The following is a 121,896-nucleotide window of genomic DNA, read 5'->3' as shown; positions in this document are numbered from 1 at the left end:
AAAAAAAAAGAATAATTTCCTACCCCATGCTATCTGCACTAAATGCTCAGAAAATACAACCTATTCCATCACATTTAGTCTTGAAGTTGTCAGCTATTTCTGTGGTCTCTCCTATCCACAGCTCTGAAATTGTTTCAGGATGAGAGGAGGGGACCTTGAGGGAAAATATAACAGTTAGTAAAAACACTGCTGCTTTATTGTGCTAGTAGTATACTACTATCTTATACTATTTCTGATTGGAATATTGGCTGGAATACCTAGCTCTTAGATAACTTCATTATTACAAAGTTATCACACATTGATGTTTACATTGCACTGAGCTGCTTAGATTTAGCAAGGCTAACAATTAATGGCACAGTTGAACCATGGCAGTAAGATTCTTCTAACAAACTTTGAACTATCAAATACATCACCAAGTTTGTACTCGGCAACAAAACTCCTGTATTTTCACCATCAGAAATACATTGCTGCCTGAATGTAATATAACCTGAAACAATTTAATCAATCCAATCCCTAATTCACCTACCAGGACCCACCACATTGTTTTTATAAACCCTGTTAATAATGGTGCTCTGAAACAGTGGCCCGGAGTTTTGTATAATGACAACATTATTAGTATAAGCCATTAAGACCTGTACAGTAAGTACACTACAGCAGTGAATCACATAAGATCAAAATAAGAAACCTCAAAAATACTCAGTTAGTTAAAAAATATAATTGACAAAACTAAAATGGCTTCCAAAGGCAATTTAAAATGTGAAGTTAGTTGAAACATGCAAACTAATAACATCTACTCAGTATAAGACTTTGTTTTTTTTGGTAAAATGCTGGGTTTAATATTTTCAGTAAGGTATTTGAACTTTAGTTTGTCCTTCGAAAAAGACAGCACATTAAATGATGACATTCTTCTAAAGGGAAGGATATGTGGTTGGAAACTACTGACAAGAACTAAAAACTACTCTTGTAGGGAAGCAGAGGCAAATAGGATATGGACTGAAGAATCTGAATAAAGTATTGAATTAATTGAAAAAGAGGAAGCCTGAGGAGTTTTCCCACTGTCTCTCTTTGTGCTAAAAGGACACTCCATCCCCTCCTAGACACATTTCTTAAAGTCAGGACATTCAGCATTCAGAACACATAAATCTGTCACTACTCTTGAGTTCAGATGAAAAATCCCAAACCTGACATACTCCAAACTAGAACTTTGCAAAAGTCTGCTCTATGTTACAGAAACATGGAGTATATACGGTATTTTGTAGACTAAAATAAGCTTACATGTCCTTTCCATACCAAAATCTTTCTATGACTTCTTAGTCTGTGATTTGGCATATCAGATAATAGAATTCTCTTCTGTCAAAACAACACAGATTATAGTGTGTTTCATACTCAGTTAACAGACAATTCATTAAAGTCTTTAAGAATAATTTTGAATACGAAGCATGTAAGGTACAGTCACCTGTAATTACAATTCATGCTTTAAATGTAGAAAGACCAAGGTAATACACCTGTTAAAAGAAAATATCACAGGCATTGAGAGTGGTCTACAAAGCCACATTTATTTGCACATGTACAGAACAAAGCAACAGATGTTATTCTTTTCAATACAAAATTATATAAAACCAGTATTCACCTTCAGAGATAACACCATACCACTTTAAGTTTTATTAAATACATTCAGAAAGCATTCTTGCACGCACAAAACATTAGTATTAGGTAGTCCCAGGTAACTCCAACACTGCAATGTAATTATTCCTAGTGGTATGAAGGGATCAAAGATTAGTCTGCAACTAAAATAAAAAGAACCCTGGTTGAGGAGCAAGCTGAAGTCTTTCCTCCACTGGCCACCAAAGCAAGGATCATCACTGAACAGACTAACTGTCTCCAGAACACAGATGTAAATACTACCAAAGTACCTGCAGAAGGCAGATAAGAGTGGTTTTCCAGACTGACTTGAGATATCTTGGCCAGTGTTAACATTTCCATTTAATCACTGCTTGCCTATGGATAGGAAGGTTTTATAAGACTGGAAGATAGTATCAACTAAGCACTTGCGATTACAGAAGAAAGCAAAAAGTATAGATCCAAATCAATTCCTTTTCCTTCCCGAACAGCACTGGAGAGATTATTTGCCATACTAGGTCTTACAATTCCCATTCTTGCAAGGAATAGAGGGGAAAGGCAAAAATTTTACATTTCCTGCAATACTGCCTCCCTAAATATGATCTAAAAAGGGGAATTTAATTGTCAACAGGACATCTCAAACAATTTATTTAAAATGCACATTTATTTCTACAAAAAAAAGTGTATGATACAGAAGAAATGCTCACACCTACGTAAAAGGTTTACCTATTAAAACATACAGAAGATCGTAATGAGTACAGGATATTTTAAAAAAAAGATGCAAAGGAGTGTTAATCTTTTATTTTTACATTTTCAGGAAGTTCACATAATTTTGGTAAGTAACCTTTTACAAAATTATGTAAAAAGTACAAGAATGCCTGGTAAACAGTCTGCATTTTTCCAAAAGATTTTTTACAGCATGCAATTCTTAAGGCAGCCTTCTCTTCCTCCTTACAAGGAATCCTTTCACTCAAATAATCTTCTGCTGCAAAGATTAGGCTAAGGAAGCTTGGTCTCTTCTGTTAACGCCTTTTGTCTTTCCTGTCTGATTTACGGTCTCTTTCACTCCGTGAAGTTCTCTTGCCTGACCGACTACTTTCTGATATTGATCTTTTTCTGTCAGACCTTGAACTTTTATCCTTTGAGCTTTTGGTATCTCTACTCCCACCTTTTGAGGACTTGTGACTTCTATCTACTCCTGAAGCATCCCTTCGCTTCCTGTCCGTGCTCCTTCTGCGTTTTCTATCTCTGTTATGCCCTCTTCCTCGGCTTCGACTTCTACTTTCACTACTACTAGAGCTACTGCTGCTACTATCCCTGCTAGTACTTCCACTTGTAGTGCTGCTGCTGGTGGAACTACTCCGACTGGTAGTGCTGCCAGTGCTGGAACTACTTGCACTAGTAGTACTGCTTGAAGTACTACTGCTACTACTGCTGCTGCTGCGGCTATGACTCTTACCAGTTTTGTTTCCTGCCCTACCCCTGCTTCTACTCCTGGTCTTACTCTTACTTTCTACACTCAGTGTTTGATTCTGCTCTGCCTGTGCTTCAACCACCTTTATAGACACCACAGCATTTTCATCCTTGTCTGCCTGGGGCTCTATATCCTGAGTGGACTGAGACAACTGAGGTGACTGTGGTAGTGGCTCAGAGTGCGGCTGAGACAGAGCCTCAGCCACAGGTTCTGTCTGAGCTTCAGGAGCTTTCTCCTGCGTTTCTTCAAGTTCAGCTTTATTTTCTGTTTTGATACCTTTCTCCTTCTTGGGAGAAGGAACATTACACACTTTTTCTGGCTGAGTGTCACACTCTGTCTCTGGTTCTCCTTCTTTGCCATTTTCATTTTCTACAGGTTCTACACTATCTGCCTCATTCATTTCAGCCACATCCTGCTCATTATCCACTGGCTGAATGTTTTCACTTTCCACTTTTATAACTGTGACCGCCTCATGCTGACCATCCTGTTGCTTGTCATTCTCCCTCGCTTCAGTAGTCTCCTCTACTTTAAACTCCACATCATGTTTCTGTTCATCCTCTTCCTGTTCTTTCTCTGCATCACTATGCCCTGACCCTGAACCTATTTTTCCCTTTTCCTCCCCTGCCTCCTCCATTTCTACATCATTGTGCTGATTACCTGTCTCCATCTCTTCCACCTGCTGAGCCACCTTACCCTCTTCCTGCTCCTTGTTCTGTTCTTCCTTCTTTTCTTCATTCTGCACCTCCTGCTGTTCTTTTTCCTTCACAGATTGTCTTCTGGGCCTGGCCTCCATTTTGTTAATCTGCTCTGCAAATTCATTTCGCCTGCTTTCAAAGAGTGCTAGGGAATAAATGCATAAATAATAGTTAAGATAATCTGCAGACACTGAAGTCTATTTTCCTATTAACTATGAGCTAATAAGTTGTCAAATTGTTCAACTTATAAATACTGCGTCCTTATTCCTTCTGAAGTAGCAAGCCATTGGTTCATGATGAAAAAGATTGCTAGTTACCTTACAAAAACAAAGCAAAGGAGACAGTAAACTCAGTGGAGTATCAGAACGTAAAGCCCTAAATCTAAATTAACAAAAAGAGCTTCTGACTTCATTAAAATCAATCCAACCAACAGCATATCAAAACACCACCTTATTTTCCTGGTATTTATCTATTAACAAGGTTATACTTCCTAAGGTAAACAAAAGACAGTAAGAATCAGCAAAAAGCTGTTTAAGAAAGCTTAATTACTGTAGGCTGTTCAGGTGAGCTAGCTTCTCTTATTCCCCAACCCCATGCAATGAAGAAAAGCTCCTAAGAAAAAAAACAACAAACCAATATATTCTTAGTTTAATAAAAAAAGAACAGTACAACTACCATCAACTGGAGTATTTTAAATTGTTTTCCAAAAGAAAAATATAGGCATCCTGTGAAACAGAAATGAACACACATTGAGATTAAAAAAAAAGCAAACCATCATTAAGTTCCAGTGTTGTGCTCAAGAAAACACTTTTCAAATGCTCTGTAAACACCTGCGTTTCCTTGGTTTTCAATCCCCAGAATCTGCCTTTTCAAAGACTAAGTTACTGCACTGACATACATCTTGGTACTTAAGCTAATATAAAGGACTATGTTTTAAAAACATACCTCTGAGACTGTGCATACACATCTTTTCACTTCTTGTAACAGAATCAAATCACACCCAATAAAAAAATAAGTCACTGAAAGAATAATGTTCACTTATGATGAACACCCGTGTAAAAACATACAGTTTGTCCTAAGCATGAAATTCATGTATTTAAGCAGAGACTTACATTTGTTCGGCAAACAAAGGGAGGCAAGAACAAAGGCCTTTGTATCACAAAGACCACTTACCATTCATCTTTTTCTGTGACTCTTCCATCAACTTCTGCGTAGCAGGACACATTCTGCCAGGTATGTAGAATAAATGGGGTTTTGTCTTTGTTCTTATGTATTTAATTATTTTAGCATTATGTTCATTCCATTCTTCTTGCTGAGAAATGAAAGTAAATCATCCTGAGATACACAAGAACAGTTTAAACAAGCGAAAGATCAAGAATAAAACTAAAACTCACCAACTGAGCAAGCTCAACCTTTTGCTCAAGTAACCGCAGCTCTGTCTGTTTAGCACGTCTTTCTTCAAACAGTTCTCGCCTCTCATTTTCAACTTGCTTTCTTTCTTCCTCAGCCTGCACTTCAAGTTTTTGTTCAATTTCTTGTCGCCTCTTTTGCTAAGATAAATAAAGAAATAAGTGAATTTTTTCCTACATCAACAAAGCATTCTAGTTTGGTCCACTTGAAAATTTTGAATTATTTACACCATTAAAGACATTCCTAAAAACACATGAAGAAATATCACCTAAATTACAGGTAATGGAAGAAAAGAGCATCATTGCTTGCTGGCACCTAATTTTTTATTGGTTTAACTATAAAATTATGGGGCCCTGTGAATTTCTGTCTGCTTTTTATCACACCACTTGGATTTCAATTTTCAATATAAGCTGAGATTATCTCAGTTGGGTAGAGCCTGGTGTTAATGCCAAGATTGTGGGTTCAATCCCTGTAAGGGTCATTCATTGAAGAGCTGGACTCGATGATCCTTGTGGGTCCCTTCCAGCTCAGAATATTCTGTGGGTTTTTTTCCCCTCAATGACAGAAAAATAAAAGAAATGTATTTCAGGTATCAGGGAAACCAGGTAGATTTCCCACTTATGAGAGAAAAAATCAACTCCCCCAGAAACAAACGAAGGACTGCAGACTGGTGTTTGTGTCCAACAAAACAAATTAGTTTTTAAATACTTCCAGTATATTCATAGCTAATTAAATACATTACTATAATCAAGGAATGCCCTGTTCTCACGCCCTAGACTGCCATATGCTCAGATTGTACAATAATTGTCTAAAAAAAACCCAGAATTTAGTGCCTAAACAACAAAATAGCTTTATCATAAAACTCCTCAGGCCTCTACTTTGATTTATAGCAGTTTATATGTAAAAAGAGAAAAATGTCTATATGAATTCTCAGAAAAATGTTGCAAAGGGCAGTAACTCCTCAAGGTCTCTGTGCAAACACCTACTACTATAAATTAGACAAGGACTCCATGTTTCTGGACCATCCTAATCAACAGTTTCTTCTCCTAAAGCAAGCAGGCAAAAGTGAACTTTAGTCTTACGTGCCACATGACAAGTTAGCTAAATGACCCAAATACTGAATCAATACCAGCAGTGCAAGTCAGCCATGCTAACACTACACAGAAAAGATTTTAAATTCAAAGACTTTCTATCTGCTTCCACTAAACTGCTGAAAGGAGAATTTTCAAACACTATTTTTAATCTAAAGGTTATTAGTATTAACTGAATAATGCATTTAGGGCAACAGTAAACAAATACCATATCCTTCATAAGTTAAAAAGGCATACTAGGAATAAAGTTACCACCATCTTATATACAAGTTCTTTGAGGTAATCATTAAGCTATGCAAAGCCTTTACTTCAGTGCAATCACACACTCATTTATGAAAAACAGAAATTCTTGTTATCCACACTCAAAGGGGGAAGGCATTTTTAGACAAACACACAGCATAACACAACCCTAGATTTCTGTACACGTGGTTATAATTTAAACATCTGGAACACACTAGGGTAGGCACTGCTTCAGCAATACCACATCATTATTTCCAGAAGTAGCCTATGACCTTTTAAATAGTTACCTGATTAAATTCCATTTACTTTGAAATGATCCTCCATAACATGAACAAGAAAAAAGATAAATCTATTTTGTGTTTTACATGTTTTAAAAATGTACATTAATTAAAAAAAAATCCACCAAACACTGCTTTTTCACTTCTGCAAAGGTCATAAATAGTGTTACAAAGTCATAGTTAGAGCCCCTATCCTGCCTCCCACCCCCATTCCCTGACCTAGGCCAAACAAAAACCTACATGCACTCTCACCAGTTTCCTGCACCTGCAAGGGAACTTTCATTCCTATTTGAAGTAGCTTAACCACACAATTTTGCTTTATTATTTACAATCTGATAGAACTTAAAATGAGATACCCTCTCAGTAGCAATAGCAACTGTGGATTCCTGCTTAAATTTTTGAAGAGTGCCCATCAACAAGCCAAATATACGTCGATTCCTGAAAAACAAACAACAAAAAGGTATTTGAGATTCAGTTCAAGGACTAAGATTTTTATTTGCATAAACAATCAGAGAAACTTTCCACCTCGAAGATATTTATTTTTAAAGACTCAGTATTACTGAAGGCCATTAGCAATAGAAGACATATTAACTGTGCCAACAGTCAAGGATATAAGTTACAGTGACATATCATTTTGCTTAAGTGTAAGACACAGATCTTATCCATAACTCACCACTGGGAAAATTGGAAGCCTGCACATTTTTCATCTAGAAATAATGACACTAAGGAAATATTATAAAAAAATCCTAAAGCAGAGAGTACTGAAGAAAAAAAGATTCAATACAGTGGGAGCTATCAATAAGGCAGCAAACTGGAAGGTCACTGGGCTTTCTGAAAAACATAAACTCCCCTGTCCACAACCTGCTTACAGGATTAAGGAGAAATGGAGCCACAGGGGAGTGAAAGCTTATCTATCACAGTTGCCTAACAATGAGACACTGCACTGTGGGATGAAGCCAGTGCTCTCATCCAATTAGGTGTTGTTTTGAGAAAAATAAGTCAAATTCTTCAACAAATTCCCTTCTTCAGAACAAGAACTGGATTCTAGACTTTCAACTTTTCACTCTTTCCATTTAATCCCAAATTAAGTCTGCACAACAAGAGGCAGAGCCTCTTATTTGCCTTGAACTTTTTCCTGATTAAGAGAGAAAGGAAATGCTGTCTTCACTAAGTACCACTCTACAACAGTGGCACAAACCTGACGTGGAAAGGTAAAGGCACTTGGAAATTAAATTAAATAGTAGAAACACGAACAACAAAAGCAAAAGATCACTCAAAGTGCATTTGTATATGAATGACATCCCAGAAGATGCTGTGCAAAATCAAGAGTTCAGTGGCTGCTGTCCTCTTAAAGAAACTTCTTTCCACCACAAGTCATACAGAGACCAATACTGGTTTTCTCATCTCCCCTGAGACTACTGAAGTGAAAAATAGTAAAACTACAATTCTGAGGGAACAAACTTTTAGTGCCCGAAGCTCTAGGAAGTTCACTAAGAATTTTGAAAATCTTCCTGTGAGGGAAGCAGTTAGAAACTGGTAATGGAAGCAAGAGCAGACCGTTAGTGGTGTGATAACTAAAAGAAGCAAGCAAAGTGCCAGTTTTTTGTACCAGTTCATTTGTGGGCCTTATCAGAGAAGCCTTCTATAGATCCTTATTCCAGTTTTCATTCTTCTATTTATTTGAGGTATGGATTATTGCACCAGGTGACTTGCAGTCTGAAGCAGATTGAGTCTAAGGAGTTTGGATACAGTTGGAAATTTGTTTTTCCAACAACTCTTACAAACAGAACTGCATTTCAGCGAGAATTTTAATAAGCTACCCTGAGACAAAGAAAATATAGGAAAAAGGAAATATATATAGGAGAAATCTAAAAAGCAGCAGGCAAAAATGAAGGTCAGATTGAACACACAATATAAGTCTGAAAGTAAGAACAGAAAAAACCCACATGATGGAACTACTGTGTTTTAGAAAAAAGCTGGGGGGCAGAAGACCATACATCAAAAGCCTCCCTCAGCCAACACAATAAATGATGAACCAAGATAGCTGTAACAGTCCAAAAAGCTAATGGACCAATGAAGCTAAATATATTTCTGTTTTATTCAAAGGCAATATTACAACAGCATTAGCAAACCTGTTCCTGTAGGGGGCTGAGAAGTAGAATTCCTTGTCAGTTACCTGAACCGAACAATGTGCTTGTTACTGCTGTGTTTTCAGAGAGTATTCCTTAAAATAAATTTGACACCATTATGGTAACTCTTCAACACAATCTTTGATACATAACAGCCTGTGTGTTATACTTTTTAAATGTAAAGCTACTTCCTATGCTAACACTCAAAAGTATCATGTTAGCGTTTAGAGATTTCTGCATACCTTTGTTTTCCTTTCTCGTCCATATTTTGATCTTGTATAAGGTCTCGACGTGTTCGCTCTTTGGAGGTAGCAACAACAGAAGATGGCAACGCTGGCTACAACAAAGAAAAGCAAACTACTTTGTTCATCACGTTGCAGGTAAGTTTCTTCCTGCACAGTTCCTCTTATCATATATTACCTTTTTAATATCATCATCTTCTGCGTCGCTTTCTTGGCGTGATTCTCTTCTTGTTCGACGTTCTCCACCCAGCCTGAGGAGGAAAAAGTGTTAGTGGCCATTAGAGAACAATGTCATTTAGGAGAGCATCTCTTCTAACAGGAGAAAAATACAAGTCAGCATATCTAGTCAGAAGAACCAACACTTCCAGGAAAAATCTCCCCACTGTTCCAACAACCAACACATAACATTTTACAGACAAATTCTACTATTTGTGAAAATCACTGAGACAAAATAGTTCAAATTTTAATACAACTTGCACAGTAAAGCAAAACACAAGACTCCACAACACTACCATATTTGAGATGGTAGAATACATGTGGAATTTATTTCTTGTTTTAAATGTTAGCGCTTTCCTTTTTGCTGACCCTCTAAAATGGCTACTGGTATAAAGGAATCACTAGACGGATTGAAATGCATTGAGGTAGAAAGGTTGGTATGATTTCTCAAATGGAAAATGCTATTTAAGCTACCTAGTCAAATACCTATAAAACGAGTGAGGAGAGGCAGGATTAGCATCTGAGAACATGGATGAACTAAGGTTTTAACAAAAAACAACCTAAAAAAGTTAATTTAAACAAAATAAAAATTAAAATAAATAATTTAAATAGAAGATATTTGGCTTTATGGCACAAAGCCAAATTTCATCTTTGTGGCACAGCACTTTCCTGCTTCCCAGTGTTCACTTTCCATTAACTCAAAAATTCCAAAGCAAGCCTTGCTTTAGCCAAGAACTACCATTGCATGTTAAGTGCCCACAGCACTTAAGCTCACTGTTATCAGTCGCATCTGATGAATTTGCATCCAGATGTGAAAACTCAAAATCTGAGTCCATTGTCACACTGCCTGCATTCAATGTATTGAAGAGATTTCAATTATAATTCAAGTTATGTTTACTGTAAACAAACATGGCTACTAAGCAGAACCAATATGGCAAATTGTACATCCAGTAAACCAGAAAATTCCATGTGTCCTTTTATTGCTATATCATTATATTAGTGCTACCATCTTTATATTGCTCTAAGGCATGAAAAAGATTTCATCATTTTGCTATCACGCAAATTAATTCCAACAAGTCTTGAACACGTAATCTCCAAAGAAGACAATGAAAGTCATCAGTTATTAACAGTTATTGATTTACTGTTACAAATTCTCATTCTGAAAAGCAAGTTCTCTGCATCAGTTTTTGCACCCACCTACTGGATGCACCTTCAAGATCCCTCTGTTTGGCTGGGGGTCCTCCTCCACTATCAGAGAATCCACGCCTAAAAAGAAAACACTTGTGATCTCAGAACATGTTAGGTTAACCCTAGAGCCACCTTAAGGCTGCACAATTCAACTGTATTTTGGCTTTGTGGTCATGATGCAAACAAAAGTTTTGCTCAGTTATATCACTGTTTACTGTTGCTACTGCAATAAAGTGTTCAAACGTACTGCTTGTGGACCAAGCTGTTCCAACATACTGCTTGTGGACCTTGAATTTCTGCACTTAACTGAGTAGCTACACTCAAACAAGGACCCCATTATGCTCAAATGATCATATCTGCAATTATATTAAAAATGTATTAAGCCTTAACCAGTAGCTTAAAACTGAACTTCAATGAAAAATCCAATACATGCTCCATTAAGAATTGCTGAATAAAAACTGTCCTTTTCATTCTATTTGGTGGAGTGGGGAGAGAAAAGAAGAAATAAGAAAGAGAAAGAAAAAGCCACAATGAAAGACTAGTGATTTTATCTAAACGTATTTTAAAATTCCTGCCCACTTAAACTCTTCCCATTTCTCCTGGAGCACCTACCAGTTTCTTAATTACCAAGAGATTGATCCTCACCGATTTCAAAGAGACAACGTCCCAGACACAACACAACTCCTCCCCTGAAATATGATGTTCCCCCCCCCTTACATTTAAGGCTAACAGCTGAAAGGTTTGGGGAAGGCCACCAGTTTAAACTTGTTGTAACTCAAAACGAAAAGGCTCTTTAAATTTAAACACCGAAGTCCTGTCGGGCAGCTCTGATGCTCACTGAAACAGCAGTACAGAGAGCAGCGGGGGCAAACGAGAAACACGCAACACCAAAGCGAAAGGGCAGGACCGCCAGGGAACGGGTGGGGAGAACCCGACCCCCCGTTCTGCGCTTCCTTACCTTAGCAGTAAGCTCCCGCGCCCTCTACCTCCACCAGGGCCTGTGAGGGCTAACAACCTGTTCTGGGGGGGCCTGCAAGAGACGGCGGCCGCTGTTAGTGATGCCCGCCCGGCCCGACGTGTCCGCGGCCGTGCCCCCTCGCCGCGGGCAGAGCTGCCGCCACGCCCGGTCCACAGAGGACGCGGGGCCCGCGGGCAGCTCCGCGCCGCCCGCGCCTCGGGCCCGCCGCGCACCCCCCGCCCGGCCTTCCTCCCTCCGCGGGACACCGGCGCGCCCGGCGCTTCTCGCCTCACCTCACATCATTGGGGTCCCTGCCTGTGAGCTTGCGAATGTTCTCGTCCACGTGCTTGAGGCTCTCCTTGGCTTTCTCCAGCTGCTCCTGCAGAGCGCGCACCGCCACCGCCATCCCGCCCGCCGCGCGGCCTGGCCGGGCCCCGCGCGAGGCACCGCTGGGAAAGGAAGGGAGGGAAACGGGCCCCGCCCACTCCGCGGCCGCGGGCCAGGCCGGCGCAGCCAATCGCGACTCGGTGGCGCCCTCTGAGCACCAGTCATCGGGCACGAGCGGAAAGGACACGCCCCGCGGCAAGGGATCTCCACAGGCGCTCACCAATCACAGGACCCAGAGGCTGACTGGCACCCCAGCCAACCAACTAGAGGAAGGCTCTGCGTGACAGCTCCACGAATCAGTGAAAGGGGCCGCCGGACTGACACACACAGCGCCAATGAGAACTCAGGGCGTCGTTTTCCTGTAGTCCAGTCAGAAAACCACTTCGCGGACGCTCGTTCCCGCCCACTCTGCCTTCCCTCTCTCAATGGGGCTGACCAGCCGGCACGCGCGCGGCTCGGGCGGGAGCCAATCACCGCTGCCCTATCAAAGGCCGCTGTGCGCGGCGAGCCAATAGGCGGGGCCGTTCCTGAGGCCTGGCCGGGGCTGAGGTCGCGCCTGCCCTCAGCTCCCGCCCTAGGGAGAGGCCCGGCCCGGCCCGGCCCGGCCCGCGGCGAGGAAACTCCGAACTAGGCGTTATTCCTGGCGCCCGGGACGGTGGCCAAGCTATAAACCGCGCAGTTCCCCGGCAGCAGCCGGCGTCGCTGCCGGTTTTCCGCGGCGGGCAGACGAAGGCACGGGCGCTGTCCTGGGGGCGGTGATACACCCCCGCCCCGCCCGGTGTCAGCAGTAGGGCGGGCGGGAGAAGCTCTGCAGGAGGAGGCACGTTTACCTCCGGTCCTGGGCCTAGCGCTGCCCGAGCCCGCGGGCTCTGCAGACCCATAACGCGAGAGCCCCGTTCGCAGCGGAGTTCTCCCCGGCGGGGAGAACCGGCTCGGCCGCGCTCCCTGGCCGCCCCGCCTCGGCCGGGAGCTCCCGCGGCGTCCGCGCCCGCCCGAAAGGGGCGGAGGCCCCGCACCGGCGATGGCGGACGATGCGCTGTTCCTGCTGCTGCACAGCGAGATGGTGGCGGGGCTGTACCGCGCCGCCGAGCAGGGCGAAGGGGTGAGTGGGGCTGGGGCCGTGCCGGGGCCTCCCGGCAGCCGCCGGGGCTGACGAGGTGGCGGCACGTTGTGTCTTGCAGGAGAATGGGCGCTGCACCACCAAGCTGGAGAGCATGGGCTTCCGCGTCGGACAGGGGCTCATCGAGAGGTGAGTCCCTCCGGCCCCCGGCATCTTCTATTTTGGCATCCCATTCTGGTGGGCACCTGTGTTTGAGTATCACAGGACAGTTTTGGAGTATGCATTTGCCTGGTGCTTCCCGTCATGAAAATCGAGTCAGGGTATACGGTTACTTTTAATACTTATAATCATCTTTAGTTTCACTTTGTGTAGACTTTAGCATGTTTCCTAGTTCTGGTACGTTTCATGATCTTATTTTCTTTCTGATTTACTTCTTAAACGTAATTTTATGTTTGGCTGCTACTCTGTTTCGTTTCTGCAAAGCACTCCCAGTCTTTGTAACTTGGCTACCGAGCTCATTTCCGCCTTCTTTGCTCGGGCCCTTTGGGGACCCGCGATGCATCTTCAGCGCCCTCGTTCCAGGGTCTTATGGAGACTCTTGGTCTTCTGAAGTGATGCTTTCATTCAACAAAGTGGTGCTGTTGTGCCAGATAAAGACCCTCAAGGAGGATAAAGGAGAGAAAACTGAAATAAGCAAGAGAGAGATCTCCCTTTTTGAAAAACAGGAACAAGTTTTACGTGTTTGTTCCTATGTGTTAGAGCTCTTTTACATATTTGAAGGACTCCTTCCAAGCAGTAGTATAGGTATGACTTTTATCTTCTATTTACACATTTAATTGAAGATAAAACTGGTGGAGTGCTTTGCATCTTTGTGTATGTCAGTCATCTTTAGTAATCATGGAACTAAAACAATTTATTCTGCTATCGTGTTGCAGATATTAACATAACACTGTGTTGCTCTTAAGTTAAAATACTTGATGAATGCAGAGTGATGCTAGAATGATGCTGTACAATGGTTGGAAAACTAATTTCTGTAACAGCCTCAAAAATAATGTTGCATAGTACCATTTTTAAAAGTTTATTTTCTGTTTAATTGGTGATGTGTGTACCATCATTATTGATACATGTCTCACTTATCTCTTAGGTTTACAAAAGATACTGCCAGGTTCAAGGATGAATTAGATATTATGAAGTTCATTTGCAAAGATTTTTGGACAACTGTATTCAAAAAACAAATAGATAACCTAAGGACTAATCATCAGGTACTAATGCTGTAGAATAAGATTTAACTTACAAAATCAATATGACTTTTGAGTTGCTATTTCATTTTTGGTTTTCTTGGTCTGGAATTAATTACCTGATAAGAAACCCAAAATGCTCTTATTTGTTTTGTTTAAAAAGCAGGGTTTTGTAATATTCATGTAGCTTCAGAATACAATGTAATGATTGCTACTGATGTCTTTATTGCCACTCTCTTTGAAAAGACTTAATGCTTTGAATTTCATACCCACTGTTGCAGAGTTACATAGAGGGCGGTAGTGGTTACAGTTGATTAACATTTATACAAGAACATTTTTATGTATCTCTAAATGTTAGTAGAAAAATAGTGAAGAAGTGATGTACTGTCTTAACATCTATTTAAATAGAATGGCTGCCTTGAAGTCATTTTTTTATTTTGAAGAATATTTACAGTTTTCAGCAGTTGAGACAGCTCACTCTAGTGAACATACTTGTATAAGAAACAGCTGAAAAAATTCTCAAATTTGCATGTTGGTGACATGGTACTGTATCCACGTCCTTGCCTATATCAACAGCTACAGTTCTTAAAGCAAGATCAAAATAATTTAAGGAGCCATTTTACTAGAGTAAAAAAGCTTTTTCCTATTGAAGACTTGGTTATCTTTTGACCATTTTCCTTTTGTGTCCAATTAGTAAGAAGAAGATTTGTACAAAGATTGTGCCAAATAAAGTAGGTTTTATTTTTCAGTGATTTGTTTATCAAGTAATAACTCTAACAGATAATAATTACCTTAGAAATATGTTTTTTTTTAATTCAAAGGAAGTTGCAGTATTGAGCTTAAGATCCTAATTGTATATACAACCTTCATTTAAGTTCAAGGGTTATGAAATTCCAAAGTAGCACAGTCATTAACAAAGAAATTAAAATGACAGGTGTAGATAAAGCTATACTATGTTCAGAATTTATTAAGTAGTTTATTTATTATTATATTTACTTATATTTTTATTATAATAATTTATTATTGTTACACAAAATTGTAATGTAGAAAACACCAGACTTTTAATTCTATTGTTTGGTGGCTGTGTTACCTGTACCGCTTTTAAGGAAGATAATTCCCACTGAATTTGAGAATAAGAATAGTGAATTGCATACCAGATGAAGATTGAGATTTGAATGTAAAAACCAGTATGCATTTGATATATGGCTAAAGACTTTCTGGTATGGAACTACTGTTTCTGAGCACCGGCAGGACTCTTCCAAGAAGAAATGTACATAAACGTTTTGTTGTAATGTACATAGGAGTTTTGTTGTAAACTCATAATTAAGTACCTTTTGGTTTGATATTCCTTGCAAGTATATAATTCAATTTGAACTTAAATCACATATGCCTTAATCTAAAATTTCATTTTTCAGCCTGAGAATAAAGATAAACGAAGACGATAAACAACATATATCTACAAATCAAATGTATTCACATAAAATGTTCATTCTAAGGTACTGCAAATTCAACTAAAAAAAAAAAACTTTTTTTTTTCTTTTTAAACAGGGTATTTATGTCCTCCAAGACAATAAATTTCGTCTCTTGACACAAATGTCTGCAGGAAAGCAGTATTTAGAACATGCACCGAAGGTACCCTTCAATTTTATATGTGAGGTCTACCGGTTTGATTTGAATTTCCTTGATCTATTAATAATAACTTTAAATTTTGTAATTAAATGGATACGAACTTTTCAAAAGGGCAGCTAAAGATAAGTTTTCAGAACCTGTGTACTTTTTAGAAATGCACCTTGTTTTGGAACAGTGGATTTGATTTATGGTGCAAGAAACACTCATGGTTGTTGAGAAACTTGCTGCTGTTATGTTTCAGTTATGTTGATGGTGGAAGCTTATCCGCCACTATCTGCTGCAGTCACACAAATTCTCTTTGGAAAGCATGTGCTTTCAGAAGCTTTTTTAAAACTTCCAAAACATATTTGGAAGATACTATTTGTTACTGAGAACAAGCTTCTGAGATGAGCTGATAGGAATGTTCAGAAAGCTCTTCCACCAGTTAAGAACAGTTCTGAGTGCAGATGCTGAGTTAGGGTAATAGTTCATGTAAGTAAAATCAATGCCTCTGCAGAACCTATTATAGAGGACTTTGGTTCAGGTGGATGTAAGAAATAGGACATTCAGTTCCATTTTATGGTTTCTTAATTCTTGATCATCTTATTGCTGGCTACTGTCCTTGGGATTTTTTTTTTTAGTGTTTGGTGAGATGTTTCTTCTGTTTTGCAACATATTTTAAGTATCTGCCGGCCTTTGTATTCTACGATGTGGCCTGTGCCAAAATGCTGTCTTGCACTGTTCCTCCTTAATTGACTTTAATGCCACTTGCTAATTTCAACCAAGTCTTAGGAATATTGTTCTAAGGATATTAAATTCCTAAAGGTTTAATGGAATTAGAAGCAAGTAACTCAGAATAGTGCCTCTAACAAGAGCAATCTGTGTTGTGAGCTCTCTCTACCAAATACTGGAGCTTTCATCCATTAGAGACCTGACAAGGTCTCTCAAGCACCATAATAAAACTTCCATAGCTTTCTATTGTCCAAGCATTAAGTCTTGTGCTTGAGTACTTAGTTTCAATCTTTATCAACAAGCTTCAGCCTTTATCCTTATCTAAAGAGCAACTTTGTATTTAGTATTTAGCTTTTACCTGTGGACTAATCAGAGGAGGCCTATCGAATTTGGGAATAAAGAGTATTGTAACAGCTGAAGTTTCATCAATGCCTGCATGTAAGTAGTTCTTGGAGTATTCAATTACTAGTTCACTTTATAACTTTCCTGGCTGATTTCATCACTGTATAAGCATTTATCAAGGTGGGATTAGTTTGAAGCTGCTGGGCTATAGAAATCCATATGAACTTCAGGATATGGCTTTCCACTAAATGCTTTGGTATTTAGAAAATACTGACAGAGGATAAACCTCCATCATGTTGAGTGGAAATCAAAACGAAAAAGTTGTATTTGCATTTGAAAGGATCAAATGCATAAGGATGTATGTCCAGAAAGCTATTTGAATAAGTGAAGATCTTTTTCTACAGGAGCCATTAAGAAAGTTAGTAAGTCAAGTCCATTGTAACTACCTAAGCTGCTTGATTAAAAATTTTCCACAGACTTTGCACAAATTCTAAATTTGGCTGACCTAACTTCTGTGATGTGGGAATGGATCAACTTACAGGGAAGAAGAAAAGAAATAAAAAGCTCTTCAGCTGGAGTTAAAATTTAAATGCTAAATTTAAATAATGGCACAATTGCTTACAATTAAACTGTAAGATTGGGATGTTCCTTACTATTTCTTTAAAAAAATTAATACAAGAAAATAGTTACTTGGAGAAATAACTCTAATGGTAATAATGTGATCTGACTTTGCTTTTTTTGCAGGTAAATTTCAGGTGATGATACAGAAGATGTAGAACACATTCAAATCTGGGTATCTACCTTAAAAATCCTTTGTGTATGGATTCAGTATCTTGGCTTAGTCTTGTATATAACTTGTAAATTATAGCAGTATGCAGCACAATTCCAAAATATGTAATAAATATTAATCGAAATAACTTAACACTATCCTTATGTCTTGGTATGAAATTTATTGTATTCCAAGGTATTAATGTCCATATGGTAAAAACTGTGTACTCAGAAGTTATCAGCAATATATTTCAATTACCAAGAGAGCACATCTGGAAGACCAGAGGCACAGTTTGAGAACAGAGTAAAAGCCTGACCAAGATGAAATTGGAATAAGAAACTAAAGTGTGTTGTGTCACCTAATGTGAACGCCCAACTGCTATCTTTCCCTGTTCACTCTGAACTGTGAGGCAGCAGAGATTGCCTTTGTATTTCTCTTACGGAGCCATTAGCACGTGTTGGAATGGGGCATGTGGCATGTAGGAATGTGGGTATGATGCAGTAGAAACAAGAACTTACTTCTCCATAGTTAAACAGTTTCTCCTACCTCCTTAAAATTAGAACCTTTTTTTTGTGTCAGAATGATTTTACACCTAAGGTTATCTGTACGGGCCAAGAAGGAAATTTGTTCTAGCTTGTTGTACATAAACTTGATATTAATGTACTTGCTTTTAATTGCTAGCTATGGATCACTTCTGTAATGAGTGTGTGCAGGAAGATGATTAGGCGTGAAAGAGAAGCTATAAAGACATCACCAAGACTCTTGAGGACACTGGGGTTTGCTAGATACTTGTTACAAGATTTGCATAACAATACATATCTTGCTTAGGTAAGCACGAAAATATCTTGTTAAAACTTCTAATGAATTTTGCTGTAAGACTTTTCTGTTGGCAGGTTCAGACTTTATACTTACTTTCAAATGCATCACAATAGAAACAGTGTTTATTCAGAAGCATGAGAATGCCTTGTGATAGTGATTAAGTTTCTGGTTTTGAGACCAGTAAATAACAGGCTAATTAGAAGAGCTCACATATTAAAATGGCACCTTTGATACACAACTGCCTTCTGTGTTGGGAGAAGTGTATGTTGTACAGTTGTGTGGTGGACAAGAACAGTGGAAACTGTTCTTCCGTAAGTTCTAGGAAAGGCCTGAAGCTTATAATGGATCAAGCCTTTTCTAGAAAGCTGTCACAAGCTGGCTAGCTAGAGACTATAAATATGATAACCAGGGGTTTATTATATTTGAGCTTAAGATGTGACCAAGTTCTGATATTTTCAGGTACTGTGGATGATAGTTCAGATTAGCTGTAGCTGAATAACTTAACAGTTCTTGGAAACATATAGAGCAGAAATTGAACCAGCAGAATGCTGTCCCACTTTTTATAGAACTAGCAGAGCTGAAAGTAATTACAGTAGTATGGTACTCAGTGGTGATTTGCAGTTTGATTGAAAACACTGGGTTCTTATACTGGTAGTTTAGAGGAAGGTGGTGGTTCTTGTTCACTTTTATAACTCAGATTTGTTTGGAGTTGTAGGAGTGGAGAGTTAGCTAACTTGTATTCTTGCATTACCTGGGTTATTCAGTTGCCAACTCATTCTGCTTTCAACATGCTGAAAATGTTACTATGAAGAGACTAGAAATAATTTGCGCTATATGCCTAATAGATGGACATTTCAATGTCATCATGTTTAGGCATCTGCAGTGGGGATCATCGTGGCATCATCATGGACAGAATCTGCTACTTGCATCTCCAGAATCTCTTACTTGCATTTCCAGAAATAACACTCTGGTAGTTATTGCAATTAATTTTGATTTTTCAATGACAGTTAAGACTACCACTCCAGATGCAAAAATGCCAATCATTCAAAGGCATTTTAACGATGTATCAATAATTGGTTATGGCTAATGATTATTTTTAATAGTGAGGGGAGGGACTTAAATTCCACAATACACAGAAAGCATATGTCATTTAATACTCTATATCGATTGGCTGCTATGAACTGAATTCATAGTTCCTTTAAAATGGATTTTTAATTGCTGAAGACAATTATAATCAGAGGGAGTTATGTACATACCAAGCAGATGCTGACCCTCTTGGCAAAGCACTCCATGTTAAATATATATGTAAATAATAGAGCTAATATATTTGTCAAGATAACCATACAGAAAATAAATTCTGTTAATAAATGCTTCTATTAAAAGCATTGAATACAGATGTGTAATTTTCACTGGTTTCTGCAACTGTTTACTAAAAATAGTATTACTACTCATGAAGTAGTAATATTTACATTTTACTAGAACAATTGTTTCAGTAACCTACTGGATATAGTTGAACTGCTTAGCAGTGCTTAAGCTCAGGCACCAAAACTTGAAAAAGTACCTTAAACCCTAGCTGTGTAAATTTCTATAGTAAGACTGCTGTTAAATAGTATAGACTGAGAAAAACCACAGTGTTTACGAACACTCTATAAAATCCTTTAATTTTATTAAAAAAAGTCCTCAATAGGTCTGTTAGAAAAAGAACAATCATTTGTAATGTAACCTCAGACTTTACCTAATAGCAGTGTTCATAGGATTACTCAAATGGTAGAAATTCCTAACCAAGAATGTAGTTTACAAAGACAGGAGCTTGAGAGATGATGCCAGACAGTTCATTTACCATTTTACGATGATGGTGATGATGGTATCGGAGACGTTGACAATTTCATGCTAAAGTTCAGCTTAAGGTACTCATAGCTGTCCCAAATGCATTAGGGTGAGGGTATTCTGAAGGAATTGTATGGTACTTCGGGTCTGAACAGTGCAGTGTCTTGCTGTTAACTCTGATAATGCTGTTTGTACTGTGGCAATGCAAAATACTGGATATTCTCAAAATGGCCTAGGAAGGCTCATCAGCCAGGTCACGTTGATCGAAGTACCTAATGGAAATAAGTGGAATATGGTAAAACACCCCTAATGCAACGTACTCCATACTTTGAGTTCTTAGATCCCTTGCTTTCTAGATCTTCTTTTAGTGTTTCTATCATAATTACAGCTTTGTGGTTCAGGTGGCTCATCTGAGGAAAGGAATAAGCTTACTTTATTCTTAGGTTTATCTTAAGTCCTTTTAGCTAAGTATATTTGCTATATTGGCCCAGGGTACTTGATTTTTAAAAGAATATAGGTTAGGACAAGTAATCACACATATGCTGGACATATGTTACTGTTTTAGGTGTATTTATGCTGGACATACATTACTGTTTTAGGTGTATAAGTTGCATTACCTACTAACTAAGCAGATTATCAAGTTCAGAGCTGATATTTGTTCTTCATTCTTGTTCTCCTGAAAAAGAGGTAAATATTAGAATAGTTCTTTTGTTATCTGTGTCAAATAGAAAAGCTGTTTCATGCCATGTTGTGTGTATTTGTGGTCTTCCCTTCATTCTCAAGCAAACTTAGGACATGAAAAGTTAATTACTAAGACTTCAAGAATTGAAAAATAATCCTCTTAATCTGCTAAATTCACCAAGTCCTTTGCACAATGTTATATTAAATCTTACCTCTATTACCCTGACTTCTGAACATCGTCTTGCCAGCTGTCGAATAAGGGAGTGAGCTTCAGGTAGCAAAGGTTTTTCTAGGCATGCCAACAGCGCATAAAGCCATCTACCCTGTGAGGATTCAAATAACAAAGTTTTAATTATAAGCATTTCCTTGAAGATTCAAGCTGTTATTGTTATACAGAGTAGGACTGGAGTGTAAGTCTCAAAACAAAATTGCATTTAAGTGCTACATGCTGTAATTGAATTTTAAAAGCCAAATTAGACGCTACACGGTAGAGAGTTTTGTGCCCCTAGATAAAGGAGTACTCCTGGGTTTCCTGGTATTTTTTGAATGCTGGCCAAAATATAAATTAATACAGCTTACAGTATTACCATTTGAGGGAAGGATTATTTTAGTAATATTTAAAGAGTATTACTTGGCTGTTATTTTTTAACTTCACAATCTGCGGAAAAACATTCCTGAAGAGTGAATCTATTAAGTCAGATCTTTGTGGAATTAGTGGTTAGATCTGCTTGAAGATTTCTACCACTGTGAAAACATGTCCTTTGCATTTTACTTCACAGAATTCTACTGCATTCTTACAAACATAATTTCTGCTACCAGTCTTTTTCATTTAATTACAGTGTCTAGTGGCTTTCATTGTGGGACTAAACTAAAAGTCAATGTACACATTCTCTGCAACATATTGCTTAAAAAGAAACAAGTGCTACAAAAAAGGACAGAACATGAAAGGCTTTTTAGTGACTCAAAAATAGTGAAACTGTGTTTAGTATCATGTAAGTAATTTTTTATGACTCTCTTGCTTTGTGGTACTGAAGGAGATGAGATGCATTCACCAAGGTGTTCTGTAGATATGGTGCCATTACACAGCTGGTCAGTCTAGGTGTGGCCAAAGTCTGTGCCAATGTACCCCGTCCATCAGGATTTCTTAGGTTTGGTTTATTACCACACTAATGCAGCTAAGCTTTCTGGTCTGTGCTGCACATGGAAAGATTAAATGTGCCTTTGCCAGCTCACTGTCATGCACCTCCAAACTAAAACGGAGGTGTTGGTAAATACAGTGTGCAGCCCCTGGCAACTTAAACTGATCAGAACCAAAGCTGCTGCTCTCTGACCCTCTACTCTCCCCAACACTGATAACTGTCAAGCCTCATGGCTTAAGTTAGTTTGAGGAGTGATAAAAAGGGGAGGGGTTTTGGCAATACTTGTTATGGTTTGGAGCTGGCTCCCTGCCAAGTCTCCAAACCTTACCACAAGGAGTCCCCCCCCACCCCAAACCAAGGGAGAAGAGGGGAAAAAAACCCAAAAGAACCGAAAACGAGAGAGACAAAGCAATATATATAAATATATTTACACTTATATTTACAGTTATGTACAGTTTAAATATATATACAATTTCACAGGGAAAAGGGAAAGGGGAAGGGAAGAACAAAAAAAACCAAAATAATATATATATATTAACCCGATCAGTAGCCCAAGGTCTATCAACTAAAAGAATTAACAAAGAATATCTTACTACTCTCCTTGGGACAATGGAGAGTCACGCTGGGGTGACTGCCAACAGCCTCTGCCTCCCAAGGTCGACAAGGCCTTACCAGGCCTCACTCTCCAAGCCGACAGACTCAACAACAGGGAGATCTGCACCTCCAAAGCCGCCGGAAGGAAAGAGAGCGAAGGTCTTTCCTCCCTTCTTCTTATACCCCAGTTTACGTAAAAATTGTAGGGAATACCGGGTAAATCTGGGCACTTCCTTGGTTACAAGCTGGTCACCAAGGAAGGCCTAGGCCAAACTACCACAGGTCTGTATCTGTTATGTTTTGTAATCAGCCTTCCAACAAGTTCTGTGAATACTTATTTTAATATCTAACCAAGATATTAACCAAGAAAGCTTTGAAAGTAACAATATGACACATCCATCTAAAGAACTCTTTAGAAATTAAAATAATTTAATAGAAAACTATAAACAATTTATGCTTCGTTTAACGCATTCATGTGCAAGTAGTTAAAATAAATTAGAATTACCAGTTCTGGAGTAAATTTTTTCTCTCCAAACCAGCTTATCAGGTATTCTAAGACACTGGTTACTGTTGCCTTCAAAAGAGGAACAGAAAGAGACAATACTTGAAATGTTTCATTTTGTTGTCCTTCTACCTGAAGGATTTTATTATAAAATCTTTCTACTCCACTGTGATACTACATGATATTTATTCCATGTTGAAGTTACAAATAAGGGTAAAGCAAGTGTGTTAAGCACCACTTCCTGGAAAGAACTTTATATAAAATGAAGTAATTTTTAGTGTTAACAAAAAGTTATGGATAAATAGCTACAGATAAGGAAAGAGGCATCACACTGACTGGTGTGATGTCATCTGCATAAAGATGACTAGTGGGAAATGTAGTAAAGGAATGATAAATGTGATTCTTCTTGTCTTGTAATGTACATAAAAGTTCACAATCAAGTTGAAGGGCTGCACTTAAAACACCAAATGAGAAATCTTAAAACATTGTCAAGCACCTATTGGGGCATTCAGCAAAAAGTCAAACACTAAATGTTCAATAGAGAAATTACAACAACAAAATACTCTTAGAACTAGTAATGAAAAATATTCCCTAGTAAAGTTATTTGTAGCTGAAGGTGAGATAATGATTACGTGTCTTCCTTCAAAGTGTACAATGAATAGAAGTTGTAATAAACAATTGCCTACTCTAGGCACAGAAAAATAGATAAGACTGCTGCAACAGTCAGAATCACATAGTGACACTGCCTACATCATTATTTCCCATATTTTACAAGGTAGGCTTACCTGATTCATCCTGCTTACAATACTTAGCAAAGGGGGAAAGCCCACCTGAAAAACATGAAGTTGGAAAATGCAAACATTATCATAAACATTTTTGTTCTAATTTGAAACGTACTAAGATTTTAAGGTGATGTTCAGACACTTCTAGCGATTGGAAAGTCTGTTCAGAGCTTTGAAATCTGCTAAAAGTCTTCAAGCAAGTTGAAGATAAGGTCTAGTCAAATTTGGTATCAGAGAACCTTGCTTTTAAAGTTAAAGTTTTTGTTAAAGTTTTGTTTTTTTCAAAATGATGGAGTGAAGGGCATGTTTGTGGGATAACAGGTATGAGGAGGGTAATCACATATCACTATGCAACAAACACTAAAGAAGACTATGCAGACTTTCCATTCAGTTCAGCGAGCAACAAAGTAGTGCACTTCAGCTGTCAACAGATGAAGGAACTCTTCAGCTTTTTGACTGAAGAGATAGACTCGTTCTCTGCTTTGCAGTTTCTGCTTAAAAGGAATGAAAAATGGGACTTTCTGCACTCACCAGAGAGCCTTTTTTCTATTTAGCACAAAGTGGTAGTAAACAGTAGGATTTTTTCTGGCAGTTAGTCTACAAAATAACAGCTGAAAACTAGATATAAGTCCTATACTTACCTGCATGTAATCAATTCCTATATTTTCATTATTGGGTAGTGCATCTATTTCTGAGTATATTCTTTCACCCAGGCAGAACTTCTTCCAGCCTTCTTCATCCTCTGATTTTGGCTGAAGTAAATAAAAATAAATGAAAACTGTAATACTGCTATCTTGAAGACACTGGAGAAAAGACTTGATAATATTCCTAAACTGTTGCATGAAACCATAAAAGCAAGATTAACCAGGGATTTAATGACCGGGAAAACAAACCACATGGCACTGTTATGAATTCTACTCACCATAATAACATTGCTGTCCAAATGTTGTGACCGCCAGTGATTTCTGTGCTTGTTCAGGCTCTGAGTAATTAAAACAAAGCCAAATCACAGTTTAACTCTGCAGTTATTTTATCCTACCAGTAAGTTCTCTTCATTACTCTTAAAATGTATGAAAAGTACATTTTATGACTTTCTATAAATCAATATATTTATAGGCAGCACAACTGGCCAAATATTTCTCATGCCTCTTAGCAGAAATGTAATTAAGGTGTTCATACTGTGTTTTTGGAAGTAATGTTAAAGCTGAAGGAATTTTCAAGTCTACTGCATAAAGTTTAGTTGAAGTAATAAGCTTTAATAGTCTTCTAGACTTCTCTTAGTATAACAAGGTTAAGAAAAAATCCACTGATTTAATCCAAAACCACACATAAAGCCAATATCCTATTTCCAGTAGTGGTCTGTATCTGCATCAAAGATCTACAGAACAGTTTGAAAGAAGGCAAGTGTGCTTCCTTAGCACATTTCTTCTAGCTAATGGGGATGCCATGTAAGACAAATTGGCCTGCTTGACAGTTTCCTGTAGGGAGATGTAAACATTCTGTAACAAAAGAAATTTGTCTCCCAATCTAATTGTTATTGTAGCCATACAAAAGAACAGATAAAAATGCTGTAACAGCAGCTGAGGCAGTGTTAGAAGAAGTGATTTCCAATGCTCTTTTTAGGTTTTAAAGACTTCTTAGCATAGTCTTACACTTCACATTGTTAATTCTGGCACAGATGAGAAGACAATTGATTTGTGCATTTAAAGAAATATATATAGTGAATATTCTTTTAGATGTTAGTTTCCTTAGTTCTCCTAAAACCTTTTATTATGCCTAATATACAGGATGCAATGTGATCCCTCATAGAAACAGGGGGTAGCTCAGTAGCATCTCCACCTTCACTGATTTTCCTCCCTGAAAAAAACATGGTACATGAGCTCATGCAGAGTTCAGTGCTACAGCAGCAGTTGGTCATACCTCAGTGCTTGAGGTATTCCTGCAGTGCAGCATCAATGCACTGTAAACATGCTGTCCACTGTACTGGGGTAACACATGATCTCTCCCTACATCTTTATTATGTTTCCCATTTCACCCTGTTTGAACTTTACATAGAGAATAATGGAATCAGAGAGATGTTTGGGTTGGAAGGGACATTCAAAGGCCATGTAGTCCAACCCCTCTGCCATAGGCAGGGACATCTTCAACTAGATCACACTCAGAGCCCCATCCAACCTGACCTTTACTGTTTCCAGGGATGGGGCATCTACCACCTCTCTGGGCAACCTCTGCCAGTGTTTTACCACCCTCATTGTGAAAAAATTCTTCCTTATATCTAATCTAAATTGACCCTCCTTTAGTTTAGAACTGTAGCTTAGCTGAACTTAGAACCTTTACCCTTTGAGAGTGCTTAATTTTCTAATTTTGTTCTGTTATTTAAAAGCAGGGTGCAAATGTGTTAGGAAAGATCTAAGTCTGTGCTAGCACTACAACCTTACAAATACATTTTACCAAATAAATATTTCTCCTCATAATGGGTGCCACACATCTGTTGGGTGTCAACAGATTCCTTAATGGAAAGTGTGTTCTACTTTATGAATGTCCTGGTGGGTTAGAATCCACTTTTTTTTTTTTCAGTTGAGTTCTGCAGAACATTTCCTGCTAGCACTAGGTTTTAATATAACATAACTGCATCACATCATAGAGGTTTTTGTTCCTCCTCAACTACTCCATATCACTTAAAATCTAAATACTGACATATTTTTGCTGAAGTTGAAGAATTTTTTAAACGTGACTCTCTCAAGAGTTTTATCAGGAGTTTAAAAGCCATACAGTATATACTCAGTTATTTTTCAAGAACTTAAAACATTTGCCTACAAACATCTATCTTACCACAAAGTCATAATATTTCTATACTAGATGTAAAGTTGTCCCCCAGAAAGCACAGATATTCTATCTAGACTGTGCAAGACTCCTCACATACACTATTTTGTACCTGACGTACAGCTGAGAAATTGGCCACCTGCTGCTGCTGCCACCTGAGTGTTGGAGAGTATCCTTCAGGAGCAGGCTGACATCCGGAAATCTGAGAAAACACTGGCAATAATTATAATGTAAAGAGAGCTTTTTAAGAAGAATCCTTAAGAACAAGAGAATCAGTGGATCTTTGCTCTTAGGTAAACAATATCCTTTAAATCTTTACCTAAGGTAATTTCATGACCACATCCAAGACTGACTTTAAAGTTGGTTTAGACAAAATTTCTTCTGTCTGACTCTTCTCATATTTACACAGAAAGGAGAACTAAGTGTTCAAAATACATTATCAATATTTAAGGTCTTTCTTTTAACAATTGTTCTGCCTTAATCTCCCTGTTTATAAAAATCAGGGTGCTGTTTCCTTGCCTTGGACAGATGCTATCAATCTTAGGCATTCTACTTGTCAAGATAATAAGTTCAGAAGACAGAAAACCACAAAAACATCTAGGAAATTAACTCTAACAATTAAGGGGATATAACCTTTTTAAAGATTAGCATGAAACAGTTATTTAAAAAATTAAAATCGTTCTACAAGTGTTTAAGAATTCCACTACAGAGAGATGAAGAGAATGGTCACAGAAGTTACACGGTCATGTCAGTACCAGAAACTTCCCTTGAGCAATCTAGTAGTGAAATTTCAGATTACACAGGGAACAGAAAACTTGGTCTCTTGAACTATTTGAAAGCAGATTAAAAACCAAGCTGGCAGGCCAATGTAACAACAGAAAAATCTGCTTGGGCAGTAAGGAAAAATTCCAACAAAATATTATTACCAATAAGGAAAAAATGGTGGTAGAATTTTGTCTAACTTTAGTAAAGCTCAGCTGCACTTACTACCCTTACCCTAGATATAAATTTAAACCTTAAGATAGGTATGGAGAGATCTTTCTTCTAAAATTTATGCAAGTTAATTTAATTTTATGATTACATACTTGTAAAATTTAATGCAACATTTGATTTCCTCAGACAGTAAAACAGTCTGCTGTGTATCATATAGTATGGATATCATCAATTTAATCAGTTATAAAGACTGCTGTTAACCAGCAGTTGCACAGATATTTTTCAAATCCAGACATTTAATTCTGTAAATGCTTTTAAAATCCAGCAGTGCTATTTAGTTATGCCGACTTCCCAAAATTAGTATAAACATCATATTAATATTGTTGCCCTTTATTTTTCCCCTCTCAAAATGTGTAAAAGCTCTCAAACTTACTGAAATGTTTACTGTCTGCTTCTTTTTCAATTTTCTGGGGTCTATTTTTGCCACGACCACATCAGGACATCGTGCTGCTTCAATCCTACAAAATAAAATCAAGTGGCTGCATTTTTTCCATTCTGTTACAGGTGGATATATGCCGGATGCCTCTGAAATACTCCTAGAATCACGGAAAGTATGAGTTGGAAGGGACCCATCAGGATCATCGAGTCCAACTCCTGGCCCTGCGCAGGGTACCTCAACAATCACACCACGTGCTTGAGAGCATTGTCCAAAAGCATTTTGAATTCTGTCAGGCTTGGTGCTGTGACCACTTCCCTGGGAACCCTGTTCCAGTGCCCAACCACCCTCTGGGTGAAGAATCTTCTCCTGATATCCAACAGAAACCTCCCCTGACTCAGCTTCATGCTGTTTCCTCGAGTCCTGTCACTGGTCACTAGAGCGAGGAGACTGGTACCTGCCCCTCCTGCAGGTGTGTAAGACACGGATTTGCCGGCGAAGGGCAGCACCGCTCGGCTGCCCTGGCGCGTCGCGACGCGCAGCTCGGCCCGGGCAGCACCGGGGCCGCGCCGCTCTAGCGGAGAGGTGACGGGCTCGCCCCGAACCATCCGCCCCGCCACTCACTGGACGCGCTTCAGATACTCTTGAGGTGTCCTGGGAGGCACCGTGGGGTCGAAGTCCTCGGCCAGGTCCCAGTCCCCCACGGGCAGCAGCCGCGGCATCAGCTCCTCCACGCCCGCCTCCATGGCCGGTCGGCGCTGCTCTCGCGAGAGCGGCGGAGCGGGAGGGGCGGAGCCGGTCCGGTATCGGGGGCGCGGCTGGGGGGCCTTGGTGCCGTTGGGGAGTGATGGGGACCTTGCGGAGCCCTCAGGGCGCCCTGGTAAGGGAGCCCTGGCGGTGCGCTTTGATGTGTCGCGACCTGCTCTGGCCGTTTCGGCTGCCCTGAAAACCCCTAAGAGGACTTTGGCCCAAGAGCAGAGCAGAAAGGGGTTGTGCCAATTTACTGCCCATCAAACCAGGCCAGTTGTTGGAAAACGTGGAATGTGTAAAATTTTTACATAGAAGAAGAAGGAAGATTGAATCCGTGAAACAGAGAGCAGCTAACAAGCTCTAAGCGATGCCCAGGTGTTAGAAAGACAAACTACTTGTTAGTAGAATTGCCTTATTAAGGTTAGGGCTGGACATGCTTCAAAGATCTCAGACCTAGGGGGAGGTTAACAGAGGCTGGGAAGAAGGATGTACCACTGATAGTAGACGCAAAGAATGCAGAAGTTGTGGGCCACAAGGACATTTGATAGAACTCCCAAGATAAAGAAGAAACTAATAAAGCCAGCTCAGCCACTGTGCTGATCCAGCTCCAACTGGGTTAAAGGTAATTCTGGCAGGGGCAGATCGTGACCACCAACTCAAAAAATCCTCCCACCCAAGAGAAGAGAAAGACTGAACATGCAGACTAATTATTATGAGCAGTGAATCATTAACATATAGAATGCTAATTAATAAGAGTTCTAGGTACCTTGTAGCAAATGAATATTAATGCCTTTGTTTGCTTAAATGTATAAATAGTGAAAAGTTTTGGTAGACATGTTGCTGGCTTTGTAAATTTGCCACCCAGCAAATTCTTCTCTCAGCGCAGAACTGTAAATAAATGCCTCAACTCTGTGTGTGGATTGGCCTCTTGCACACCTGGTGAAAGGACCTATTTTGGGACAACACTATTTTTGATGAATATGTGTAAACTTTAATAATCACTTTCATAAGGCCCTATGTCATTATTCTAATACACTGTAGTTTTTACAAGTGACTCTTTAGTAAAAACTCACCCATTAGTATTCTCTATTTTACCTGTGAACATCCAGTAATAATAATACTTGTCCCTTCTTTGAAATACTTAGAGATCTGTGGTTGAAATCAGTTACATAAAATTAATTGCTATAAATTTACACAGTGTTCTCATTCTGGAAGGGTCAGTGCGTGAATTGTTCCTATACGCGTTTATCTGAAGACTATGATGTGGGAGCACCCCCTTGCCAGAAAGCAAGGTAGCACATAAGGGGATTGCTTCTCAGCTAAGATAAAAAGCAGAAGGATGATGCTGTAATAATTTAGATTTTGTATTATGAAATTCCTGTTACACAAAATGTCAATCTGTATATGATCTTTCCTATTAGTTCTGCATGTGAAGTCATTTTGGTGCTACACACAGTCCATCTAGTAGATCAGAGTAGTTTTAGATATTTGTGACATGAGTTTAAAAAAAAAGGAATGCCCTTTTTTTTTTCCCCTGCAAGGCTGTGTTTTAGCTGTTCTAATCAAACACCTACTTTAACTCCTCCTCTCCCAGGGCTTTTGTTTGTTTTAAGGTGATTCCAAAACCACCTACGTGTACCAGGGAGTTTTAATTCTGAAACCCGGATCTAAGGTCCTAGTTGAGTGTGCAATAGTTGCAGCCACCACTAGAAATAAAACTTGCTCAGCTAAAACTATAGTGATAACGCTGGGCAGGCTGACTGATGATCAAGACAAAAACTTTGGTGAGTCCGACTATAAAATGTTCATTTCTAATACTTTGTAATATTCAGAACTTATTTTTCCTATTTCTTGTAAAGTCAAGAACTATGAACAGAAAGAGAATCCACAGATATAAATATTCTTTAAATATACTTTCTGTCTTTAGATTACTTTTTCTGGAATTTTCCATTGATACTTTCTAAACAAAGTAACAGGTTTTTAATTATTACAGGTAGTCTGCCACAGGTAATAAAATTGTTCCTAGCAAGTTTTACCAACAATGCTGATGCAATGGCAAGCAAATATGACTCGGTGGAGAAAGAGGAAAAGGAAACTGGAAATGTATATTCTTTCTCCTCAACTGCATAGGTATTATGGAAGAGTACTTTTCCAAAGAAAGGGTAAGCTGCATTAGTGGATATGCACTGCTGGCTAAAAAAAAATTAAGAATCTAACACGTAAACTAAAAATTCTGAATTAAGAAAAATTAAATGCTTTCAATCTACCTTCTAATACTGGGAGCTAATAAAATATTTTCTTATAGTGAGTATACACCTATTTTCTGTTCTATTTTTTTCTTTCTCCTTGATTTTCTCTGTGGTTTGCACCATCCTAACAGCTGCAAGACTTTTCTTGACATTTAGAGCATTGGATTGCGTTATTATATAATGAAATTTAATTGTACTGATGATTGGTTAAAAATACTTCTATTCATAGTGAACTTTCAGAGTAGTATACTCTCTTATTTTCCCTTCTTCTCCTTTACATGTCTTAAAGTATCAGTTGCCTCTTTTTCCTCTTGTTGTTTAGTGTTCATCCCGCAGTTTTGATTTGGGACTTGCTTCTTTTTAATGTAACTTTCTGAAAATGTTTCACAAAGTATTTGAGTACTTTGAAATTATAACACTGAATTGTTTTCTGTGCATTTGCTTGAAGTTCACCCTGTTGTGGGTTTTTGGGTTTGGAATTTTTTTTTTATGTTCAGACTGAGGCTACGTGTCCTTGGCAAGCTCCTGCTTAATATTCCCACAACTGGCAGTGAGATTTGGGGATGAGAAAATTTAAAATTCCTTCCTTAAAGTTCTGCTTTTGTTTACATGCTTATGTTTTTAGACTGAAGAGGACTGGCAAACTATACTGGAGATAATAATAGCATAGAAATTCTATCATAATGACATTTGACATGTAAGAAAAGATAAGAATGTTTTAGTCATTTATATTTGTTTGGAGGTCATAGCATGGTTTTCCGAGTTGCAATAAAGTACGACGGGGTAGTCAGTCAGCAGAATGTTTTTCAGTCCTCCCCCATGTCCAGATCAGTTGCAACGAGATATCAGAAGTTACCGTTCTAGCCTTTTGTGGCAGGCTTGTTAAAAACGATTCCTGAAACCGAAGTGCCACTATAACTTGGGTTTGGGGGATAAAAAGATAACCACACTAACAAAAACCCCAAACAAACCCATACAGTTATGTTTATGTGAAAGTTATTGTGCAGATAGTAAATAAACACGTATTTATAAATATTTCTAGATATGAGGTATTGTTTCAGGCTAAAACCCAGCAGGAATATAATTTCAGTATATTTTTTCCCCAGGAACTCCGAAGAAACATGTAAACAATCTTCCAGATTAAAAAGTTGCCATAAGTACACCTGGTGAAAGGTGGGCAACGAGCAGGGTGAGCTCAAGGACTCCCGGAAACCCGGCTGGCTCGGTCCCGAGGAATTCCCTGACGGACAGAGTAGCTGCGGACAGAGCATCCGGCACCTGCGAGCACAGGTGCAGCCCCAGCGCTGCCGAAGGGTATAGGAAGCGAAACTGCCTCCGATAGCCGGGATGTCTCCTTTCCTGAACGGATTGGGGATGGAGACGGAGGCCCGCAGGGCTGCGGCGTGGTGTCCCGGGGGCGGGGAGCGGCGGCGCTGAGCCCGCCCCGCGCTCTGCCCCTTGACGTGGCGCGGACTCTCCCATCAGCCATGTTGATGCGTCGGCAGCGCCGGGGCGGCTGCGAGCGGACGGGCGGGCGGCGAGAGCGGCCACGGCGAGAGCGGCGGCGGCGGCCGGGACGCGGGGTGAGCGGGCAGGGCAGGGCTGAGGGGGCAGCGCAGGGTGCGGGGAGCCCGAGCGGGCCGAACTGGGGGTGCCGGGGGGAGAGGACAGTCCTTTGCCGGCGCCGTGGCGGCAGCCGCGCTCCCCGCGCTGCGGGGTACGGGTGAACCGGCCTGGCTGCCGGGTCCGGAGCGAATGTGGTGGGAGCTCCCCGCCGTGGCAGTGGGGGATCCTCGGGCGGCCCGACATTGCCCTCGGGGCCTCCAGTGGCCCTGAGGGTCCCGGGGTACCGCCGGCGGCGGGTCAGCGCTGCCCGCGGCCTCCCGGGCCGGGGGTGCAGGCGCCCTTCCCGTACAGCGTGGAGCACCCGCCCGGGCCGGGGCGGTGCTCGGACCGCCGAGAGCGCCGTGCTCGGCCGGGGCTGCCGGAGCTCGGGTAGGGCCGGCGGGGTACGGCCTTTGCACGGCCGTCGCTTCGCCCGGGGTAAAGGGCGGCTCGCTCCGGCAGCGGCTGCGGCGCTCCTGTGCCCAACCTCTGCTGTACCCCCGTCGTTGTGCCGCTGGCGGGGGTGCCTTGAGGTATAGGTAAAGCTATACAAAATGCAGGCCCTGCTGCTTTTGAATATGTGTTTCTCTTCTAGTTTAGGTGGGTTATCACATACCTTGGTTATTAAAAAACAAAGAAAGTCCTCAGTAACGGGACTGGGAGAGCACGTTTGGAGGATGACTGTGTTTCAGTAGTGAAAATGTTGTCAGTTTGACAACTTGCAGTTGCTTTAGATAACTACTTAGCCATTCTCCTTGTGCATTTGAGTTCCTCCTTGGAATGTGATTTGGGCATAAAGAAATTAATTAAAGATTTATTACTAATCTCTTTTACCAGATTGTTAGTGCGTAGTAAACTGAAAGTAGGTGTTTTGTGAGAAAAGTGCACAGTGAACTGTTACTGATCTAGTTGTATTTAAACACATGGCCATATGAGGGACTCTGGTCAGTCTGTGCTGGAACTCTTACAATGCCGTAAAGAGAAATGTTTTGATTTTGTTTGTATGTGCTTCTGAGGATTAATGGGTATTGTTTTGGGGATCTTCTGTATTGGGACAGATTTACCTGGGATGTGTAAACGTTTAAAGGTGCTAAAAGTCAACCAGTGACTCTATGCAATTGAAGCATGGCTTCTTTTGTGACACAGATTGTCATGGTGCAGGGATGCAAGGTACCTTCAGCCTTAGCAGTGGGAGGTAGGAAGGAAGCCAGAAAGGATTGCTGGTTTTGTCTGGATATCCTAGTCTGCAGCAAAGGTAAAGCAGTGACACTGGGAACTGTTGCTTTCAGCTGTTCTGAAAATCCCTTCTCTGTGGTTTTCTGAGGGCAATGAGTATTTTGTGGCATTTGGGTGTCCACACTTTGGTGTGTAGCCTGTAGGTCAGGAGGGTTTGCTGTTCTTGTATAATGCAGTACCTCTCCACAGCTATCCCAGAAAACGTGCCTACATAGCTGTAAAGATGGTACTGAATGTAACTTGTCAGACCAAGAGTCCACATTTGATGAATGATGAAATAGGTAAGCATTATTGGCTCTTGAAAAGGAAGAAAAGGATAGAAGAAAAGATGGAGGAGAAAGTAACTATTAGCAGGTTTTGCCTTCCGCATGGGAAATACATGCTTTATGAGAAGGTAAGAGTATTTAACTCCATAAATCCAAAAAATCCTTTATGTATGTATGTACATATTATTAGTCACTGCACACTGGTGCTTGTACATTGCTCTCTAAGGAGAAGTAACTGTGTGGTAAAAGTAATGTCTGTGTAATGCCATTTCAAACATTGCTAGAGTAGAATGTTGAGAAAACAGTTTGAAGTCCAGTACAGAAAGCGTGAGTTCATGTTGTAGTGTTTGGAGCTGGAGTTGGTGTACTCTGTAGCCAATGCCAATGAATGGCTGAAATAGCCTTTAAATTGCAGTTTGCTCTGTCTTCTCAGATAATTTTTAAAAGGAGGGACTATTCAGTTTGTGGTTATAGCGGAGATAGTTGCCTAGTGCAGATTCTTGCATCAATACCCCATTTTTCAGGGATAATGGTCCTTCACCTTTTTTACAAAACACTGATGGATTTTAATCTGTTAAGAGAGAAATTTCTTAAATTCTGTATCCTCTTGAAATACCAGGCTGTTCTTTCCTCTCTTATCTGAATTAACTTGTGTCTCAGATCTCTCTGTAGCAATTATAACTTCCAGATATTCTCTCCTTTTGCTCAGTTTTGTCCCCCTGCCTGATGGTGTTGCAGCAATTTGAGTAAAAGTGATGGTGGAAGTGCTCTTATGCACAAAGTCTCATATGCTCCCTGTGTTGCTATTGCCATGACGTGTTTAGATAGGAGCAGATGTGTACCTAGAATCAGTAAGACATGCCCATTAAAATGTTGGCAGTTGATTATTTCCTAAGGATATTAGCTGTGAAAAGTGGTGCTTCTCTTTGTTTTATGTATTTTGTTAATCTGTTTTCTGAAAAGTCAGCATTAGAGTAAAACCACTAAGTTAAGCTATAATTTAAAATAACTTGAAAAGTTTTTAACTGTCATAGAAACTAAAGGTACAATGCTATTATAATTTTGGTAAATAGAGGTAGGTTTTGATAAGTGGAGAGTTTCTAGGAGTCTCACATAGCGTATGTAATGGCAGGACTAAGAATTTCAGTGTGCTTGTGAGAATTCCTGATTTAAATCCCAGTTCAGGAGGATTCCAGCATTTCTGATAGCTGTTCATTAACTTAGTACAGTCTAAATTGAGACCTAGGAGCATTTCTACTTCCTCTTACAAGGTTCATGTAGACTTTTATGATAAATTCTTGATTGTTAGCCAGTGTGAGTTTAGATATCCTAGTTCCTGGAAAAAATTGTGCTATATGTACTATAAAAGGTACTGTGAAGCATGCAACAGATATTCAAGAGCAGTGTGCGTATAGCTGAGGGGTTTTGTTTTGGAGGGGAGGGAGTGCACTCCTTTCTGGCTTTCTTGGATGTTCACGGGTGCCTGTTGAGTGTTTCAGATGTGTCTGTGTTCCCCAGTGCTCTGGCTTCTGAGTAATCATAGCTGAAAATTTGGAAGCCTTGGGTCAGTGCCCAAAATTGTAAACTTGAATTCAAAGAGTTGTTGAAAAGTGCTTCTTGATAGACGATGTATTGGAATATGGCACTTGTATTTCTTATGAAGTTATTTCCTAGCTTTGCTGTAGGAAATTACTCTTGTAGAATATCATGTTGTTATTCCTTTATGTTTGCACGTTGGCAGCATCCTGAGTTACCGAAAATATGGTTAGAAAACTCTTACAAAATTTTATACGGCAGAAAACATAAAACAAGTAGTCTTAGGAGATATACTTTCTGCTATTTCATTCTTAAAATAAGTTAGAGAATTAAAACAATTTGCAAGAATGACTGACTGATGTTTTGTTAATGAACAGAATGAACAACTAAATGCATTAGTGAAAGTCCTTAAAGCAGTGTGTATTTTTTGGTAACCAGGTCTTTTTTTATAGTATTAGTTTACTGTATAATCTCTACTCTGACCAACCCTAGAATTATTGCTTTAGTTATATTAGTCCTTGCCTGAGTTTGTTGCTTAAGTCAAGAAGTGATCAGAAGATAAGTATTTTAGCAGTATTTAACTTGCAATATATCAATTACTTGTTATTTTGAAGGAGTTGCTGCATCCTACGAGTCTTAATTTTTTTTTGTTTCTTCTTAGAATTCTGCACACTGCTTTTAGGATTTAGGAAGCACTACTCAGTGTTTTATTGATTGTAACTCAATTACAGTATTTGAATGAGTGACTGTTATAAAGTGTACTCAATATTTAGTGGTTAAAAATGTTTGTATTTCAACATTCTGCTAATGGTTATCTTTTTATTTTAGTGATAAACAGAGAAGTTGACCATGACAACCTTCCTGGAATTTATCCAGCAGAATGAGGACAGAGATGGAGTTAGATTCAGCTGGAATGTTTGGCCTTCAAGTCGTCTTGAAGCTACAAGAATGGTAGTCCCAGTGGCTGCCCTCTTCACGCCACTGAAAGAACGGCCAGACTTGCCTCCTATTCAGTATGAACCAGTTTTGTGCAGTAGGACCACGTGTCGAGCTGTTCTGAATCCCTTATGGTAAGCCTAATGCATATGCTATTCCAGTATTTTGCCTTAAAATCTTGAGAATAGTGCTAGTTGAACTGCGCAAAAGATCTGGTGTGTGCGAATTCAGGTGCTCCTCACATGAATATACAGCTCAGACTTACAGATCTTAGATGGTTCTGCACATAGATTTGTGTTGGTAACATATATACTTAAAACACAGCTTTCATTTAAGGAGTCTTTTCAATGTACTTAATTATTGATTAGGTATGTTATTTTTTTGGAACATCTTGAGAGTTAGTATACTCTTAATATTTTGCCTCTAGAAAATGACTTGCAGTAAAAAGTTATAATACTGTATCTTTTGAGCTGTTGGGCCCTGATATAGTTTAATTTCCAAGTGAAATAAACTATTTTTATTATTGACCTTAGTTCATTTGTAGATCAAAGCAGGTTAGCTGGTTTAGTTTACTAAAGCAGAAGGTGATAGATAGATAACATCAGAAGTAGGCATGAGAGAGGGTGAAAAGCTGTTTAAGCTAAAGGGTAATACTGGCACGAGCTCAAATGATTGTGGACTAGTCATGGATAAGTTTAGGTTGGAAGCAAAGGAGGTGTTTCATATGTCATTCCTGTTACAGAAGTATGGAAAAGAAACAGGACAATTTCTAAGTTGGAGTTTGATAGGCATGGGAAAGATCCAGAGTGATAGTGAGAGATTAGATGTGATGTAAAAGATCCTGTAGAACAAATTCAGTTTTATGAATGACTTGTCCTTGCTTGGGAGAAAAGACAGTTTTGAAGCAGATGTAAAATTGTGCTTCAGTATTAAACACAGTGGCTGATTGTGCTGGAAGTCAGACTTAGCTCAAATTAACTTTTTCAGAAGCATTATCTTTTTTTGAGGGCTGGAAAGAAAACAATGGAAAGACAAAGTTGTAAAGAGTCAGTCAGATGCCTGACATTACAGCAAGCTGTGGGTGTGTTTCCTGTATTTTGTGTGCAAGTCATGACTGGAATTTTTTTTTTTTAAAACAAGTGTGATTAGAGACTCAATATGGAGGGACCTTTGAAGTCTGTGACGCTTTGGGGTGGGTAATTTGCAGCCCCTGTAATTGGTATAGATAATTTGATAGCAATAAAGCTGTGTTGTGTTTACAGCATACTGGGGCTTATCAGAAGATTTCATGATATTTTAAAAAGATTTTTGCCCTTGCAGACAGAAGATATGGTAGCAGGAAGTGTACATTGAGAACTCTAAAGTTTACTTTCCCTTAAGATGTGAGTAGGGGTCTGTTAAGACATCTCTATGGCATGAAGATACAATTTGCATTTTTTATATTAACTATATTAATAAAAATGTGGACAAAAGGAGATAGTCTTATCAACTGAAAAAAATGTTATTTTCATTATAGAGGTAGCTGTAATGTTGGAACCTGTTTTTTTAGGGCATAATGTAAATTCAGGATAGTCCCAGATTGACAGCTAATAGACAGAAGCAGAAAACAATGAAAAATGCAAAGGTATGAAGAGTTAAAAAGATTTGCTAAAACCATGGAGAAAGTCTCTAGTATAGGGACTGAGTATTTTTAAGTTTCTTATTTTCTTCTTTTCCTTGAAGACCATTCTTCCTCGCTAAACGCAGTAATTTGCCTGATAAATCTGTGTAAGACTTCACTTATTTTGAGTTTGTAATATTGGTATTTAGGAGAAAGTATATTAGAAGGAAGCTTTTCCAAAGTCACTGTGTTTTTGAAACACTAAAAGAAGTGTGTTCTAGGGACAGTGGAAGAAAATGATTTGTTCATGTTATATAAACTTTTCTTATTGTATTTTTATAGCCAAGTGGATTATCGAGCAAAACTCTGGGCTTGCAACTTCTGTTACCAGAGAAATCAGGTAAGAAAGTGAAACATTTAACATATAGAAGATATTTTTATAAGGCAAAATGAAAATCTTGATTTTTCAAATTATAGTTGCAAACTGAAATTGACAGCAAGAGCAGGAGTGTGCAACTGTATCTTCAGACATTGCATTGATATTTTTTACATAACAACAGTAGTGAACATTTGTTGCAAAGTAGTCCATATGTATGTTTTTGCTTTTGTAGAAGTTATAATCTTTCATTTATGCTTAATTTCTGTGGTTTTATTTGCAGTTTCCTCCTACCTATGCTGGCATATCTGAAATGAATCAGCCAGCTGAACTTTTGCCTCAATTCTCCAGCATTGAATATGTAGTACAGGTAAAATCGTTAGATAAAATCTTTAACATTTATAGCCTTGCAATATACAAAAAGAGTTAATTTCAATTTTACTTCACTGCATTTTAATGACTCTGGGTGTATATGTGCTTGTTAGTAGATTGAACATTTATGTCATCAGTTGGAAAAGGAAAACATAACATTTTATAAGAACACTAGGATTGCTAATAAGACTGGTTTAAAAAAAAAAAAGAAAGAAAAAGAGAGGCCTATTGTAAAGGTGATATGTCTATTAGGTCTGTTTCTTTACAAGGGGGTTAATTTGTGTTTGTGCCAGGAGGCTGCTCACTGTTGTTAGTTGCTCAAGCAATTTCAGTTCAAATTTGACTGACTGTTGATTGACCTCTCATTAAAAATTTGAATTGAAATTTGTGTTTGGATGATTAGTAGTTAGTTTTAGGGCTAACTGGTTTAGAGACAACAGCTAATATGTATTCAATTCAAGTGTTTAAATTTTAATATTCATCCTTTTTTAGCATGGAGGTTACTTGAATAGAAACAAAAAATGGACCTAAACCCCTAAATTGCAAATATTTGCAATTACAATTTTTTGTAATATCTAAATTCCAGTTTTGAGGATTAAAATTTGTAGGACTTGAGTGAGGCAGATCATAATCTGAATCCTCACTGAAGTCTTACAAATTTTAATCAAAAGAAGAGTTAACACTGAACGGAATCTGTACTTTTTACCAACTCTTGTAATGTAAAGTAAATGGGATGTTTGTTCATAGAACAGCAAAATCAATTTGGATAGAATAAAAAGAACTGATGATCTCTAGAGTAAAATTATGAGGTGAAATGCCACAAAATGTCATCAGTTTGGAATATTTTATCATTGTGAATAGCTTTGTGACTGCTGTGTTCATTTGGAGCAATGAAAGTTCGTTGTAACTGGCACATGCTTCAAAACTATTGTGACATCCTGAAAGGATTTTTTCCTTTCTTCTGTAGTAACCATTTACTTTTTGTGCGGAGTTCATTATGGTAGGGGTTTTGTTCCAGATCCTGATTACTAATTGAGACATTATTGGTATGATTAAAGTTAAAACTTTTACAAAATGTACTTTACTTGGTAATTTTTGATCCTGTAAATATTGCCAGATTTGTTTTTCATGTGATTATAATTGTGTTTCTCAAAGCGTGGTCCTCAGATGCCGTTGATATTTCTTTATGTTGTGGACACATGCATGGAAGATGAAGACTTGCAAGCTCTGAAGGAATCCATGCAGATGTCACTTAGTCTCCTACCACCAACTGCATTAGTAGGTCTCATTACCTTTGGCCGAATGGTGCAAGTTCATGAACTTGGCTGTGAAGGAATTTCCAAAAGTTATGTCTTCAGAGGAACAAAGGACCTATCTGCAAAACAGCTTCAGGTAATGCACTGAAGCAAACAAAAGGGAGTCATCAAGGTGATGATAGTGAAATAGTCTGTAAACAAATTTGTAATAAAATCTTATGTATTTGACTACAGGAAATGCTAGGGCTTACAAAAGTAGCTGTTTCACAAGTCGGACGGGGTCCTCAAGTGCAGCAGCCACCACCTTCTAACAGGTAATCTACTTAAAACACCTAAAACAGATACCTTGACTACGCTGATTTACTGGAAAACCAGAGTTTTAAGACAATGAAAACAGTGGGTAATTGTAAAATTATCAGGATGATGCTTTGGAAGTGTTCTGAGATGCATGTTACAGATACATAAATAATGATGCTTCTGTTGGCTGGTGAGCTGGAAAATATTAATAGCTTCTTTAGTGCCCCGTTCTTATGTGGATATCCAGTTGTGCCTTCCCTTTTATTCCCTCTTCTACTCCTCTTCTGTCTCTTGTTTGGAAGTCACAGCCTGGTGTTTGATTTTCCTGTGTGTTCCACTGTGACATAGAAGAAATTTATGGAATGATAAAAGAGAACAACAGTTTTCCAGTCTACTCTCCTGAAAATAGCTGTATTTGTAGACTGCCTGCAGCAGCACAGAAGATATTTTATATGTTAATTTGTCTTCTGATCTTAGATTTTCACTGAAGTAGTGAAACTTCAGTTTCTGTTTGAGATTCGTAGGTTGTCACCTGCTCTGTTCTTTTGACTAAGTAGGGTTCTTTCTGGATAGTGGTGGTATCTCTAAGTCAGCAAGTTTTAGTTTTACAAGCTCCTTGCTGAACTTCTCAAGCTGAGTGTGTATGTAATAATTCCAAATGGCTTTATCTTGGTGAGGCAGAGACATTGCTCTGAATCCAGACTAGAATCTAGAATTAGACATTGCTGGTATATGTCTAATATATTGCTAGTAAGCAACTGATAAAATGTTCATTTAACAATTTAATTCTAAACTAATTCCATGTATTTGTTTCCAGATTTTTGCAACCAGTCCAGAAAATTGATATGAATCTAACTGATCTTTTGGGTGAACTGCAACGGGATCCTTGGCCTGTTCCACAAGGAAAACGGCCCTTACGTTCTTCTGGAGTGGCTCTTTCTATAGCTGTAGGACTCCTTGAGGTAATAGCTTTTAACTACAGCTGTGCTAATATGTAGATAATTTTCTTGCAGAAAAGCTGCTGCAATCAATATGTAAAAACCTTCCTAGTTGATGCATATTAGATTTGTAGGATGATCTGATGCATATCATCCCTTATATACATAGAATATTGTGGACATTTACATGTTTTAATAAGGCAAAATTGAGACTTTAAATTAATGGCAGATTTAAGTTTTGTAGAAGCGCAGTTGTTGTTAGAATCCTATCAGTGTGATAAATACCCACACAGCTATTCATTTTGTTCAATTTGTAGCAAAACCTGATGGTTTTATTTGTCTTTTATTTCCTACAGTGCACTTTTCCTAATACTGGTGCACGTATAATGATGTTCATTGGAGGCCCAGCTACACAGGGACCTGGCATGGTTGTAGGGGATGAATTGAAGTTACCCATAAGATCATGGCATGACATTGAAAAAGACAATGCAAAATACGTGAAAAAGGGTACTAAGGTAAGAGATGATGGTGTGGTTTTGTTCAGTTGGTTCTGAATAGTGATGTGTCTTAAGAATGTCTTCAGAAATTTCAGTATATTGAGTTAGAACTTTTCTAGTCAGATTAAAGTTCTTTGGAGTGTTTCTCTGTTTTAAGTCAGAAAAAATTTATATTACTAAATGGTATATCTAGTGTAAGGCTGGTACTTCTAAGACAGGTGCTCAAAACTGCCTCTGTAGTTGGGGGAGGACTAGGCTGTAGAGTTTAGACATGGTTAATTTAATCGAAAATGTAGATTTGGGCTGGTGAACTACATCCAAAACCTGTTGAATTCATCTTAACTGATTACAATGGGAGCTTAAACAATTAGCTCAGTCGCAGGCACCTGTCATTATAGACACATGAGATTGGAATGGTAAATTCTGTGCTGTGTTAGTACTAGATGCAAGTTTTAAAAAGAAAAAGATCAAGGTAATTTTTTAGATTTAGATTAAATAGCAAATTTAGATTAAATAGCAACCACTGCTCTCTCTAGTGTGAACTGATCTCTCAGCTTATCAGAAAAAAACCCCAAGTGTTGAAAATTCCAGTCTTAATTTTAACTTGATCTAAAAATATACTTTTATATGAATAAAGTCTGATAATGTTGTTTTAGTAAAATTCTGGGAGTTAGCATGAAGATGAGGAGAGTTCACGTCGTAAATTGCTATGAACTGTATTTTTATCTTGGATTTAGCATTTTGAAGCCCTGGCTAATCGGGCTGCAACAAATGGTCATGTTATTGATATATATGCGTGTGCATTGGATCAGACTGGTCTTCTGGAGATGAAGTGTTGTCCCAACTACACTGGGTATGTGTCTATTAATTTTAAGTAGTATGTGAAGATGCAATTTTTTGGTTTCTTGAATTGTTTAACAGGAAGCATTTACAAAAAATGAGCTGCTTTAAAAAAAAAAAGCACACACGCTCTATACTATGCTGGTTGTATTTACACTGGAATTTTGGAATTTCTCAGCCTCTGGCAAGTTTGTCACCACAATTGTGGGTTTTATAAGAAGGGGGTTTGCTGTATTTCTTTTAATGTGATCTGTTTGAGACTTGAATAACACGGATATCTTTTGAACAGACAATTCATCATAGGCACTACTTCTGTTTTTCAATGTGTGTATATGTAAGCTGCAGGTTTCAGTAAAGATAAGGACCTGTCATCCTTGTTTTTCTTGCTCTTCAGAGTGGTACAAAATGCTCTGTTATTCTTTCTGTCTTGTTTATGCTGTTCTTTTATACATTGTTGTTTATAGGTTCAGCTTGTGGTTTAGGTGATTATCACTTGCTCCTGATATTTGCTCCCACTATCCAGATCTACATTTCAGACACGGTCTTGTATTCCCTCCAGTTTGTCTTGCCATCAGTTCACTTTGGTACAAGTAAAGCAAGTTCTAGTCGTTCTCATGAAACCACTCCCCTATTTTCTGTCACTGTATAACACCCTTACCTTTCCTGTTACACAGTTCTGTAGTCTGGTATAGCTTTTCACTCATGCTTGCATTAATTTCATAATTCACTCATTAATTTTGTAAATCCTCCCAAGTCTTCCTCCTTATTTTTGCAAATGCTGTCTTTTCTTTCTCTTTCTGAAAGCCTATTCTACACTTATGATACTTTTTCTTTCCTAGTATAGCCATCTGCTTTATGTACTACTTGAGTTTTAGGTTAGTCTTCTGTATTCACTCTGGATTCTTGTGCCAAACTCATTTCTCTTGCTTGTTGCCATTAGCTTTGTCAATATGAAGTAGAGGTAAAATTAAATTAAGCATCTTTGCTTATTAGTTTAATAACTGTTATATCTGTGAGTAACAGGCCTTCTTAGTTGTGTGTCAGTATCTGTATATGACAGGATCCTAAGCACATGCTACATATGCTCTATCCAAGAGGAATGAGAGTGCAGCCACAGGTTGTAATGAGGATATGCCACTGAGTTTCAGGCCAGCTTGACACTGCTGGATTGCTTCTTTTCGGAACTGTGTGTATAGCCCTAGGTTGGGAGTTTTCACTGCTCAGGATCTTTGTTTAAATTTATTATTTTATCTGCATATTTGACACCTGTTCCTTTTCTGCATCAAACTCAAGCTGTGTTTTTTCTATATACAGTGTGTAATTTTGCTCTTTCTGTCTGCTCACGTGACTCACCCTGTTTTCACTCCTCCAGCAAAACTATCCTTAATGTATAGTTTGTCTATTTCTCCTACAGCTGTTCTTATTTTCTTTTTAGTTACATCCTACATGCAGGGAAGAATTTCTGATTCCACCCATGTCTATTTTCTTTTATCTTCGAATATCCACCTGATAACTTCTTTTGGGTGTAATGTTTGACCTGTTGACATATTTTACTAATAGGATTTAATTAATATTTTTACATGAATGAAAATAGTATTTCCCATTACTATTTTCTAAATGCACTATATGGTATTTCATGGTAAGTGGCAACTGTTGCAGTTACACCCACACGATATTGGTAAGCATAAAAATAGATCTTGCTTCTTGAGCATAGATTTAAGCCTGAAATAATGAGTAAGCCACACAAAATAATATAGTTTGGAATTATAAATATTAAAAGTAAGCTGACTTTGCATGACAGGGTTTTGAGACATTTAAAATGTTGAAGTCCAGTATAGTATTTTCCCAGTGATTTTGTTACATATTATAATCATAATGACCTCATGATGCATAGGGCAAGAAGCTCACTTAAAAATTTCATCCCTAACATTGTAGCAAAATACTAATTTAATGTTAGTCTATTTTAAGAAGGCAAAAATGTGCCTCACAATGTACTGTCTTTAGTTTTAGTCTTTAATAGAAATAAGCTATGTAAATCCCATGTGCTAAATTATTGCATAATAAGTAATCTATTTTAACTCAAGGGTTTTGTTTGTTTTGTTGTTGTCTAGAGGCTACATGGTAATGGGAGACTCTTTCAATACATCTTTATTCAAACAAACCTTTCAGAGAGTTTTCACTAAAGATATGCAAGGACAATTTAAAATGGGATTTGGTGGCACATTAGAAATAAAGGTAAGCATACAAAAATTCAGTCTAGTGAAACTCTGGAATAGGATGGCTACAAACTGTGGAATCTTTACCCTTTAAAGGAATTTTTAGGAACGTGCTAAACAGATGTGTTAAGGTTGGCTTGGATATAACTGTTACTGCCTAGCTATCTTTTTGTAGCTCTGTGATTCTGTAAATGTGAGTTAGGTATAGTGGTAATTCCTTCTCACTCTGCATTCAGTGGCAGCTAAAAGAGAGATTAAACTAAAATAAACGTCTCCGTTAGAAACTCAAAATGCCATGTGCTTCTATTTTGATATCAGTAGTGAGTGTTTCTTAGATTTTGGTCCAGCTTCTCTACGTAGTTCAGGACAAGTTTCCTTTCATTTTCCATCCTTTTCAGAATCCATTCTGGCACTTAAACAATGGTCATTTCCACCTCCACCCTTTTGAGAAGCTTAAAGCTGAATGTGCTATAGGTTCAGGTATTGTCTTCCATGATGTTTCTTGCAAAATATTGCAATCCTGCCTTGTAGAAGAATATGAGGTTATTTTCACTTTCAGTAAAATTCTGTTTTACTGGGACAAATAGTTGAACACTTTTTTTTTTGGTATACGTTTTCTTGTGAATTTTGTTGGAAGATCCTGGAAAATGTAAAAAGGGAGCCTCAGTTCTAGAGGGATGTACAAATCACTTCAAACAGGAAAATGACATTGGAAGAATGTGAATAACTGGATCTTGCTTTTAGCTGTATATATGTATAGGAGATAGAATATAAATGCATTTTGGGATATGTGTAGGCTTATCTTGCCAGTCTTCAGTTTTAATCTTACCTTTTGAATATTTTAATCTCTTGGTTAGAAAAGAGACATTACCCAGTATACTTTACAGGCTCTCACATTTATAAACTAGGCAACTTTTCTCCATGTTTTAATTTATGTTCGTGCTGTTGTTTCAGGTGTACTAATTGGTACAGCAAACAAATGTAATTAAGTGTAGAAAGTAAGCACATGGAAAGTTTCTCTAAGTGTTATTGCATGTATAACCTTTCCTAAAGGTATCAATAATGTGATATGCAGTGAGGTTTTAATTATCTAATGATAAAATAAGACTGAATTCTTGAGCATGGCATGGTAATGTATGTTTTTGTTCTAAATATGAAGACTTCAAGAGAAGTAAAGATTTCTGGAGCGATTGGACCCTGTGTCTCTCTCAACTCTAAAGGACCTTGTGTCTCAGAAAATGTGAGTAAACTGTGCTGAAAATGAGGGTAATATCCTACTATGGAAAAATAGGATTTAAGATTTCTGGATTTGAAGAGAGGCTGAAACTTTTCCATAAATGGAACAAATAGTGTTCAGTTTTTACCAATTTTAAATTCAATACATGCAAGCTTGTATTCATTACTAGATCGCATTCAAATTGTATTAAACTTTGCAGACTCCTTGTTCCTTGTTTAGATTTGTCCACTTGTTTAGATTTGGTTGCTGTAAAATTATTATGCAGAAATTACACCCTGATGTAGCAGAAACCAATGCTTTATTGCTGAAATCAGAGCTATGTCCTTTTATTCAAAGTGAACTGTAAAAATACATTTTTTTGAAAGACTTGAGAGAACAGGAGGATACAAGACTGTGGAAACATCCCTTTTATCTTGATTCTGCCTTCCCATTTCTGTAGCTGTTTCACCAAATGCACATTTAATTTATTGGAAGATCCAACTATTGCACGCTCCTGAAGTAACTCCTTTAAATTATATTAGGCTTAAATCATCACTTATTTTCTTATCAGATAATATTCTTAACATTTGATTACTAATAAAAAAAAATTCATGCAAGTAACCAAATGTCTTATATTTGAGAAGTCTCATTTTTGTTCCTAACAGTTTGCATAATAGAGCACTTTCCAGTTTGAAAATGCTCACAAATGGCCTGCTTTAATCAAGCATTTTTCGTTCCTTAAATTTTCCTTGTATTTATGATTGCATCTTTGTGAATTAAAATTCTCAATATAATCAGCATTTTTTTTCTCAGTGATCTGGTACAGATTTTATTATTTCGTTGCCTGAAGGGACCACATATATTACAATAAAAGTTAAAACCCCAAAAAAACAATTAAATGTACATCACCTTATTTAAACTACATATCTATTTCATAGGATGTAATAGGAAATTCAGTTGTGAATTCATGTCTGTTCTGTCATTCTTTTGCCTTGCAATTATGTAATTTATATTCCAAACACCTTTTTGTTGAAATTATCCGAATCAAAAATTTTGAGGTAAAACATGAATCAAATGAGGATGCATGCCGCTCATTTCAGTGGAAACCGGACAATTCCTGTAGCCATAATGCTTCTAAATGAATACAAGCACAGTGACAATATTGCCAGTATAATTTTCCTTGAATGTTTTATTCAGTTTCACTGTGTCCATTATGGTTAATGAATTATTTTAATGGGCTTTTCTGGATATTTATGTTCTTTTGATGCCAAAAAAGAATTGTGAGTTGAAATAGGTCACTATCTGTGTACAGTTACCTTCCTAGTTATTAGTTATATTATACAATATACTATTGTTATGGTTTGGAGCTGGCTCCCTGCCAAGTCTCCAAACCTTACCACAAGGAGTCCCCCCCCACCCCAAACCAAGGGAGGAGAGGGGAAAAAAAACCCAAAAGAACCGAAAACGAGAGAGAGACAAAGTAATGTATATAAATATATTTACACTTATATTTACAGTTGAAATATATATATAATTTCACAGGGAAAAGGGAAAGGGGAAGGGAAGAACAAAAACCAAAATAATATATATATATATTATATTATCCCGATCAGTAGCCCAAGGTCTATCAACTAAAAGAATTAACAAAAAATATCTTACTACTCTCCTTGGGACAATGGAGAGCCACGCTGGGGTGACTGCCGGCAGCCTCTGCCTCCCAAGGTCGACAAGGCCTTACCAGGCCTCACTCTCCAAGCCGACAGACTCAACACAGGGAGATCTGCACCTCCAAAGCCGCCGGAAGGAAAGAGAGTGATGGTCTTTCCTCCCTTCTTCTTATACCCCAGTTTACGTAAAAATCGTAGGGAATACCGGGTAAATCTGGGCACTTCCTTGGTTACAAGCTGGTCACCAAGGAAGGTCTAGGCCAAACTACCACAACTATGTAAGCTCTCTACATGAAGTTTTACTGCTGTGATTTAGAAGAGTCTTTCCACTTACATGTGCTTCTTGCCTCTTTATCTTGGGGCTGTTTAAGCGAAGTCTGGTACTTTTTCCTGTTTCTGACCTGCTTTATAATTTTTTTCTAATGCCAACTCCTTGTCTTATAAATATTTTAATCTTTTAAAACAACAATCTCTTTTTTTTAATTATTATTATTCCCACAACCAGTGCTACAGTTGTTTTGCAAGAGTGTGTGGAAAGGTGACAGATTGATCAGGGAGAAAGCTTACGACAGTAGTTCTAAACACTTATGTATAATGGCTAGATGCTGTATTTCACAAAGAAGGAAATACTTCTAGTTTGTAAAAGTGTTATAAAATCTTTCTGCAGGAGATTGGAACAGGAGGCACTTGTCAGTGGAAGATTTGTGGTCTTAATCCTACTACAACACTTGCACTGTACTTTGAGGTGGTAAACCAGGTAATAAATATTTGTCTACTTGTCTACTAAACACAGTAATCTTATTTTATGTAACTACTGAAGCCTGTATTTTTGTGTGGTTCCCCCAAGCACAGTAGCAGGGATACAAATGATGCTGCCATTTTGTTTTGTCAAAGTTTAGAGCTGGATACTAATGATGATACTAATCTTCTTGAATATGGTAATGGGAACTAAAGAGCTCTACACATTTTGGATAGTGTTCATAATCTTTTTAACTCCAATTTTTCCTTTCAGAGTATTACTTATTAAATGTATTTCAATTGCATTATATGAAAATACTGTAATCTGCGTATTTAAAAGTGCTTTTCAGTATTTCCCTGATGTTTTAATTACAAGGTAATTACTATATAATGTCACATTTTAATTTATGCTTTAATTGCTCAGTATTTCCAAGTAAAGATTGGCGTCATTGAAAGGTGTTAGGGGCATATAGCCTGGTTTCCTGTTTCCCTGAGGGGCTGCTAGGAAAGAGGATGAAAATATGACGAGCAAATGTGCCACTCCTTCCCGTACTTCCTCTTCTTCCAAATATTTGAAGCTCAGGAACTATGTGAGCTGACTGTAGTTTCTATATAATTAGTATGCTGTATTTCATAGTTTGTTATCTAGCAAGGGTTTGAAAACTTGAACTTACCTTAGCCATTTTTCATTTTACTTTTTGCATAATTTATTTTGGTCTCATTTTATTAGTAGCTCTAAAACTGGCCAAGTCATGATACGTAGTAATTAATTTCAACTATCTTTCTCTTTTGAATTACTTTCCTAGTTGGTGTGTAAACCTGTATTTCCACTGACTAGAGTTTTGAAATTTCAGTTTACGCCTGGATTCCAATCTTTGTTTTGACAGCAGTTTTGGAAATTCATTATTCAACATTTTAGACTAATATCAGGTTTCTTGTCCTGTAATTCCAGGTGTTCAAATAGAATGTAATGAAATTAGCAATTGTAAGGCCCCTTGGAAAATGTTGTCTCTGTAAGGGTATGTGGAAAGAGAGAGCATTGTTTGCTTTAAGGATGTCTGGTGGAGACAGCAGCGGCTTCCAATATATCCCTTAATAGTCTCCGAGTGCATTAGCCATATTTAGTAAAGATACTCAAAGCACCAGACAATTAATTTATATACCTTGGGTTGCCTATTGCAAAGAATTTTGTGATTTTTCTAGTCATTAGTTACATACTTTCAAGTTATACTGTAAAATCTTGAGATTCTCCTTCATTTAATTTTTTTTTCTTCCTGTACTTAGCACAATGCTCCCATTCCTCAAGGAGGACGTGGTGCAATCCAGTTTGTGACTCAGTACCAACATTCCAGTGGACAGAGACGTATCAGAGTGACCACAGTTGCCAGAAAGTATGTTCTATTTGTGATGAATGAATTTTGAAAGATCAGGATATATATATGCCTTTTACTCTATAGATTTTGTACCTATTTTCTTATTCTGGGATATACAGTACCACAGGTGGTGAAAGCATGAGCATGCCTTTGAGACAGTTGCCTCTCTTGTTCTGTGGGATGATTTTTCTCTGAGAGGTTGCAGTAGCTGTATAATGATGTGATGGGAGTGCTCTGAAGTAAACCAAGTGGTTTTAGATGAGGGGGAAGCTCTGAGTTGAATTCTGTGGTTTTAACTGAGGAAATGGGTGGACTTACAGAATGGCAACAATCACTTCATAACTTAACTTGAGAATGCCAGCTGCAGTTCAGGGAGAATGTAAATACCTCTTCTTGCATGTGTAACCCTTACCTACAGTTTCCTTGATTCACAATTTTAGGATGTGATGTTTAATATTATAAAGGCATTTTTCAATGTCCAGTGACATTTCCTTTAAGCTGAAGGAGATCACTGCTTGGTTAATTCGATGGAAAATTCCATTTCTTGAAAAAAATGTTACCTTAACTGTTGATATGACTATGTTGTTAACTTACATTAGTTGTATTAGTAAAATCTTGACAACTGGTAAAAGGTGAGATTAATAGTTCACCTTATAAATTGAAAAGAACAATAAAGGTGCACAAGAAAGTTGCTAGTGTGGGAATATGCGCTAAGCTTCATGGATGGTGCTTTCTGTAACTTACCTTTCGTAATTAATTTTTAAAAAAATATAATAGCTGTTCTTAGTGACATTATATTTTATTTCACTTGTTGAATGGCATCTGTACAAATAAGGAACATTTCTAAATAAAGAATGGCTAACTGAGAGGCTGCTTGTTTATACCCAGCAGATTTTTGAAGCTTCAGCAACAGTTTGTTAAACTGCTAACGCTGCTTTCTTTGCCTTAATTTTGAGGGGATATTTTGTGGTTGGACATCTTTCCTTTCACTGTGATGAAAATATTGTATTTTTCTTTTGCAGCTGGGCAGATGCACAAACCCAGATTCAAAACATTGCTGCATCTTTTGACCAGGAAGCTGCTGCAATTCTCATGGCTAGATTGGCAGTGTACAGAGCAGAGACAGAGGAGGGGCCTGATGTGCTTAGGTGGCTGGACAGACAACTTATACGCCTGGTAAAAAGAACCGTATTGAAGGAGTCAGATTGGTTTCTTGCTTGTAGACACGTAATTCTTAAATGACTAGTGTTCAGTGATTGTTTCTTTAAAAATAAAAACAGCAAATGAGCTGAATGCTTCATTTTCACATGAAGGTATGCAGAATTAACTAAGATATTCTGTTTTAAATGAAAAAAGAGCAAGTGTGTTTTCCGTTGATTTTTTAATGTTTCCTCAACATGTGGTAATTGCCAGCAGTTAAGAGAAATTATATCATGAGATTCACAGAAATTAAAGCTTTCTCTACTTTCTGCTGCCTGTAATGATATTGTAGATTAAAAATTTTTAGAGGGGAAAAAAAAGGGAGGCAAAGTATCTAGAAACCAATATGGAATTTCTTTATTTTCAGAAGTTCAATTTTCTGTTTGGGTTTTTTTATTTATTTTCTTTTTATTTGTAGGTAAGTAGTTTTCAATAATTTAATTTTAAACATGTTCTTTGGAGATGTTTTAATCATCTAACTCTGCTTAGTGATTTTAGAGGAAAAAAAAACCAAAAAACCATTAAAGCCACATATGCAAGAAAATCACTGCTTGTTGAGAACTTATGTCAATGTTTTTGCTAGGTTTCTGTTTGTTTACAAAGTTGTAAGCGCCAAAAGTCATGTGTCTGATAAAACCAAACTTACAGTAATGGCATGACCAAGCAAGTATGTTTCTTAATTTAGAATTTAGATAATTTTTTCTTTTGCCCCAGTGTCAGAAATTTGGAGAATATCACAAGGACGATCCAAACTCTTTCAGATTTTCGGAAACGTTTTCACTTTACCCACAGGTGAGTTTGTCTATTGGAAGGTTTGTCTATAAGTGATAAAAAGAGAATGCTCAGTGAAGAAAGAGGCACAGAGTGAAGTAAGACATTACGTTGGATATCAGAATGAACAGACCCCCTGCCCCCAGCTACTGTCTGCCGTGTGACATTAAGCAAATCGCTTCTATTGCCTATGCTGCTATGTCCCCTTTTGTCTTCTGCCCTTACAGTTAAACTTTGTCTAACTGTGTATATTTTTTGTTTCTCCTATAATGAAATCCTCATCCTACCTGAATTTTCATTCATATAATGATACTTTTTTAAGGGCTGTTTTAAGGAAGAAATTCAGAAATGTAATAAAATATATGGGTTTGCTTTATTGTTTCTTTCCCATATTATTTACGATACTGACCACAAAAGAAACATTATTGGTTATATTAAACTTCAAATAGTTTCTTTGCTAATAATCTCTTCTAATAAATTACTTCATTCTGATGGCTCCAGATATGTCACTTTTGGACTCTCCATAGACTTCCATAATATTTCTGTTTAAGCTACCTACCAGTCTGTCTCAAGGTGCTAAATACTGTGGAGAGATTGATTCAGCACGTGGAAAATTTGATTCAGCAATGAGGGGATATACTTTTTCCATTTTACTAGCAAAGTTCAACTTTGCTGTGGTTGATGTTCTTTTTTCTGTACACATGCTATAACTTACTTTGTTCCAGCACAGCAGCCTCCCTCACAGGAACAGTAGAACTTAGAGTAAAGAAAGGATTTAACAATATTTAGTCATACTGTTTATCAGTTAGTACTGCAGAAGAAGAAATATTAAATTTTTCTCTTACCTCAAAGCGGCTTTGTAGGTTTATCCGTTCTGATACCTCTTCTATTGTCATGAGAGTATATAAAAACTGGCAAAGCTGCATATGCAAGTGAGAAATGTTAAAGGAGTTATAATTCAATGTTGTTGTGGCATTGGTCGTGTAGTTTGTGGAAAACATTTCTCTCCTTGTACAACTGTCCTTTTTATCTCTGAGAGTTCAAACAAATGGTTCTTGTTTTGCAGTTTATGTTTCACTTGAGAAGATCTCCTTTCTTACAAGTTTTTAACAACAGTCCAGATGAGAGCTCATACTATCGTCATCACTTTATGCGTCAAGATCTAACCCAGTCGCTTATCATGGTTCAGCCAATTCTTTATGCCTACTCTTTCAATGGACCTCCAGAGGTATCAGTAAATATAACTTCATAGTAGGTTAAGAGGTGCTTTTTTGAGAGAAGTGATTGTTATCCTCACTATTGCATGTTATAAAAGGTGTTGATTTATAATCTACTTTACGAGAAAGAATATTCATTTAATTTACAACATACTATGAACAAGGCATATCTCAGAATTTTGATGTAGAAGTCTTGAGATCAAAAGTCGCTTTTTAAAGAGGTGATGTTTTAACTAAGGAATGGTATCTTTTTGTTATTTTTTGAGAGATGTAGCAGATTTACTTTTGTGTTTGTTGTTCCAGAATGTAAATATAAACAAAAATGGTTTTAATTAAAAATGTACTATTTCTGTCAAGTCTGAAAGAAAAGTTGGGTTTTTTTTGAAATGTACAAAATTTCCTCTATCTTAATGCCCTAATCCAAAGCTTCTAGTTTCGATGTGGTTCCCATTTATGTGTAGATTTGGTGCAGAACCTTCTAGTTGACCTTGTCATGGCACATTCTGTATAAACCTGAAATAAAAAGCTGATCTTCCAAGAAGCTTCTGAAAGAAGTATAAGACAGGAGACAGCCAAAATAATCTGCTACATAAAAGAGAGTGAGACAGTGAAACAAACATAGTAGTGAAAGCTCTTGGCAGGTTGGAATTCTAAGTTCTGTTAGGATTTTTTTTTTTTAAACTATCCATGGGGTTAAAAAAAAGGACTTGTAGAAGTGGAGTTTAAAATAATAAGGTGGCTTGTGAAGCTCACAGGTGTAAGATCATTCTCCCATGTATGAAAAACAAGCAGTCACATTGGTGTGATGCAAAGGAGAAATCTGATTAAGCAGGAGCTGATGTCTCAGTGTAGAATGAGTAATAATACTCTTTTTTCACTCTTGGAATGGTTAATATTTTTGGTATCCCTAGCAATATTGATTCAATTCCATCATATGGTACTGATTCAGTTAAATCATATAGTGCCAATATGTTGTCATTACCCTTAAAAAGGTGAATTAAAACCTTAGATATTACATTAGATTTCATAAGTCATGCATAGTTACTATATACAGTGTTAGTGGATCAATAGGCACAGTAATAACAGCTGCAACAACAAGACTAAAAAAAAACCCCAAACAACCCATAGCCTCCAAATCTTATACTCAAATAACTTCTAAATCTTTATACATTGAAATATAATTCAAATTAGTGACATTGTATAGGTAAATATGGAGGTACTTGCAAGACTAGAAAAGTGCATAATAATGGAAGAAGTTTCAGGTCTTGAATACATTTTTTATTACTTTCATGAAGTTACGTATTCAGAATCAGGCTGGATAACTTCAGAATGAGATTGTGTGAGTTGCAGATGTGGGACATGAAAAGGAGCAAATATGGAGTTTTAGTAAGTGATTCCTAAGATTCAGTTACTGATTCAAAAAGTTGGCAATGCCATCTGATTGTCCAATTCTGCATCAGTTGGTAACTTCTTATTTATTTTTAAACCTTAGCCCGTTCTTCTGGATAGCAGCAGCATTTTACCAGACCGCATTCTCCTTATGGACACCTTTTTCCAAATCCTTATTTATCATGGGGAGGTAAGAGTTGTCATTGCTTACATAAATAATCTTTTTCAGTAGGAGTGCTACATTATGGAAGTCAAGCACCAGTTCCAATGCACCTCAGTATTTGACCCTGTCATCTGCTTGGCTGATAGCAGAGTCGTAGTTAATCTTTGTAGTTTGGTACTTTGACATGCCTGTACACAGATAACTGACATTACTTGATGTTTTGGTCCTATTTCTTATGACGAGTTTAAGATTAATTAGCTTCAATATGCAGATTATTTGTTTTAGATCAATATTTTTCCTACCTTTAAAAGTGTTATTCCCTGCCCCTCCCTTTCTCCCCAAATTTTCACTCATTTATTTTAGACTTTTAAATTAGTTCTTCAGGGACAGGGAGTCAGAACACAGTTTTATATTCACCCTTCATCTGCACTGTCCTGGAGGAATGGAACTGCTCCTGGTAGTTAGGTAGATAGACATTCCTTAGTAATTTAAATATGAATGCTTGTGATTTCCTAGTTCTCTGCTTCTCTGGAGGAACTGAGCTGCTGCTTTTTACTACTTTGCAACTGTAAATGGTTCACAGCTGAGAGTTTGGAAAATACTGTTCTGGATCATATCCTCATAGCTGCACTGATAAAAATATTTCCTAAACTTCAATGCTTCTTAAGCAGCAAAATGTTATCTCATTTTTGTCAAGAAGCAGCAGGGGCGGGCTGCTCTGTGAGGGAAAGGGAACAGGGAACTGATCATCACTACAAGGCAGTCAGGGGTCTTGCCAGTGAAGACCTGGCCCCCAGTGTACCTGAGCAAGGCAATCAGAGTAGTTGCAGGCAGTAGCCAGGCTCAGCCTTTAGTCCAGATCACCAGACAAGTCGATGGGGATGAAGCAGGTCCAGGTTCTAGTTAGGTAGTCAGGTACCTGGATGGGAGTTGGGATGAGTAGGGTACATGCTCAGATACAGGTGTGGCTGCTGTGTAGCTCAGGCAGGAGTCAGGAATGAGACCCTCAGCTTAAAAGCAGCTACTGAGTAGAGGAGGAAGGAATGCCTACTGAGGGTCCCCCCTGGGGTCTTTCCTAACAACAGGCTGTGTCACTGAACTGTCCTTGAGCAACCAGCTTCACTGCTAAAAAGTGAGGAGGTTTCGCTACAGGCTCTGAAAGATAAATATCAGTATAAATACTTATTTCTCATGTTTCATAGACATGCAAAATAGAGAAGTGTAAATAGTATCTTTGACCTCCTAAACTAAATATTTAACATACCAAAGATGACAAAGGAGGAAAGACAGATGGATCACAAAATGTTAAGAGCTGGGAAAAAAAAAAAAGAAATCTAGTGGCATGTTACTTGCACATCTTGGCTTTTAAAAATTAACTTGCATACTACAGGGCAGAAAGGGGTGAGTGATAGAAAAAAAGCCAGCAATGGCACATTTTCCTCAGAAAAGTCCTGTGTATTTTCTAAGAAAGATTGGTGAATCTAAACTTCTTTCTTTTCCCTGTGCCCAGACCATAGCTCAGTGGCGTAAGTCAGGGTACCAAGATATGCCGGAATATGAAAATTTTCACCACTTGCTACAAGCTCCAATAGATGATGCCCAAGAAATTCTCCATTCCAGATTTCCAATGCCCAGATACATTGATACAGAGCATGGAGGAAGCCAGGTATTTATATAATCTAGGAAATGGTGTATTGGTAATGTCATGAGATGTTTTAGTAGTAAACATGCATTTCTGTGCTAAAATGTATATGAATTGCAAGCGAACATTTTGAATCTTAAAGCTTTTATAGAGCCAGATATTTAATAGCAACTTTTTCTCTAATGTGTAAATCCTGTTAATTATTATTATTTTTACCCTAGTGACTTGGACTCTTGGGTTCTTTGTGTAAGGTGTGTAGGACAGAAAAGACAGTACTTGTGTGGGTCTCTGAACCAATACCAGAGTTATTCTTTGTGTTATTTTTTAAAAACTTCTTCATTAATGTCTTGTTGATATTCACATTTACTTTGTTAACGCTTAGAAAAAGACAAAAGCTTACTTTCAGCCACATCAAAAAGTTCTTAGCAATTCTGCATTATAGCTATAGCATCCAGGGAGTAGATTTATTTATAGAGGTGCTATTTGCAGTTCTGGATAGGTGTCTGCATTTCCAAATAATAGAAATTATGTATTTCAAATACACATGCAACTTTTTTCTGAGTGCAAGAAAATCCTATTTGAGAAGATTAATTTATTGTCTTTGTTTTGTTTTTTAAAGGCTCGCTTCCTGCTTTCAAAAGTAAATCCCTCTCAGACTCATAACAATATGTATGCATGGGGACAGGTAAGTATGAATCTGCTGATGAAGCTTGTACACGATTTTCTTTTTCCCTCTTTCAGAAGTCAAGTGACACATTGTGTACATATAAGTAATAATGCCAGATTTTGAAACTGAAAAAGAAATGTAGTTTTGGTCTGATGTAACCAAAATTATAAAAGTTAAGAAAATTCTTGCTTTTAAACAAAAATGGTCTGGTTTGCTATTTTAAGCTTCTGCTAGGCTGCTTTCATGTTTAGCCAACTTTCTTATGCAGTGTTGTCTTAAGAGTACTAATTTGATGTTTGCCTGACAGAGACTCCTTGAGGACTTTCACTGAGACAATTTTGCAAAATCAAAAACAGATAGTTTAGTGAGGATACAGATATGAAGATTTGGAATAGTCATTGATAAATGCAGTTGCTGCCTTAGCACTAAATATGCTAAGGCTAGCCAATTATTGATTAAGCTGAGTTTACAATTCATTAAACTTAACTTGTAATTAAGTTTAGTTTCATCGAGAATTATCCGCTAGGTAGCAGAGGCACAAATCTTACCAAAGAGGTGTTCCTGCTTTGGGAAGGAGAGAGGAGCAAGGCCATTAACCTGTCTGAGAGGTAGGGTTGTCCACACCATAGCAGACTTAAAATACCAATTTTATACCTGCTGTAGTCAAACAGGATTGATTCCCTGTTGGCTGCCATAAAAGATGGTAGGGGGGCAGCCACTTCATAATTTTCATGTTGGTGGGTGTGTTTTGCATATATAAAGGAGGGACAGTGAGGGTTTAGGTAGCTTTGATTAGGTTGAGCTACGTGGCTTGCAGATGAAAATGCACGTATCTTGCTGAAGGGCAGAACCGAACTGTAACATCTTAGTATTGCCGCCATCTCCTTCCCCCAGCTGAGCCATTAGTGAGGCTGTTTGACCTTTGTCTTATGGCTTCCTCTTCAGTCAGCATGTTGCAGCCTTGTACTGTTATCTCCTTGGCCACCTATCTCACAGAGCTTTAGGCCTCATCCCTATAAATACCTTCACAATCCTGGCAATGAGAGTACTTACTACAGGACCTTTTTGCAATAGGGGAAATAAATGTTGACGATAGCTATGGACAAGAACTAGAAAATACATCAGTGCCAGCGTACTGACATTTTCCAGAATTTTTGTGGCCCAGTTGACCAGGAATCAGTTTACAAATCTTGTCTTCAGGAAGGAAGTTATGTATGAGTTCAGAAGTTAAACTTTCTGGAGCAACTTGTACTCTTGAATGTTGTGTCTCTTTTTCCACGTTTTCCTTCCACACTAAGCTTCTTTAGTGGGAAGAGAAACACTGCTGTGGGTGAATGCTAGTGCAGTGTCATTTTCTCATGCAAATGTAATGGCATCAGACACTTGAAGCTACATATTAACTGTGCTCTTAGAGTATTTTGCTAAAGCGTTGACAGTGTAAAGTCATGAGTTAGAAAGCTCTGTAGCAATCTTTTGGCGGTGATCTTTGTCAGGTAAGTTTTATCAGGGTTACATTTTCATAGGATGAATTGGTTCTAATGAAGCTTCAGGCAGTGAAGAGCACTGGGGTCCAGAGTGAAAATGCTTGAAAATTCTGTACTATGGTGGAGCCAGCATGATTTGAACCCAAATCCCAAATTCCCTTGCCTCCAACATCAATAACCTAACAAGCCGTCTGTTACTATCTCTCTTCATCAAGTTTACCCCACAACATACACACAAATCCTGTAGTTTGGAAGGTCTTGTTTTTATCTAAACATTACCTGGAAATTTTTGAAATTCACATTTCCAACAGTACAGGACAACTATTTTCTGCTCATTTAATTAGTAAGCAAGTGAAGCAGTATTACAAATGTAAATACAAAACAATTCTTTACCTGCTCTAAGAAAATTATGCTGGACAGATGAGACTCTTCAATACGTCTTGCAAAAGACAACTTTCCCTTTTAATGTTGAGAGGAATTCTAGGGTAACATAAGAAATGTATTAATCTACCCAGTGACATTGCAGTGTATGTGCTCAACATAACATGCTCTTGTGTTTGCAGGGATTTTTGTGAACAAAGTTGAATAAAGTACAAATTATGAAATGAGAAATGTAACTGTTTGGAGACAATTTAAAACTGATTTGCATCTTGCTCTTGTTTTTTTCATGAGCTCCCTGGATTGTTTTATGTAATTTTATTATGTACACAACTGAAAGTCCACACTGACCTGAAGAGGGCACCCACAGACCACTGAAACCATGTTTTAGGAGGTTATGAATGGCCTAGTTTGGTTTTTAATATTCTAAGTAAAGATTTTCTTTAATCTTTAGTAGGTAGGTGCCTTAACAGTATGAAAACATTTTCAGAAGATAGCAGTAAAGTTTTCGTGCATCTCTATTATGTGGTTGGTTATTGAAGATGCAGTTGAAATTTTCAGAAAAGGACCTAGGGGTGCTGATCAACAGGTGACTGAACATGAGCCAACAGTGTGCCCAGGGGGCCAAGAAGGCCAGTGGTATCCTGGCCTGTATCAGAAGTAGTGTAGCCAGCCCGATCAAAGAAGTGATTGTCCCCTGTCCTCAGCACTGGTGAGGCCACACCTTGAATCCTGTGTTCAGCTTTGGGCCCCTCACTAGGAGAAAGACACCTGAGGTGCTGGAGAATGTCCAGAGAAAGGTAACAGAGCTGCTGAAGGGTCAAGAGTGTAAGTCTTATGAGGAGCAGCTGAGGGAGCTGGAGTTGTTTAGCCTGGACAAAAGGAGGGTCAAAGGAGACCTTATTGTTCTCTACAGCTACCTGAAAGGAGGTAGTAGAGAGGTGGGGGTTGATCTTCCAGGCAACAAACAATAGGAGAAGAGAAGATGGCTTCAAGTTGCACCCGAGGAGGTTTAGATTGGATATTAGGAAAAATTTCTTCACAGGAAGAGTTGTCAACAGGGTTGGAACAGGCTGCCCAGGGAATGGGTGGAGTCACCATTCCTGGAGGTATTTAAAAGACATATAGATGGGGCACTATGGGCATGATTTAGTGGGGGGGTTTGGTGGTGCTGGGTTAATGGTTGGACTCAATGACTTTAAAGGTCTTTTCTACCTAAATGATTCTATGATTCTTAAATAAGAGAACTCAGGCTTAGTATTTAACAGGCTTGGAAGTAGAGCATACTTTAATCTCACCTTGCTGACATCAGCCGATAGGTAATTTAGTGTGCCTTCCCTGAGAGTAGATGTGTATTGTAGTGATCCAAGAAATCTTACTGCACTTGGATTTGTCCCTTGATTATTAACTGGGAACTGGTTTTAGCCAGTTCTCAAAAAGCCACCATTCTCAAAAAGATGCTTCTAGGAATCTTCGTTAAGACTTTTATGTCTGTGTTTTGGAAGACTTTGCAACAGTTCAGATAGCTCTGGTTTAATTTGTAAATGTGAGTGCTTAGTACCTTTGAAATGGGGGAATTGTTGAGATTTATAGGACTTCTTACTACAGCTGTAAATGGAAATAGTGGCAGACTGGTCTCAAAAGACTTAACAGAGCTACTATGTAACATTTACAGAGTTGCCAACTGCTGTTTTGACTGTAAATTTGTTCAGAAATAGTAATTAAAACCTGACCATTTAGAATTTCTTGAATTTCTTAAAATACTTCTGAGGTCAAAAAGTAAATTGCAAGAATCCACCCAAAAGGTTTTTTCAGAGCTTTTGTGTTCTGATTTTTTGTGACTTTCAGATTTTTTGGTATTTCTCTGAGGTGGCACAGAGCTATAGGAGGAAAGAGTTTGCCCAGCTCTTCTTGGGAAAGCCAGTTGACCTTTACTCAGTGTCAAATCAGACCCTTAGTAGATTTGTTTCTTCCTTTCATCATTTGGATATGTCTGAGCTTCACTGACAGATACTGATTTGTTAGTTGTGTCACTTGCATATTACTGTTTCTCTCCCCTTTGTCTGCTCCACTGAGGTAGGAATCATACAGGAACTGTGCCACTGAAATTTTATTTACTTGTAAAAATTTGTAAGTTAGTATTTGGCAGCTGTCAAAAACTCGTGAGTTTTGTCTGATTGATGTAAATTTTGCTATACAGCATCTCATTTCTGTATGCATTAATATGAAAGACTGTAGTTGTGAGTTGTGCCTGAATTAATGTAAACATATGAAAATTTATGTAAATGTACAGTCTGCTTTTTTTTTTTGTCAGAGGATTTCAGTAATGGTGTGCTTCTAAGGTCTTTCTAAATTGATAAAATGTTTATTCAGTGGAATATATTGTGCCTTAAAATACTTTTTCTTCACAATGTGCATAATCAGTTCTTCTTGTTTCTCTTATTTTATAGGAGTCTGGAGCACCCATTCTTACTGATGATGTCAGCTTGCAAGTATTTATGGATCATCTGAAGAAACTTGCTGTCTCTAGTGCTGCCTGAGATTCTGCAGTGCACTAAAGGCACAGATAAACTGCAGCCATATTTCAGCTTTTTGTTCTTTACCCTTTCCCATGTCTCACTTGACAGAATGCTCTGATATGCACAAGCTGCCTGACTAGATGTAAAGCAGTGTTGTTTTCGAAGAAAAGCTTTTGTTATCAGCAAATGTTTTAATGTGAACTGCAGTTTGTAAAAATGACAGGTAGTAAATTAAGTTATAAGCGGAGGAAAAAGAACAGTTATTTTGATTACTGTGATATTATAATTACTTAGAGATCATTTGCAACAATTTTGAGATGTAATTTCAGTTTCCTTTTTAAACCGTTGGGGTTGATTCTGCTCAGCACTACAAAGGCCCTTTGAACAATAAAGGAAATCCTTGGTGATGTTGGGCTTTCCAGACTGCCACATGATTACTTTTGCTTACTCAGTTTGAGCATGGAGTGAACAAAGCACCAACAAAAAACATATAAAATGGTATTAACTCAGTCTTTTGACTTAGGCTGATGAACTTTCATTGCCTGCAGAGGTGTTACTGTTAATGTATTGTGTTTATTTTAGGAGTATTTAATTTCAAATATTTCTTCCCATTTACCCGATTTGATTCTTTGGGAACAGAGTTTTTCTTTATTTCAACATAGAGAATTTGAACTGAAAAGTATAAAATCTGTTGTTGCTCGAAATTGAAATCCACGTGTATTTTGACAAAAAAGTATTGTCAAACACAGTTAACAGGTGAATATGCTCAAAAAAAACCAGTTCTACTTTCAACTAAGAAGAAATCCTACACTACCAAAACGAAACTGACTAAGAATACAGCCTTGATTTTTATCTTGGCAAGTATACTTAAAAAAACCCCCACCTTTTTTACTATTGCCTTATAATGTCACTACACTAATGCATGGCGCTGCACATCTGCTTTTTGTATCTGCATCTTTTTTATTATGAATTCCACAGACTGTAGCTCTTTTTGAAACAGTATTACATAGCATATGATGTAATTAATTTGCTATTTAGTTCATACTTAATTTTTTTTGATGGGTAAATTAGTAGGCTTTCCCATTTACTTGTTGAAGTTTACACATAAAACACGTTTACATAGGTAATATGACATTTTGACAAGCAAAGATGTGAAGTGTGGTAGTGGGCAGTAAAAAATTGTGCCAAGTCTAAAGGAAGAGGGTTTTTGCATAGGAAATTCAGTCGTTTACTGGTGTGAGAAGCATGAGGGTGGTTTTTCTGTAAATTCTTAAAAACTCAATTAAATCAATTGCTCTCCATTCTTTTGATCTAAATGAGATGAACTCCATTTGCCTCAAAACAAATAAAATACATGTTTTTCTCTCACTTCTGTATTTATTGCACTGGTTTCTGTTGGTTCTTGAAATGAAATATGGAAATAAAGGTAGTAGTGACAAAATTTAGAATAACTTCACCACTTTTGTTCATGTAATAATTGGTATCAAACTTCCAGAGGTACTGAACTGTTTACACTAGTTTAGAAGATGATAATTCAGTAGCCCTCTTGACTTTGTTTTGTTTTAGCTAATAAACAGCTTAATTTTTCTTACAACACCAAATATGTCCAATTTATTTGGCAGCTAAGTACTGTTTGCCTAGTAAATCAATTCATCACCAAGTCATGATAATGGATGGGGTTTTTTGTGCTTTCCTTCCATTAACCAGCTTTCACCTTGTAATAATTTTTTTTTAATCCAAATTTTTGGCAACATTAGCTTATTTTGTAACTTTGGGTATTTAACATTGTCAAAGACCTTTTGGAAATCCAAAAATGTCCGATGTATTACCTTTATCCTCCTGCTTACTCACCTTTTCCAAAGACACTGTGGTTAGAGAGACACAATTTTCCTTAATAGGAAACCTGCTGACTCTTTCTCAAAGGTCTGTGTCTGTCCATAGGCTCTTAAGTCTTGCTACAACCTCTACCATTTTACCCAGGATGGAGATCAGGCTTATCAGTCTGTAGCTTGCAGGATTCCCTCAACAGCCCTTTTTGTGGATGAGAGTGATGTGGGCAGTGCTCTGCAAGTTATCTGGCACAGTAATGGTCTGTAATGGTAGTTGCAAATGTTCACTGGCATCTCTGCCCTTCAATATCTCACTTCCTTGAGAACTCCTTAGTAAGGCCATCCAGTCCTGGTAACTTGTAATATCTCATTCATCTACTTGACCTAATACCTCTTGCACATTGACATAGGTCAGCTGAGCTACACTGGGGGAAGAAAGCTGTTCACTGAGAATTCATAAACATTCAAAATAAGATGTTGTAGGGTTGTGCTGTGGAAGAAAGTGGTTTGAAAAAGACAAATTGCTACAATTTACTGTCTTTGCTAGTGTCTGTATTACTGGGTTACTTGGTGAAGAGATGCTACCAATCTGCAATATCACACAAGGCCTTAGACTTGGAAGATGTACCCTTCTGCAGAACAAGGGATAAAACAGTTGCTGACTATTCTGTTAAGGATTGGGAAGTTAAAGACTGAAAATTATCCATGTGCAGTCAGAGGTAGGGGAGCAAGCAGTCAGTTGCTGCTTTCTCCACATCGTTAGGCAGGCTGTGAATTTTTAAACAGTAGAAGACCCATTCTTGATCTAAAGATCCTCACTGGACATACATGTGCCTGAAGCATTGCCATCTGGGAGACACATTTGTCTCAGCAATATGAGTGAGAACCTGAAGTTAAAGTTTTGCCAGGGTCATGAAATCAGATGGAGCCTTGTAGCAATGTAACAGCTGTTCATGTTCTTTGAAATTCTTCTTTCTGGTATTTGGGCATTATATAGAAAAGGCACAGTGCCTGGTCTATAAGGTGCTTATTTCTAGCCTGCTGCCTTTCTCTCTGCGCAGCTTTTCAGTCTGTATGTGCTACATAAGCATCTACATTTTTCTTTTCAGTACCTTAAGTCCTGTACTTAGAGTCCATTTATTATATCCAGATGTCATTCATGTGTTTAGATCAGCCCACAACACAAAGCTTTTATTGCTAGTGTACTGAAGATTAAGTAAAACTTTGCTGGACCTTGTAAACGTGAGACCTGCCCTTTGTTCAGGATAAGAAATCATGGTTAAGCTCTATTTTGGAACAAGGCATATAGAGTAATAGAAGGCATCATCCAGAATGTGGATGATGATTAAATATTTATACATATAAAAACCTTGGAACTCTTAAGTATTTCTGATTGGACCTCAAAACCAGAATCCTTGCCATCCACACAGAGATGTGAGTATGCTAGAAAGAAGGTTAGAAAATCCTGTGACAATGCTTTGCTCTTTCACTGGTGAGACAGCAAGCCTCTGCTGTTTGGTTTCTTGCTGACTGTGAGCTGTTGTGGTAAATACCCTGGCTTGGCCTATCAGCTCACCTTGCTTCACAGACTGGGACTGGCACAGTCAGTGTGTTAAAGAACCTTTGGAAATACCTGACAGTAGTTGAATCTGTTACAATACAGATTCAGGATCTCCATTTTTGGAGAGTTTAGGGTTGGGGTTTTTTTTAGCTACTCTCTGTTTTGTATTTTCTGGGTTTTTTTAATGCCAACTGTTAATAACTTGCTTTCCTCTTGCTTGGAAAAAGGTAATGGATTGTTAACTTTAGACTGTTTCTCCTGCTTGGATGGTATAAATCCCAAGTTTAGACACAGATTTAACAAGCTTAACCAAAACATGAAGTTAAATTGCTTAAATGTATGTGGATTTGTCTAGAAATTCAAATACTGTCAAATTCCTAGAGCTTCACATTTTGGTCTGTGAGACTGTGACATGGATGAGTGGTCCTATGGCTGCCACCAACACAAAATGGTGTGTTAGGAAAATTGCATTTCCCAGTAGTCCCTCTTTTCCCTGGTTAAAAAGAATAGTTGATGAACAGTGATCAGAAGCCTATCCTGTTCTACCAAACCTGAGGTAAATGACTGTATTACCCCCTGTCAGATTGTGAAGCATAATAGAATTGAGCTCAGTTTAGCTATTGGCATTTTGTGTTCACACAAAAGTTAAATGTTACATGAAAGCCAGCAAGCCTGAACAGAACAGATGGAAAAATTAATGAAGCTGTTGCTCTGCTCTGAATTTAATGTAAAATCTTGTTTGAAATAACAGATTATGCCTAATAGTGTACGCTTTTGTCTGAGGAAAGAACTGTGATGGTAAAAGAGAAACAAATTAATGTCCATAAATTGATTTTTGGCAAAAATTAAGCAAAATAATCACTGCATACTTTTAACAAGGGAGATTGTCCCCAGTTCTGCAGGTTGTCCATTTTGTGTGTCTTTCCATCCTCTTCTATGACTGCCTGGAGGTATCCAGCTGTGTGATCCATTTGCCATGAAAGGCAGTAAGACTTTGCGTGCAAGCTAATGTGTGTGGAACAAGCAATAGGCTGTCCTTTGGCTTTCTTGAGGAGAAGGAAATGTGTTATGTCATGGTCATGGTCTGCAGTCAGCTTAGTGCATTGAAACTGCACATTCAGGGGATATTTCTCTGGCTAGAGAATGACCAAAGACCAATATACCTTATTAGAAAAAGAACCTGTGTCACAAAGTCCAGGCATGGCAGCCCTGTAATAGTCTCTCTTCCCTAATACTGGGAACAGGCAACCACTCAAGGCATTTACTACATGGGTATAAATTATGTGATCAGGGTAACTTGGAACCATAATGGTTGTTGAAGTGGGGTCAAAATAGTGTGGGGATGGCTTCTTAGGTTCCTGAACATGCACTTCCTCCTGTGTTAAACCTCAGGTCTGTGTGATTGCCAACCTTTCAACCTTGGGAGGGATGCCAGTGACTCATGGGCCACAGTTCATAGTTTACAGATAGCATATGGAATTGAATTGCTTTTATAGGGTTATTAATAAAAGTTTAGCAAGGTAGCATAGCCATGTGTGAAAAATTGAAGCCTGGTGGAGATCCAGAAAAGTTTAGGTGGCACTAGATTGGTAAGAAGTAGCCCATGTAATTAATAAGTACCAAAGAAGATGATTTTATATTTCTAACATTCAACTGTGAGCTACTTTTCAGCTGCATACTGGGGGCTGGTGTGGATTTTACTGTTTTCTGTAGCCCCAGAGATGTGTTTGAACCTTGGATCTGGGTTGATGTGAACCTTTTAAAGCCCTATCCTGTATGACCTGAAGCAAGTGCTTCCGTGGATGAGGGGTTTTCTTTCCTTTTTTCTATTTTGTTTCTTCCTTCTAGATACATCAGCATTACCAGATGGCTTGATTTACTAACTGAAGTGTGAACAGTTTAAACTGAGCTATCCTAGTCTGCAGACATGTCCCACCTAGCTAATGAAGTAGTGTTATAAGTGGTTTGTAGCACTACTGGTCTTTATTTATCTTTGAGTGTATTCTTGTTAGCCCTGCTTTTTAGGAAGACTTGTGTTGAATTTTTTTCTAGAAAACTTACAGGAAGTTTATAGGTGGGCAAAATACTACTTGCTGAATTTTTCTGATGTGCCATGAAAGAGCCAAAAGAGCAGCAAACGACCCTCTTATTACCATAATTTCTGTCTGCATGAAAGCCCAGCTGCTGAGCTCCCCTCCAGTTTGTCCAAAAGTAGATGTGAAAGACAATCTGCAGTGGGAGGCACTGACAGCTGTCCAGGCTGACACTCGAGGGCAAGCTGGGGCTAGTAGTTGTGGCAGGGCTCATGGTTTCAGGCAATGCTGCCAGTCTAGTTAGAATCAAAATGTGACCCTCCCATACCAGCTGCTGTAATATTTCCTTCCACTCTAGGTTTACACATTGCACTGAGGGGAAAAATAGCCCAGATGGATCTAGCCTGTGGCATGAGCAGTGCTTGAGTATGAGAGGATATAACTTCTCATTTCAGACTTGCTCTGACTCCCCTGTCAGAGGAAGAGGTAAGTGGAGATAACACCCTTTAAATGATGGCACCAAACCAGAGAATGGAACTGTACTCCATTTTTGGCCCTGTAAAAGCAGAAAACGAGAAAGCTAACTTGTTGTAGAACTCAACAGAATGTATATTTTGTCCTTTAGAAAATGAGGATTTTATCACAGTCTCCTTGAAGCTAAAACTGTTCTCAGAACATGCAGAGTGTTCTCAGTGGAGTGCAGACAGGTCTGGAAAGGGAGATTGCTGTTGGCTAATTCCCCACAATACTTGGGTAACAGAGACTTTGCTTATGCGGGTCTATGTTTTTTCTTCTGGGAATGAGATGTCAGCCACAAAGGATATTTTAACATCTATTGAAGAACTAACTTTTCCCACAAAAATGCAAGTTGAAATTTGCTCTGTGTTATGGGAGAAAAAGCAGCAGAGCTCTAAAGCATATGACAATGTCTGAGGTTCTATGCAATAGCAAATAATTTTAGGTGAAATGCCCAGGTGATGGGACAAGTTGGCCATGTGAAATGTGATACCTTGAAGGTTCCTGCCTATCTAATCAGAGCAAAAAAATCCTTGCCGCAGAAGCAATTTTGTGCCTCGGAACAGACTACTGCAGCCCTTGCAGAATAGGTTATCCAGTATGTTCATGGCAAACAGATCTTTACTCAGATCTGTTTTCTGATTTTTGCCCATCCAAAGCAAACCGAGCCAAGTATACTGTGATTGCTGTTTTTATAATTTGACTGACTACAATGAAAAAGATGGTTGTGCTGAGATTTTAGCACACAAATTTTCTGCTGTTACGTCCTTTCCTTTGTGAATAACTGAAATCGCTTTACTTTTTACTTAGGAGATGTGTTAGTCACATGTTGACAGGATACTTGTGATCACAGGTACACAAACTGATGGCTGCATCTTCCTGATCGAAGTGATCAACTTACTAACCTAATATCCTCTTTCTAGCTAACGGATATGAATGAATCTTCTTTGAGAAAGGTAGAATACAACCCTGATAGATAACTATAGAAAACGGATGGATTTGCTAATTTCATGCAATCTACTACAGGATATAGAGGTTATTGCTGTTTATGCTACTTTTCACAGAATCACAGGAAGGTGGAAGTTGGAAAGGACCTCCAGAAAGGATCATTTTGTCCAAACCCCCTGTTCAAGCAGGCCCACCTACAGCTGGTTGCCCAAGACCTTGTATAGATGGCTTTTTTGACTCGAAAAGGAGCTGAAAATTTACAGATTTAAAGATGGGTCCTTCCACAGGCTACTTGTTATTCAGAGTAATTGTAGCCCAAATGGAGGTAGTCCCCCCATAAACTGCAGAAGGACCAAAGCTCTCTGCAACCTCTGTTCTTTTTGACACTGTACAAAACTACCTATCTAAACACAGTGAGTATTTTTTGAGAGAAGATTTTAACTGAAAAGATAACATGTGGGCAGAACACTTTAAAAGACTAAATACACGTTAAGCAGTAGACTGAATGCAGATTAAACAAAAAATTAAATTGTTCCCTGTGCATGTGTCTGAAATCCATGAAGGGGCAGGTCCTCAGAGTAGGCCAGTTGCAACTGTATGAAAAATATCCTTTGCACTAGTTAAGTAATATGTATAAATAAGTCTGGATTTATTTTTTGGTATGCTATATTTGGTAATGGATGACATAATGCCATTCAAAGCAGAGCTTGAAATAACTTGGAATTAAGTTGAACAGAATAAATAGGACATCTGTTTTACTCAGATTTCTGGAATGTGTTAATCTTAGACACAACCATCTCATTTGCTGATGGAAATATATATTAAAAAGATGTATTATTTGAAATACTGCATTGCACATTGCAATTAATAGTTCCCACGTCCTTACAAGAAGCAAAAAATAGCTTTTTCTTCCTGTCTTTCACAGAAATGGAATAATTTGCTTTTGCAAATTTGATTCCAATGGAATAAGTGGTTCCTTTGCTCTGTGTGTGGATCAAATGTGTGTACTAATCTCCTGCAGAATCAGAGCTTTGGTTAAAAAAATGTTGTCTTCTGAGATGAGTATCAGTACTTAATGCTAGCAGATAAGCCCTTGCCACCACACTTTGGCTGTTATTCCAAGGTTTTGTAGGATTGCAGTAGCAGGCAAACTGCAGAGAAAATAGTAGTATGAATTTGCAGCTTCCCAGTGAGTGGGAATATTATCATTGCTGCATTACCTTTGGCAAACCTCAAGACAGCTGTAGATGCACGAGGCGTCTGGCCTGAGTCTGGTTCTGATTAGTTACTGGTGTAATCAAGTGGCTTTGATTGCTCCTCTTTTACATCCTGTTGTAGTTCGACCCTAGGCAGCATCTAAATACCTGGCAGCAGATTGCTCATAGCTCCCCTTGCCCCCAGTGGATGGGGAGGAGAACTGGAAAAAGGTAGAACCTGTTAAATGATTGAAAAAATAAAATGGAAGTTGATCTGCTCTGGCAATCCTATAAAAACACATGATTGTAGCAAATGTCAGGGCTTATCTGTTATCACTAAGTACTGATACTTGTCTCAGAAGAGAACATCTTTCTTTAACCAATAATAGCAACAACAATAATAATAGTAATGAAAAGGAGAGGGAGAGAAAGGAATAAAACCCAGGAACAACAGTGATGCACAACTGAATTGCTCATCACCTCCTGACTGATGCCTGTCCCTGAGCACCAGTCAGCAGCTTCTGGCCAGCTCCCCCCAGTTTATGTACTGGGCATGATGTTCTATGGTATCAAATATCCCTTTGGCCAGTTCAGTCAACTGTTCTGGCCATGCTGCCTCCTGGCTTCTTGTGCACCAGGAAATGTCCTTGCCTTTGGCTAAGCACCACTTAGTAACATTTAAGACATCACTGTGTTATCAAACGTTTTTCTCATACTGAACCCAAAACACAATACTGTATCAGCAACTAAGAAGAAATTTAACTCTGTCCCAGCTGAAACCAGGACACATCCATGTAAGTGTAGGCCCCATCAGCATAGAATTTCAGTTAAATTCACCTTCACTTAGAAAAACACAGCAATATTTTCTTTCTTTCTTTTTTCAGTTTAAAATTCCATGATAAAAATAAGGACAACCCTCTAAAGTAAGCAATCTGTCTAAGCATTTTTGATGTTTTAAGAAATAATATAGAAAGAAGAGCTACAAAGAACTGATTTACACTCCCCTACGTGTAAAAAAGCATCTTCTTTTAGAAAGGTGAACTTGTAAGATAAAATGTGCATAAATAAACACAAGAGAGGGAATTCAGCAGAATGATCATGTTTTGATCCTCATATTCTAAAAATTTTACAAAATAAGCAGAAACTAAATACACAGGCACTGATTTGCATGCATATTTTTCTTTCTCTTTTTTTTTTTCATCTGTAAAAGGAGTAAAGCAGGGTGTGACTGACTAAAGGAAATGAGATGTGTTGTATCTATGTGGCTGGACAAAGACTTGCCCAAAATGTTTACCCTACTTAACTAATGTGAGAAGACAATTATTTTGGAGGTGTTAAATAACCAGAAGAAAACTTGCTAAGTTAGGATTTTTAGTGTTGAATGAAACAGGTAAAACTAGGGTCTAGTTGGAGGCCTGTCTCTAGTGGTGTCCCCCAGGGTTCAATACTGGGCCCAGTGCTGTTTAACATATTCATCAATGATTTGGATGAAGGGGCAGACACCTTCTCATCAAGTTCACTCATGACACAAAGCTGGGAGGAGCGGCCGATATCCCTGGGAGATGTCAAGAGGAAGGAACCAGGCTCTTCTCAGTTTTGCCAAGCAATAGGACAAGAGGCAACAGACGGAAATTGATGCACAGGAACTCCCATCTGAATATGAGAAAGAACTTTACTATATGGGTGACTGCACACTGGAACAGGTTGCTCAGAGAGGTTGTGGAGTTTCCCTCATTGGACATATTAAAAAACCAATCTGGATGTAATTCTGTGCCATGTGCTCTAGGATGACCCTGCCTGAGCAGGAAGGTTGGACAAGATGACCCATTGTGGTCCCTTTCAACCTTATCCATTCTGTGGTTCTGTGAAAACAGGCAAACCTGAGGCAATGAAGTTCAGTGTCAGGAAAGAGAAACAAATGATTTTGCAAGGCTGGAACAGCCACAAGTGTCTTTGCAGCTGAGGTATGGTACTGGTGACTTGTAGACATTATGGGAGAAGCTCTTTCAATGGCAAAACTGGTGGCTTTGCTCCATGGAGTCCCTGAGGGCTGTATATCCTAATCACTACTGGCCCCTTGTCCACAGAGCAAGTAACTTCATTAAAGAAAGCAATCAGATTGTCAGGCCTGATCTGCCCTTTGTAAATCCACATTTTTCCTCACTGTCTACTTGTCCTTCATTTGTTTCAAAATGGATCCTAAGGAGTTGTTCTAAGTCTGTCTAGGGACTGAGCTGAAGCTGGCCAGCATTTAGTTTCTGATATCTTCCTCTGTAGCCTTCTTAAAGATGACTGCAAAATTTAGCCCTTTTTCCATGTACCTCCCTGGATCATCACATGTTCTGAGGATGATATGGCTTCACAATCACATCACCCATCTTTTTTACCCATCTAGCTCTGTAGATGTGAATATACCCAATGTCTCTAAATAGTCCTTCACTCTCCTACTTTTGTGTTTCCTCCTTTCTCAAACTGCAGTTGTGTATGGAAGTCTGAAAGTTTTTTGAACTGAGGCAAAAAAAAATTCGGTATTTCAGCCTTTGCTGTATTGTTTGACACCAGGTTGTCTTCCCCATTCAACATCAGTTTCACATTTCCTTTGACCCTCAGTTTGCTATTAGCCCACTTACAAAATTCTTTTTCTTCTACTCCTTATGCCCCTCGGCAGCTTGAGCTCCAACTGGGCTCTATCTTTCCTGCTTCCATCCCTAATTGCCTAAGCAAAAATTTATACTCCTCCTTCGTTGCCCATCCTTGTTTCTGCTTCTTGGAGGTTTTCTTTTTTTTTTTCATTTTAATTCATTAACAGCTCCTTGCCTTGCCAATTGGGCCTTCTACCAAAGTTTTTGGTTGCATACAAAATTAGCCTTTAATTAGAATTCAAGGGTATTTTGTTAGTACATCTATCTTTTTATTATTTTTAGACTAAATTCTGCCACTGGCCAACTCACAGATCTTATGACCCAGTTTTTATGGCAATCCTGCCTTTTAGGAACCACTTTAAATCTGAATGATTCCCCTCTTTGGAATTTTTGCCTTAATGCAATGCAGATGTAGTTAAGGTGACAGTCACTTGTAACCTTTGCAAGAAGCAAATGTAGCTCGGATCCAACTGACCTATCTTTATTGAGGTTATTGAATACTTGCAATATTTCTAAGTCTGTACTGTCATACACTGTGGAATGCGTTTATTGTACATGCATAATGCATAAGGTCATGGCTTTTGGTAGACTCAGCTTTTGATGAAACAATGCTTTTATCTTTGAACACAATAACCAAGCTACACAAACTGGGAAAAGAAAGTCTTTGTTCCACAAATCTAGAGTCTCTATCATCAGCTTGGAAGTCTCATGTCACAAGAACTTTATTTTGATTGGAGGTTTTATGTATGTGAGGACTATGGAGACCCTGTTAAGTTCTTCCTGTGTTAAACAGAATTGAAGATTTTTCTAGGGGAAAAAAGAGGCATTGAAGGTCAGCATACTGAGTAGTGTGAATTCAAGACTTGTTCCATACCATAAGAGTAATAGGGAGAGTGGGCTCAGCAGCGAAAAAAAGGTGGTTTTGACTGAAGGAAAATTGATATGAAGAAGATGATAGTGGTAACTTGGGATCACTGAATGAAGTTTCAGATTCATTAGTAGTAATAAGAATATGTTGACTCTCTGTTTTGGGAAATAGATTGAAAAGTTCCTTACTTGTTTTGTTTGTTTGTTTTCCTTTCCATTCAAAACAGAGAAAATTATATAATAAAACCCCCACTCAAAACCAGACAATGTAAATGTACCTTCCACTAGAGGATCATCCAACCATGACTTTGGTGAGGGCAGGATTTGATTTCCGTTCCCAAGTAGCTGTTGCACGCAAGGGTTAGACTGCAGAAAGGAGTTGCTGCACCATGAAGCAGCAGTTCTCCCTGGGTGATTGAAGTAGCTGATTTCATGAACTGGGGCTGCAGTTGTAGAGGCTCAGGCTTGACTTACAGCATGAAACATCTGCTGGAGGGAGTGAGCTGTGAAAATGTCACAGCTCTGGGAACAAGCAGTAAGACACTTGCTTTGCATAATACCTCATTTCTTTTTACTGTATTGCATCAAGAACTTGTTTGAAATGGAACTGTTTATATGCTGTTCTTCCCCAGTAACAGTTCACTTGCCAGAGAAGACAAGCCACCTTCAAGCCTATGAGAATGGAAATTTCAAGACAATTGCAAGAATTTTTCTGCATCCAAACAAGGGCAACTTCAGTGACAGACAACTGGAGAATTAGTGTGTTTTTAATTAAATAAATAATGAAAAAATGATTGTGAATTTTAGAAGCCCTGCCATTTTCTACTGACCTGTGCCTGCTCAAGTGGGCATTGGAGCTGACCAAAGGTTTTTTTCCCTGTATCAGGCTGTGATTGCTGCAGCCAACTTGCTGCAGTCTTGGCTGCTGTCTTTGGTCTCCCAGCTTCACCATTGCTGCCTTCCCCCTCGCTCGTGCCCAGCCTGCCCCTCTCACTCCTCCTCAGGCTGATTGGGTGCCTGCCCTGCCCTGCATGTGGCTTGACTGTGTCCCTGCTGTGCCCCTGCTCCCTGCTGTGAGCACAGCACAGGCCTGGCTGCTCTAGCTTCACTTTCAGATGGAAGAAGCATTTGCCAGGGTATCCTATCAGAAAGGGAGATATCTGGATTTTCAGTCTCTGATGAAACGCAGGAAATCCCATTCTGCAGCATGGCCTCTGGTGGGTACACTCCTGCTGTGAGGCGAGTCCTGAGCTCCACTGTGGATACCACAAGCACAAAAATATATTGAGTATTTTGAGTACATGGCCTTGGGAACACAGTGTGACCTGTCTTCTCTTTAAATTAAATAAAAAGCAGAGTCATGCAATGCAGGTCTGAATTGCCATTATCTCAGATTTTCCCCAGACATAAATGGCAGGAATTAAGATGCTTTTGAAATAAATGGGACAAAACATATGGAAACCAAATAAAAGCATCTAGGATTACAGATCTCTTGCCTGCCTAGAGCTACTGCCTTAAGTAGGCTATGCGCTGGAAATAGAGATAGATGATCAAAAAAAGTAATAGAGATAAATGATGCTATGTTGACTCCACATTATTTCATGGAAAAACTTAGAAGCAACTGAAAACCCACAAGATCTCAGATAGACATGGGTCAGGGCAATATGTTTCTCCCCAATTACTTTTCTTCCGCCAAGTAGTTATTATTTTTGCTTTTCCAGGTGTGTGAGCACCAGAGGCAGCTGTGGCAAGAAAGGTCTTACAGATATTGTTGACTTTGTTGGGCAGCACTGTGCAGGTAAATTTTTCAGCAGAATACTGTAAAATTGTGTTGGGCAAAACCAGCAGTAGACTTGTTTTCATGATCTGACAAGATATGAAACTGTTTTCTCAAGGCAGAAGTGGAAAAAGTTTATGAGTTTGAGTTCTTATTTCCTAACAGGCCAAAACCTGTTATCTTGAGAATTTTTAGATGCCAAATATCTTAGTAGACTGACATTGCAGTTTCTGGGCCTAATCTGGATATTTATTTCTTGTGGTGGTATACTGCTTTACTGAAATGATAAAGGACTATGGCTCTGCAGTGTAGGATTGGTTTGTTGGTGGTGTAGTCACAGTTGGTCAGAAATATTTTGGGAGAAAGTGTTAGTGAATGTTCTTTCTGAGAGGAGAAACCTTATTCAAAGTTTCTGATTTGGGAAGCTATCTTGATCTTTTAATTAAGACTGTCTGAATAACCAAAGGCACTGCCCAAGAAGCAGAGCTTTCATGCCTTTGGCCATGTAAAACTGAAGGGCTGGGAATAACTCCTGGCTTGTGACTGAGGCCCAAACACAGGTTTTGAGTGCACAGTTGCCCAGAGAAGCTGTGGTTGCCCCATCCCTGGAAGTGTTCAAGACCAGGTTGGATGGGGCTTAGAGCAATCTGGAATAGTGGAAGGTATCTCTGTCCATGGCAAGGGAGTGGAACTGGGTGATCTTTAAAGTCCTTTCCAAACCAAAGCATTCTGTGATCCTATGATTCCATGATTCTTTTCTACATCTGTGCACAGCTATGGGATAGAGATATTTTGCCAGAGTGCAAACCATAATTTTGTCGTTGGGGATCTGTTAATGTTCTAATGTCAGAGTTTTTGTTTTAGTAAGGAACAACTTCAAAAGTTGTGTCCTTGTACTAGTTTTCTTTTTTTAAATTAAGTGGGGTTTTATGTCCAGATTCAAGCTGTGGAATGTTGTAAAGCACTTCCACATTGGAATAACTGCTCAAGGGATGTATTTTTTTTTTTTAATTTTACCACTATGAGTTGAAACAGTCTACATCTTTAAAATGTGTATGACATATTTATTAAACACATTCTTTTACCTGCTTGTAGATAGAAGTATTTTATACACTTAAACAAGAGAATGCTAGGGCTTACAGTGTTACACTCTGTGTTCATCAGTCTTCTATCTTTTTTTTCCCAGTAAATATATGCTCTACAACCTATCACAAACCTTTATTAAATGTGTCTCTGTTATAACACTGTTATTTTATGTAATAAAAGCTGTTGCAGAAAGGAAAAAAATAACCTACCCTAAATTTGATTAGGTCAAAGGTGATTATATAAAGGCTTACTTTACATTTCATTTTCCCCAGTAGGTTGTGCAAAATGGCAGCAACCCAGTCATTTTTGTAGTGCAGGAATTCTGTGCTTTGACAGCAAAAGCTATAAGTTTACATGAGGCTAAATAAAATAATGAAAAAGTGGAATATTAGGAAAAACTATATTTGTTTTCTAAATAATTTCTACTACTTTCTGCCTAGCTGAGTGCTCACAGAAACAACTTTTTGCAAGAGACCCAGTGCTAGATAGTTTGTACTGTCACCATTTTAACCTAAGGAATCCTTTTGAGTTAAGTGAAGTGACAGGAAGATTAGCAAATGGACTGGGGGAATAGACCTAAAATTAGGTGCTGTTACGGCTCAGTACTTTTGTATTTACTGTTCTGTTTTTGCTTGTAAATGCCACTTAGTTATAGTGCTTTGAGAATTTCTGTCTTGGTCACCAAATGACACTAGAAAGACAAAGGGGAGACTCCTGACCTATCTCACAGTTTCCACATCCAGCTAAAAGACATTGTGAGAGTACAGCTTCCAGTTATTATGGAATGGCTTGGCTAGGAAGGGACTTTAAAGATCAGTGAATAGAAAATAATGTCAGCATTTGAAGATATTAGGAACATTGATGTATGTGTTGCAGCTTCCTTCTGACTATGAGGTGTTATCCTTCTTTTATAGATAGTGATACGGAGGTTAACAAGCTTAACCAAGAGTCTATGTCAAGGCACAGCATCATCAGACATGGCTTTCTCATATCCTGAGAAAGTTAGTTGGGTACCTTAAGAGAATTGTCCGTCCTGTACGCTCCTGGGATCCTGATGAAAGGTTGCAAGCAATCCAATTCAAAATATTGATCTGGAAAGTCATTCTCCTGTAGCATAAAAAGTTCAGTGTCTCAGTTTACTTCTGGGTGACCACCAATTCTCTGGCTACATTTAGTTTAAATAGAATTAATCATTAATAGATTTCTGCAGATGAGTTGGTTCTTGGGAGTATGGCTCTTGCTATACCACCTTATTTTTGGGTTAGGACAGAGTAATAGTCTCTAAATAATGTTAAGGGAAGGAAAATATTTTAAAATCTTTCTTTAGACCACTGAATACCTGCCACTATGTGGTGGATTGACCTTGGCTGGATGCCAGGTGCTCACCCAGCCGCTCTATCACTCCCCAGCTGGACAGGAGAGAGAGTAAAGTGGAAAAACAACTTGAGGGTTGGGGTAAGGTAGTTTATTTAAAGTGAAAAGCAAAGCGGAAGCTTGTGAGCACAAAAGCGAAGTGAAGTGAAAGATAACACAGTTTATTCTCTACTTCCCATGAGCAGTGATGGTTGGCCACCTACGAGAGAAGCAGGGCTTTGGTACGCATGATAGTTCCTCAGCAGGCAGCCACTGGAGACAATGAATGCCTGCCTTCCTGCTCCTTGCCTTAGCTTTTATATCTGAGCTGACATCATATGGTCTGGAATATCCCTTTGGTCAGTTTGGATCAGCTGGCCTGCTTGCGTCCCCTCCCAGGATCTTGCCCTTGACTGAGGAAGGAATGTTACAGTGCTGATGCTGTGCTCAGTGTTCAGCAGCAACCAAAACACTGGTGTGTTATCAACACCCTTCTGCCTACCAATGCAAAGCTCAGCACTGTGAGGGCTACTGCGGGGAAATGAACTCCAGATCAGCCAGACCCAATACACACTAAAAGCCTCCAGGATACTAAATTCTCAAGGGTATGCTGGGTTCTTTTGCAGTCACTGGAAGGTGAGATTGGATGCTACAGCTTCAGTGAGGTCTTTGGGTTTCAGTAGTTTCAGCATGCATGAGGCAGAAGCCTCTGTTAAAGTCTGAACTCCATATACTGTGATATTAGCAGTTTCATCTATCCAGGGAGGCTAGGGGGCTTGCCAGTTTAAATAGCCTCAGTGTTCAGAATCAGAAAACTGTCTATTTTAACATTAGCAACTAATTGTTTTAGATTTTTTTTTGTTTAATAACTGTATGATTGTAGGATGGAAGATGGAAGATGCTTTATTAGCTACAGAGTTTGAAAAGGGAGTAAGTGGACAGAGAACAGGGGTTGGCTTAAAACTTCTTGAATCTTAGAAATTTTCTGACTTTTTAAAACTTCCAAGCTTTGCTACTCTTTGCAGTCTAGGGCTCCTTAATGACAAAAAGGGCAATTGTTTTAATATGTTTTATGTACCCTGAGTTATGGTTGCTCTTCAGCTCTTGAGTTTGTTGATATGCGTGTGAGTCTAGAAAACAGCCCAAATTAAACTCACTGCGTGGAGTGAATGGAGTAATTGTCCGCAATGCAACACTGACAGAGGCACAGAAGACCCTTTGGACACAGAAACTCCTCAGACTTGTGGTTCTTTTCTCATGTCAGTGTGCAGCCTGCAGTTAGCACTGGTGAACGTTTTCAGTCTTGTTGCGCTTAGAGCAAACTTCCAAGAGAACAGACTGAAATGTTATGTTAAGCCTCTGGTGGTCCAAGTGCAAATCTGAACTTGGTAGTTAGGGAAATTCTTATCCCTCCTGTACCATTTCCTGCCTACCCTTCAACCCACCCCTTGCCCCCTTTTCTGTTTTAAAGTTTTTAGGGAGTTTTAACCATTTTATCCTAGTTGAAATTCTCTTCAAGCAAGATTTAAACAGCCCTTGCCCCTCAAATTGTCAGCTGCATTGACTTTTTTTAACACCCAGTATGGACGCTTCCTCTCGCGCTATCGTTGTGGCACAACTTCCTCACTAATGAATTCCATGATGCCTTGCATAGAACAATATTATAAGATCCTCTCAAGGCTGAGAAAGCTTAGAGATCAAGTTGATTAGGGAAGGGCTTATTGATGTACTTTAAGAGGAAGCAAACAATTGATGTTTCCTATATTAAAACAGGTGATGTTTGGTGATGTTATCCTCTGCAAAGGCAACCTGCTTCCTTGTCCTACTAACTGGTAGACACATACAGCAAATAATTCCTACTTCTTTTTCCTCAGGTGATACATCTTGATCCTATGTGGACTGTGCTCTGAAAAAAGGCCTTCAACTTCTGCAGCATATCAAATCTAGCTTCAGTACTGAAATAAGCTACAAAAGACTTTTGAAACTGTTCATCTGTAGCGTGAGATCAGTCAGGATGAATTCCTGTATTACAGTCCCTCTCATTTTATGCGCCTTTGAACGGATCTGCATATGGACCTGATGCCTGGTAATTATTGAACAAAAATGGGCATGTTTTTCTTTCCAGAAAGTTTTGACTCCTTTAAGCACTGTATCCTGATATTGAGTTAAGCATAGTCTAATTTTTGTTTTATTGTTTGTGATGCTAATTAGCTCACTCCATGTTTTCATAGATATGCAGTATGTTCTGGTCAAAATTACAGACTTCTCCTGTGGCTTTCAGTTTCATATTTTATCGTAAGTTTTTATAATAGAACTTCCAGACAGATCAAGTTAAGTCACTGGAGAGGTACATTTTGGATCTGTGTTATTTAAGTGAGTGGTCAGGAAAGCACAGGCATACTTACACAGCCTGTGCTGAAGACAGTATTGATGCATTCATCACTACAACCCCTGTGTGAACTTCTGCTGGTTCAGGTGTCACTCTTCATGCTCCTGGTTACAGGATATTTCCCATTTGGCGTCTGCTAGTAAAATGCCAGTGAGTGTCTGGAAATGGGCACAGATTTTTATTTCAAATAATATTGATTTAAGTTTATGTTGAAAACGAATTTCAATAGTTTTACTGGGCTGCCCTTGACATTTCCTTCATTTAGGAGGATGCTCCGCTTTCCACAGAGACTCTCCCTCCAATCCTGGGTGCTTCATGAGGAAAGGTGCCAGGAAGAAGCTCCAATTCTATCTCTAGCTTAGGCACAAAGTGGTGTGGAAACAGCTGAATACTAATGTGAGCTGATTCCCCAGCTTAAAAATGAACATGTAAATTCAGTAACTTTACTGTGAACAGGTTTGGACAGGGATTTCTTGGATGTTCTTCTTGGCCTATATGTTGCCTATATGCACAAATCCTTTCTCTCAAAAAATATTTGTGGGAAGAGCTTTGAAATAGAAACTTCAACCAGGCATTTTTTCTCTAGAAATTGACTGCAAATTATAGCACATTAACACACTGTTAGGAATAATTTTGTTTTGAATACGCTTTTCAAATGTGTAAGTGAATCCCATCTAGACACCTACTCATTTTTCTTTGAGGCTTTCTTTAGCCTGGGAGTACATGGAATCTCAGACACATGGACAACAGGGAATGCTTTAAAACACTTAATGTTTTTCATACGATACTTTGTTGGCAAACAGTCATTATTGAAGGATATTCTTCAAGTCCAAATGTTCAGAATATGCCCCAGGGGCCAATTCCTATTACAAAATCAATAAACACACTTTACACTTACATTTGTAGGTACCAAGTCTGTTCTGTGTGCCTACTGCACATGTCAATGGAGACCATGAGACAAAATAGAATCTTTGGGAATTTATGGAGCCTTTAAAAAAATCTCAAGAAGACTGCAAGTAAAAATGATCAGATGGTGTGGAAAAGAACCCATAATACTTTTCAACCAAAAAGTGGAATAGCAAGTGGTAGAGGCTACTGATGACAACAGAAATAGCCCAATGAAATACAGTGTAACTTTGTTTTATTAAGGAAATGTACCGCACTGATAATCTTTCATATGTAATGAAGAGTCCAGTATCTCAGCTGTGGTTAGAAATCCGCCACAGGTGTTTTGTGCAAGTTACCTCCAGGTTGGTTGTGCAGACAAGTCCTTGAGAAATTCCTGAGTACAGCATGATGTGGTAGGCTGCAGGGAGGGTTTTGTGCCACTATAGACATTTCCTGACACAAGAGAAAGATGGTGTGTGGAAGCAGGCCAGGAAAAAGATTGGAGCAGTTGCCACTTAGGACTGGCAAGTAATTTTCCTTGAGGAATCTCTGGTATGACTACATGGTCTTTATGCTTGACATGACAAGAGAAGAGAAATCTTTTTCATTATCTTTGGATATCTTAATGGTGGTATCTTGTAGAAGGAAAACCAAAATGAAACAAGTAAACTCCATTTTCCCCAGCACTACAGTTTTAATATCAAGAGGAAGATAATCTGATCCCAAGCGAATACTCCCGAACATGTTAAGGGAAAAGTGTGACATCTCAATATTGTGATCTGATGCATATGACAATGTAATAATGATCTTCAAATGCACAAAACCAAAGCCGATTGTTGTTCTCTGTAGGAGAACATCTCTCATAGGATTCATGGCTAGGCTTTGTGAATGAAGATTTGGGAAGGGCTCTACCCACGTTTGTTACAAGCACGCTGTTGGCTAAAGAGGCCAGTACGAGGTAGACAAGTCTGGTTGCAAAAGGCACAGCAGAAGGACTCCTTAGGTGGTAAATTCTGCAAGACACGATTCTTTCTGCGTTGTCTTTTCTCCTTGAGAGTGATCCTGTTGCTTTCTCAAAAGCATCAGCAGCGTTATAGATGGTGTGTCTCCAGACCTCCCGACTGGAGGCCAGAGTAGACCAGTTACGTTGATCTATACGGTCAAGGTTGAGATGTTGTTTCAGGGAGTCCTTGTATCTCCTCTTTGGGGCTCCTCTCTTGCGGCAGCCGGTGGCAAGTTCACCATAAAGCAAGGTCTTAGGGAGGCGGTGGTCCTTCATCCTTGAGACGTGTCCTGCCCAGCACAGCTGTGTTCTCAGTAACATGGCCTCAATACTTGTGACTGCTGCTTGTTCTAGATCAGACGTATTAGTCACATAATCCGCCCAGTGAATGTTTAGGATTGTACGGAGGCAGCATTGATGGAAGCGTTCTAGGAGTCGCAGGTGGTGACAGTAGATGACCCATGATTTGGATTCATATAAAAGAGTAGACAGCACAATGGCTCTCTCCTCAGACCCACAGTAACTAAGGTTGCCTTTGGACTTTTTTTGGACAATGGACTCAATTCCACTGCTGTTTGAAATGGTACAGTCTACAGCATGTTCAGTGCTGTTAGGGATCTATCTCAAATGATGTCACTGTACTGATCAAAATTTGAGTAAAGGTTTAAAGAGTTAAACTCTCTGCTTTCAAGAAGTCTGCAGCTTGTGCCTAGGCCATAAACAGTGTTGTGGCCTGGCAAATTTAGTTTGTCCATGTGCTAGTAGTAGTTTGTGGCTAAGTAATAATTTAGCCATATCAGGCCTCAAATTTTGAACTTATTTTAGGCTCTTTTTTTTTGTTTTTCTCTTCAGCTGTATTGCTAAAATTGTTTTAAGAAACTTTTGATTTGCCTGAAATTTGGTTTATGATGAGTTGACTTTGTCCCAGCTGCAGTAGCAAAATGACTCAGTGTATGTGTTGCTTATCCAGTGTTTTGGGGCTTGTTTCAGTGAATTGGCTCACGAGTTTAGTTATGCAATGGTTGTTTAGATTTAAAAGTTCTTCTCCATGTATAAAATGAAACTGTCTCATAATGTGACACCACATATGTGTGAAATTTTCAAACTTCTCTTAGATCTTGAAAATATCGTGTCATACTTGTATAGGCATTCCTGTTACAGAAAAAAAAGCAGTTCTAAATAACTCAGTTGTTTTGGAGGGATTTTTTTGTATGCCTGGAGAAGTATAAGACCTGGAACAGAAAACAGATAAAATAGAAAAAGTTGTCTTTCATAACACACCAACATAAAAAAAAAATTCTTTAAAAACTTTTATTACTAATACAGCTGTACAATAGCAGACACAAAATGTTTTTTCAAAAATACATTACCTCTAAGAGTAACCAGTTTTCTATCCAAATATCTTGTGATCTTCAGCACACTAATTTCATCTTTCCAGGTGACCTTTCCAGAGTGTGGGTGAAAGTGTGTTACTGTACACTGTGGGCAGGGATCCTGAACCGAATGCCACCCATGGTGCTAGTTAAAGTAATCCTAACAGTACTTCAGCTTGTGTGGGGATTCAGCCTGGGCTTCCCCTTTCACTAGCTGTCAGAGATAAGGTGAGGTGTGTTATCGTTCATATCAAGAAATCCTCCAGGACCACTCTGTTGCTGCCATGTTCCCAAAGACTTTTTCTTGGTCTCTTATGAAAGAGTTTCACTAATGCTGATAAAATGAAGAGCTGTAATTACAGTGCTCAAATATAACCCACTTTTCTCAAGCTCACCAACCTCAACTCTTTTCCCAGGCTTAGTTGATTTGCTATTTAACATTTTTATTACTACTCAGTATCCACAAAGAGTTTTCAGTGACGTGACATATGAGTAGATATCTGTGCATGACTCCCAAATCTTACATGAAATTTTAGGCTATGACTTAAAATATTTAAAATACTTCTGAAACTGCTTATAATAATAACACTTACTGTTCCACAACTACAGGTCTGTCATATAAGCTGTTCTGTGGAGTTTTCAGTCTAAAGCTTTAGGGAGTGAAGCAGATCTGTTTATTAGCTAATCCTATGATAAACTGCAACAAAATTAGGAAATATTCATGTCAGAGTAAAATTTTCAAGTAAATGCAGTATTATGAAACTTCTGTTACAAAAATACCTCTAGGTCTCGGACAGTCTTGTTCCAATAATTAACAGTAAATTATTATTTCTGCTTTTGTAACTCTTTCAGCCTTCATCCAAGTCCCTGCAAAAGTTACTGTTATTTTTTTTTTCCTTTCAGTTGGCTTATGCAGAACAGATTTCTGACTATCTTGAACTGATCCTCTCACATGTTGAATATGGCAAAGTCTAATTTCTTAGATGATATCAGTAAAACAACATTACCAGACAAGATATACAAGATACCTCTTCTACAGTAGCTGCTCATGTGAAAGTTCCCACAGGAAAATAGGCAGCAATCTCCCCTGTGTGCTGATCAGACTGAGATTGAATAGATTAGTTTTTAAGTTTACTATTTTGACTGAACTTTTTTAGTAATGTTCTTTTCACTGTTTTCCCTCTTCCTATCAGCTCTTCTTTGTATCCTTAGAAATGGGAACATGCCTTTAGTCATAAAGTACACAGTCAGACATTTCTAAAGCATGCTGTTGAATGGAAGTTAGTATGTTTGAGTGGGAGCTAATTACAATGATTGGGAGATAGATGGCTCAGTGACAGGCCCAGAACTAGATAAGCTATTTTGTCAAGTAGATTGGTGTTGTAAGTGATAGCTTATCTATGCTAACTAATTTACGTATGATTTATGTTAGAATGAATTCTGTTCTGTTAATAGGAAGGATTTTATTTCTCCAATTAGTTTAATTTTGGCTAACATATGGTATGTTTTGTCTGGCACTAGTTAAGGGCATTCACAGGAGTGGAATAGACACACTATTTTTATTCTTAGAAGTGTTCTGTGATGCTTATAAATATTCCATTGACTTTTATTTTAAAAATTAATTTCAGATATAATGAACTGGAGTATCAAGTGAAATAATCAAAAAAGCACATTGTTTTCCCACCAGTTTTCAATGTATACACAAACAGAGTATTACACAGCTTTCTAAAGAACAAGCCTTGCAGCTATGGTGACTTTGACATAACTGGTATCTGTGTGTTTTGATGGTTGACTGCTCTTCGGAAGGGTTCTGAACAGACTCTACGGACTGATTCAGAAGCTGGAAGACTTCCAGATGGTGAGGTCAGACTTGACCTCAGCACCTTGAACTTATTTGTAGTTGTGTCATTCACCTTGGGTTTTTAAATTAGTTTTCCTCATCCACCTCATCAAAGGAGGCCAGTTGGCCCTGCTTATCTGCATGACTGGTTTCTCCCTGCTCGCCTCCCCAGTTCCAGTACTTCCTGTTAAGAAGGAAAATGACCTTTTAAGTCTTACTTTCTCTTCTTCTACTAGAATTAGCCCTCTGAACAACTTTGACATATGGTTACAGTAAATATGTTTGCAAAGCAACAAAATTAGTCACAGTTTTCATGGTCAGTTGGGATCTGTCACTTGAAAGACATCTCTACCCCGAGTATTTGTTTGCCACTGTGCAGCTTCACTTAAGAACAATAAAAAAATAGGCAGCATTATTTTTGCCATGGAAATCTAAGTTCTATATTTATTTCACTCACAAAAGTATGAATGTTTTATTTCTAGCTTAGTAACCTTCAAGAAAGTTACAGATTCTGTTACCTGCCAGAATGGGAGATGTTTGCACTTAGCTATGCGAGTTCTGTTAATATTTTTGGGAGCAGTGAGTGGGAAGGGGAAAGTGAAAAGAGAGTGGAAGTAATCTCTCCGTGCAGGTTTAACTTCCAAGTAAGGTAGCTGGCACAAGAGGAGACAAACATCTTGAACTGGATTGAAGGAAAGGAAGATGGAAATGTTTCATTTTTCTGTACATTCGTATAAAAATTTTGAAACTACATTACTTATATTTCAATTTTAATAAATTTTTATTTACTTTTTAGCTTAATATCTCTTTAATGGTGATTTTTCCAGGTAGTTGCAAAGTATCAGTACAAAATACCATATTTTATTTGTTTTTTGGTTGAAGAAAAGTGGAATTGATAGCAGGATAATCTCCGTGAGTGAGAGATTTCCCCTAATAAACTGGTGACACCAGGCAAAATGGCAAGCAGGACAGTAGAGAGGAGTGCTTAAACTGCGAGAACCTCAGGAGGAACGTTTAATAGGAAACACTAAGCAAACCAATAAAGAAATGTAGATTGGGTTTTGTTTAAAAAAATGTTAATCCCATCTTGATACAGATGGCGTTGGAAAGAAATTGGAGCATGTTGTAAGGCTTACTAGCAGGTTCTTAATCACATATAAAGGAACACCCACTTACTGCTGAGTTAGTACATTCCTTGGAAGTAGAAAAGACCATTTGATGAAACTGCTTAAGCAAACTACTTAATAATGTGCTGAGGTTCTTGGCCTCATAGTGACAGGGTCTTTTGCTTACATGCCCTACTTATTATTTATTATAGTTTACAATTTTTAGCTGCATATGTGATTTCCAAGACTTATGAATTATGGTCTAAATATTAGAGTCTTGTTCTGAAAGCTATAGCCTCCCAGATAACACATCCAATCTATCCTTCCTGACCTCCACTGGCTACCTGGGAATTTCTAAAAGTAGTACAGGGATGACCTGTGAAGGAATTTTTCTTCACTGAGACTTTTGCTGAAATATTATGTTTCTCTCTAGAAAAGCTGAAATTATATATTTAATGTAATGTTTAATGACACAGAGTTCCACAGTTTATCCATGGAGTTGTAACATATGTCCCTATGCTGTTTACTAATGCCCTGTGTTCTCCCTTGGAGTGATGAGCCTTGTGCTTTGTCACCTGTGCAAAGCCTCATGATACAGTGCATTATGGTGTATTATGGGAGACTGGACCTGTTTGAAAGAAGTGACTGAGGTTATGAAGTACCTGAAAGACAGATATTATGAGATGCTATGAACCATACATGAGACAGACCTGTTGAGTAGTCTCCCATTCACTGAAATAGTGTCTTGATGAGGCACACCAACCTTAAGGCCTTGAAACTTTCTGAACTGGAGTTTGACTCCTGAGCAACCAATTGTGGCAAAACTCTTCATGGAAAGGAAAGAGGCAAATCACCGAGAAGTTAATTCCTCAGGTATGCCCAGGCCAATGGAAAACCTTAGCACTGAGTTAGAGGAAAAAAGTTCCACCCAAACTCTTTTCCCTATCAGCAGCAACAAGTAATTTCATTACAATTCAAAGATTTTGCTGTGTAGGATGTCAACACATATGAAAGCCAGGCACTAATGTTCTAGCTCATGTCAGATGGGATTGTAATTTAACATTTAAATGGATTAGTCTGTCTATAAATCTATTTGTGGCTATTTCTGCTCTTCTCCCAAGAAAGGCAAGGAAAAGTGATCTATTAATCATGCTGTTACAAATGTTTTTTATTTTCCTGGTTTCATGAAGAGAAAAGGTGTATTTGCTTCTTCTTTTCCCTTCAGTTGTTAAACAGAAACAACCTTTCTGTTCGTAACTAGGCTGATAACATTGTGTAAGCATTTGGCAATGACTGTGTGCTGTGCGGATTGTGTCAGAGGTGGGTAGGTCTCTTCTGTCAAAGCACCAGTAGAAATGTAACTGCGTATTCGTGTGGCACCATGTAAGAGAAAGCATGTAGGCTTACCTACTCTGCCTGTCACAGATAAGCCTGTACTGCTGCTGAGGAGCTCTGGGGCTGAAGTTTCTGGGGTGCTTGGTACAATTGGCATTTGCCTCCTTTACCAACTGCCCTCTGCGCTTTCTGGTAAAATGGGTTGGTTTATGTTTTCTGGCCATTCCTATTCCTCTCCTGGCATTTAGTTGCACATTAGCAACAGGATGAGAGGACATAGTCTCATACTGCCCCAGGGGAGGTTAAGGTTGGACATAAGCGGAAATTTCTTCATAGAAGGGGTTGTTAAACATCGGAATGGACTGGCCGGGGAGGTGGTGGAGTCACCGCTCCTGGACGTGTTCAAGAAATGACTTGAAGTGGCACTTAGTACCATAGTCTAGTCAACAAGGTTGACTAGATCAACCTTTGATCTGTCAAAGGTTGGACTCAATGATTGTAGAGGCTTTTTCCAGCCTAAATGATTATGTGATTATTCCTTCCAAGTTTTGCAGGGACCAGTGTTAAGAACCTGTATTGTTATGGGATAGGGTTATAAAACTGCTTAATTTAGAAAGCAGAGCTGTGTACTTGCAGAACCGAGGGAAGCAAGCCCTTGAGTAGAGCTGTAGAAAATGGAATAAAATCAATATTAATTTGTTTCAATTAGTCAATGCCCCAGTAATGCTGAGCTGTGCCAGGTTCAATCAGTTGTGCTAGAAGTGGTGGAATGAGTACACTTCCCCACTTCCACTGTGACTAGTCAGAGATAACTGTCTGAAGTCCAAGAAACATCATTAGCTGGTGCTAGATGAAGGAGAGCTTCTCAGACTTCTTTTCTAGGCTAACACTGAAAACATTTTCAGCTAAATATATGTTCCCCAAACATATTTTGCTATAAGTTTCAAGCTTTATTTATGCTTTTTTGAAGATGCATGGCAGATTTTCTTTTACACGAGTCTTTGTGTTTTGCCCCCTCTCCCCACTTTGTTTTAGGATGTCAGGTACTGGTGTGAGGAAAAAGGAAAACATTTCTCTTAAAACCTCCTATAAAAAGTAGTACTCCACCTTTTATGTACTTTTCATGCTGGTGTTTTAAGTATTGGCTTGCCAGTGCTGTACTTAATTTCAGTAGAAGGATGTAAGTGGAGCTTACTGTGTTTTTAGTTTGGTACAATAGATCTTTTTGTTTTGGCAGTGTTGTTGCCTGTTTTGTAGGTGGTGAGTCTCTTTTCTTATAGGCAAGTTTCTTATGTATGATGAGATTGTGCCTTAAGGCTTTTGGTAACTTAATTCAGCTTGTTATATGTGGTTTTAGGAGTACTTCAACAGCTAAAAACCCAATCGATAGAGTAAAGGACAAAACAAATGTACGTCTTTGTTCCTTTAGGGGATGAATAACTGATGACTGTGGTAAAGGCAGTTGCACTGGTTATTGCAAAACTGCAACAGTTCACCTGAAACTTGACAAAGAAGTTCATGACACAGATGAAGAAGGAGGAAATAGGGGTGGCAAAACATGAAGTCTATCATCCTTATCAAATGTTGAGGGCGTAAGTGAAAATTGTTGGGGGGAACGAGGGTAGCATCTCTGAAAGAGGGATAAGTCTTGCTGAATTTCTTGCCTTTCTGTTACAAGGCTGAAGAAGTCTGAGCCTATGCCTGTTCCAGGTGAAATGGAGCCAGGAACTGGGCTGGGGAACTGAGGCCAAGTACTGCAGTGTAGAGGTATTTGGATGATGTAGTAGTTGCCATAAATCTCTTGCAAGCCCCATGCAGAGCCTCAGTCCTGCTCAAACATAATTCAGTGTAGAAGTGAAGAATTCAAAGCCTCTGAAATGACATGTCTTTCTGGCATGAAAACATGGGGCTTGGCACAGGGACACACAAGGATGCTTTAAGGTGCGAAGCTGTCTGGGATAGTCTTAGAGGACAGAAGGAAGCCAAGCCTATTGCAGCCTGCCTACGCTGCCAGCTGGGAGTAGATCTTGATGTTGATATGACATCTCTGAGTTATGTCTGCATATTGTGCTGGGGACCACTAACTCCAGTACGCCAGAACTGTGCCAGGGTTACAACAAAACACCAAGGGCAAACTGTAGTCCTGTAGAAGAGCTTGTCCTGTGCACTTCTTTAGGACTCTATAACTCTGCTACTGAAACAGACTTGTAGAATGTCCTCTGCAAGGACATCAGGCCTTCAGAAATGCTCCACAACTCCCGAGGCTTTTATCTCATTTATGATGTATCAAGCAGCTCTGTTATGGTGCAGAAGTGCTGAGTGATTGCTGGAAAAAATAACCCTGTGTTGAGAAACACAGGCTTTGATTAATTTTTGGGGAGTGCTGCTTGTAAGTATTTCTTTATAGAAACAAACATTTGTCATACCTAGAAGGGATTTGGTAAGATATCAATACATATTAGGTGACAGAGACAGGGAAAATTGGTCTGCTTTGTCAATGGGAGGTACATCTCACAGGTGTGACTTGGCTTCTGCTCTGTAGAAGTTCAGTCAAAACTATTACAAGATATATACTATGCTTCATAGCACAAATGTGTTACTTTGAGTCTTGTTGAGCATCTTTTCTAGGATATCAATGAAATTGCAGTGTTTTTCTTCTAAATTATTCCCTCATGAAGTCTGGTGGCTTTTTTTTTTAAAGTCAGTTTTCTATGTTGCTAGGTTTTCTTTTATTTTGTATGGAGTTTCTAGACACACTTGCAACTTGAAAATAGAGCCTCATTTTATAAACCAAAGTGCAATGAAGCAGAAGCACCTTAACGAGGCACCATGAGGGTTTCAGCTTACAACAGATGTTAAAGGAACTTATTGGTACAAGAATGTCTAATAAGCTAATAAATTCCTAGTAGTTCTCATATGACCTTCATGGGATCAAGTGAGTTCTCAATTCACTGCCAATATTTCCCAAGTAGAAATTCAAATAGGTGATGAACATGATGTATTTACTATCTAAGGCAGAAGTGTTCTAAAAACATGGTGGGAAGATGTTCATTCTCTAACCTGAGTTTCCAAAAAATGATTATTTATGTCAACTTACAACTGATCTCATCCCACTTGGCCCTCCTATCTTTTTTCTTTCAGTTGTTGCTGTTAGCTGTGGTTTTGTTTTTGTGTGTGTGGCCAGATTAGTTTCCCTAATATGATGAATAGGAGAGTAAGTAGCCTGTAAGACCATGCCTTAAATTCATAGCATAAGCTTCTATTGCCCAGGGATCTATGAAAATTTTGAACAACCTGCTGAATGAGTTAAAAACTATAAAATTAGGGAATCACTATTTCTCTAATCTAAATTCTCTACAATGTTTTGGGGTTTTTTGAGTGCCCATGTCTTAAAACAATTTTCTTTCACTTGAGGAAGATATATATATATATATTTGTAATATAACCAAACTTGTACAGACATGAAAGAGCGAACAAAACTTGACAACCTTTAGCTATGAGATTGTGTATTTCTAAAGTTGTACAATGAGACCCATGATGAAAAACCTGTGCTAAGCCAGAGAAGTTTGCAACAAATGAAATTGTCCAAAATTGGAATGGTTAACTGAAAGCAACTTCTGAAATTGTATCATATCTGTGATAGCATTTGGTATTAAGGAACAAATATTCTAGGAGCGTTTTGACTTATTATTTTACCTTTAGTTTTTTCTTTCACGGTCTTGTTGCTTCTTTAACTCTCGAAAGATTAATAAATGCATGACTTGGACTTCTTAAGTTTTATGATATGATGACTCATCTGTCTAAGAGTTGCCTGCATTATGGCAAGTTGTGTCATTCTGATTTCTTCTCAGAGAAAAACTAGTTTAAAAGGTTGAACAACTACAGGGTATAGTAATCAGTATCATTCTCTTCTCAGATCTCCCTAAAATTGATTTAGTTTTTCTTCTAAAAGATTATTAATTCAAGGTCTGTGAGGAGAAGTGAATGTAACACTTTACCATTGAAACAGGATATTTTGATTTGATATTGGTTTGAACAGATATCTTCAGAACCTGCTCAGGTTGCATGTGTACTATTTTTTCTTAAATGTAATGTTACTTTAAAAATTAATTATATATGCTTTTTTCTTGGTGGAAAAAAAAATTGGTCTCAACTCAGAGAGCCTAAGGGTTAATCTGTTCTTCCTACACCCGAGGCCATGCATTGGAGACACTTGCTCTTAAGTGTTCTCAGGACCTAATGTTTGGATAGAAGAGAACTAGAGAGTCCTGGGTGGCCTTGGTAAGTGTTAAGGATCTGCAGTTTAACAACTGACAAATATTTGACTTGCAGTTTAATGAGTAAAACATCTGCTATTGCTGTAGAGCTGATAAATGTAAAGTTATATCTGTTTTGTTAATGGCTGCAATAATACAGGAAACCATAAACATTTTTTGAGTGACTTCAAGGTATTTTTCTAAAAGAAACTTCTACACAGATCTTTAATAACTTACAACAGCAGGAAACTTGGTGGTACAAAACACAGATACGTGTTTTTCAAAAAGTGTTGGGTTTGGCTCTAAACTTACATGTACTTCTAAATATCAATCTGTTGGCCTTGAATCAGAATATAAATGGTCCTTTTAGTCAACTTTACAAAATATTTTTATGATTCTTTCAGCGAATTAGTGCAGCAGTGAGGTTCTCATTACTTCATGGTGGCAACAAAAGATCCATGCAACTACTGCAATGCAAGCAGTAAGATTTATGATTAGCTGTTCTATGCTGATGTACTAATAATGGCTAAGTCATGAGTTTGTTACTAGAGTAACTGGCAGAGGATGCAGCTGAATTTTTTATCTTCCTATACTTGCACTGTTTCATTCCAAGTCTAAAGAGCTTTGTTATCCTCACTTATAAATCTAACATAGAAATTCCAAACAATTATTGTATTTTGTTTCTTTGTTTTGAGCAAAAGTTGTTAAAGTCAGCATGTGCAAATGCTGTCTTTTGTCTAAAATGGTGGGGAAAACCTATTTTTACTTAAACAGAAGTAAGTTCCATCTTAAATTACTAAGCCACTGCTTAGTTGTAGTATGGTCAGACCATTCAGAAAGTGGGACTGTATACAGCATCTTGCTGTAGAGGTGGAAGAAAATGTGGGTAAGAGTCAGGTGGAATAACAAAAGAAAGGAGAAAATTTAAAATATACCTACAGCATACAGAAGCTCTGAAAGAAATTTTGGGTTTCAGTGTTAAGGCTTAGGTATTGACTAATGGAAAAAAAGCTGAAGATGTGAGAAAAGACTTCTTGTTTCCTTTTGAGTTCTCTGGTACTCTAAAGAAACAGGATTTTGTACGTTCCTTGTAAACAAAGATACCAGACTTCATTATGTCTTATCTTCAGTAAAACCAACCTATATATCTTTGCTACTTTGGTCTGTTTGGATCAGATAAGTTACAATAATTATGGATATTTGCTCAGAAAAGCTCTTTTGCTTGCATCTGTCCTACTATTTCAATGTGCTCCCTTGTTGTTCTGGAAGGCATAAACAGAAACCACTAAGTGACTTCTAGTAGGTCTGTCACTTCGTTCTCTGAACATGGTACGAACAGTGACATCCACTGTGGCAAACCTAAACAAGGAATCCCCAAAATTCAAGAAATGAAATATTTATGTAAATGTATTATCTCAGACGAAAAGGGCCAAATTTTCAGCTATATTAAAAGAAAAAAATGGATTAGAACAAATGAGAATCTGCTGCCATCAGCAGAAAATGTAATCAGGAATCTGTTTTGTGGGCAGTTTCTCATATGAAATAGAAATATGCAGTTACTAGCTGGAAAAAATTAAAATCAGTGAATCGCAGAAAAAAAGTAGTTTTATGGCATAGTGAAAGAGGCAGCTATGTGGAGGAGACAGGCTGACAAAGGAAGAATATATAAAGAAAGGGAAAAGCAAATGTCACAGAGAACAAGAAAGTCAACACATAGAAATTACACCACAACAGCAGATTGAATGTCTAAATGTATTGACTGTGTTGAAAGATGAAGGCCATAAAACGTGTTGGAAAACTGGCTTGCAATGCAGGTACCAGGCTGCATGGTTGTGTCCTTAGGTATTCATTGACTTGTGTAGATACAATGTTCTATTTCTGTTAAAAGAGAAATTTTGGGAATTCTGTGGCGATTTTACAAGAGTTGTCCAAAGATTTGCTTCATGTTCAGAACTTTCAACGACCTTTGAAAGAATGCAATGATCCTTGGTCACTACTTTTATACTGAGGAAGACTTCCAGTTTGTAGAATGGTTTATGATAGATGTGATTAGAAAGAAAAAATAATACAGTAGTATGGTAGCATCTCCTAAGCAATCTCTTCTTTATATTAATGCTAGTTTATAAATGGCATACACTGTAGGGGGCTTTTTAAAGAAGCTGTTAATACAGAATAAATCTAGAGGTGAAAACTCAGTTTTAAAAGATGATTTATTTTTTTTCCTTTGTCTGCACATCATCAGATAACCAAAATATCAGCTTAGTGCTTCTTCAGGTTTGTATTTAATATGTTTAACCGTTACTAGCTGTGTCACATTACCATTCTCCCTTCCAGAACTGAACCAGGGGAGGTTTAGATGGGATATGTAGAAAAATTTCTTCACTGAAAGAGTTGTCAGCCATTGGGAGCGAGTTGCCCAGGGAAGTGGTGGAGTCACCATCCCCTGTAGATGTGGCACTTAGGGACGTGGTTTAGTGGCGTACTTGGCAGTGACGGGTTAACAGTTGCACTTGATGGCCTCAAAGGTTTTGTCAACCTAAATGATTCTATGAAAATACTTGGTTGAGAAAGCAAATGGTGCTTGGTAAAACTGTAAGTGTCCAAAGTATTCTACTTGAATCAGGCAGTGTTCGTGACTGAAACTCTTCTCCCAGTACCCATCTAGGAACACACTATTCTAGGAGGGCAAACTCCAGGCTGATGTGGGAGATGTAGTTTCTGTTTTAAACTTCACAAATAGCAGTGATCCTGGACTTGTGAGTCTGAACTTCCTGCAACTTGGAACATACAAGGGATTTTATCCAATTTCAGGATTTGTGCATGGGAAATCACTGTCCTTGCTGCAACTTATATAATTTTTTTTTAAAATATGTGAGGAAGTAATCATCTTAGTTAGTAGAACAAAGAAGCTTAAATTGTTCGTTGTACATTTGCCACATTATTCTTTTCCTAGTGTGGTACAATGACAGTGTGTTGCTGTTCGAGGGGTTTCTAGGGGGTCACTGCCGGCCGCTCTGTGAAGGTTTTCAGGGCTGGGATCACCCCCCCGCCGCCCGTCCCTCGTGGCAGGGACAGGCGGCGGAGGTACTTAAGCCAGGAGACAGAGACCACGTAGCACGCAAGGAATCCAGCAGCGAAGAGAGCTTTATTCAAATTTCCCGCAGCTTATAAGGGCTGCTGGGCAAAGGAGAGGATTGGCCATTTGGCTAGCCAATGCAAGGAGACAATATAATAACTATGGCAACACAGAAACCAATGGTAGACAAGTGAGTTAACAACTTCAAAACCCCGGCAACAGTGCTTTGCTAACGCAGTACTTTGCATTAGAAGGTTGGGGTTTTTTTCTTTTTTCTTTTCTGTTTTTCTTCCTGAAAGGAGAGTGAATTCTAAGATATATTTTTTTCAGTGACATAAAGGATAGGCCAAAGTTGTTTGTGATGAGTGCAAGTAATTGAAATTACTGAGATTGAGCACGACTGTAGAATTAATCTTTCTTGATTGTTTTAGTTCAATTAGTTCAACTATATTGAACTAATGAAATGAGCAGTGAAATTAGTAAGCAGGAAAAGGTAGCACAATATGAACTTTCTCAGGGTCAGTAATTCCAATCCAAGAACTTGTGCCTTGCAAACATGTGAAAACTCCTTTGCTCAGACCCAGGTGATGTTAAACCCTATTAACATATGAATGGCTATGTCATCTCTGTGGTGGGATCTTACTGCAAGGGAGAAAATTTAAATGAAAACACTAAAAAAAGCAACAATATGGTAAGGAAGCTGAAATTTGTTTTGGAAATATTCATAGAATTAAGAAAAATGTTAGATGATATAAGTTGTTGTGAGGTATTGAAGGAAGCAGAATTTTGTAAGCTATTGTGCTGTGAATCTTGGATATAGATAGTTCTTATCCCTGACCTACTAAATCACTCTGAAATGTTTCAAACCGGTGATGTTCAATAGGAACTCTTTCATTGTTATAATGATCAATGAAGAGAAGACACTGGCAAATACATGAAGATGTTTCTCCCTTGTACTCCTTCTTCCTCTTTGTGGACGTGAATAAAGTGAAAATGATGCCTTGCGAAAGCAGTCAAGTCAGATGTTGACAGGAATGGAGAAACTAAGGAGTAGTACAGAAACTTGGCTTTTTTCTGAGTTCCTCTTGGAGAGGACATGGTGATTGCTACTTTATTTGCTCTCTTTGGGCATGGATACTTTCTCCACCTCCATGTCCTGCTCCCCAGAGTACTCTGCTGAATGGATAGGGTACATTTTGGTGAGGTGCTTCTGGAGGAGGCCACGGGACATGGTGCATTCTGGGCAGGTTACAGAAAATGTTCCCTGTTCCAGGTGAACTCAGAGGCACTCAGAATTTATACAGAGAAACTCTATTCTCTTCTTGCCAAATGAGTCACTGGAAGCAGCTTCTGACATAATCCTGAACTCTTTTAATTTTCCTCTACCACCCCAAGTCATGTTGTTCCTTGGTTGGTAGTTCTGGTCTGTAACTTTTGCTAACTGCCTTCTATGTTTCCAATTTCTGCAGAGTTCAAAACCATCTATGTGCTTTTTAATCACTTAGTATGACTTAATTTATTAATTCTGTGTAGAGAACTGTGCAATTTTCTTAAAGACAATACCTTCATGAAAGTGAATTATGTTGTTTATCTGTTCATTCAGAGCGTAAAATGGACTGGAGAGGCAGGTATATTTTTAGATCTGTCAAACTGAGCTTATGAATAACACTTTCGTATCACATAAGAAAAGAAGTAATAGGACTGAATAAATCAATCTGCAGTGAACAGCTAAACCAAGCTGTTTTACAGATATTTAAAAGCTTAAAAAAGCAAAAAAGAAGTTAATCTAATTTAAAGAAAGCAAAATAACACCTACACGAATCCCATCAAGAGAACATGGCTTCCAATCTTCAGACATCACAAGCTTTATTAGCATTCCTGATGTGTTGGAATTTATGAAACATTGTTTTAAGGACGTCTGTGTTTAGACAATAGTCTAAAGGCAGAGCCTAATATGCATTAGGATTCCATTTTTATATAAGTAGCTCCAGTTTAATTGCATTCTTAGGCTGAACTAAGAATTAGGTAACCAATGATCATCTGAGTCATATTTTAATACCATAGCATCTATGAACTTAGTTGCTACTTTAAAATAATAAGCAAATGCTATCTTAAATGTTGTTTTATTGCCCTGACTCTCATAGATGCAGAAGCTAGTGCAGGCTACTGTCAAATGTACAACATTAGCATATTGATACCAAAGCTGTGTGGAAATGCCATCCTGTTTCAACCTTTCAAAGATGCAATTTCCTGCCATTCTTCTGCTGGAGCATAGTTGCATTTTTAGCATAGGCCTTTGCATATTCCTTCAGGTCATTCTTCGTTATGCTTAGAGCCTTCTTCTTAACTGGAGGCAGGGAATGTCTCAGTCTTCCTGTGCTTAATTTCTCTTTGGCTCCCACTTACAGCAGAGATGGGCAAGATGTTAAAAGGATGAATGGTTCTGAGGAAAGAGACAGTCTCATGCTGGAAGGGATATGTTGCATTGTTCACTTCTGACAACCAAGACAGACGTCAAGGCAGAGCAGGCAATGTAAGTAATACCTGTGTCTGTCAGTGCCTGCTTTGGGAGATCCTGACATGACTGAGCCCTTTTTACAGTCTGTGCAAACTCTCACATGTAACTGGCAAACAATTCTACAAGTTATGAAGTATTGCCTCTCAACAAATAACTTTTCACAATGTAAAATACAGTGTTTATTTGAAATGTTCTAAATGAGCCCAGGCATCAAACCTCAAATCCTGACCTTTATTATCTCTTAGCAAACCTGGTTTGGCACCATCCTTGAAATCAGTGGTAACATTTGCATTTAGAAATGACTGCCTGTCTGGTGAACTAAGACTGTGAAGCTGCAGCCAAAATTCTTCTCACAATGCTTTTACTCCCCCCACCAAAAGTAATCAATCAGCTGACCAAACCCAGACGTAATTCATGACCTGTGCCAAAGTAATTTTCTTTTTATTGAAAGAGATGTTTTGTTTGTAGTAATTTTTACTTTGTATTCAGTTTAAATTATTATAATAGCCTTTTCTTCTAACTTGTATGTTCTGATTACTTATTTTACTTCATTGGATATCAGCTAAAAAAATGTCATTTCTCTTTTTTTGCAGTAACTGATAAGTCTTTCAACAGCTTTTAGTCATAACAAGAAAACCCCAAATATTTCAGAGCTTTCTGTTGAAAAAGAATCAGTTGTTGAATGTCTACATCCTTCTTCTGAGATCAATGACTTCACCTTAGTACTTTTTCATTCACACTGCCCACCATGATTTGCCATTCAGACAACCAAAGTATAACTGCAGTAAGTGAAAACAAATATTAACACTAGTGTGACAGTTTTCTTTTAAAATAGCAGAGACTCTACCTCCCTTTTGTCTGTGACCTTTTCCATAGCCTTAATAGAATCCAACTTTTTCACTGAGTAATCAACATGAAGAAATAACGAGGCACACACGAAAATGTTTATGTAATAAGGAAAAAGACTTCATAGCAACAGACAGTGATATTGTATCATAGGAGACAGAAGACACTTGGATGTCTGCTTGTTAAAAACTGGTTTATTGTTGTGTACTTACACGTAGTACACCTGGTACTAGTCAGATTAAGCAAAGACAGCAATGTTTAACCTGAAGAGCATAGCATTAATGACATTAATGAAAATTTCATTACAAAACAGTAGTTATCCTGTAATTTTTTTTTCCTTTCCAAAAAACTAGTTGTATAATGGAAAATAAAAAGACTAAATCACAGAATCACAGAATGGATAAGGTTGGAAGGAACCACAGTGGGTCGTCTGGTCCAACCTCCCTGCTCAAGCAGGGTCATCCTAGAGCACATTGCACAGAATTGTATCCAGATGGTTCTTGAATATCTCCAGTGAGGGAAACTCTACAACCTCTCTGGACAATCTGTTCTAGTGCATGATGTCCTGCACAGTAAAGAAGTTCTTCCTCACATTCAGGTGAGGAATTCTTCCTCACATTTCTGTGCATCAGTTTCTACCTGTTGCCTCTTATTGCTTGGCACTATCATAAAGAGCCTGGCTCCATCCTTCTGGCACCCTCCCTTCAGATACTTATATACCATGATAAGGTCTCCTCTCAGTTGTCTGGAAGTGGAACAGGCCCAACTCCCTCAGCCTTTACTCGTCAGAGAGGTGCTCCTGTCCCTTAATCATCTTTGATGCCCTCAGCTAAACTTATTCCATGTCTCTCTTGTACTGGGGAGCCCAGAACTGGGCACAATACTTCAGATGTGGCCTCATTAGGGCTGAGTAGAGGGTCAGGATCACTTCCCTCAATCTGCTGACAGTGCTTTTCCTAATGCACCCCAGGATTTTGTTGGCCTTCTTGACCACAAGGTCACACTGCTGTCTCATGGACAGCTAGTTGTCCACCAGGACACAACTAGGTTCCTTCTCTTCAGAGCTGCTTTCCATCAGGTCGGTCCCCACCCTCTATTGGTGTGCAGAGTTATTCTTCCCCAGGTGCAGAACCCTGCATTTGTCTTTGTTGAGCTTCAAACAGTTCCTCTCTGCACATCTCTCCAACATGTTGAGGTCCTTCTGAAGGGCTACACAGCCCTCTGGGGTATTAGCAAGTCCTCCCAGCTTTGTGTCATCAGTGTACTTGCTGAGGAGGCATCTGCCCCTCCATCCAAGTCAGTGACAAATAACTTACACAATACTGGGGACAGTATTGAATCCTGGGGGACACCACTCATGAGAGGCACCCAACTAGACCCTGTGCCACTGATTACAACCTTCTGGGATCGGCAGTTCAGCCTGTCCTCAAACTCAACAGTAGTTGATTGAGGTTGTTCCATGCCACCCACACCTTCCTCCCCTAGAAACATAATTATTGTGATTCTTTCATGATATTAGTCCATTAGCAGGACACTTCTTCCTGTCTGGGCAGAACTAATCCTTCAAAGGAAGAAAGGAGGGTGAAACTAGTGGAGAAAGGACAATATTAAATGCTCTGCTAAGAGAACATGTAAAAAATGGTCATTTTCTGTGTGTGGGAAAACATGTTCTTCTATGCATGAATATGTAGGGTACTTTGTCCTTGCTGGTGGAGCTTCCTCAGAAGCACAAGTTTGTTCCTTGTGCCTTTTTTGAGATGCTTGTTTTCAGAGTATTTTAGGCTGATTAGGGTGGCTCCTGCCTTCCTGCATAGAAAGGATCAATTTTCACTTTTCTTACCATAGTTTTGTATCTACATTCACAGGACTCCCTGCTGATAAGCAAAGGAATGCAATGTGTGTGAATTAGGGTCGAGTGAGATCGAACCCAGGGGTGATGTATTTCAATCTAAGTGTAGCAACTATTAAATTCCTGTCGCTGTCTTTAACATGAGTGCTTTCAAAAGTCAACAAAGCAAGCATTATTCAAGATTTATTTGATGTGTTCAAAAATCACACAGTTTGCTGTAAAGAAAAGTAAAGAAAAGCCAATTACTTAAGCTGAATGGATTTTTTTATTATCTGAAAAGTTATACTTATCCAGATCTTGCAAGTAAATTTTATCTTGTTTTATCCCTTTCTGCTTTCTCACAGTAATGAGGTATATGTTCCATATAGCCAAAGTACTAATCCTATATTAAAAAAAAATTAAAATTGATAATTAAATTATATCCAGTTACTTTTTCTTTTTTCTATTTTACTCCCTTTATATATTTAGCTAGACACACTTTTCCTCATAAGTGCAAGTAACACATTTGCTTGTAGACTAAATGCTGTTTTTGAACTTTTTTGATTGTATTGACCTGTTTTCCTTTTAGCTTGACTATTGTAGAACTTATTTATTGTGTTTCCCCATCTCTCTCTCCTGCAAGGAGTAGTCTTGAATGTTATTTAGTGTAATGATTAATTTTAATAGTCTTTTCTTGCATTTTAATCTAGGTTAAATAGTGCAATACCAGGGAAGGTTTTCAAGTTTTTAGAACCACAAAGAGTGTGATCTAATTTTTGTGAGACTGCGAACATGTTTTTATTACAGTAAGTGGAATTATGAATTTATCAGTGAATTCTTGACTTTTCATTTGAAAGGTCTTCTGGAAAAAAAAGTAGTTCAAAGAGAGTTTTGTATGTCCTTACTATGTTTAATGCATATGAACCTCCTAGCCTATGTGCACTTATTCCACCTTCCATCAAAGGCTATGGCGATTTTGTAGTGCAAGTCAATTTCCTGCAGTGCACAAGAAGTGGGACTGCACTAGGGATGGCAATTGTTCACTCCAAGGTCCCCAGCAGGATTATGAAAACACTCAGGGTAGAAGTTTCAAGGCAACTGACAGTGATAAACAATGAACCTGAAAGGAAACAAAATTTTGGGGAAACATGAAACAAGATTTTTCATTTCTGTTGACAATCAGCAATTTCAGAAATTCAGTATTGTGAATATTATAACTTTTTTGGTTGTTTGGGGTTTTTTAATCTTTCCTAGGAAGTTTTGATTACAATCTAATATCTGTTAGCAGAGACACCCAGCATGAGATACACAGGACTTATTTTGCCTCAGGCTTCATAGTGGGCATAATACATGAAACCACATATTCAATTATCTTCAGTTCGAAACACATAGTTCTTCTGAAAATTTCTCTATATATGTCTGAAATTAGACACTTAGAAAGTGAGAAAGAATGTTCTGATTTCAGCAGCTTAGGGTTTTTCTAGAAGTTACCATCTCTGCAATACCCAGATGGGAACAAACTCACTAGAACAGAAATGTGTGGTGTCAGTTAAGGTGTTTAGTGTCTCATAAATTGCAAATCTGGGAATAATATTTCCAATAAAATGTAGATATCCTATTCCAAACTGTGAATATTGTATTATTAATGAATGGCTTCAGGGCTTTCGGAGACCTTTACAACCCTCTTGGTATGTTCTGGTTGAATATTATTGACTGCTACAAATAATCCTTTCTGTTATACTCCTCTCTGCTTTGAAGAAGAAATGTAATGTTGGTATGCCACAGAAGATGACTTTCTTTCAGTGTCTGTTTTAGGATTTTCAGCTGTGAGTTGAACAGATAGTCCAAATTACTTCTTGTATTCCAGTGGTTTCTAAAATGATCAATGACAGAGAATGACATAATAAGGTTAGGTAGAAGTAAACAATCAACTTTTAAAATGTAAAAATAAAAGGAAACTACTACTATGAATGTGGTTGCTATTATATAGTTGTTGCTATGAAAATTGCCGTACTGTGAATATGCTTCCCCTGACTAGCAATGGTTCAAAGGACATTGAGCAGGACAGTAGAGATAGTTTATTCATGATGATTATTCCATTGTAGTTGGTAATGGAAACACAAAGAAAATGACTGCTCTGCCTTTCAGAAGGTGGGGGGAAGACAAAAAGAGTAAAATAATATCATTAGCTAGGAGAACAACAATCAGAAAAATTAACAGAAGAAGCACTTAAAAATGGCTTGCAGAAAAAGGAAAGGAAGGAAGCACAGCAGAAGATTTGTGTGGTTTGAAATATTTGGGCATACTTTTGAGGGAAGGGCTAGAACCAAGAAAGCAAACTGCTGAAAGCCCACTACTTAGAAGACATCCAGATACTTGCAACAAAAAGCTCCATCCATTCATTCCAGTCCTTCTTTGCCTGTTTCTTAGTCAACTCTTCATCTGTGAGAAAACTTTCCCTTTTGTCCTATGGTATCTTTAAATTATTTAAGAGCCTTAAAGAAATAAATTGACAAAGAGGAAGGAAAAGGGAGAAACAGAGACATGTTTAACAATGTAGAGAAAAATGGAAGTAGAGCCTAGGAAAGATCAATGCATGGACATAATTTCATTCTGCTCATATGTAATCCTGGGACCTGAGCAATGATGTGGCAAAATTTACCAATGACCACTACATTTTCAAAGCAGTCAGAGGAAAGGTGACTGCCAAAACTCTCAGATTTGTGTTATTATCACTTTCTGTGCATGGGTTAGGAGTTTTCAACTATCTATTACTACCCAGTAAAGACTTTACCAACACTATTCTTTGTACTATGAAGTAGTAGGGAATAGTAGGAAAGAAGCAAACAGAAAATCTGAGGTCATCATTATACCTTTTTCTAAAACTGTGTCTCTTCCATCGTTTGGTTTGACTCCCCTCTTCTCATGAGAAAAGTTTAAACATCATGGAGGTCTTCAGTGTGGAACAGAGAGGAGGTAGACACAGGAAAGGGATAAAAACTTCTGAATGTTATGAAGATGTAAAAACAATAACATCAATTGTTGAGTATAAGGGCTATCCAAGAGCAGGTTTAAATAAACAACAGCAAAATAGAATTTTTACATATGATATCTCAGCAAGATTTTCCACAGGACTCCAGACATTAAGAGAGACAAGGGCAATTGTGAAAATCAACACTAGAAAGATTTCTCGAATTCTATTAAATACAGTGCTACAACCTCTGGCTTGGGAACCAAAATGGTGTCACTCAACTTGCTGTATTCTTACAGACTCTTGGGAACTAGTGGTCAGACGTGGCTTTTGGTGATTCTGTTAGTCTCCACTTAATGAGTTGAGGTGAAAGAAAATGAAGGAAAATATTAAAACCCCCCAAATGCCACCTTGTCCTAGTTCACAGATCCTGTGATAGAAGGAAATTCTTTCTAAATATTGCTGTCACGGATACAATTGCACCTTCCAGGTTAAGGGGAACAGAGTGTGAGGATGTTACAGCCAGGTAGTGTATCTCCTAGTTATCTGCATTTCTGTGTGCTTTATCCTATAAGGAAACATAGCATGAAGATCAACTTTTCAGGAGAATTTGATTGATGCGCACAGAAAGGTACGTGCAGATATAGGCCCTGCATGTGTTTTAAGATATTTCTGCTTAGAAACCCAAATTTACATTATGACCTTATTCTTTGAGCCCAAATCCATGGGGAATTTGCATTTCAGGAAAGTATGTATGTAAGAGAGAAAATCTTGAGCCTCCTTGAGCTTGGAACTGTTACACCCAGACCTGCAGTGCAGAGGAGCTGGGCAGTACATCCAGCTGGTATCCCTCCTTTCTTTACAATCCAGATGGGAAAACCACCTCTTGCCAGAGCAAAGGGTACCCAAACCACTCGGTGATCCTGCTCGCTCTTTTTACAGATCTAGGCTGTTGTGAAGGGGTGGAAAATGGGCTTTGGGAAGAAAGAATAGTTACCTGCACTCCAATACTTCTAACAGCTTCAGCTGGCTGGGTTTTAGCAAATATAGCAAGTCTCATATTAAGAAGAGTAGACTTTAGCATTTTGTGTGTGTGTATGCTCTGGAAAACTGATGGTAATAGTCTCTGTTGAAAAGCTCAGTTCTGCTCCAGAGCATATGTGAACATACTGTCTCTCTGCAATTAAATCAGTGTTCATATGTTCTTTTTATGACAAGAGAATTTGTAAATATTGGTAGTCTATTATGAAACAGTTTCAGGGTAGAAACCCAAGCTGGTACAAGTTTCTTGCAGTTTCACTGGCTGAAATAATTAAACAATATTTTTAATTTAAATTAATTATAGTGTCTGCAGAATTTCTTGGAGCAGTACTTAACCTTAAAAATGTTTAATGTTTTCGACTTTATTTGATATAAAGTTCACATATTACTATAAATCAATGAGTAATTCATTTTGCTTATGTGATGTCCCTTAAACAGTAAACTTGCAATGAATGTTGACTAGTGTCGTAGCAATGGTTATAGTAGCACTATAGTTACATTTAATAAAATTATTCAATATAATGACCTGATAATCTTCAATGGTGTTTAAAAACCAACATAGATGTAAGTGGTGGGACCCCTGGTGGCCTAGTGGTTAGCATGCAGGACTCTCACTGCTGCAACCCAGGTTCGGTTCCCCGGTCCCCCAGGCAGATGGAGCTCGTTAGCCCTGTGAGGCATCTATGAGAAGGTCACTCTAAACAAACCTACGTCCTGAGGACCTCACTGCCATTGTCCAAGCTTGCTTGGCCCCGGCAGATGAACTTTAGGATTAAAGGGTGGGCTCAGTTCAGCGCATGCTGTGTCTCACCTAAAAAAATCCATTGCGCAGGCTTGAAAGGTAAAAGACCTTTCCCAAAATAATCTTCGTTCGCGAAGACTGGCCATTATATATTAGATGTAAGTGACTTAAGACTGACACCAGATAAACAAAACAAAGTGAAATTTAATGAAACCTCAACAACTGAACACATCATTAACTTCAGGTATGGTCACTTAACCATGCAAAACTGGCATGAAAATCTTGAGACTGGAATGATAATGATGTGCAGTCATTCTGATCCACTTTAATATATTTGTCTGGATGCAGTGCAAGGCAGTGAGACAGTGGACTGGTGGGAATCTGCAGATGAAGCAAACTATTTTATTAACATTTGCTGTCTGAATGTCTTTTAACACTTTATGTGATGGACTTTGCAGATTTGAAAATTGAATCAGAGGGATAAAGTAAGTTGTATGCTAGACATTGGAAAAAGAAAACAAGTCTTGTTTCATCCAGCAGTTGCTGGAGAACTTTTCCATTTGTGGAGAAAAATGTTAATTGCATAATAATCAGTTATAATAAAAAATACATTTTTCCTCCTTTCCACTTCTTTTTCACACTTCTTTTGTTGTTCCCACATCATACTATCCCATCTCTGTCCTGAGCTGTTTGGTATCCTGACAATTTCATCTATTACCATTCCTTACTTTATTCCTATCCTCCATGCTGTATCATGTTTTCCTTCTGGGCCACGCAACCTGATGTCCTCTTCTGGGACCAGTTTGGAGTCTTTGCAGTGCTGATTCTTGCAACACTTGTTCTCCTTAAAGACCAAACCAAACAAAAGTCATAAATTCAAACAAAAGAGACATGAGTTAGCAGCATATTCAGAGAGCACTTAAAAATTAGTCACACTTAAATATGTATCTTTCTTGTGGAACCTACTTATTCACTGTTTTTATTTAGCTGTACTTTGGATACAGATATCTAGGTGCTCTCTTCACATGTTCAATTTCTACTTAGGAAAAAACCTTGTTCACTTAGTTCTCCACAGTGATGTTCTGTAGGTTCACTCTCCCACAGTTAGTAGTGTGTATTACACCAATGGCACTTTCTACTCTGATATGCTTGAACTGACAGAGACTAAAAGTCTGAGGCATCAACTAAGGTTTTAAACGAAGAGCTTATAAACATTTCAAAACTTCTTACCTTCCAGAATTATTATTAGTATCCTATGACATCCTTGGAGACTACACCAGAGGAATATTTTGTTAAAATTTGACTGCAGTTCCTTCCACATCTCCACTCTCAAGTCAACAAAATAACTTTTTAAGTAGAAAGTTCTTCCTTGATCTCCTTTGGTATTGAGTCATACTATATAGCAGTTAGTAGCAATTTCAAACTAGCACATCAAACAGACTATAATACTGTGATAATTTCTATGCTTCAATTTTTCCATGAATCTGATTCATGTCCAGATGAGTGTGTCCTATATTATTGAAATCTTTGATATGCTGAGACACAGTAAATCATAGGGGTCAAAGTAAGAATATTAAATAGGACACCAAATATGAAAAAAAAAGAGCTGTTCTATAAATGGATTTCAATGGAAAGAAAAAAAATCAATATTCCCTTCATCCATATATTTTGTAGGAGCAGTGATAGATAATAAAATATTTAAGAACACAACATATATTGCAATTTTTAAAACATTTTAACCTGTTATTACCTTTCCCTTCTCTATTTTTAGAAGTTCCATGTTTTAACTAACACTTGACTTATTATCAAATTCCTTTGTGTTTTATTCTGTCTTGTCAATTGGAAACTGCTCATGGAAAAGCTAAAGCTTTTAACATTATAAACACCTTACCCAACTATTTTTATTAGAAAAAAAAATTCAAACATCTAAGACAGTGTGCAGACTAATTTGCAGAACTGGATCTTGTTTTACGAAGATTATTTTTAAGAAGTACTAGTTAACTGGAAGCAGATTTCTCTTAAATAATTTTCTGTTCTGGGGATAATATAAACATTTCCAACTTTTAAATTGCATTCTATGTGCACTTCCCCCACATAATCACTGCTTTAATTTTGAAAGGCAATGTTCAGAAAGTCGTATGACTAAATAACAAGGATTTAATTTTAGATATAAGAGAGTAGACAGCACAATGCTGTCTACTCTCTTATATGGATCCGAATCATGGGTCATCTACTGTCACCACCTGCGACTCCTAGAACGCTTCCATCAACGCTGTGTCTGTACAATCCTAAACATTCACTGGTCAGATTATATGACCAATACATCAATTCTAGAATGAGCAGCAATCACAAGTATTGAGGCCATGTTACTGAGAACACAGCTGCGTTGGGCAGGACATGTCTCAAGGATGAATGACCACCACCTCCCTAAGATCTTGCTTTATGGTGAACTTGCCACCGGCTGCCGCAAGAGAGGAGCCCCAAAGAGGAGATACAAGGACTCCCTGAAACAACATCTCAGCCTTGGCCATATAGATCAACATAACTGGTCTACTCTGGCCTCCAGTCGGGAGGTCTGGAGACACACCATCTATAACGTTACTGATGCTTTTGAGAAAGCATGCAGGATTACCCTTGAGGGGAAAAGACAATGCAGAAAGAATCGTACCTTGCAGAATATACGACCTAAGAAGTCCTTCTGCTGTGCCTTTTGCAACCGAACATGCCTATCTCGTATTGGCCTCTTTAGCCACCAGTGTGCTTGTAACAAACGTTGGTAGAGCCCTTCCCAAATCTTTGTTCGCGAAGCCTAGCCATGAATTTTACATAAACTGTAAATAGAACATGAATGCCACTTTAAACATATTCCCTAGCATAGATTTAGGTAAAATTGGCTTTTTTACTATCCCTAGCTTCAAGTTCTCAAAACTAAACCTGTTAGAAAACATAGAGCTCTTAAAAGGCAGTAGGACAGATACATGTGCTTAAAAATTTAGATTGACCTGTATTGGAAAAGGGAAATGAGACCGAACCCTCTTTCTTTTCAGTGGATTTTGCTGTTGTCTTTTATTTCTCAAGTGTTGCTGTCAGGGAAGCTAATTAACACCTTGAATGTATCCTGGTTTTAGGGGCATTCTAGATGATTTATTGCATTGTTATATTAATGCATGCTGCTACAGAACCAACAACAGTGATACAGTATAGGCAAAGGGAGTTGCCTGGGTCACTAGACTCTGTGGTGTAGCAAAAATTTCCGGTACAGGTAGTAGTCCTTGAACAGTTTAAGGGCAACTGCTGCTGTTGTTGCAGTGTGTGGGAAGGTGGATAATGCTTCCTTCAATTGCCATGGCAGCATGGTTCAGCTTTTCTGAGGCTTTCCTGTTATTCATTGTCATGCTTCCATCCTTTTCCAAGGCAGAATTAGACTACTTTAATCTCTTCCTTAAGGACAGTTCTTGTTCTGGGCACACAGCTATGGAAAAACATTAACAAAAAAATCTCAAAGGAATCACAGCCTGAATACCTGGAAATATTTAGTATGAGACACAGCTAGTGATTAAAAATGTCATATCTGGCACAGACTATGGGATTTCTCCATCACTCAGCTTCCCTCTTTGTGAATGCAGGCAGGTTGATGTCAGCATTCCCATAATTGTGACTTAGCTGCTGCTGCTTCTTAGTATGAGGAGTTCACAAGGTCCTTTCCTTACACCTGACACTAGGATCTGGGAGCCTCAATATGATGAATTAGTCTCTGCCTCCAATATCTTTATAGATTCCAACTCAGTATGAAGACTTTCACTAGCTTCTTTCCCCTTGTGTATTCTGTCTTTCTCAAATGTTTTTTGTCTTCAGCCTAAGGCTACATAAGTGTTTCCAGTATTTGTAAATAGACAAAATTGGCTGCAAAGGTCTCATCTTGGTAGAAAGGGCTAATAGTGAACCAGATTTAAGCGGGATTCTTCTGAACTCCCCCTGCAACCTAGCAAAGATATTAAACTTATCTCATTTAGCACACACTTTTGTAACGTTGCCATAATTTGAAAGTAAGATGTAGCAATATAAGGGATGGCAAGTAACTGCAGGAACTTCTACAGGGAGAAACTGAGTCAAGTCCCTGATGTTCTCTTCCTTTTGGCCACTGAATCTGCTTTGCCATGGATGAGTAGAATGTTGTATCTATTGACTTTGGTCAGAAATATACATTATTGTACTCCCAATGCTGTGTGCTTCTAGTTAAAGTATCTGTCTTGCTGTCTAAACGAATTCGCTTCTCTCAGCATCCTCACCCCTTTTTTTTCTTTCTTATTTCAGGGATGTAGATTTGTAGCAGGAATATTTGAAGCAAACTAGATATTTTACAGAAAAATAAACTATGATATGAGGTGTGCAATTGCACAGTATTTAGTTACGTTTACATACTTATCTAGGAGGAGTCCATCTGAGTAATACTGGTTAGTATTATGATGCGGGTAATATAATCAATATCTTGCTCCTTTTCATGATTCTTTATTTCAGGACCTTTGGGCAAAATTTGTCAATTTGTGAATATTTGCTCTTCTTCTTTTTTTTTTTCTCGCCCACTCAAATTTACATATTTATTTGTACTTGAATGAATTAGTGAAATATTCAGTGGAACACCTTATGGAGGTAGAATAATTTTTTGTAAATAGGATCAAATGTGAACATATCCTTATCTACTTTCCTGTAGTTAGCTAGATGAACTTACTGGGAATAGGAGCAGGTCAATGACTGAGTGTTAGACCTCTGTTTATTCTCAAAAGGTACAACCAGAAAGTATGTAACTCTTGCAACTATAAAATTCCTGTGAACTTTAAGGAATATTGAAAATGCAGAGCAGCAGAATTGGTCAGCAGCTATTTGCATTAGGTAAGAAAATGTTAATTTTTTAGATTTTTGCAATCATTCATAGTCAGATATCTTTGCTATAAATGAAAGCTTCTTAATTAAGTATATTTCAAAACCAAAGATTTGGCAATCAAGTGGTCTAGTGCAGCTGCTTAGAAGGGTCATAATTAAAACCTGAGAGATTAACTTCATACTTTCAAATAACAGGGCATTTTTGTCACCAGAGGGCACTATCCTTCCAGGCTAAGATTACGCTGCTGTTAGATGAGTTTACATCTTTTTTTTTTTTTTTTTTTTTTTTAATTTAAGAAAAAGGATCTCAGGCAATAGTTTGGGGTTTTTTTACTTACTTATATGTTAATTTAAATAACTATATTCTGATCATCTTCTTTCCTTTAAGTTTTTCATATTTATATATGAAGAATATCTAGATTTATGTTAGACTAATTTTTAAAACCCCAAGGACTTTGTGGAAAATGCACAAGTTAAATGTTATTTTACACTGGCAGAGACCTCTTTGTCGCAGCACAGCTGCTATTATAGGAACAGACCTGCATTTGAAGAACTGCAGAGCATTCCTTCCTATCTCCCTGGAAAGGTATTCTTTAGGCTGCTGGTCTGTTTTTATTCTCTCCAACCAACTAGTGCTTCAGTAGTTGACTGTGGAGGTGGCTTGCTGGCCATGCTGACCACACCCCAGCATTAAGTGTTCCTCTTTACAGGTGGCTCCTGCTGGGATTTTTCCCTTGCTGACTGCTTTGTTCCAGGGACCAAATCCAGCACTGCAAGGACTCCAGTTGCTATTTGCCCTCCTCTCAAGGTGGACTCCTAGAGACAGTAGGAGAGAGAGTAAAAGTCACAACTGATACAGTAGCAACAGATTGCAGCAGCATGAATCCAAGGTATTGTTTCCTTGTAGCATACAAGGATGTTTTGGCTTTTGTGTATAGCATTATTCACTGGAAGCAATCATTCATGCTATGAATATATATCTTGTCTTTAAATGCTATATTTGTACATTTCCCTATCTTCATGTCATTCTCTTATTAAGCAGGTAAGACCTCGATCAGTCCTTTGGATCACAGATATCTTCCTTGTTTGTCTTTGCTAACTCTGTGTCAGTCCCTCTCAAGTTATGATAAGTCAGTTGCATGGGTACAGCAATAAGACATCACATCTCCTGGATTTGCCTGCCTTCCGTTAGCTGTGTTATACATTGGACTGAATTCCTTTCTCAAATATTCAAAAGGTGATGATCTTAACTGAAGACATTAAAACTTGCCTCATTCCTAGCAATGATGAACACCCACAGTTCTTGCTTGTAATGAGACACTTGGAACTGTCAAGTTATTAATCCAAACTTGTGATTGACAGAAAGAGAGACAAGAGTGCAAAAAGTTCAACGTTGTTGTCTTGCACTTCACTGCTGTGTGAAATTCCAGGTAGTCATGATAAATACTTCAAGTTACTAAGAGACCCCAGCTCTCCAATCCTACACAATTTTGTGTTTCACCTTGAGCATCAGGCTACATATATGAAAGGAGTGCTTGGTGTAGTGTGATGGAAGCTTCCACTGGGGAAGTGCCACCTGTGTGACGGTTGCCTTTGTTTCCAGTCCTGCTGTGTTTATTCTTGATCAGGATATTGGTATCTTCAAAGCAGGGAAAAGAATGCTGTTGGAGCTTTCAGTAACTGTAGGCCATTGCCTAGGTGAAGAACAGACAGCAAGAAAATCTGTAATCTTGGTTGACTAGAAATATGATCCTTTGTTTAAGGGCAAAAGAAGGATTTACTTCGTGGAAGGGAACTCTCATAAGGAATGGTCTGAAAGAAAAGAGAAATTTAGTTAACCTCTGCTGCCCCATGAAGGTTCTCATGGTGTTAATGGGCATGCCTTTTAGTAAAGCAGTAAAGCAGATCAGGTAAAACTACTTTTCCTCTCTTCTCTGTGTCCTGTTAGTGTCAGGCCTAGGCATGTCCTTTATTTCTGATGGATTGCTATGTCTGACCCCTTTTTTCCCCTGACCTACTTGATCTGCTTCTGACTGGTCAGAGCCACAGCTCTGCTTCCAGAGCTGCCACAAACCACCATATACAGTCACAGGGAACTGCTTGCATAGAGTAGTAGGTGATTTGTTTTTCCATAGGAGTTTTGCAAGCAAAGTGATTAAAACAACAAATCCTTAGACACACACAGCCTTATCTAAATTTGGCTATTCTTTGTAGGCTTAGGCAGGTCCTTGCTGCCTGGTTACAATCTGCTTCTCTGCAGACTTTTTTTCCCATGCTGTGGCTTCTCAACTGTTTCCAAGTTCTGTTTAAAGTTTCTGCCAAGGATTTCCTGTTCAGGAGTTTTTCTCCATGCTTTTAATCTACGTGAAGAAGAAGTTGCAGGAAAGCATCAAAGAACACATAACCTCCATATGCTGCATGATTACCGCCACCAGTGGCCTTTTGCTCCAGCTCTCCAAAAGTAACTCAAGCTGATGCAGGTCCTTGGTTAACTCCTACCTGACTATTGCAGCCACCAAAACAGTGGAGATGCAACACTTGTTGAAAAAAATTAGGCCTATGTCTGTCTTACTCTACCAGAATAGCAAAAAACAGGAGTCTGTTTCTCTGAGTATTTCAAACTATGATGCAGTGAAAAGATTGTAGGGATTATTACAATCTACATTGTCAGCAACAAATGTCAAAAAAGACTGTAAATTCTGTATTCAGGAGAAGCTTTAAAGGATTTTTCAAGAGATTTTAACATCCTTTAGTTCTGTTATGAATAAAACCAGTGGTACAATTATTTTCATTTGGAGAGAGCAGATTTAAGCAACTTGTAATCACTTCTGAAAATCCCAGTCAGTTTCTGAAGAACTTCTAAATAATATAAAATGCAAATACTACAGTACCTTGCATAATACCTTACAGTATTGATGTCCCCACAACTTTGCAGTTACTGGTGAGGATGACATTGTTTTATTCTGAAAAATATCTTGTAGCTGGCAATGTGGGTGTTTAGTGTTTGAGAATGTGTCCTTTCTAATGCATAGTAGAACTTGTAAGATCTTAGCAAACTGACAAGACAACTTTGTGCCTTTAAAAGAACAAAATGAAACAGAAACCCCCTTTGTACAAAGGTATTCTTGAATTCTGATATCAGCATGCATCTAATTGCTCACTTACTAGTACGTTTGTCTTCATGCCATTTGCAGCATCTGTCACTGACTTCTCCAGCATCTGGCCTTTATGGATGCCCATGTATATGTATGTAGTTACATTAAAATTACCTTTCTCAGTTACTGAATGTGGCATTGTAAGGCTATATGATTGAAAAAAGTGTTTGGTGAAAGTCCTTTCACTGTTTAAATGTCACATTGAGATGGGCGGACTTTAGAAGGAGAGTTCAGTCCTCAAACACGAAGTAAATTCATTAAGTACTATCATTATTTTTCTTCCCCAAGAGGACAGCGGTTTTGAAGCATGCTTGTGGCTTTGGTTTTTAACAACTGTTTTGTGCTTAACAGCTTAACAGCAAAATTTGCAATACATTGCATGAATTCTTGAAGTGACCTGGCTTAAGTATGCCACAGAATTGTTAAGTATTTAAATATTTAATGATGGAAACTTTGTCTGCCTTTGTGCTTTCCTGTGGCAATTAGATACTGATGATATACAATTCATTCAAGGAAAGCAAATATGAGTTTCAGACTATCCAGCTTTCAGTATTGTTTATAGATTCCCATTCTAGCTTTAAATGAGGTAACGGATATTTGAAGAAATTGTGTTGCAGCCACACAAAGCTCACTATGGAAGCAGGATAAATTACCCTCTGCTGAGCAACATGTGGCTGTGTCTGGGCAGAATCTCATACTCAGTTTTCCTTTCAAGCTTGCTCAGATCCTGTAGTGGTTTGAGCCAGGTTTTCCCCCTGAAACTAAGAAAGTGGTAACCCCCAGGGGGTGGTGACCCTTGGGGCTTGACCCAATCAGTGCTCCTGCAAAATATAAACATATCTCTGGAGACCGGAAAAGAAGCAGTGGTACTTGTGGTTAGAAGAAGAGGTGGCCATGTTGTAGAAGCCACGAAGAAGGGGCTCAGGGCCCCTGGGGGCTTTGCCCCCCCCCAGCCCCCGGTTGGGGGCTGCAGGGACTCGGAACAGTGTCAGACTGGACTGAGTGCCTGTAGCTAGGAGCTGGGGGAGTTCCTCCCCTGTAAATAGAAGTGGGAGATGCTGGGAGCAGCGACGGAGCAGCAGCAGAACAGCAGTGTCCGAAGAGCAGTGGCAAAGAGCCAACTGATAAGAACCAAGAGAAGCAGCAGATGCCGGTATGCAACTGAAGCAGACACAGAGTTGTCTGAGGAAACGAAAAGAGCCAGCAGCAGAAAGCAGGACAAGAGACCCGAGCCAGCAGCAGGAAGAGAGTTTCGGAGGGTAAGAACTGGACAAACCAAAACCCCCAAACTCGCTAGAGACCCCTCTGAGAAAGAGGAGGGGATGGTGGACTGAGTGGAGTCCTAAAGTGCAGTATGCACTACAGAGAGGAGCTAAGAAGCTCCGGCCTCCTGAGAGCTCAGCCAGGATGGCCAAAGGAATGTGTGTGGAGGGGGTGACCTTGGGCTTCCCTCCCCCCTCCTTGCTGCAGCTTCAGAGAAGCTGGCAGCCATCTTTGAGTCAGAGCATGGGAGCTCTGCACAGGGGCTTGATTTCCCCTGAGGATACCAGACCGTCACGAAGACCCCCGTGCTTCGTGATATGACCGTGGTGATGCGACCTTGTCTGGGGTTACGTAGTCCACGGAAAGACCCCCGTTTGAGGATGGAGGGCCGAGGGGCTTGGAGACCCCCTCGTGTGTGCTGGCAGAGAGCCAGCAACTACTACTGCTGCCTGGAAGAGAAGACACAGAGAGCCTGCTGCCTAGAGAGAGCCTGCTGCTGACAGACTGGAAGGGGTCTTTTCTTCTTCTTCTCTCCTGGACTTTTATTTGGAGGGAGAAGAGATTGGGCCCATTGTAAACATTATTGTCATGGTAGAGATAGATATAGAGTTAAGATTGTATGCAGTGTATTATAGTATTTATTTATGTGTATAGTCTTTGTAATATATTCCTTCCCCCACCTTTTGGTTTGCAACCCACCCACCTTTTGGATTAGCATTCAGATCTAATGCTTTATATGTTTCAGAGTTATTTTCTCATATATATATCCTGTTATGTAATAATAAGTATAAAATATGATCTGCACAGCTACATAATCGACAGATGAATTGAATTTGTCCCACTATTGAAGAAGAAGTTCATGTGCAAATTTGTATACTGTTCTTACATCTGTTCCTGTTGTCTCAGCAGTTACTGTGTTGCTCCTCTGTTCTGGGCAACCTGCATTTAAAAGATAAGCACTTCAAGGGCTGATTTAAGGGGAGGAAGCAAAGGTTCTGCTGTTCCTACAGGATGGGCTTTTGTGATTTATATGGGCCAATATGGAGTTAATCACTGTTTATTTAACAGCTTAAGTGAAAGAAAGACTGGCACCAACTCTTCAGAACTTTATCACTCTTAAATTTGAGAGGGCTGCACAGCATCAAAAATCACATTCAGATTTTGAACTCTCTCAGAATGGATCTTGAAATGAAGTAAAATCCCAAATATTTTGTGAAAGCAGAAGCAGTTCTGGATATGTTCTCTAACACAGGCATTCAAGTATACAGGGTCCTGATTATTCTCTGCCTCCAGTTATTTGCATCTATATGAGAAGAGAGTAACCAGTAGAATTGGGTAGGATTTAAGTTGAATAACCATCTACATGATTACAGTGTGTGAGGTTATGGAGGGTGGAGCTTGTAGTACTTAGATGTAAATCCAAAATTTTGGAATAAATATGATTTCTCTTTCCACCAGCATGGCTGTCAGGTTATGACATATACAAGATACTTCTTTAAACCTTTAAAATTAGAATAAGTGTTGAATGTCAAAAGGTTGTAGAATAACTTCACCAAAAATTTCAGAGTGAGATTCACAGTTCTTTGGCTCTGGTATGCTACTGCTAATCTAAGGTCTTTGCTACAAAAGAGAACTTATTCTCTGCTGAATGGTTTTGAATAAAAAAGTTTTGTTTGCACTGGGCAATTCACTCCTAAGTAATGCTATACTCTGTTGCTTGGAAGTAGCAGTTAACTCCATCTTGTGATTTTTATTGCATGCTTATGTTTCCTGTACTGCATGGTGCTCTGGCAGGTCTCCATTTGCTCTCCCATGCAGACCACCTGTTCTGCTACCTGTGTGCCTGTAACTGCTCTGCAGTTACACAGATAGTGTTTGTTCCCTGTGCTGGGAAGCAGTGATATTCAGTTACTTCCTGCTTTCAAGTTCTAGCAATCTATACAATTACCATGCTTTTGTTTTCAAGTGTTGTTTTCTAGCCTGCATCCAACTGGTTCAACAATAGCAAAAATTATCCCCAGATGACAGAGAGCTGTGAAGAGAAATGGTTCCCCAAAACCCATAATGCGGTGAGGATGCTAATGTTGCTAATGTGGATGGTAGAACAGAGTCACTAACTCAGTATATATATATATGCTCATATGTCAGAAACCAAGAATGTGAAACCAGCTTGCAGTAAAACTGGATATCTACTTTTTTGGGGGAGTTGCAGCAGTGAAGGGCTCAAAATCTGATTATGAGGAATTAGTACAATTTTAGTACAAGGCTGTAATAATTGCCTATTTCACCTTGGCACTGCTGGTACTCAAAATAAAGATGAGGCCTATGGATTAGGTCATGATTTGGTCACGATGCCTGGTAGTCAGGAGGCAGCCAGCACCCCAATATCTCATCCATGTCATAACTCCAAAAGCTGCCAGCAGGCTGGCAGAGGGATCAGGAAGCAGCATGACACTGTCTTCTGATGTTGTCAGTCCTACAATGAACAACCACCCTTCTTCCTGAAGCCAGAGGCACACTGGATCACCCCATAGTATGCCAGGCACAGTGCCTTTCATGCTGGTACGGCCCCTTCCTCCCAGCGAGTCTTGTTTGGCCGTACATTGCGTTCAGAAGCTGGTTGTGCTGGCGCTAATTGAAGGAAATCTTATAATAGAAGTGTGTTTGTTGAGAGCATGTCATTCTGCAGTTCTGCAGTAAAATATGTAGTACATAATGTATTTTAATTAAACCGGAAATTAATTCAATTAATCAGTGCAAGTCCACCCACCCTCTCCTCCCTAATATCATATGTGCCAACAATAAGGAAACTCCAGATAGGAAAATTGCACATTGTCCTTAACAAGACACTAACACTGTTAACCTTTAGTGTGCTGGGCACGCACTGAAAAGCAGCATTTATTGAACAGAGGCCTCTGAGTGTTTAAAGAAAGATTCTTAAACCTTTAGGTTATTGAGTTGGCCCTAACTGTTCAAGACCAAGGTGCTTTCCCTTTCCCATTAGGGAATCTAGCTATCTCCTCTAGAACGTCAGGGTATGAACATTTCAGTGACTCAGAGCAGCTGACAGTCTTGCTAGTTTACTTGGGGGTGTCATGTACAGTTTTTTTTTCCCTGTTGTTCCTGGTCTTAACCTTTCGCAGATAACCAGTATGTTGTGTCCATTCACTTGGATTTTGTGGGTAGGCACTTTCTTCACTTTGCTGACTAAGAAAACAGACCAGGAACGTGTCCTCTAGTATTAATGGATCTGCATGCAATTAATTAGTTGTTTTCCTGTCTTCAGCATCTATGTCACTCCTGATAGCACCATCAGTACGTATCTTGACCATGTACTGTTTAAAACTGTGGCTACAGACCCATTAATGTGAAACAGAGTTTAGAAGAGTAGCCATCCAACATGCACTGAGCTCAGCATGACAGCTACTGCACCTGATCACCTGTCTGACTGTTTGAGTGTGCAAACTAGAAAGTTCTTCTCATTGTAGGTGCTGGCAATCCCTGGTGTTCAAAGAAATTGTCCATTTTGGTTGGTTAAAAGACAATACTCTAATAATCAAGAATAAAAATTATGGATGAACCTCTCAAGTGCCACATAGCTTAAGGTATGACATAGTTTCCCAAGGCTGAGAGACAGGAGACTAGACCAGAGGCCTGCCTGAGACAGATGAAGTGATAGGGAAGACTTTTTTCTTGTGAACAAGGAGATAAGAAGTAACTCTCAGTGACAGAAAAGCTGCCAGAGAGAGTAGGGAACATGGACGCAGATGCTAGGGATGAACAGGAGGATCTTATTACTATAAGATATATTCTCTGGAAGCTGCTCTTCCAGTGAATGAAAGTGAACTTTTGGGACACAGGCTCGGGAGAATGTCCCATTCTGAGTCAGTGCCCTGTAGCCAGAACCTTGGGTTTTTTTTGGTACATTTTTACTTTAAACAAGTCACTGCACAGCCTTTAGTGTAGCTCTCCTGTACAAAGTTGAATAAGACAGTTTATTACCAGCATCACCAGTTTACAGAAAACTGTCCTTCTGCCTCAGTTTCATTGCTGGTAAAACCTTTGACTTCATGCTTTAATAAGGGCTTTTTGGCACCTGTAGCTGTGAACGAATGACACAAGCCATATGAGCTGTCTGGGATTTGGCAGACTATACACCAGGCCTCACAAGTCTTGTGTCTTTGCCTTGTTGGCTGCTCTCTGTGATGCACCAAGGAAGTGCTGTAAGACGAAGGCATGTCTGCCTGACCTTCTGTATGGTCTTGGTGCTGAAGGAATGCTTGGATGGTACAGAAACACCATAACTCTTCCTGAAACTGACTTTTGCAGAATAATTATTTTTCATTACTTATACTGTTTCTACACATCTGGGACTAACTTGGAGCTATGAATCAGGAGAAGCAGTAAGTCACAAGCTGCTTATAGGGTTGTATTGTAGGTGTCTGGATCAATAAAAGCTAATCACACCTTTGTCTCCCTACATGCAAAGCAGAGCTTAACTGACTAAAAGATGGAGATGGCTTTCTGTGGGGCATTTCCCATGTCTTTACTCCATTCCTGATTTAGATGTGTCGGGCTTTTCCTGTGTGAGCAAAATGAGCTCTGCCTTGGATGCTCTGAACTCAAGCGTGGTATTTATGTCATCCTTGTCTTTGGATTGAGTTAGACTGGAGGGTTTCTCCTTGAACTACGTAGAGGCATACATTGGACAACCTTTTCCATCTGACATAATTAACTCAATCTGGCTAATCATAGCAATAGCTAGGCTGTTTTGTTTTGGTTTTCTTGTATGTTTGTTTTTCTGGGAGAAAACAGTCATTTTCCCAGTATAAAGAGGTCATTTAATAGACAGGTTAATGATTAACGAGCTCTGACTCACATTATATAAGTATTGTAAACAAAGCATAAATTCCCAATTTCATAGCTGTTATTAGAACTCCATAATCATTCAATAAGTTGTATTAGAAGTCACAGAGAAGGTTTTTTAATTCCATATGATTTTTACTGACTGAGCAATTTATTCTGTTTTCATCAACCTAGACAAACAACAAACAGCAATAAAACATTAATTCAGTGTTAAATTTAAACATGGTAGAATATATATACAGCTTCAGTGAATGCAGAAGCCTGCGGGAGTGACAGGTCAATTAGGCTGTTATTACTTGCTGTTATGAGAGGTATTGAATTTTCAAGATTGAGTATATCACACACAGTGTGCCCAAGGATTATACAAACAGACTTGAACAGCAAAGCCAGAAGGTGAACAAGGGATAGGACCTAAAACTTATTGAAAACTCTTCTTACACATTTTTTTTCCTGATTTTAGCTAAAGATTTGCAAAAAAAAAAGGAAGCATAAACAAAACCCCATCTTTTAAAAGGTATTGTCTCTGAAAGTTGCAGTAACTGCAAATACTCAAACACGACTAATACACCTGTTCTGGCTATCACACTTTCCACTTGTAACAGCAGGGAACAGTTGGAGAAACCTCTATTATTGTTTTCTAATAGGATCATGTTTTTAATGGTCTGCAACTTGCTCCCTGACACTCCTACTTATAAAAGTTTGTTGTTTGTTTTTTTTTAAGAAAAAATTACCTACAATAATTATATCTTTCTGGTTGTCTAATTTGAATGAAAAATATCTAGAACATGTCAAAATGCATAGTTTCAGCACAGCTGTTTACCTTTGTGTAATACCTGCTGTAACATAAATACTGAAATTTATTACATTACTGCATCTGACTTGGGGGTAGGAGAAAAGAAAAAGTTTCTGAATTTCTTTAAGGAACCTTGATATCTGAATTTTTGCACTGCTTTTAAACAATGTTACTGGTGTCAATAATGGGTGAGAATATAAACTAAGTGAAAGTGATTAGGAATGAGAGTTAGAGAGGGAATGGCTTCAAGTTGCACCAGGGGAGGTTTATATTGGATGTTAGGAAAAAATTTCTTCACAGAAAGGGTTGTAAAGCATTGACACAGGCTGCCCAGGGAAGTGATGGAGTCAACAACCCTGGAGATATTTAAAAAACATGTAGATGTAGCCCTTGGGGACATGGTTCAGTGGTGGACTTGGCAGTGTTAGGATTACAGTTGGATTTAATGATCTTAGAGGTCTAATCCAATCTAAATGAGTCCATGATTCTATGAAAATAAAATAATCTGTTATGTTCAGTAGCAGGAGGACTTTTTTTCACCTGCCTATTTCTTTCTTATTGTTTTTGCTGTAAATACAGTTAAAGGTTCCTGTCAAGAAAAGCGGGTTGGTTTGGTGTTTTACTGTTGGGGTTTTTTTAATAAATTTTAATTTCTTTTGAACTTGACTCTGCAGTTCTGCAGCAGCACAGCTCTGATGCTCAATGAAGAGGAATAACGAGCCAAGCACAATCTTTCTAGTTTTCCCTTGTGTTGCCCAAGGGCAATTGACTTTCTGTCCAAAGATGATTGACTTTTACTGTTTTGCAAAGGACTTTTGACCCTTTTATTTTTCTTGTTGTCCAGCTACTTCAAGGTTGTCCTACCTCAGACATGACTTTTGAGGTGCTCAGACTGCATTAGAAGGCAAAGATAAGGTCTAATACAATACTACTGACTCTTTTGTCACAGGAGGCAAAAGTAGTATAACATAACTGGGATAAAACAGGAATATCCACGCAATGATGTTACAATATCCTGTCTGATTTATTTTGTAAAACAAAATAGCTGCTAGGGAGTACAGCTATTGTGAGGCATATCCTGTCTTGAACTTTTTTTTTTCAAATGTACTTATTTTTCTGCCTATGTGTTGGAATGTGCATGGCACTGAACAAAACATTCAACTCAAACCTACACCAAAATAGTTAAATTGGTTCACTCAATCGAAGTCAAATAAAATGAGTTTGTGGTTTTATTATCCGCTTTACTCAGGGAATAAGGTATGTCATTTGCAGTTCAATTCTTTCTGATGTGATCTCTGAAAAAGAGAAGGCTCTAGTTCTGGTCCCCTGGCTTTACTAAAGCAAAAACCACCAGGAAAATCCATTCAGCCTGATTTCTGTAGTGAAACATGTCAAATACATTACTGATGGAGGGTGAGTGTGTCTTGCTATTGTGATGGTTCTGTGCCTTTCAGGGAGGAGGATGACAATGCTGTAGAGGAGTTTGGCAAGCCAAGCCATGAATGCACAAAATCTGTTTATGTAGTGAGACCCCTTTTTCATGAGACAAGTTGTAGCACCTCTTATAAGGTGAGCTGCTCTGCTACTCTTGTTACATCCTTTGCTCACATGCCTCTGCTGTACTTGAGAATCTGTGTTCTCTTCCTTGGCTGTAGCCAGTGATAAATATGTCAATTATTAAGACAGTTTCACCAGAGCAACTAAAATCCAGATGAACTCAGTCAGCATCAAGGCTTGTATGAAACAGGGTATTTATATAAATTAGTTTGTAATAAGTAAATATGTTAATTCAAAATAGGTTAATTAAAATTACCTTTAATTCCTGTGTAGATGTTGCTATTCAAAAATAATAAAGCCTCACTACATTTCTATTAATTCACTTAAAGGCTAAATAAAGCTAAATCTTCGGGTCTTTGATTCTAAGAACTTGATTCAGTACTATTTCTGTTAGACGACAGAGGTAAAAACTATAAATAGACCCCAGTGCTCTTCCACAGCAGCATTCTCCTGAAGTGTACTATCTTGAAATATCCTGAATTCACTAGTCTTTGAGCTGGCTCAGTTTTAGGACAGTGTAGAGCAGTTTTGGGTACTCACAGCTGCTTATGACCTTTCTGGCATACAGATGTGCTGACTGTGTCCCTGTATGGGCAAAGAGAATAGATGCTTTCTAAATATCTCCCTCTGCTAATTGATAATATCTCCATAACTCAATAATAGCTAATTGATAATAAAAGGAGGACTCCTATTAATTTTTCTGCCTCCTTTTCAGTATAAGAACAATATGAAAAAGCAGGAGCAGACCAAGGAC

At 38.5% G+C, this 121,896-nt stretch overlaps 4 protein-coding genes across 7 annotated transcripts; 2 read left to right on the top strand and 2 right to left on the bottom strand.

The window, feature by feature from the left end:
• Positions 1-1,530: 1,530 nt before the first annotated feature.
• Positions 1,531-12,004, bottom strand: PNN (pinin, desmosome associated protein). Its single transcript, XM_027671185.1, has 9 exons — positions 11,835-12,004; positions 11,542-11,613; positions 10,593-10,661; positions 9,358-9,430; positions 9,180-9,274; positions 7,165-7,246; positions 5,184-5,339; positions 4,963-5,101; positions 1,531-3,934 (listed from the first exon to the last, which is right to left on the bottom strand). Exons 1-9 carry the CDS (start codon positions 11,945-11,947, stop codon positions 2,643-2,645), a joined length of 2,091 nt encoding a protein of 696 aa, XP_027526986.1. The 5' UTR covers positions 11,948-12,004; the 3' UTR covers positions 1,531-2,642.
• A 667-nt stretch (positions 12,005-12,671) lies between these two features.
• On the top strand, positions 12,672-17,835 carry TRAPPC6B (trafficking protein particle complex 6B). The gene is made up of 7 exons (XM_027671230.1): positions 12,672-13,030; positions 13,110-13,177; positions 14,133-14,250; positions 15,775-15,858; positions 16,911-17,004; positions 17,653-17,694; positions 17,732-17,835. Exons 1-6 carry the CDS (start codon positions 12,950-12,952, stop codon positions 17,682-17,684), a joined length of 477 nt encoding a protein of 158 aa, XP_027527031.1. The 5' UTR covers positions 12,672-12,949; the 3' UTR covers positions 17,685-17,694; positions 17,732-17,835.
• A 2,295-nt stretch (positions 17,836-20,130) lies between these two features.
• On the bottom strand, positions 20,131-28,987 carry GEMIN2 (gem nuclear organelle associated protein 2). Of its 4 annotated transcripts, none has more exons than XM_027671197.1 (10): positions 28,838-28,987; positions 28,211-28,295; positions 26,957-27,046; positions 24,944-25,003; positions 24,663-24,773; positions 24,025-24,069; positions 23,243-23,311; positions 21,217-21,327; positions 20,941-20,999; positions 20,131-20,595 (listed from the first exon to the last, which is right to left on the bottom strand). In XM_027671197.1, exons 1-10 carry the CDS (start codon positions 28,957-28,959, stop codon positions 20,556-20,558), a joined length of 792 nt encoding a protein of 263 aa, XP_027526998.1. In that variant the 5' UTR covers positions 28,960-28,987; the 3' UTR covers positions 20,131-20,555. The 4 variants fall into 4 exon arrangements, with proteins under 4 accessions (XP_027526998.1, XP_027527004.1, XP_027527017.1 ...); XM_027671203.1 differs by having other exon boundaries at positions 26,966-27,046; XM_027671216.1 differs by lacking the exon at positions 23,243-23,311.
• A 3,743-nt stretch (positions 28,988-32,730) lies between these two features.
• On the top strand, positions 32,731-62,975 carry SEC23A (Sec23 homolog A, coat complex II component). The gene is made up of 20 exons (XM_027671177.1): positions 32,731-32,795; positions 36,684-36,925; positions 38,734-38,791; positions 39,051-39,137; positions 40,295-40,531; positions 40,630-40,709; positions 41,510-41,654; positions 41,987-42,145; positions 42,865-42,980; positions 45,079-45,202; positions 46,343-46,423; positions 48,734-48,823; positions 50,089-50,195; positions 51,200-51,353; positions 52,092-52,169; positions 53,215-53,376; positions 54,858-54,944; positions 56,428-56,583; positions 57,179-57,244; positions 61,539-62,975. The coding sequence occupies exons 2-20, from the start codon at positions 36,705-36,707 to the stop codon at positions 61,626-61,628; spliced, it is 2,298 nt and encodes a 765-aa protein (XP_027526978.1). The 5' UTR covers positions 32,731-32,795; positions 36,684-36,704; the 3' UTR covers positions 61,629-62,975.
• Positions 62,976-121,896: the final 58,921 nt, after the last annotated feature.

Source organism: Neopelma chrysocephalum, unplaced genomic scaffold (assembly GCF_003984885.1).
Source record: "Neopelma chrysocephalum unplaced genomic scaffold, ASM398488v2 Primary Assembly neopelma1_24, whole genome shotgun sequence".
NCBI lineage: Eukaryota > Metazoa > Chordata > Aves > Passeriformes > Pipridae > Neopelma > Neopelma chrysocephalum.
The sequence above is the reverse complement of the archived record's forward strand: the minus strand, read 5'-3'. Positions and strand labels throughout refer to the sequence as shown.

What these genes read in the sequence shown, in the direction of transcription:
- PNN (XM_027671185.1), bottom strand. Translation starts at nt 11,947, where the DNA reads ATGGCGGTGGCGGTGCGCGCTCTGCAGGAGCAGCTGGAGAAAGCCAAG. An exon ending in TTGCTATTGCTACTGAGAGG is followed by an intron (nt 5,340 to 7,164) that starts GTATCTCATTTT and finishes TATTTATCTTAG; the next exon opens with CAAAAGAGGCGACAAGAAAT. An exon ending in AGGTTGAGCTTGCTCAGTTG is followed by an intron (nt 5,102 to 5,183) that starts GTGAGTTTTAGT and finishes TTCATTTCTCAG; the next exon opens with CAAGAAGAATGGAATGAACA.
- TRAPPC6B (XM_027671230.1), top strand. Translation starts at nt 12,950, where the DNA reads ATGGCGGACGATGCGCTGTTCCTGCTGCTGCACAGCGAGATGGTGGCG. An exon ending in GGACAGGGGCTCATCGAGAG is followed by an intron (nt 13,178 to 14,132) that starts GTGAGTCCCTCC and finishes CTTATCTCTTAG; the next exon opens with GTTTACAAAAGATACTGCCA. An exon ending in ATTTAGAACATGCACCGAAG is followed by an intron (nt 15,859 to 16,910) that starts GTACCCTTCAAT and finishes CTTTGTATTTAG; the next exon opens with TATTTAGCTTTTACCTGTGG.
- GEMIN2 (XM_027671197.1), bottom strand. Translation starts at nt 28,959, where the DNA reads ATGGAGGCGGGCGTGGAGGAGCTGATGCCGCGGCTGCTGCCCGTGGGG. An exon ending in ATTTCTCAGCTGTACGTCAG is followed by an intron (nt 25,004 to 26,956) that starts GTACAAAATAGT and finishes TTAATTACTCAG; the next exon opens with AGCCTGAACAAGCACAGAAA. An exon ending in TAGGAATTGATTACATGCAG is followed by an intron (nt 24,070 to 24,662) that starts GTAAGTATAGGA and finishes CATGTTTTTCAG; the next exon opens with GTGGGCTTTCCCCCTTTGCT.
- SEC23A (XM_027671177.1), top strand. Translation starts at nt 36,705, where the DNA reads ATGACAACCTTCCTGGAATTTATCCAGCAGAATGAGGACAGAGATGGA. An exon ending in TCTGTTACCAGAGAAATCAG is followed by an intron (nt 38,792 to 39,050) that starts GTAAGAAAGTGA and finishes TTTTATTTGCAG; the next exon opens with TTTCCTCCTACCTATGCTGG. An exon ending in GTGACCACAGTTGCCAGAAA is followed by an intron (nt 50,196 to 51,199) that starts GTATGTTCTATT and finishes TTTCTTTTGCAG; the next exon opens with CTGGGCAGATGCACAAACCC.